The 138860-nt window shown below is 48.4% G+C and overlaps 8 protein-coding genes across 23 annotated transcripts in view; 2 read left to right on the top strand and 6 right to left on the bottom strand.

The window, feature by feature from the left end:
- Positions 1-4691: 4691 nt before the first annotated feature.
- On the top strand, positions 4692-15865 carry LOC105494628 (myotubularin-related protein 9-like). Of its 9 annotated transcripts, none has more exons than XM_071096934.1 (7): positions 4694-5029; positions 5312-5420; positions 6468-6694; positions 7129-7260; positions 12044-13148; positions 14779-14833; positions 14940-15865. In XM_071096934.1, the coding sequence occupies exons 1-3, from the start codon at positions 4845-4847 to the stop codon at positions 6669-6671; spliced, it is 498 nt and encodes a 165-aa protein (XP_070953035.1). In that variant the 5' UTR covers positions 4694-4844; the 3' UTR covers positions 6672-6694; positions 7129-7260; positions 12044-13148; positions 14779-14833; positions 14940-15865. The 9 variants fall into 9 exon arrangements, with proteins under 9 accessions (XP_070953039.1, XP_011761530.2, XP_070953035.1 ...); XM_011763224.2 differs by having other exon boundaries at positions 12044-12189; XM_071096927.1 differs by having other exon boundaries at positions 14779-15865.
- Positions 15519-25511, bottom strand: LOC105494630 (eukaryotic translation initiation factor 3 subunit I). Its single transcript, XM_011763229.2, has 11 exons — positions 25378-25511; positions 25192-25284; positions 23392-23479; positions 23037-23102; positions 20778-20927; positions 20568-20695; positions 18430-18540; positions 18221-18310; positions 17829-17902; positions 16106-16198; positions 15519-16010 (listed from the first exon to the last, which is right to left on the bottom strand). The coding sequence occupies exons 1-11, from the start codon at positions 25378-25380 to the stop codon at positions 15929-15931; spliced, it is 978 nt and encodes a 325-aa protein (XP_011761531.1). The 5' UTR covers positions 25381-25511; the 3' UTR covers positions 15519-15928.
- LOC105494631 (transmembrane protein 234) lies at positions 25399-33066 on the top strand. 2 transcript variants are annotated; one of them, XM_011763232.3, is made up of 7 exons: positions 25399-25515; positions 25804-25955; positions 26628-26694; positions 31916-32008; positions 32314-32372; positions 32738-32878; positions 32978-33066. In XM_011763232.3, the coding sequence occupies exons 1-6, from the start codon at positions 25500-25502 to the stop codon at positions 32849-32851; spliced, it is 501 nt and encodes a 166-aa protein (XP_011761534.1). In that variant the 5' UTR covers positions 25399-25499; the 3' UTR covers positions 32852-32878; positions 32978-33066. The 2 variants fall into 2 exon arrangements, with proteins under 2 accessions (XP_011761534.1, XP_011761533.1); XM_011763231.3 differs by having other exon boundaries at positions 32738-33066.
- Positions 33067-33199: 133 nt separating this feature from the next.
- LOC105494633 (doublecortin domain containing 2B) lies at positions 33200-39593 on the bottom strand. Its single transcript, XM_071096909.1, is given in 10 exon segments — positions 33200-33480; positions 33736-33792; positions 33795-33841; positions 34351-34486; positions 35354-35393; positions 35511-35657; positions 35953-36084; positions 36315-36391; positions 36811-36862; positions 39065-39593. Coding segments are annotated over 10 exon segments (1050 nt in total). The 5' UTR covers positions 39331-39593; the 3' UTR covers positions 33200-33384.
- A 139-nt stretch (positions 39594-39732) lies between these two features.
- On the bottom strand, positions 39733-42991 carry LOC105494634 (IQ motif containing C). 2 transcript variants are annotated; one of them, XM_011763235.3, is made up of 5 exons: positions 42775-42991; positions 42205-42348; positions 41740-41992; positions 41380-41498; positions 39733-41259 (listed from the first exon to the last, which is right to left on the bottom strand). In XM_011763235.3, the coding sequence occupies exons 1-5, from the start codon at positions 42859-42861 to the stop codon at positions 40339-40341; spliced, it is 1524 nt and encodes a 507-aa protein (XP_011761537.2). In that variant the 5' UTR covers positions 42862-42991; the 3' UTR covers positions 39733-40338. The 2 variants fall into 2 exon arrangements, with proteins under 2 accessions (XP_011761537.2, XP_011761539.2); XM_011763237.3 differs by lacking the exon at positions 42205-42348.
- Positions 42992-43095: 104 nt separating this feature from the next.
- On the bottom strand, positions 43096-48027 carry LOC105494626 (coiled-coil domain containing 28B). Its single transcript, XM_011763214.3, has 6 exons — positions 47733-48027; positions 46359-46545; positions 44434-44600; positions 44100-44293; positions 43859-43881; positions 43096-43289 (listed from the first exon to the last, which is right to left on the bottom strand). The coding sequence occupies exons 1-6, from the start codon at positions 47842-47844 to the stop codon at positions 43235-43237; spliced, it is 738 nt and encodes a 245-aa protein (XP_011761516.2). The 5' UTR covers positions 47845-48027; the 3' UTR covers positions 43096-43234.
- A 2154-nt stretch (positions 48028-50181) lies between these two features.
- Positions 50182-70487, bottom strand: LOC105494627 (taxilin alpha). Of its 2 annotated transcripts, none has more exons than XM_011763215.3 (11): positions 70379-70487; positions 69609-69809; positions 68543-68878; positions 65325-65416; positions 61186-61356; positions 58408-58602; positions 55929-56048; positions 55634-55708; positions 55062-55154; positions 54298-54393; positions 50182-53550 (listed from the first exon to the last, which is right to left on the bottom strand). In XM_011763215.3, the coding sequence occupies exons 2-11, from the start codon at positions 69775-69777 to the stop codon at positions 53257-53259; spliced, it is 1641 nt and encodes a 546-aa protein (XP_011761517.1). In that variant the 5' UTR covers positions 69778-69809; positions 70379-70487; the 3' UTR covers positions 50182-53256. The 2 variants fall into 2 exon arrangements, with proteins under 2 accessions (XP_011761517.1, XP_070952963.1); XM_071096862.1 differs by having other exon boundaries at positions 65241-65416.
- A 3709-nt stretch (positions 70488-74196) lies between these two features.
- LOC105495212 (karyopherin subunit alpha 6) overlaps positions 74197-138860 on the bottom strand; it is a 65998-nt gene continuing 1334 nt past the window's right edge. For 2 of the 5 annotated variants that reach the window (XM_071096872.1, XM_071096877.1), the window contains exons 2-14: positions 97029-97162; positions 94176-94268; positions 93672-93771; positions 92442-92536; positions 91228-91359; positions 90058-90146; positions 88716-88815; positions 88240-88403; positions 87722-87800; positions 84439-84564; positions 83369-83496; positions 80975-81153; positions 74197-80331 (exon numbers count right to left, since the gene is read on the bottom strand). In XM_071096872.1, coding sequence (XP_070952973.1) covers positions 80144-80331; positions 80975-81153; positions 83369-83496; positions 84439-84564; positions 87722-87800; positions 88240-88403; positions 88716-88815; positions 90058-90146; positions 91228-91359; positions 92442-92536; positions 93672-93771; positions 94176-94268; positions 97029-97162 — 1607 coding nt within the window. In that variant the 3' untranslated portion in view covers positions 74197-80143. Of the gene's footprint in view, positions 80332-80974; positions 81154-83368; positions 83497-84438; positions 84565-87721; positions 87801-88235; positions 88404-88715; positions 88816-90057; positions 90147-91227; positions 91360-92441; positions 92537-93671; positions 93772-94175; positions 94269-97028; positions 97163-103212; positions 103314-108949; positions 109139-138860 lie in introns of those variants that run through there. The other 3 variants (XM_071096871.1, XM_071096878.1, XM_071096883.1) reach the window with 3 other exon arrangements.

Genomic DNA, 138860 nt, shown 5'->3' on the forward strand with positions numbered 1-138860 from the left:
CTGAGTGACAGAATGAGACTCCATCTCAAATAAATAAATAAATAAATAAAATAATAATAATAATATCACACCTATAATCCCAGCACTTTGGGAGGCCGAGGCGGGCGGATCACAAGGTCAGGAAATCGAGACCATCCTGGCTAACACGGTGAAACCCCGTCTCTACTAAAAATACAAAAAATTAGCTGGGCGGGTGGCGGGCGCCTGTAGTCCCGGCTACTCAGGAGGCTGAGACAGGAGAATGGTGTGAACCCGGGAGGCGGAGCTTGCAGTGAGCCGAAATCGCGCCACTGCACTCCAGCCTGGGCGACAGAGCGAGACTCCGTCTCAAAATAATAATAATAATAATAATAATAATAATAATAATAATAATAGAGCCTGGCCACGGTGGCTCAGGCCTGTAATCTCAGCACTTTGGGAGGCTGAGGTGGGCGCATCACTTGAGGTCGGGAATTGGAGACAAGCCTGACCAACATGGAGAAAGTCTGTCTCTACTAAAAATACAAAATTGGCCGGGCGCGGTGGCTCAGGCCTGTAATCCCAGCATTTTGGGAGGCCAAGGTGGGCGGATCACGAGGTCAGATCAAGACCATCAGCCGGGCACGGTGGCTCAAGCCTGTAATCCCAGCACTTTGGGAGGCTGAGACGGGCGGATCACAAGGTCAGGAGATCGAGACCATCCTGGCTAACACGGTGAAACCCCGTCTCTACTAAAAAATACAAAAAACTAGCCGGGGCGAGGTGGCGGGCGCCTGTGGTCCCAGCTACTCCGGAGGCTGAGGCAGGAGAATGGCGTAAACCCGGGAGGCGGAGCTTGCAGTGAGCTGAGATCCGGCCACGGCACTCCAGCCTGGGCAACAGAGCCAGACTCAGTCTCAAAAAAAAAAAAAAAAAAAAAAAAAAAAAAAAAAAAAAAGACCATCAAGCAATGGGAGGATTGCTTGGGCCCAGAAGGGCAAAGCTGCTGCAGTGAGCCCTGATCACATCACTACACTCCAGCCTGGGTGACAGAGGCAGACCGGTCTCAAAAAAAAAAAAAAAAGCCTTCTCTGCCTATGAAGTACCATTGTTTTATTCCTTTATTCTTTTTTTCTTTTTCTTTTTCTTTTTTCTGAGACTCGCTCTGTTGCTCAGGCTGTAGTGCAGTGGCGCGATCTCGGCTCACTGCAAGCTCTGCCTCCCGGGTTCACGCAGTTCTCCTGCCACAGCCTCCCAAGTAGCTGGGACTACAGGCGCATGCCACCACGCCCAGCTAATTTTTTGTATTTTTAGTAGAGATGGGATTTCACTGTGTTAGCCAGGATGGTCTTGATTTCCTGACCTCATGATCCACCCGCCTTGGCCTCCTAAAGTGCTGGGATTACAGGCGTGAGCCATTGCGCCCAGCTCTATTTTTCTTTTTCTTTCCTTTTTTTTTCTTTTTTGAGAGAAGTCTCGCTCTTATCCCCCAGGTTTGAGTGCAATGGCTTGATCTCAGCTCACTGCAACCTCTGCCTCCCGGGTTCAAGGGATTCTCCTGCCTCTGCCTCCCAAGTAGCTGGGATTAAGTCGCCTGCCACCACTAATTTTTGTGTATTTTAGTAGAGACAGGGTTTCACCATGTTGGCCAGGCTGGTTTCGAACTCCTGACCTGAAGTGATCTGCCCGCCTCGGCCTCCCAAAGTGCTGAGATTATAGGCGTGAGCCACTGCCCTGGCCTATTCTTTTTTTCTTTTTTTTTTTTTTTTTGAGACAGAGTCTCAGTCTATCACCCAGACTGGAGTGCAGTGGTGCAATCTTGGCTCACTGCAACCTCCGCCTCCCGGGTTCAAGTGATTCTCCTGCCTCAGCCTCCTGAGTAGCTAGGATTACAGGTGTGTGCCACCACACCCTGCTAATTTTTGTATTCTTTAGTAGAGATAGGGTTTCACCATGTTGGTCATGCTGGTCTTGAACTCCTTACCTCGTGATCCGCCCTCCTCGGCCTCCCAAAGTGCTGGGATTACAGGTGTGAGCCACCATGCCCAGCCCTTTTTTTTTTTTTTTTTTTTTTTTGAGACGGCATCTTGCTCTGTAACGCAGGCTGGAGTGCAGTGGCACAATCTCACTGCAAGCTCACTGCAAGCTCCGCCTCCCGGGTTCACGCCATTCTCCTGCCTCAGCCTCCCAAGTAGCTGGGACTACAGTTGCTCACCACCACACCCGGCTAATTTTTTGTTTTGTATTTTTAGTAGAGACGGGGTTTCACCGTGTTAGCCAGGATGGTCTTGATCTCCTGACCTCATGATCCGCCCACCTCGGCTTCCCAAAGTGCTGGGATTACAGGCGTGAACCACCGCACCCGGCCTTCTTTATTCTTAATTAAAAAGAAAGAGAGAGAAAGAGAGGAAGAGAGGGAGGGAGGGAGGGAGGGAAAGAAGATGAATAAAAGAGGCTGGGCATGGTGGCTCATGCCTGTAATCCCAGCACTTTGGGAGTCCACGAGGCAGGAGCATTGCTTGAGGCTTGGAGTTGAAGACCAGCCTGGGCAAAACAGGGAGACCACCATCTCCACAAAAACATTTACAAAAGAAAAAAGAAAAAGAAGGTGGATGGATGAATAGATGGGTTCTGTGGGAAACTGGCACAGCTCTCTTCCTGCAATTTTACCAGCTTAATTGTGTCTCTTGCCAGACTGAAAACCCTGTGAACAGAACCTTCCCCAGTCATCCTTGGGCCCCAGCACCAAACACAAGACCCAGCTAGCTCACTGTACCGGCAATACACACTTGCTGAAAAGGTGGTGTGATAGCGGATGGGGTTCTTGAGGTCTGGACTTAGCCAGAAGTGGGTTGCACAGAGGGCGCCCTCAGGCAGGGACTTCCAGCTGCAAGGTGGGGGAGGGGCGCCAGCTACACAGCTGCAAGCATTTAAGGTGGACCAAAGGATTTCCCCAACCCAAGTTTCTTATGTATGGGAGGAAGTAGGCAGTTCCCAGTTTCAAACCCACTTTCCAGCCCTTCCACCAAGGTACGGGGGAAGAGATCCATCCTTCCTTCCTTCCTTCCTTCCTTCCTTCCTTCCTTCCTTCCTTCCTTCCTTCCTTCCTTCCTTCCTTCCCTCCTCCCTCCCTCCCTCCCTCCTTCCCTCCCTCCTTTCTTTTCTTTTTTTCTTTTTTTCTTTTTTTTTTGAGATGGAGTCTCGCTCTGTCGCCCGGGCTGGAGTGCAGTGGCTTGATCTCAGCTCACTGCAAGCTCCGCCTCCTGGGTTTACACCATTCTCCTGCCTCAGCCTGCGGAGTAGCTGGGACTACAGGCGCCCGCCACCTCGCCCGGCTAGTTTTTGTTTTTGTATTTTTTTAGTAGAGACGGGGTTTCACCGTGTTAGCCAGGATGGTCTCGCTCTCCTGACCTCGTGATCCGCCCGTCTTGGCCTCCCAAAGTGCTGGGATTACAGGCTTGAGCCACCGTGCCCGGCCTTCTCTTTTTTTTTGACAGAGTTTTGCTCTTGTTGCCCAGGCTGGAGTGCAATGGCGCTATCTCGGCTCACTGCAACCTCCCTCTCCTGGGTTCCAGCGATTCTCCTGCCTCAGCCTCCCAAGTAGCTGGGATACAGGCATGCGCCACCATGCCCAGTTATTTCTGTATTTTTAGTAAAGACGGGGTTTCATTATGTTGGCCACGATGGTCTCGATCTCCTGACCTCGTGATCTGCCGGCCTCGGCCTCCCAAAGTGCTGGGATTACAGGCGTGAGCCACTGCGCCCGGTTCTTTCTTCTTTCTTCTTCTTCTTCTTCTTCTTCTTCTTCTTCTTCTTCTTCTTCTTCTTCTTCTTCTTCTTCTTCTTCTTCTTCTTCTTCTTCTTCTTCTTCTTCTTCTTCTTCTTCTTCTTCTTCTTCTTCTTCTTCTTCTTCTTCTTCTTCTTCTTCTTCTTCTTCTTCTTCTTCTTCTTCTTCTTCTTCTTCTTCTTCTTCTTCTTCTTCTTCTTCTTCTTCTTCTTCTTCTTCTTCTTCTTCTTCTTCTTCTTCTTCCTCCTCCTCCTCCTCCTCCTCTTCTTCTTCTTCTTTTCCTCTCCTCCTCCTCCTTCTTCTTCTTCTCCTCCTCCTCCTCCTCCTCCTTCTCCTCCTCCTCCTTCTCCTTCTTCTTTTCTTCTTCTCTTCTTTTTTTTTTTTTTTGAGATGGAGTCTCGCTCTGTTTCCCAGGCTGGAGTGCAGTGGTGCGATATCTCCGCAAGCTCCGCCTCCCAGGTTCACGCCATTCACTGCAAGCTCCGCCTCCCAGGTTCACGCCATTCTCCTGCCTCAGCCTCCCGAGTAGCTGGGACTACAGGCCACCGCCACCACGCCCGGCTAATTTGTTTGTGTGTGTGTGTGTGTGTATTTTTAGTAGAGACGGGGTTTCACCATGTTAGCCAGGATGGTCTCGATCTCCTGACCTCTTGTGATCCGCTCGCCTTGGACTCCCAAAGTGCTGGGATTACAGGCGTGAGCCACCGCGCCCGGCCTGAGCCACTGCGCCAGGCCTTTCTTTCTTTTTAAAGTTAGCAGTAGTGTTAGCGCTTCAGGGCTTAAAAAAACAAAAATGCAAAAATATTGAGTGTCTCCTGCAACCCAGGCATAGGGTTAAGGACTTTAGGCAAGATTAATCTCCCCATTTCACAGATGATGAAATGGAGATTTGCTTATAACAGTCTCTGGCCGGGGACCTCGCTAAGAGATATTGGCAATATGAGGGGAAATTCCTGTGAAACTGTGATCCTTTCCTCTGAGTGACCTCCTTAACAGCTGTCCAGACGGCGTCGCTGGCTGCGCTGGCTGCTCCAGCCTGCCCCTCCTGACACTCTCACAGTCTGGCCTTCTGCTGGGCCCCGGGTCTCTCACTGGCAGAATGGAGTTTTCGGAGCTGATCCACACGGGCTGGGCCCAAGCAGAACTTCCACGGGGCCCGGAGGCGCTCCCGCTTCGCGGCTCGCTGTGCGTCACTCTCTACCACCTGCTGCTGTCGCCAGGGCCCGCGTCCTGTGTGGACCTGTGGCTGCTGCTGCTGCGTAGCGTCTACTTCTTCGAGAAGCAGTGAGACGTGGCGGGGAGGCGGGGTCCCCGGAGTTGGGGAGCGCGCGGCTTGGCGGGGTAGGGGTCACGGCCGGCGCAGTCGGAGCTGGCGCCCTCCTGCGTAACGCCCAATCCGGGAAACTCGTTGCCCCTCTCCTGGGAAAGGACAACGAGTCTCAGAGAGGGGCAACGAGTTTCCCGGATTGGGCGTTACGCAGGAGGGCACCATCACCCTGCGTTATGCAGGAGGACATCATCTCCTCCTTAGCGAGGGACACTAAGCCTGGGCCCGTCCCTCCCCAGGGTTGCGAGTGACTCGGGCACCATCACCCTGCGCTGTAAGGACCTGCGAGTGCTGCAGCTGGAAATAGAGGGCGCGGAAGCAACGCTGGACATCGCCCCCTCTATCGAGGTGTGGCGAGGGCGCGCCCAAGCCCTTTAAGCTATCCGTGTCTCGCGTAGAGGGGAAAAAAAAAGGTGCTACTGTTCAAAGAGGCCCCGCAGCCGCAGCTAAATGGCAGGGGGATGCAGGGTGGTCTGGGGTACTTGGAGAGGCCGAAGCTGAAGCTACAGGGCTGAGGGGCTGGAAAGGGCGCAGGTGAGACGATTCCGACTCTCCTCAGAGCCCCTGACTTCCTTCTCCGGGCGCTGTCCTCCCTGGAATCCGTCATCACTTCCTTCCCTTTATTCTACCGTCCCAAGGGCCTGAGATTGGGCGACTCCTGGCTCTTCCTTCCGCCCGAACGCTACTACAAGAGAGTAGCTCGCGAAGTGGGGCGGTCGTGGGGGCCCGGTGAGGTGGAAGCGCCGGGCCTGGAAGAGGCGCGGGGACAGGGCACTCCCTGGGTGCCCTAGACCTGGCCTCTCTACTCCCTGCTCCGCAGACAAACGCGTGGCGGCTGAGCGAGGTGAACGGGGACTTCAGCTTGTGCCCCAGATACCCCCGTGCCGTGATCGTGCCACACGTGGTGGACGATGATGCCCTGGCACGCAGCGCCCGATTTGGTCAGGGAGGTCGCTTCCCGGTGCTCAGCTACCCCCTGCTCCCAGCGGCACCGTGAGCGCGCCCTTCCCATGCTCCGCCCCTAGGAGGCCGTGTCCTTTCTGGGCCTTTTCTTTTTGGCCCGGCCAATTCGCGGCCTGGCCGCTGCCCCAGCTCCTGCTCCATTCTGGTCCCGCCCCTCTCCCGCCTTTTCGCAGGGGAGGGTATCACCATTCTCTGGCCCCGCCCCTGACGGTTCTGGGCCCCGCGAAGCTTAGTCCCTTCTTTGTCAAGCCAGGACCCGCCCACGGTCTATTCATAGGGTCCCAAACCACTTTGGCCACAACACCTCCAGACTGGTCCGAAGCCTCCTGAGTTCGCCCTGGTCTCTCTACTCCAGCCTGTCGGTGTGCAGACCTGGCCTAGGGGCCCTCTAAGCCTGGGGGGGTCACTTCCAGAGCTGAGTCCGGTCCGCAGGTTCTGCTACGCTCCAGCCAGCCCCTGACCGTTCCCCAGAAGCGGCGCTGCGAGAAGGACCAGGAGCTGCTGCGAACTGTGCTGGCGGGAGCTCGTCCGTGGGCGCCGGGCTTCATCATGGACACGCTCTCGGCTCAGGCAGCGAAACAGGCCCACGTGACTGGCGGAGGCACGGAGGCCAAGGCCGCTTACCCTGGCTGGTAACGGTTACACGGGTCCCTGGAGAGGTAAGGAGCCTCCCACCCTCTCCCAGGCCCTCTCCTGTAGGGCTCTGTGAATGTACGTGTGTGTCAGTGTGTGTTGGGGTGGTGGGGGTCCTCCAGGAACCCTGAAAGTCTTTCCTGGTGTCATCCCTCCACATGGGCAACCCGACTTGCACACCACCACTGAGACAGCGCCTTACTCTCTAGGCACCCCAGCTTTGCCTGGGAAGAAAAAGCACCTCTTTACATTAAACTGAAATTTGTCTTCCCAGAACAACCTCCCTGCACACACTCACCCCCTCCCTGGGGGCTGCACCTGCACAGATGGGATCTGTGCCCTCTGTCTCCAGGTGATGGCAGTGCCAAGAAGAGATCCTGAGGGAGTTTTGTGTTTTGAGGAGAGTAGACTGCTTCCCTATCCAAAATACAAAGCTGTGTTTATTTATTTATTTACCCAGCACTGAGCAACAGGGGCTGCCACGGTGGCCAGCTCAGACATGACAGAGCTCAGCAGAGAATGGACAATCAGGCTTCCCTGAGATGAGCAGCAGCGCAGAGGAGGTGCCCCTCTCTTACTACAATGACTTCAGGTAATCAGAGGTTTCCCTGAGAATAGGATGCTTTAGCTGAGTCCCGAAAATGGAGGAGTGAGCCAGAAGAAGAAAGAAAGACCCTGCATGGAGGGAACTGCAAGTGTCCAGGTGCGGAGACAGCCTGGTCATTTGTCCTATTTGGGGAACTGCCAAGTACAGTAGTTCCCCTTTATCCTCGGGAAGTGTGTTCCAAGATCCCCAGTGAAAGCCTGAAGCCTCAGATAGTACCAAACCCTACAGACACTATGTTTTTCCATACCTATGAAAAAGTTTATTTTATTATTTTTATTTGTTTTATTTTATTGAGACAGAGTCTCGCTCTGTTGCCCAGGCTGGAGTGCGGTGGTGCTGTCTTGGCTCACTGCAACCTCCACCTCCCAGGTTTGAGTGATTCTCCTGCCTCAGCCTCCCAAATAGCCAGGATTACAGGCACCTGCCACCATGCCCAGCTAATTTTTTAAATCTTATTTTATTTTATCATAATAATTATTTTTTAAGATGGAGTCTCACTCTGTTTCCCAGGCTGGAGTGCAGTAGTGTGATCTTGGCTCTCTGCAACCTCCATTTCCTGGGTTCAAATGACTCTCCCACCTCAGCCTCCTAAGTAGCTGGAACTATAGGCATGTGCCACCACGCCTGGCTAATTTTCTTTTTTGTATTTATTTTATTTTATTATTATTATTATTTTTGAGACGGAGTCTTGCTGTCACCCAGGCTGGAGTGTAGTGGCGCAATCTCGGCTCACTGCAAGCTCTGCCCCCTGGGTTCACGCCATTCTCCTGCCTCAGCCTCCCGTGTAGCTGGGACTACAGGTGCCCGCCACCACACCCGGCTATTTTTTTTTTTTTTTTTGTATTTTTAGTAGAGACGGGGTTTCACCATGTTAGCCAGGATGGTCTCGATCTCCTGACCTCATGATCCGCCCGCCTCGGCCTCCCAAAGTGCTGGGATTACAGGTGTGAGCCACCACACTCGGCCATTATTATTATTTTTTAAGACAGAGTCTCCCTCTGTTGCCCAGGCTGGAGTGCGATGGTGCAATCTCAGCTCCCTGCAACCTATGCCTTCCAGATTCAAGCAATTCTCATACCTCAGCCTCCCAAGTAGCTGGGACTACAGGAGCCTGCCACCATGCCTGGCTAATTTTTTTGTATTTTATTATTATTATTATTTTATATTATTATTATTATTATTTGTATTTTAGCAGCGATGGGGTTTCATCATGTCGCTCAGGGTGGTCTTGAATTCCTGAGCTCGGGTAATCCACCTGCTTCAGCCTTCCAAAGTACTAGGATTACAGGCGTGAGCCACTGCATCCAGCCAAGTTTAATTTATATAGTAAGCACACAATAATAATAAAATAGAACAATTACAATATGCTGTAATAAAAGTTGTATAGGTCGGGTGCTGAGGTAAAAGATAGGTATTTTGGAGATTTAGAAGATTGTGGCTGGGCACGGTGACTTATGCCTGTAATCCCAGCACTTTGGCAGGCCGAGGAGGATGGATTGCTTGAGCCCAGGAGTTTAAGACCAGCCTGGGCAACATAGGGAGACACTGTCTCTATACAAAATACAAAAATTGGCCGGGTGTGGTGGCTCATGCCTGTAATCTCAGCATTTTGGGAGGCTGAGGCGGGCAGATCACTGGAGATTAGGGGTTCGAGACCAGCCTGACCAACATGGAAAAACCCATCTCTACTAAAAATACAAAATTAGCTGGGCGTGGTGGCACATGCCTGTAATCCCAGCTACTCGGGAGGCTGAGGCAGGAGAATCACTTGAACCTGAAAGACAGGTTGCAGTGAGCTGAGATAGCGCCATTGCACTCCAGCCTAGGCAGCAAGAATGAAACTCCATCTCAAAAAAAAAAAAAAAAAAAAAAGTTAGCTATGTGTGGTGGTGCACACCTGTAGTCCCAGCTACTCAAGAGGCTGAGGTGGATGGCTTGAGCCTCGGAGGTGGAGGTTGCAGTGAGCCGTAATCATGTGACTGCACTCCAGCCTGGGTGAGAGCAAGATCCTGTCTCGGCCGGGCACGGTGGCTCATGCCTGTAATCCCAGCACTTTGGGAGGCCGAGGCAGGCGGATCACGAGGTCAGGAGATCGAGACCATCCTGGCGAGCACAGTGAAACCCTGTCTCTACTGAAAATACAAAAAAATTAGCCGGGCATGGTGGCGGGCGCCTGTAGTCCCAGCTTCTAGGGGGGCTGAGGCAGGAGAATGGCGTTAACCCGGGAGGCGGCAGAGCTTGCAGTGAGTGGAAATCGCACAACTGCACTCCAGCCTGGGCGACAGAGAGAGACTCCGTCTCAAAAAAAAAAAAAAAAAGATCCTGTCTGAAAATTAGCCAGGCATGGTAGAGTGCACCTGTAGCCCCAGCTACTCAACAGGCTGAGGTGGGAGATCACTTGAGCCCTGAGAGGTAGAGGCTGCAGTGAACTGTGATCACACTACTGCACTTGAGGCTGGCTGACAGAATGAGACCTTGTCTAAAAAAACAAAAACAAAACAAAACAAAAAGGCCAGGCGCAGTGGCTCACGCCTGTAATCCTGGCACTTTAGGAGGCCAAGGCGGGCGGATCACCTGAAGTCAGGAGTTCAAGACCAGCCTGGCTAACATGATAAATCCCCGCTTCTACTAAAAATATAAAAAATTAGCTAGGCATGGTGGCGCGGGCCTATAATCCCAGCTATTCGGGAGGCTGAGGCAGGAGAATTGCTTGAAACCAGGAGGTGGAGGTTGCAGTGAGCCAAGATCCCGCCATTGCACTCCCGTCTGGGCAACAAGAGCGAAACTCCAAAAAAAAAAGGTTGTATGAGGCCAGGCGTGGTGGGTAATCCCAGCACTTTGGGAGGCCGAGGCGGGCAGATCACAAGGTCAGGAGATCGAGATCATCCTGGCTAACATGGTGAAACCCTGCCTCTACTAAAAGTACAAAAAAAATTGGCCGGGCGCGGTGGCTCAAGCCTGTAATCCCAGCACTTTGGGAGGCCGAGTCGGGCGGATCACGAGGTCAGGAGATCGAGAACATCCTGGCTAACACGGTGAAACCCCGTCTCTACTAAAAATACAAAAAACTAGCCGGGCGAGGTGGCGGGCGCCTGTAGTCCCAGCTACTCGGGAGGCTGAGGCAGGAGAATGGCGTAAACCCCGGAGGCGGAGCTTGCAGTGAGCTGAGATCCGGCCACTGCACTCCAGCCTGGGCGACAGAGCGAGACTCCGTCTCAAAAAAAAAAAAAAAAAAAAAAAAAAAAAAAAAAAAAAAATTAGCCGGGTGTGGTGATGGACGCCTGTAGTCCCAGCTACTCGGGAGGCTGAGGCAGGAGAATTGCTTGAATCCAGGAGGCGGAGGTTGCAGTGAGCTGAGATTGCACCACTGCACTCTAGTCTCGGTGACAGAGTGAGATTCCATCTCAAAAAAAAAAAAAAAAAAAAAAAGTTTATCTGAATGTGATCTCTTTCTCAAAATACCTTATTTGTATTATACTCACCCTTCTTGTGATGATGTGAGATGCTTAAATGCCATGTGATGAGATGTGGTGAATGACATAGGCCTTGTAATGCAGCCTTAGGCTCCTATTGACCTTGAACACAAGCCCACTGCAGTAATGCCACAGTCGCTCTGATAACCAAGACAGCTACTAAGTAACTAATGGGCAGGGAGTGTGTGCAGCATGGATATGCTGGACAAAGGGATGACTCCCATCCAGCGGGACACAGCAAGGTGACTCGAGATTTCATCACAACATTCAGAAGAGCTTACAATTTAAAACTTATGAATTGTTTATTTCTGGAATTTTCCATTTAATATTTTCAGGCCACAGTTGACCATGGGTAACTGAAACCTCAGAAAGTGAAACCATGGATGGGGTCGACTAATGTCCTTCGGTATGGTGGGAGTGTCGAGTATGAAATGGGAGTACAGATGAGGCTACAGATGAGCCTAGACTTTATCCTCAAGGTGGTGGGCAGCCACTGAAGGCTTTTAAACAGAGCTGAGAAGTCTCTGTTAGATTTTCTGGCAGGAGGTCACTGGTGACCTTGAACAGAGCAGTTTCTGGGAGGTAGGAGCAGATTCAGAATTCTGACAGAATTGTGTTTTTCTTGTCAGACTGGGGCTCCCCAGCGAGTGCTGTGTTGCTCCCATCAGACTGTGGTACATCAAGGGCGTTGTGATACTTCCAGCAAATTGGTGGTTTCCCAGGACATTCTGTGTTTCCCCAGAGGGCTATGTGACCCCTTCCCGGGAGCTTTCTCAAAGGGTCTTGAGTCTCTCCCATCAGACTGAGGAATCCTCAAGGCTAAGAAACCATTTTAGGCCAGACACGGTGGCTCATGCCTGTAATCCCAGCACTTTGGGAGGCTGAGGTGGGCGGATCACAAGGTCAGGAGTTCGAGACCATTCTGGCCAACATGGTGAAACCTAAAAATGCAAAAACTAGCTGGGCATGGTGGCATGCACCTGTAGTCCCAGCTACTTGGGAGGGTAAGGCAGAAGAATCGCTTAAACCTGGGAGGCAGAGGTTGCAGTGAGCTGAGATCGCGCCACTGCACTCCAGCCTGGAGACAGAGTGAGACTCTGTCTCAAAAAAAAAAGAAACAATTTCATGGACAGAATGAGACCCTGTCTCAAAGATTAGGAGCTCCTCTGTGGGTTGTATGTGCTGTGAGACTGGAATCCCTAAGGGGCTCTATGTCCCTTTTATCAGATAGGCTCTTTACAGGATTCTGTGTCTCCCTCATTGGTCTTGAGCACTTGCCAAGCTCTCCCCTGCAGGAGAGCTTCGTGCGCCTGGTGGAGGCCTGTGGGGACTCGGAGCAAAGCATGGACAACTGGCTGAGTCTGCTGGATGGCTGCTGCTGGCTGTAACATGTAGAGGAGGCACTGAGCACCGCCTGCCTGGCAGCCCAGGGCATGGAGAGGTAAGGCCCCCTTGACACAGAATAGGGCAGGATGGGCAGGGCTCTCAACCCCTGAATGCATAACTGTGATTCAGTAAGCAAATATAGCCTAGAACTGGGTCCATTCTATTCCTGGCCTGGTACATGGGGCTGAAGGCACAGATAGCACCCTGCTTGTGACTTCACTGGCCCAACTCATCCTGGACCCCTTGAGCAAAACCATGACTGGATTCCAGGAACTGGTGGAGTGGGAGTGGATCCAGGAAAGTAAGCGACCACCCAACCCCAGCCTTACCCTCCATCCAGAAACCTTGCTTCCTCGTGCCCATTGCTCTGCCCCACTCCCCAGGCCGGCCACCCCTTCCAGCTGTGCTGTGCCCACTCAGCCTTCTCCCATGCCCACCCCAAGCATGAGGCACCCACCTTTCTCTTCTTCCTGGACTGCGTGTGGCAGCCAGGCCGCCAGTTCCGACTGTCATTGGAGTTTGGGGAAGGGCTACTGTTGGCGCTATTTGGGCACGCCTATGCCTCCCCTTTTGGCACCTTTCTCTGTAACAGCGAAAAGGAGAGGTAAGCTGAGGGAGTGTTGAGGTGGGTTAGGGGCAGGCAGAGGAAGGGGTTGTGTACATGTGCCATCAGCACCTTCCTTCCTTTTTTTTTTTTTTTTGAGACGAAGTCTCGCTCTGTCGCCTGGTCTGGAGTGCAGTGGCGCGATCTGGACTCACTGCAACCTTAGCCTTCCTGGTTCTCCAGCCTCAGACCCCTGGGTGGCTGGGATTACAGGCATGCGCCATCACGTCTGGCTAATTTTTATACTTTTAGTTGAGGCGGAATTTCACTACATTGGCCAGTCTGATCTCAAACTCCTGACCTCAGGTGATCCACACACCTCAGCCTCCCAAAGTGGTGGGATTACAGGCGTGAGCCACCGTGCCCGGCCAGCAGCTTACTTCCTTAGGAGCCATCTTTCTCAAATTCAAGTGAGTTTGTCTTTTAGGAAAACTGAGTGTTCTCCTTGCCCCTGTCTCCAAATCTCATACTTCCTCCTAACTTCTGCAAATCCAGAGATAAATAGGTCTAAGGCCAATCATTTAGACATACCTACTCTGTCCATAGCCAATTGCAAATGAACCCCTGCCTTGAAAACAAGGATTACAGGGGAAATTTGCTGCAAAAATAGTTTCTGGGGTTCTCTACCACTTTGCCAGGTTGATTCTTTCCAAGCAATAGAATGGAAGTTGAAAGCAGAGTCTAATAATTTGGGCTCAAATTCCAGTTTCATCACTCACCTGCTGGGTGTTCATAGCAAATCTGTTTGAGTCTCAATCTCATCAGTAGCATGAAGGGGATAAAAGTAGCCGTAATCTGGCCGGGTGCAATGGCTCACGCCTGTAATCCCAGCACTTTGGGAGGCTGAGGCAGGCGGGTCACCTGAGGTCAGGAATTCGAGACCAGCCTGACCAACATGGTGAAATCCCTGTCTCTACTAAAAATACAAAAAATTAGGCTGGGCACAGTGGCTCACACCTGTGATCCCCGCACTTTGGGAGGCTGAGGCGGGTGGATCACGAGGTCAAGAGATCAAGACCACCCTGGCTAACATGGTGAAACCCTGTCTCTACTAAAAATACAAAAAATTAGCCAGGCATGTTGGCACCTGCCTGAAGTCCCAGCTACTCAGGAGGCTGAGGTAGGAGAAACACTTGAACCTTGGAGTCAGAGTTTGCAGTGAGCCAAGATTGCGCCACTGCACTCCAGCCTGGGTGACAGAGCAAGACTCCGTCTCAAAAAAAAAAAAAAAAAAATTACCCGAGCGTGGTGGCACATGCCTGTAATCCCAGCTACTCAGGAAGCTGAGGCAGAATTGCTTGCACCTGGGAAGCAGAGGTTGCAGTGAGCCGAGATCATGCCACTGCGTTCCAGCCTAGGCAACAGAGTGGGACTCCATTAAATAAATAAACAAATAAATAAAAGAAGTGGTATTTTTATTATTTGGTTGGTCTCTTGTTGCATACGCTCCCAATCAGCCCCAGATGCCAGCTGTCTTATGAGACTGAGATGCGGGGAGGGAGGGTTCACTCCTTTCCAGGGTGAAGATCAGATTTAATTATATTTTGTTGCTCAGTCTTCCTCCATACCCCATCCTGCTTCACTAACCCCACTAGTCTTGGATCATCTCTATTTACTTCCCTCTCCCCCATCCTTCATCTTTAGTCTTTCTCCTAAAATTGTCTGAGTTTGGTCCTCCCTTGCCAGAAGGCCCTCCCCCGGTCTTCATCCACACTGGTCTCTCCCATCTGGATTCTCCAGCAGCTGCCTCACTCTTCTCTGCATCTTCATTGTTATCAGTTTTCTTTCAAAAGCTCCTGGGTCCAGGCCTATCAATATTCACAGTGGGCCTTTCCCGCCTTCTTTCTTTGGCTCCTGCCGTTCTCCCCAAGTGTTGGCTGTTGCTTTGCACAGCGGGTATGCTAGGTCTGTTGAGACTCAGCTCAAACATCACATTCTTAATTAGCCTTCTCTGACACTGAGGCAAAACTAAATTGGTTTCTCCCTTTAAATAGAACTCCTTAAGAAGTAGGACTTTGTCTTGTTCCTCTTTTATTCTAGTGCCCAGTACAAGATCTGACTGGCAATGTTTGCAAGAAAAAGGAGAAAAGGAGAGGTTATCACTGCTCCAAAGTGGCTGTCACCCTACTAACCAGGGCTGCCCACCCAGACTCCCAGAGGGCATACCTGGGGCTGGAAACTTACTCCCTGCCTTTTTGCAGATGCCCGTGTGAAGTGAGGGCTCGGATGCACTCCCTGTGGTCTTGGCTCAGCCAGCCAAAAGAGCAACAAAGACTCCGGAACCCACTCTACATCCTCAATCCCTTGGCCATCTGTGGAGCCCCAGAGCCTGCGGCTGGGCAAGGTGAGCCCCACACCTTCTCCACGGGGGATTATCCCTCCGCTCAGTGTCCTGACCTGTGTTCCTCTTCCTCGGGCCTGTTTCTTCGCTGGACCCACTCACCTGAGCCTGCAGAAGCCGCATGGGGGAAGAGCGTGGCAAACAGTGACAGGAAGGGAGAAGACAGAAGCCTCTCAGCCAACTACTTCAGCCCCCACCCTAAGCACTGGCTCCTTGGACAGCAACCGAGACATTCCTGAAACCTCTGCAGGCCCCTTAGGACCTTTACACCTTGGAAGAGGATGCCTGCAACCCAGGCTGGCCAAAAGTACGGACGGTCTTAAGTTTGAGGTGTCCAAAGTATAGGGAGGTCTAAATAATAAAAGTCTCCATGATCGGCATCCCCTTGCTGGGGTGTCAGTGAAAAGGAAAGATGATAAAACAGACCCCACAAAATATCTGACCAGAAGCCATTTATTACCAAACCAATTTATTTCTTAGAGTTCAAAACCTTCTGTGAGAATCTTCTCTGGCCCGGATAGAGATCCAGCTTATTATTATTTTTTTTTTTTTGAGACGGAGTTTCGCTCTTGTTGCCCAGGCTGGAGTGCAATGACACGATCTCAGCTCACTGCAACCTCCGCCTCCTGGGTTCAAGTGATTCTCCTGCCTCAGCCTCCTGAGTAGCTGGGACTATAGGTGCGTGCCACCACGCCCTGCTAATTTTTATATTTTTAGTAGAGACGGGGTTTCTTCATGTTGGTCAGGCTGGTCCCAAACTCCTGACCTCAGGTGATCCGCCCACCTTGACCTCCCAAAGTGGTGAGATTACAGGCATGAACCACCGCGCCCGGCCGGAGATCCAGCTTCTCAAGCCTCAAACTCGAATTCGAAGTACTGTGGGTCGAAGTAATGGATACGGACGTAACCATCTTCACCGCCGCTGCTGTAGCTGGAAAAAGATAGCCAGGCACCAGTCAGGTGCCTACTCTAGGAGAGGCAGAGACCCAACCCGGGCTTAGCTCAGCTGCTTCACTGGGACCCTACCTCTTGCCATCAGGATGGAAAGCAACACTGTTGATAGGTCCAAAGTGACCCTTGACTCTTCCAAACTCTTCTTCAAAGGCCAAATGGAAGAACCTGGAGGAAAAGGGACACAATTAATTCACTTTCCATTTCCTTCCAAAACATTTTGAAGGTGGCGCTCCCCAAATGCAAATTGTTATATTTATTTATTTATTTATTTTGAGACGGAGTCTCGCTCTGTCGCCCAGGCTGAAGTGCAGTGGTGCGATCTCAGCTCACCGCAAGCTCTGCCTCCCAGGTTCACGCCATTCTGCTACCTCAGCCTCCTAAGTAGCTGGGATACAGGTGCCTGCCACCATGCCCGGCTAACTTTTTTGTATTTTTAGTAGAGATGGGGTTTCACTGTGTTAGCCAGAATGGTCTTGATCTCCTGTTCTCCTGATCTGCCCGTCTCAGTCTCCCAAAGTGCTGGGATTACAGGCGTGAGCCACCGCACCCGGCCCCATTTATTTATTTTGAGATGGAGTCTTACTCTGTCACCGAGGGTGGAATACAGTGGCGCAATCTCGGTTCACTGGAACCTCCACCTCCTGGGTTCAAGCAATTCTCCTGCCTCAGCCTCCCGAGTGGCTGGGATGATAGACGCCTGGCTAATTTTTGTATTTTAGTAGAGATGGGGTTTCACCGTGTTGGCCAGGCTGGTCACGAACTCGGCTTCTGCTTTATTTTTTGTGATATAATTTGCATTTGAGGCCAGGCGTGGCGGCTCATGCCTGTAATCCCAGCACATTGGGAGGCCGAGGAAGGCAGATCGCTTGAGGCCAGGAGTTTGAGACCAGCCTTGCCAACATCTCTACTAAAAATACAAAAAGCAGCCAGGCACGGTGGTGTGCACCTGTAATCTGAGCTACTCAGAGGCTTAGCGGGAGGATTGCTTGAGCCCAGGAGGTTGCAGTGAGCAGAAATGGTGCCACTGCACTCCAGCCTAGGCAACAGAGTGAGACCCTGTCTCAAAAAATAATAATAAAGCAGAAAAATTGAGATAATAAGTGAATGTGAACAAAATAAGATGAAGTTGGGGGCTGTGGTTCACGCCTGTAATCCCAGTACTTTGGGAGGCTGAGGGCAGAGGATCACTTGCGCCCAGGAGTTCGAGGCCAGCCTGGGCAACATAGTGAGACCCTGTATCTTTATTTTTTAACTTTTTTATTGTAAGAGGAAGACTGGACCCAGAAGTCTGCCTAAATTCATAGCTAATACTTATAGAGTGCCTACTACGTGCTGGGCAGTGCTTAAAGAGCTTAATAAATATTAACTGAATAATTTAATCTGCATAATTTTATGGTAAGTATATTGTCACTGTCTCATTATACAATAGAGGAAATATGGGCATAGAGAAATATAATGAAGGCTGGGCACAGTGGCTCATGCCTGTAATCCCAACACTTTGGGAGGCCAAGGTGGGCAGATTACTTAAGGCCAGGAGTTCATTCAAGACCAGCCTGGCCAACATGGTGAAACCCTGTCTCTTCTAAAAATACAAAAATTAGCCAGGTGTGTTGGTGGGTGCCTGTAATCCCAGCTACCCGGGAGGCAGAGGCAGGAGAATCGCCTGAACCTAGGAGGCAGAGATCACACCATTGCACTCCAGTCTGGGTGACAGAGCAAGACTCCGTCTCGGGGAAAAAAAAAAAAAGGTGCACCCCATGAGATTTCAATTTGGAAGAGCTCTCTTCCTCTTTACCTGGCCTCAAACTTGCCAATCCTGGTGGAGGTTGTGGTTACATCCATGGCTTCCTGACCACCGCCCAGGACCACCTGAATGGAAGAAGAAACTCTAGATGGGCCCGATGGACACCAAGTCTATTTTCTGTTTTTCTCCTGCCATATACATTTTTCACATCTCACACAGCTCAATGGGAGGATACCAAAGGTAGGGGATGATCAGACACTTCTGCCACCTCCTGCCCGCTTCCCTGGGGCTATTCATCCTTCCAGCTTTGTCACTCCTCTGGGAATCTCCTCTCTGCCTGACATCATTTCCCCCACAATGTTGTAGCCCAACTTCTGGACAAGCATCTAGAACTTGGAAGCTTCCTGAGGCTTTAGCAGGAAGGCTGGATGGGGTTCTCTTACATGGTCATAGTTGGGGGAGAGAGCAGCTGAGTTGACGGGACGTTCTGTCCGGAAAGTCTTCTGATGTTCAAGAGTTGTGGAGTCAAAAAGCTGGAGAGAGAAGGCAAGGGGGATATCTGTAGAAAGAGCCTTCCTGGGGGAAGTCGGACAGGGTGAGCTGTGCAGCAGGAGGGAGGCAGCAGCCCTGCCAGACCCCTGCCCAGGCTCACCTTGGCTGTGTTGTCCTTGGATGCGGTCACAAACATGGTCATGTCCCTGGATAACTGGATGTCATTGATCTGCCGGGAGTGCTCCTTAACATTCACCAACACCTCTCCAGACTGGGGAAGGAGGAAGAATGAGACTGACTGGGCCCAATCCCTACTAATCTCAGTTCCCCAGAAACCTAAGCACCCAAATGAGAAAGCTGAGATAGCATGGACTTTGTGTTTTCCTCACCCCCTCTATCTAATCAGTCACCCCTAAATATCCCTTGACTCTGTCCAGTAATGTACATCCTATGCCTGATGGCTAGTTCAGGTCCATTCTCCAAACATAACCTGCAAGCGCTGTTGGAAGGAAAATCTGGCCATAGATAACCCTTTCAAGATTCCCTACTGCCTGGAGGAAAATCAAAACTCTTTATCTCCTCACACTTAAGGACGTTTAAAATCTATTCCCTGTCCTCTGTCCCCAAGACTGCATCCCAATGGTTCCTGAAGACTCCATATTTTCTTAACTCTGTGCCTTTGCTTTTGCTGTTCCTTTTGCCTGTGGGATGTTCTTTCCTTCCTGCTTGAAGCTCCATTTATTCTCCAGGGTTTAATGTACACACCACCTCCCTGGGACAGTGCACCTTCCACACCTGGTTGAGACTTCTACGGTGGCACAGTTCACAATCTGACTCAGGTGCTAGCTGTTTGCAAGTCCCTTCCAAGGGGGAAGGGACTGTGTCTGATTTACTTCTTTGTTCTAGGAACTCAGCACAGGGCATTATACTCTGTTGGCAGGGAACTGCTCATTTGTGATCCTTAATTTTTTTTTTTTTTTGAGACAGGGTCTTGTTCTATCACCCAGGCTGGAGTACAGTGGCACAGTCATGGCTCACTGCAGCCTCAATCTCCCAGACTCAAGCAATCTTTCAGCCTCAACATCTTGAGTACCTGGGACCAGAGGCACGCTCCACCACACCCAGCTAATTTTTAATTTTTTTTTTTTTAGAGATAGGGTTTTCCTGTATTGCCCAAGCTGATCTCAATCCCTGGGGCTCAAGCAATCCTCCTGCTCCAGTCTCCCAAAGTGTTGGGATTCCAGGTGTGAGTCACCGCACCCGGCCTGTGATCCTTATTAACATGTCCTGAGTACTTTGTGACAAGTTTTTCAAACATGTGATATCATTTGATCCTTGAAACACTTTACAGATAAACAGGGTCAGAGAAGTTATGTAACTTGCCCAAGATCACACAGCTAAAAAGTAGTGAAATCTACATTTCAATCTCACCTCTGCTCTTTTTAAAATTTTTTATTAAATTTTTCTTAATTTATTAGAAAATCCCAGCACTTTGAGAGGTTGAGGCGGGTCAACCTCCCAAAGTGCTGGGTCTCACTGTCACCCAGGCTGGAGTGTAGTGGTATGATCACAGCTCACTATAGCCCCAACCCCTGGGCTCAAGAGATCCTCCTGTCTTGGCCCCCAAAGGCACTGGAATTACAGATGTGAGCCACAGCATACAGCTCCGCCCTTGCTCTGAACTACTGTGCTATCACCAGTGCCTGAGGCAGGTGGATCATCTGAGGTCAGGAGGTCAGGGGTTCGAGACCAGCCTGGCCACCATGGTGAAACCCCATCTCTACTAAAAATACAAAAATTACCCAGGCGTGGTGGTGGGTGCCTATATTCCCAGCTACTTGAGAGGCTGAGGCAAGAGAATGGCTTGAATCCAGGAGGCAGAGGTTGCAGTGAGCCAAGATCGTACCACTGTACTCCAGCCTGGACAACAGGGTGAGACTCTGTCTCAAAGAAAAAAAAAATACAGGTGTGGTGGCTCATGCCTGTAATCCCAGCACTTTGGGAGGCGAAGATGGGCGGACTGCCTGAGGTCAGGAGTTCGTGACCAGTCTGGCCAACATGGTGAAACCCCATCTCTACTAAAAATACAAAAAAAATTAGCCAGGCGTGGTGGCGTGTGCCTGTAATCCCAGCTACTCGGGAGGCTGAGGCAGGAGAATTGCTTGAACCCGGGAGGTGGAGGTTGCAGTGAGCCGAGATGGCACCACTGCACTCCAGCCTGGGCGACAGAGAGAAACTCCACCTTAAAAAAAAAAAAAGAATCATTCTGGTAGGCTCAGGCCCCATGTGGCCTCTTACCTTGGCACTATACTGGTTGAGCTCTCCACTCTCATGGCCAGCGATGATGCACTCCCCCAGGGGTCCCCAAACGGCACTGGTGATTTTAGAGTCGTTGCAAGGGATCTTCATGTAGGGCTCATTGTTGTCTGTGTGGAGCAGTAGATGTTAGGCCCTGGGCTCTAGAGCTGCACCCTTTACCTCAACCCCAGCCCTAATCCCAGCCCTCACCAATCTGGCTCGGATCCCGCAGGTCAAAGAAGCTCACAAAGCACTGGTAGCCCATCTGCTTGTCTGTGGAGAACATGATGATGTTGCCCCCAAAGTCAAAACCACAGGTCCGGACAGCCGAATTGGTCTTGAGAAGGGCCAGCTGCTTCCCTGGAAGCAGGCAAGAGTCTGGGCTACACCATCCATTGCAATTGCAGGGAGGACATTCTAGAGAATGCTACCATCGCATCTCACTGTTTCTCTTGCTCCAGTAACCCAAACTTAGAAAGTATTTTTTCTTTTTTTTTTCTTTTTTAAGACAGAGTCTCGCTCTGTTTCCCAGGTTGGAGTGCACTGGCATGATCTCCGCTCACTGCAAGCTCCACCTCCCAGTTCAAGCCATTCTCCTGCCTCAGCCTCCCAAGTAGCTGGGACTATAGGCGCCCACCACCATGCCCCGCTCATTTTTTGTATTTTTAGTAGAGACGGGGTTTTACCATGTTAGCCAGGATAGTCTCGATCTCCTGACCTCATGATCCGCCCACCCTGACGTCCCAAAGTGCTAGAATTACAGGTGTGAGCCACTGCGCCAGGCCCTTTTTTTTTTTTTTTGAGATAGAGTTTTGCTCTCGTCCCACAGGCTGGAGTACAATGGTGTGATCTCGGCTCACTGCAACCTTTCAAGCGATTCTCCTGCCGGAGCCTCCCGAGTAGTTGGGATTACAAGCACCCGCCACCATGCCTGGCTCATTTTTGTATTTTTAGTAGACGGGGTTTCGCCTTGTTGGCCAGGCTGGTCTTGAACTCCTGACCTCAGGTGATCCACCCCCTCGACCTCCTAAAGTGCTGGGATTAACAGGCGTGAGCCACCACACCTGGCCAAGTATTTTAACTTCTTATCCAGACTCTTTCCTCAGACATCCTGCTAATGTGGTACTGCTCATACGTAGACTGCAATATATCTATCTCCCCACTCAGACTGCAATCCTCCACAGCAAAGACCTGATCTGATTTCCCTGCATGTCCCCAGTGCCCAGCATAGACCTGGCACTAAACAGAACAACTTAGGCTGGGCACAGTGGCTTATGCCTGTAATCCCAGCACTTTGGGAGGCTGAGGTGGATCACTTGAGGTGAGGAGTTTGAGACCAGCCTGGCCAACATGGTGAAACCCCATCTCTACTAAAAATACAAAAATTAGCCACCGGCCAGGCGCAGTGGCTCACGCCTGTAATCCCATCACTTTGGGAGGCTGAGGTGGGTGGATCACCTGAGGTCTGGAGTTTGAGACCAGCCTGGCCAACACAGTAAACCCTGTCTCTACTAAAAATACAAAGATTAGTCAGGTGTGATGGCGCATGTCTATAATCCCAGCTATTCGGGAGGCTGAGACAGGAGAATCACTTGAACTCAGGAGGCAGAGGTTGCAGTGAGCCAAGATTGTGCCACTGCACTCCAGCCTGGGTGACAGAGCGAGAGAATCCGTCTCAAAAAAAAAAATTAGCCAAGCATGGTAGTGTGCGTCTATAATCCCAGCTACTCGGGCTGGCTGAGACAGGAGAATCCCTTGAACCCGGGAGGCAGAGGTTGCAGTGAGCCAAGATCATGCCATTGCTCTCCAGCCTGGGCGACAGCGAGACTCTGTCTCAAAAACAAGAAAAAGAAAAAAAAAAAAAAAGAAAACTTAATAGGCTCCCCTGTCTTCAGTCTTAGCTCTTCCAGTGCCTCCCCCCTGCTCCCTGACCTTGCTAAACTGAACAGACTCCCACTCTTGCCTGCTCAGGGACCTCCACAGCACCCCATATTCTATGGAACAAAGCCAAGCTCCTGAGTTTGGCATTCAAGACCTGTTCTGGCCTTAGCCTGACTCTCCAGCTTCATCTTTTCCATGACTGTGTATTTCACCCCCCTACCCCCACCCCACCAAGAAGCAGGAATTGCAGCCAGATCAGATGACTTGGACACAACAGTCTCCACGCTTTCACTCCTGCACGTGCCAAAGTGATGACGTCTTTCCTCATCCTTTAAGCCCCAGCTCATATGACATTTACCTTGGGAAACCTTCCCAGGCTGCTCCCATCCCCACTCTAGGGAGCCAGTTGCTGGGCTCTGGCCTCCCATAGTAATCTACGCTTCCTCTACCATGGTGTGTATCTTACTGTAAGACTTCTTTTCTCATCTGTCTTTCTTGTTTCTTATTCCCTAGACTGGAAACTATCTATGGATTTCATCTCTATTTTCCTAGGACCTGTTGCTAAAAAAGTGAATGAACCTAGCTTACCTGTTTCACAGTCCCAGAGACGACAGCTGTTGTCAGCTGAGCCAGTGAGGACATGCTTGGTGTCCCCTGAAGAGTTGTTAAGAAACATGACGAAGTTCACCTGAGCCCTTGTCCTCTGGGGGAGGCCAAGTGAGTCATCTCCCTGTTCAGCCCCAAAGAGCCTTTCTTCCCCTCTTACCTCCTTATCCAGAACTGGAACTTGTCCTAAATGTTTCCCCAGCCAGTGAAGAGACCAGGGAATAGGAGGTATTGTTCTCTAGGCCCTCAACAACACCCCCAACTCCCAACTTCCAACCTAGCCTCTCCATTGCTGACAGACCCTAGCAGCATGGACTCAGAGCCAAAACAAGGATACAGTCAGCGTCCACACACCACACAGCTCCGGTATGGCCCATGTAGGTGCCCAGCCTCTCACCATTCACAGAGTACCATACATTGACGATCTGGAAAAGTCAAACCACAGGATAGTAAGAGCGATGCTTCCTACTTTACCCCAGGAACCCTCAGCAGCCTGTAGCCAGGCTGATTCTGCCCTCTTCTCTTCATTTCTTGGGAAACAGCAGGGAGCTGATAAAAAGACCAACTCCTGGATTCTCCTCCCTTTCTGAAGGTAAGCAACAGAGGAGTCAGGCGGCTTGTAAAAGCATCCTCATTTGTTAGCTTCAGCTCTCCTGGGACTCCCAGTGGCTCCACAGAATAAAAGGCCAAGTTGAGCTCCAGTCCAGAAAAACAGTATCTCTGATGTCTTATCCAAGTGGGAGCAGTTGATAGTAGGGAAGTCTGGGTTCCAGTGCCTGCTCTGCCACTGTCTCACTGTATGATCTCAAATACAGTGCTTCTCTCCTTTGAAGTTCAGTTTTCTCATCTTGAAAATGGCCAGGCTGGGTGTGGTAGCTCACGCCTGTAATCCTAGCACTTTGGGAGGCTGAGGCAGGCGGATCACCTGAGGTCAGGAGTTCAAGACCAGCCTGGCCAACATGGTGAAACCCTGTCTCTACTAAAAATACAAAAAGTTAGCCGGGCGTGGTGGCACGAGCCTGTAGTCCCAGCTACTCAGGAGGCTGAGGCAGGAGAATCGCTTGAACCTGGGAGGCGGAGGCTGCAGTGAGCCGCGATTGCACCACTGCACTCCAGCCTGTGTGACAGAGCGAGACTCCGTACCCCAAAAAATAAAATAAAATTTTAAAAAGGCAGTATCATGAGGGACTGTTTTGCATTGAGTAGCAGGATGGGATTGACTTAAAATGAGACTAGAGACAGCCTCATTAAGTCCCCTGTGTCTGAATAACACAGCCTGCACTATCCTGGTAGAAAAATTAGATTATCCCTAAAGGCCGCATCCCATTCTCTGGGCAAGCTGACCCTCATCCTTATCCCCTTTCCACAGTGGTCTCTTGCTTTTCTTTTCTTTTTTTTTTTGAGACAGAGTCTCGCTCTGTTGTCCAGGCTGGAGAGCAGTGGCGCCATCTCGGCTCACTGCAGCCTCCGCCTCCCGGGTTCACGCCATTCTCCTGCCTCAGCCTCCCGTGTAGCTGGGACTACTGGCACCCGCCACCACGCTCGACTAATTTTTTGTACTTTTAGTAGAGACGGGGTTTCACCGTGTTAGCCAGGATGGTCTCGATCTCCTGACCTCGTGATCTGCACGCCTCACCTTCCCAAAGTGCTGGGATTACAGGCTTGAGTCACCCCGCCCGGCAACTGTCTCTTGCTTTTCTTGGAGTACAGTGGCACGATCTCAGCTCACCGGGCTCCAGCGATCCTCTCGTTTCAGACTCCGAAGCAGCTGAGGCCACAGGCGCGAGCCACCACATCAGGCTAATTTTTTGTGTGTAGAGATGGGTCTTACTATGTTGCTCAAGCTGGTCTCCAACTCCTGGGCTCAAGCGATCCTCCCACCTCGGCCTCTCAAAGTGCTGGGATTACAGGCGTGAGCCACCGCAGTCGGCCAATCGAGTTCTTCCCTACCTTTCCCAGTAGAATACTTTCGCCAACCTACCCCCGGGATGGCCTCTCCCTACTTCTCAGAATGGGCCGTTCTTTGGTTCCCCGCTAACGGCAAAACTGGCATGTCCACCCATCGTCCTGGCAGAAGGATCTCTCCCCTCCCGGACCCCCTCCGCATGGTCCCGCCCGCCCTCCAGCCGACGCTCACAGGGTCCTTGGCCACAGTAAAGAGGAGGTCTCCTTCGCGGTTATACTTAATCTGCGTAATGGACCGCTCATGGCCCTGCAGTAGGATCGGCTTCTGTGGGGACAAGATGGTAACGTCAGTGCTCGGAATTGGGCCCCGGCCTCAGCCCAGGACGCCCACTGCAATACCCATAACTCTGAAACTCACCATCCCGGCGGTGACGCGAGAAAGGCCGCAACGTGAGTAGGACCGGAAAACGCTTTGGGTCCTCTTCCGGATTATGGGTCTCCGCCCCCTCGTTCCCGGAAGTAGAAGACAGCGGCGTTGCCATGGCGGCGTCTCTGGGTAGGTAGCCGACCCCGCCCCTCCATGGATTTCCCGACCCTCGCCTCGAATTCATTTCCTGCTCCACCTGCACCCCCTAATCCCGACCCCTGCTACAACCCCAGAGGCTGGACTCCTGGATTCATCTCCCCAGCCTCGCTGGGCCTGCCTTAGCCGCCAGTCGCAGCCGAGGCGAAGACAGCGAAGGAGGGAAGTCGGGGCGGCTAGCTGGGGCTAGGAGGCCAGGAGAGGGCGGGGTGGGCGGCCGTTTGGGGTGGGGGTCAGGGTGACGCACTCGTCTGTATTCAGGGCAGGTGCTGGCTCTGGTGCTGGTGGCCGCTCTGTGGGGTGGCACGCAGCCGCTGCTGAAGCGGGCCTCCGCCGGCCTGCAGCGGGTTCATGAGCCGACCTGGGCCCGGCAGTTGCTACAGGAGATGAAGACCCTCTTCTTGAATACTGAGGTGCGTCTGTGAAAGGCCCCTCTCTCGGGGGAGTTGCCACCAATAATTTGGTCTTTGGAGTCAAACAGGTCTGGGTCAGCCCCACCCCCACTCACCAGAAATTCTCCGAAGAGTCAGTTGTCCTCCTTAAGCCTCAGTTTCATCATCTGTAAATGGCGATTATAATAATAACCATCTGATAGGGCAGTTGTGGGAATTAGGTGAGATACGTAGAGCATTTAGCTTTGGGCCTAGAACATAGTAAGTGCTCAATCTATGGCTGCCATTATTCACATTTTATTATTGTGATTCCTTCAGTTAAATAAGGCAACATTTGTGAGCCTTTCCAGAGGGAGGACTTAGGGCTCAAATTGGCCCTGCAGGGGAGGAGTTCAGAGAAGGAAGGCTGGAGCTGGAGGACTTGGGGAAGGATTCCTGGAGGAGCTGACATTGGCATCAAGGCCTTGCAGGATGGGAATTAGCAGAGTTGAGGGAGAGGGTAGTTTGAGCAAAGGCACAGAGTTCAGTCTGTTTCCCTCTTTGCCCTGGAAGGGTTCTCCTTAGAGGGATTAGTGTTCTCTGGGTCTTTATAACCCTCCCTCCCTCCAAGGAAAGGCATTCGCTAGGAGCTCAAAGAAGGCAGTGCTGCTCAGTCAGGCCATCACACTGACTGCAGGTTTCTCCTCTTTCCAGTACCTGATGCCCTTTCTCCTCAACCAGTGTGGCTCCCTTCTCTATTACCTCACCTTGGCATCGACAGGTGGGTCCTGGCTTGGAACTGTTATGCTTAGTGTTTGAGGCCACCTGGAAGAGTGATTTGAGGGGGTGGAGCTTGAAACACCTCATTCCCATCAGTGAGAGAGGGCTGACTAGCTCTAGTTCCCTCTTAGTACCCTCTTCTCTGAACAAGAGGGACACAGTGGGCTGGTTATGAGTATGTTGCTAGGCACTGGTGTTGGTTTGAAGGCTGGCAGTCTTGTGTGACCAGCGGAGGAAGAAGGAAGGTTCATTTTGCTGTGCCAAGTGCTGGCTTTCACTTTCTTGCTTCCACTGTGTGCTACCTGCCTGACCATGAGCAAGTCCCTCATTTGAGACTTGGTTTTATACAGCTGGCTTCATAGCATTGTGAGGATTAAATTTAATGAATGAGAAACATGTAGGAGAGTGCCTGGCACACAATTAGAGCCCCATATACATGAATTTCCTTTCTCTTGACATTTGTTGACTGCCCTCTACTACGTCAGATACTGCACTAGTCTTACACATTATTTAATTCCAATCATGATTCTGTAAAGCAGACATGATTATCTTAGAAAATGAAGTTGCAAAACTTTGGGCAATTTCACCTCTCTTAAGTCCCACAGTATGTCAGTGCAGAAGGATTTGAAGCCATATATTAAAGTTTATGCTCGACTGGGCATGGTGTCTCACGCCTGTAATCCCAGCCCTTTGGGAGGCCAAGGAGGGCAGATCACTTGAGGTCAGGAGTTTGAGACCAGCCTGGCCAACATGCTGAAACCCCATCTCTACTAAAAATAACAAAAGTAGCCAGGTGTGGTGGTGCGTGCCTGTAGTCCCAGCTACTTGGGAGGCTGAGGCACAAGAATGACTTGGACCCAGGAGGCGGAGGTTGCAGTAAGCGGAGATCACGCCACTGCACTCCAGTCCCTGGGCAACAGAGCGAGACTCTGTCTCAAAAATAAATAAATAAATAAATAATATGCACTTATTTATTTATTTATTTATTTATTTTTTTTTTTAGTAGAGACGGGGTTTCACCGTGTTAGCCAGGATGGTCTCGATCTCTTGACCTCGTGATCCACCCGTCTCGGCCTCCCAAAGTGCTGGGATTACAGGCTTGAGCCACCGCGCCCGGCCAATGCACTTATTTATGAGTTTGAAAGCCTCTGGCCTCATGCATTCACTGCTGTGGAAGAATGCTGAACCCTTGACCAGCTGACTACAGCTAGCTATTCACCAAGTTTTAATCACAGTATTAGATTCTTTTTATCTCATTACCCTCTCTGCCTGTATCCTTTAATATCCATCCTTTCTAATAACCAGAACAGTAATCACTATTTATGAAGCGTCCGCTTCAGCCAGGGATGATCCATGCATTATCACAGCTCATCTTAACAACAGTCCAACAAAAGAAATGGTATACTGTGATCCCTGTTTTACATATGGGGAAACAGGTTGAGTGTTTGAATATCCTAACCAAGATTACAAGGGAAACTCAGATCTGCCTCACTCCAATGCCCTCACTTTCCCACTGCACCATGCTACATCCTTCTCCCATCTACTGTTGCAAACCAGACCTCAGCAGCCATGACACTCCTTGTAAGGTATATAAACTTAAGAAGGCAGTTCTGGGCAGGGCACAGTGGCTGAGGCCTGTAATTCCAGCAATTTTGGAGGCTGAAGTGGGCAGATAACCTGAGCCTAGGAGACCAGCCTAGGAACAACAGCAACAAAAAAAAAAATACAAAAATTAGCTGGGCTTAGTGGTGCATGCCTGTAGTCCTAGCTGCTCAGGAGGCTGAGGTGGGAGGATCGCTTGAGCTCAGGAGGTTGAGGCTGCAGTGATCAGTGACCTCACCACTGCACTCCAGCCTGAGCAACAGAGAGAGACCCTGTCTCAAAACAACAACAAAAAGAAAAAAACAACAAAGAAAGCAGCTCTTTGTAAGTGGGGTTGTTATATCAATTTCTTAGATGGGTAATGCCTCCATGCTGGGGCCTCTCAGGGGATGAGGAGCAGGACAGTTTGCTCCTCTCCCTCACACAGGCGAGCCCTGGGAGTGCTGGGAAAGAATGTGCTGAGGAGCCAGTGTGAGCATCTGGTCTGCAGTTGAGTCTTGTTACTATGGATAACTCAGCTGATTTATCCATTGGTCTTTTTTTGTGTGTATGTAGCTTTTTTTTATTTTTTATTTTTTATTTTGAGAGGGTATTTTGCTCTTGTTGCCCAAGCTGGAGTGCAATGGTACAGTCTCGGCTCACTGCAACCTCCGCCTCCTGGGTTCAAGTGATTCTCCTGCCTTAGCCTCCCCACCAGCTGAGATTACAGGCACGTGCTACCACGCCCGGCTAATTTTGTTTTTTTGTTTTTTTTTGTTTTTGAGATGGAGCCTTGCTCTGTCACCTAGGCTGGAGTGCAGTGGTGCAATCTCTGGTCACTGCAACCTCTGCCTCCCAGGTTCAAGCAATTCTCCTGCCTCAGCCTCCCAAGTAGCTGGAACTACAGGCATGTGCCATCATGCTTGGCTAATTTTTGTATTTTTAGTAGAGATGGGGTTTCACCATGTTGGCCAGGCTGGTCTTGAACCCCTGACCTCAAATGATCCATCCGCCTTGGCCTCCCAAAGTGCTGGGATTGCAGGCGTGAGCCACCACAACCGGCCTAATTTTGTATTTTTAGTAGAGACGGGGTTTCTCCATGTTGGTCAGGCTGGTCTCTTAACTCCTGACCTCAGGTGATCCGCCCACCTCGGCCTTCCAAAATGCTGGGATTACAGGTGTGAGCCACTGCGCCTGGCTGTGGCTCTTTTTTTTTTTTTTTTGAGATGGATCTCGCTCTGTTGCCCAGGCTGGAGTGCAGTGGCCCGATCTCCGGTCACTGCAACTTCTATCTCCCGGATTCAAGCAATTCTCCTGCCTCAGCCTCCTGAGTGGCTGGGATTATGTGCCACCACGGCTGGCTAATATTTGTATATTTAGTAGAGATGGGGTTTCACCATGTTGGCCAGGGTGGTCTCGAACTCCGGACCTCAAGTGATCCACCCACTTCAGCCTTCCAAAGTGCTGGGATTACAGGCGTGAGCCACCACTCCTGGCCTGTGGCTCTCTTTTTAATGTGATAACAACACTTAACAGGAGATCTACCCTCAACAAATTTTTTTTTTTTTTTTTTTTTTTTTTTTTTTTTAAGATGGAGTCTCGGCCGGGCGTGGTGGCTCAAGCCTGTAATCCCAGCACTTTGGGAGGCCGAGACGGGCAGATCACGAGGTCAGGAGATCGAGACTATCCTGGCTAACACAGTGAAACCCCGTCTCTACTAAAAAATACAAAAAACTAGCTGGGCGAGGTGGCGGGCGCCTGTAGTCCCAGCCACTCGGGAGACTGAGGCAGGAGAATGGCGTAAACCCGGGAGGCGGAGCTTGCAGTGAGCTGAGATCTGGCCATTGCACTCCAGCCTGGGCAACAGAGCAAGACTCTGTCTCAAAAAAAAAAAAAAAAAAAAAAAAGATGGAGTCTCCCTCTTGTCGCCCAGACAGGAATCAGGAATGCAGTGGCGTGATCTCGGCTCACTACAACGTCCACCTCCCGGGTTCAAGAGATTCTTGTTACTCAGCCTCCCAAGTAGCTGGGATTACAGGCGCCTGCCACCACACCCGGCTGATATTTGTATTTTTAGTAGAGACGGGGTTTCCCCAGGTTGGCCAGGCTGGTCTCGAACACCCTACCTCTGGTGATCCACTTGCCTCGGCCTCCCAGTGCTGGGAATACAGGCGTGAGCCACTGTGCCGGGCCAACAAATTTTTTTTTTTTTTTTTTTTTTTTTGAGATGGAGTCTCGCTCTGCTGCCCAGGCTGGAATGCAGTGGCCGGATCTCAGCTCACTGCAAGCTCCGCCTCCTGGGTTCACGCCATTCTCCTGCCTCAGCCTCCCGAGTAGCTGGGACTACAGGCGCCTGCCACCTCGCCCGGCTAGTTTTTTGTATTTTTTTTTAGTAGAGACGGGTTTCACCGTGTCAGCCAGGATGGTCTCGATCTCCTGACCTCGTGATCCGCCCGTCTCGGCCTCCCAAAGTGCTGGGATTACAGGCTTGAGCCACCGCGCCCGGCTTGGCCAACAAATTTTAAGTTAACTCCACTAGTCTTTTTCTTTTCTTTTCTTTTCTTTTCTTTTTTGAGACGGAGTTTCACTCTTGTTCCGCAGGCTGGAGTGCAATGGCGTGATCTTGGCTCACTGCAACTTCCGCCTCCCGGGTGCAAGCACTTCTCCTGTCTCAGCCTCCTGAGTAGCTGGGATTACCGGTGCCTGCCACTACGCCTGGCTAATTTTTGGTATTTTTAGTAGAGACGGGGTTTCACCATGTTGGCCAGGCTGATCTCAAACTCCTGACCTCAGGTGATCCACCTGCCTCGGCCTCCCAAAGTGCTGGGATTAGAGGCATGAGCCACCGCGCCCGGCCAACTCCATTACTCTTTTTCAAGTTTGCTTATTGGCAATCAGCCCCTTGGAACTTCAGAATTAAGGAACAGATCCTGGGCTATGATGCCCTCTACCCACACCATTGGTCCAGCCGAATGTCCTGAACAGGCCCTGGCTTCTTCCTTCTGACGCTTTTTATTTTTAACTCCATAAGGCCTGAGCTTGGGCTGAAACAGAAACAAAATGTGCTTCACCTGATGTTCTGCTTTGTCTGTATCCACAGCTCAATAACAGCGCAGGTTTTGGAGTCAGGCAAGCCTTAGTTCAAATCCTCAACTTGCCTTAGTTTATGTGACTTCTTTGAGCCTTTGTTTCCTTTATGCAAAATGGTGATAATCCCCTTCTTGCAGTGTTGTGAAAATTGAGATATGTACACAAAGCACCCAGGCCATGGTATTACAATAGTGGCTGTGCTTGGTGTTACTTGACTCTCTACTGCATCCTTTGGGATTTGGGTGCCTGCCTGTCTGTGCAGATGTCCTTGAGATCTCACAAGTTCTCTCTGAGTGCAAAGACCTCATTCTCATTATCAAACCAGGCTGGTCCCAGACCTCAGAGTTCAGGTCTTCATGCTGGAATCCTGGGAAGCACTGAACGTGGAGTCAGGAGATGTGGGTTTGAGTCCTGAGATTTGCTGTGACTTCAGCTGGAAGATGGGGTTATGATACCTTTTTTAAAGGTATGAAACGATGATAATGGAAGTGTTTTGTGCCTAGAAAGGCATTTGTTGCATCTCAGGCATTCTTTCCATTCTGACCACCCAGATCTGACCCTAGCTGTGCCCATCTGTAACTCTCTGGCCATCATCTTCACACTGATTGTTGGCAAGGCCCTTGGAGAAGATATTGGTGGAAAACGTAAGTCAGGCTACTGCGAGTGCAGGACTCAGCTCTTTGGACATCGACATACCTGTGTTAGTTCCTTCCCAGAACCCATCTCCCCAGAGTGGGTGAGGGCACGGCCTTTTCCCATCCTGCCCTTTCCTCTGCAGCTGTTCTGCTTCCTTGTGGCCTTCAGAGTTCCCTTGCCCTGGACAGTTTGGGGACAGAGGCTGGGGCGGGATTCAGGACCAGACCCCATCTGAGCCCTTCCTCCAGCCCTGTACCAGCTCCTACTGGCCTGGCTAAGCTCAGACCCCCTTGATTTCTGCCTATTATCCCAGGAGCAGTTGCTGGCATGGTGCTCACTGTGATAGGAATTTCACTCTGCATCACAAGCTCAGTGAGTAAGACCCAGGGGCAGCCGTCTACCCTTTGAGTGGGCTGAACCCACCTCCAGCTCTGCTGCCTCCAGGAAGCACCTGGGCCATGAAGTGCTGGCAGTGAGTGGATGGACCTAGCACTTCCCCTCTCTGGCTTCAGCTTCCTCCTCTCTTACGGGGATAACAGCTACCTCATGGATCACAATAAGAGAACAAGAGTGAAAGGGTTTTGTAACCTTCAAGTGCTGTTCAGCTGCTGGGATTTAGCACAGGAGACTCTACGCTCACCTTCAGCAACCTTTCTGCCCCAGCAGCTCTCTTCCTGCTGACATCTCAGGCCCCCAGCCCAGCCACCATTACTGTGGCCTGATCTGGACTATCACAGTGGCAGGTTCCATGGACTGCAGAACGCCAGCTGCATGGAAAGGGCCAGCTGCAGACTTTGAGCCAGAAATGCAAACGGGAGGCCTCCAGGGCTCAGTCAGAGCGCCTTGGCTGAATGAGGAGTGGAACCGAGGGGAAGAAGGTACATCGGAGTGGCAGATGCAGATGAGCTGTCTATTAGCCTTGCCTGCCTCACCCATGAGGTGGGCAGAAATTCTCACTGCCAGCCCCTCTTAAACAGGTAGACAGCTGTGAGCCCCAGCCCCACCTGACTCCAGCGCCCAGCACACCTGGCGAGTAGTAGCTGTCAATAAATCTGGTAAACAGACAGAGGTTAGTAAGTATTCTTTTATTGTGACAAACCCACTCCCCCGTTTGTAGCCTGTCCCCCAGGCTCAGTCAGCTACTCCTTTCTGTGGCTAGAGAATCCCATAAGGAAATAGCCCCCAAGCCAGGGCTGCTCTGCTCAGAGGAAGGGAAGGCTGGGCTGTGGGTTTAGGAACAGGAGAACTGGGAGGGCTGAGGAGGCCGCAGTGTACCCTGTGAGCCCAGGGGAGGTGCTGGCTCCTGAGGAACAAGCTGCTGGAGGCTGAGGACAAAAGGTGGCCAGAGTGGTGGTCCCCAGTTCCCCTCTGGAGCTGCTGGCTCTCAAGATGGCAGAGCTGGGGCTGAGGCTGAGATAGCAGCTCCAGCCCCAGGCTGGTTTTCCAGGGACAGGGCCTCTTCCGCTATCTGTGCTGCCCTCTGGAGGAGGTGGAAGGCCACACAGAATGGAGCCGTGAGTATGGCCAGCCTCTAGCTCTCAGCCATGAGGTCCCCGACCCCAAGGAAGAAAGAAACTGGAAATTAGGAACTGCTTCCTCATGTAACAAGGTAGGAAGTTGGGAGATCATTTACCTTCAGTCACAAGGGAGAACTCTTCCTCTGGCCCAGGGCTGCCAGTTTCCAGCTCAGAGCTCCTCCCATCCCAACATACTGTTCCCTGATCCAACAGCTTACCTGATCCAAGGGCTCCTCTGTCTGGGTGTCTTCATCATCTGCTACTTCCTGGGCGCCCCCGCTTTCTCCTTCCTTGGGTGGGGAGCTCCATATACTCCTGTAACTCCTAAGAGGGAGGCAGCACTGGGTGATGCCCAGGCTGAAGAGCCCTCAGCATTCCTGCCCTGGACCTTCATGCCAGCCCCTTTCCCTCCCCTGAACCTGGTTCTGCATTCCCCACCACCTCCCAGGATGGCAGGGAAGTGAGAGGTGGGCCTTTGGTCCCGCCCCCATCCCCTCTAGATCCCACCCCTGAAGTCTCATCGCTTTAAGCACTGTCCTTTCCAGGCGCTTCTTTTCGTGTGATGAGGCCCTGTGAAGAAGGAACAGGATATACAGATGGGGGGAGCTGGAGACAGTTATGATGAGGTTAGGACCAGCCTTTTTTTTTTTTTTTTTTTAACAGGCAGTCTCCTGAGTCAGAGTAGGCTCAGACTCCTTTATCTTTTTTTTTTTCAGTGCCAGCTTTGTGTGTGGGCATTCTGCTCCCATGGACATCCCTAACAACAGCAGGGACCAATCCATGTCACTGTCAAAAGGCAGCTGAGAAGGGCCTGAGCCCCAGGGACCCCTCACCTGATGGGAATGAGAGTATGGGGAGCTTGCTTCTTGGCTGAATGGTCTGCTGGGGTCTGGCATAGAAAGTGGATGGCTTAATTCCGTCTGGTTCCTTTGGAGAGGACTGGGTTACCTGGGCCCTGTGGCCTTGGGCCTAGAGAAGGGACACTGGGCTTGGACCCTGGTTGCTGGCCATTCTTACCTTTCCTACTCCCCAGCCTGACCAACATGGGGAAACCCTGCCTCTACTAAAAATTTGAAAAATTAGCCGGGTGTGTCTGGACGCGGTGGCTCATGCCTCTCATCCCAGCACTTTGGGAGGCTGAGGCAGGTGGATCATGAAGTCAGGAGATCTAGACCATCCTGGCTAACATGGTGAAACCCTGTCTCTACTAAAAATACAAAAAAAAATTAGCTGGGCATGGTGGCGGGTACCTGTAGTTCCAGCTACTCGGGAGGCTGAGGCAGGAAAGTGGTGTGAACCTGGGAGGTGGAGATGGCAGTGAGCCAAGATTGAATGCCACTGCACTCCAGCATGGGCAACAAAGCGAGACTCCGTCTCAAAAAAAAAAAAAAGAAAAAAAAAAAAGATTAGCTGGGTATGGTGGCACATGCCTATAATCCCAGCTACTCGGGAGGCTGAAGCAGGAGAATAGCTTGAACCCGGGAGGTGGAGGTTGCAGTGAGCCGAGATAGTGCTATTGCACTCCAGCCTGAGCAACAAGAGCAAAACTGTCTCAAAAAAAAAAAAAAAAAAAAAAAAAAAAAAAAAAAAGATTATTAAGAAGATGCAGGCCAGGCACAGTAAAATCTCAGCACTTTGGGAGGCCAAGGTGGGAGGATTGCTTCCGCCCAGGAGTTCAAGACCAGCCTATGCAATATCGTGAGACTCATCTCTATATTTAAAATAAAAGAAAAAAAGAGAGGATGCAGTGAAATAAGATCAGAGCCTGTGCCAGAAGAGTTGTCAGCCAGTCACTCCCCTCCCTTCCCACCCCTCATTGTCCCCTGCGTCACCTACCTCCTGCATGTGGGGCCTACACTTCGAGCCTGGAGGATGCCTACAATGACAAAAGGAAAGGCTTGTAGTGGGCAGAGGGCATAGAGTCAGAGCACACAGACCCAGAGGGTGGCTTCCTCTGCCTGGCCTGTTACCCCTCCACCTCCCACATACATACCAGCAGCCCCTGGGCAGGGAGGGGCGGGGCACCAGCAGCTCCAGATAGGGAAGGTCCTTGAACTCATCCTCTCCGACAGCCACATAGTAATGGCCAGTTACTAGCTCCTCCCGTGCTGACAGTGGGAGCCCCTCCAGGGTGCAGAGTCTGGGAGAGAGAGGTAAGCAGGATAAGGGCTGGTAGACTGAAAGCTTCTTCACATTCAGCAGACTGAGGGGGTGGGTGCAGCTATTCCAAGGTGCCCACTGGCCTCTGGGCACCAGTGACCCAGGCTCTACCCTGCCTCTGAGGGCTGGGCAGGGGGCCCTCTCCCAGTGGCATAGGGGGAAGTCCCATATTGGGGAATGTGCTTTCCTTTTGCCTCTTCATCCTCAGCCACAGCTGAAGCCAGTGGGGAGGCTCTCTTTGGGGACTTTTGGGCCCTCCCAGTCCCCATACTCACTTGCACACAGCCCCACTCTGCAACTTGACCTTCTCAGTCAGGAGCTTCAACACAGTTTCCCAGTCCTGGCTGGCAGCCTGGGACAGCTTCAGACTAAATGGGGGACTTACCAGGTCCCCATTCCTGAACACACTGAGACAAAAAGCCTGGTAAGGGGGAGTATCCCCAGGAGTCCCTACATGTGAGGCAAAGGGTGGCACAGGGCCAGCAATAACCATAACACTGGTCTCTTTTCACCCATCAAGCATGCTGGACTCCTATATTCCCAACAGTAGCCAGAGGCTGCTGGAACAAACAACACCATTTTCTTGGTCTCACGAAAACAAAAATTGACGCCCTTGCTCCCCGACACTGGCACTCACTGAATATAGCAGGGAGCACCTGCAGGCAGCCACCGTCCAACAGCCCCATCACACAAGTGGCGAGTCACGGGAGGACCCTGAAACCCAAATCAGGCCTCCAAATCAGGAGAGTCGGGGCCTTTGGTTAGGGGTGGGTCCATCCAAGGTGTGGAGTGAGGGGGCCGGAACCAGATGGGGGCAAGGAGGAATAAGACAGGTCACACCTTTCACCAAAAGGTGCTTCGATGTTTCCTAAGTCACATTCTAACCACCCCCTCCCCTAATCTGTTTCACAGCTTCCTCTTTCCTTTGGGGACCCCAGTGTGGAGATAAAGGCTGGGACAGAAGAAATAGTGTCTTGAAGTCCCACACCCCAGGAAGGATAGTAGCTGGCTCCAAAGTACCCCCCATGGAACTGGCAGATCCTGCTGCTTCCCTGACTTCCCAGACCAAATTGGGGGCAGTTCTAGGAGGAGTGGGAAGACAGGGGCTGGGGCACAGGTTTCCCCGGACTCACTTGTAGTCTGCAGCTCTTCCCACCTGGATCCTTCCCTCCATGAGGTGAATAGCTGAAAGGGCAGATAGGTCACAGGTCATCTCGTGGAGCCTGAGGCCTCAGTAGCCTGGCAGATGTCAGTGTTGGGTTGGGGCACAGCTCCCCAGATACCCCTCCCCATGGAATAGTGGCAGTCATCTCAGTCCAGTAACAGATATTGGCACTTGAACCTGCCCTGGGACTCTTTGAGTGTTCAAGTGTTGGCTGGGTAAGTGCTGGGTAAGTCTGGAAATCCAGACTGGGGTCTCAATACTAACCGTGAGATTAAAGGTCAAGAGGGCTGGGCATGGTGGCTCACATCTATAATCCCAGCTCTTTGGGAGGCTGAGACAGGAGGATCACATGAGCCCAGGAGTTTGAGACCAGCCTGGACAACCTAATTGCTAACAAAAACAAAACCAAAAATTAGCCAGGCATGGTGGCATGCACGTGTGGCCCCAGCTACTTGGGAGGCTGAGGCAGGAGGATTGGAGTTCGAGGCTGCAGTGAGCCATGATCACGCCACTGCACTGCACTCCAGCCTGGGTGACAGAGCAAGACCCTATATCAAAAAACAAAAAACAAAAACAAAAAAAGTCAAGAGAAACTAGAAACTGGTGTATTATGCATCCTGCTATATCCTAAGAATGTTCTCATTCATTCATGAGATAGGTTGTTTTATCTCCATTTTGTATGAGACTTCAAGAAATTAAGTGACTTGCCTAAAGTCACACAAGGAATGAAGCCTAGATTCTAAGTCTACCTAGCTTCCCTCCACCGGCCTTTTATTTTTTCTTTTGACACAGAGTCTTACTCTGTCCCTCAGGCTGGAGTACAGTGGTGCGATCTCAGCTCACTGCAACCTCTGCCTCCTGGGTTCAAGTGATTCTCCTTCTTCAGCCTCCTGAGTAGCTGTGATTACAGGTATGTGCTACCAGGCCTGGCTAATTTTTTTTTTTTTTTTTTTTTTGAGACGGAGTCTCGCTCTGTCACCCAGGCTGGAGTGCAGTGGCCGGATCTCAGCTCACTGCAAGCTCCGCCTCCCGGGTTTACGCCATTCTCCGGCCTCAGCCTCCCGAGTAGCTGGGACTACAGGCGCCCGCCACCTCGCCCGGCTAGTTTTTTGTATTTCTTAATAGAGACGGGGTTTCACCGTGTTAGCTAGGATGGTCTCGATCTCCTGACCTCGTGATCCGCCCGTCTCGGCCTCCCAAAGTGCTGGGATTACAGGCTTGAGCCACCGCGCCCGGCCCTGGCTAATTTTTTTTTTTTGAAATGGAGTTTCACTCTTGTTGCCCAGGCTGGAGTGCAGTGGCGCAATCTTGACTCTGCAACCTCTGCCTCCCGGGTTCAAGCGATTCTCCTGCCTCAGCCTCCCGAGCAGCTGGATTACTGTACCACCACGCCTGGCTAATTTTGTATTTTTAGTAGAGATGGGGTTTCTCCATGTTGGTCAGGCTGGTCTTGAGCTCTTGACCTCAGGTGATCTGCCTGCCTTGGCCTCCCAAAGTGCTGGGATTACAGGCGTGAGCCACAGCGCCTGGCCAATTTTTATATTTTTAGTAGAGACAGAGTTTCACCATGTTGGCCAGGATGGTCTCGAACTCCTGACCTCAGGTGCTACACCCACCTCGGCCTCCCAAAGTGTTAGGATTACAGGCGTGAGCCACCACGCCCAGCCACTTCCCCCAACTTGATCCTTACACTATAGTAAGCGACCTCAGCTGAGAGCTAAGCATAGGACCTGGAAGCCAGACGTGAGTCAGAGACTCAGGTACTCAAATTCTTCTCCCACCCTAGAAGACAGTATTCTCCTGCAATGGGGGATGACCCTAGCCTAACAGGAGAGTCTGGGATGCCTAAGCACAGTGGGGAGGAATGGATGGGCGGATTTAGAGTGTTCAGTGATAAGGAGTCCAAGCGAGAAGAGCTTTTGGAAAAAGGGGCTCACCCTGTGGGGCAGTGGTCTTCCCACAGGCTGATCTTGGCTGTGATGGGCATAAACATTAGTAACACACAGAATTCTATTTGAATTTCAGTTCAGCTATTTGTTGTGTATTCTTAGGCAGGTTTTCTGTGTGTTTTCCCTTTCTAATGGAGGCAAAACCACCCCCCACCCCGACATAGACTTCAGTAAGTACCAGTAACATGCTGGTACATACATGGTAGGTACTGAATACACGCTCTTGCCATTACCTCCCTTGCTAGGCTCTTTGAACAGCCCCAGCCCACTCACTGGAGCTTGTAGAATCGTTCAAATCCAGCGGCCACATACTGCCCTCTGTTCTTCAAGTCTGCCAGGCTGGTGACAGGGTGGCCATGACAAGGTGTGTAGAGGGCACGCACAGCCAGCGGGGCCTGCACAGCTGATGTCACCTCGCGGAGGAAAGCCTCCATGGTGGGGAAGCGACGTTGACTCACCACCAGCTGGGAGCCTGGGAAGAAGGGGTCTCCATTCCGGTACACCACTACCCTCTTGGCTGCTGGACTGCCACCTGCCATAGTGTATCCTCAGTCAGAGACACAGAGCTGTTGCCAGGCAACCAAGGGCTGGGAACATTGCCAATCAGAGGTGGAGTCCTGCCCTCTCACCCATGAAGGCAGAGGGAGACTGTGGCAGGAGCATTTATCTGCATTCAGGGTTTGATCCAATCTGCCCTGGGGAGATCATACTTAAACATAGGTGTTACCTTACTCTCCAGAGCCTCCTTGCCACTCTAAAGCACAAGGCTGAGTTCAATGGGGGATCAGCTTTGGGAGCTGTTCCCTAAGGAGGATGGCTAGATCTGTTCCTGGGCCATGGCTCCCAGCTGGCTCCAGGGTCAATGCCCCATGCCAGTAGGAAGTGAGCAGCAGGGCCCCGAGTCTGTCCTGGCCAGAAGCAGAAGATGAAAGCAGCCAGGCTCAGAATCTAAGAAAAACCTTTATTCCCAACAGGTCTCCCATTCCACTTCCCCTAGGTAACTCCTTAGCCACAAATTTGTTTTGTTTTTTTTGAGACCATGTCTCGCTCTGTCGCCCAGGCTGGAGTGCAGTGGCATCATCTTGGCTCACTGCAACCTCTGCCTTCTGGGTTCAAGCGATTCTCCTGCCTCAGCCTCCCGAGTAGCTGGGACTACAAGCATGGGCCACCACACTCGGCTAATTTTTGTATTTTTAGTTGAGATGGGGTTTCATTTCACCATGTTGGTCAGGCTGGTCTCAAACTCCTGACCTCAGGTGATCCACTCGCCTTGGCCTCCCAAAGTGCTGGGATTACAGGCATGAGTCACTGTGCCCGGCCCCTTATCAACAAATTTGGATTGAGCCACAGGCATTGAAAGCGTGTCCTTCCTGCTTCCCTATACTCATGCCAGCTCTCTACTCCAGCTTCTCTTGGTCCTACTAGCCACCAATGGCCAGGGGCAGAAGCAGGAGGCAGAGCTGGTCAGGGAGGTAGGGTAAGGTCTTGTCTCACTGCCCTTTCATAGCATTCCCCTTTGGAACTTGATCCTCTCCAGGCTTCAGGGTCTAGCCAGGTGGTCCTGTTTTCCATGGCCTGTCCCTCCACTGTTCCTCTCCTGTACAGCCTGCCCCTGTAGAAGACAGGATCTCAGGTGACTTTGATCTCCATGGTATAGTCCTCTGGTTTTTTTGTCCTTCGTGACTAGGCTCATAGGAGGTTCCATCTCTGGAGCTTCTGTCAGTGGGGATCTGGCCTTTGGGTGGTTTAGTCCTCCAGAGATCGAGGACACTATGCTCTGGCCCTGCCAAGGTCTCATCCCAGATGATGTGGTCCCCTGAGAGGCCCAACTCTTGTGTCCTGGCTGTTCGGCAGTCAGGCTCTTTGTGGTCTAGTTTTCTGGGAGACGTCTCCTTAATATTTGCGTCCTCATAGAGTGCAGACAGCTGTGTCCTGGACTTCCTGGGACAATGGTCCCTAGGTTTTAAGCCTCTGGGAATCTGGTCCTCCAGGATTTTCATCTGTAGCAGGCAGGTCCCTCCAAAGGTCTGTCTTCCATCATCTGGCCCTTTGGTGAGCCTGTCCCCCAAGGCCTGGCTGTTTGATGGGGGTCCAGACCGGCTGTAGCATGGTTCTCTGCACTTAGCCCCAGCAATGTTTTTTTGTGTAGTGGCCAAACATCCTGGGGATCTGTGGGCTGATTTGACCCTCTGACAGAAGTCATTCTCCTGTTCTCGCTCTCCAGTGGTCCTGTCTCTGTAGGACTGGTCCTCCAGTGGTGGCTCTCCAGCGGTCCTGTCTCTGTAGGACTGGTCCTCCAGTGGTGGCTCTCCAGCGGTCCTGTCTCTGTAGGACTGGTCCTCCAGTGGTGCGCTCGGTTGTGACTGGTTCCTCTCACAGGTCTGTTCCCCATGTTCTGGGCACACACTGGGCTCCTCTCTGATCAAGCCTGCCTCTGGGAATCTCAGTGTTTGTTTGAGAATTAGGTACTGTTGGAGGAGAGAACATACATTGTACCAAGTAGGCCTGCTTGGGCATGGCAGGAGGTCTCTCCCAAAACCCCCACCCTTGACCCTAAATGTTCTGAAAGATTTCCAGGATAGTGTTACCTCCTTACGGCTATTGATGGCCTGTTGCAGCCACAGCAATTCCATGGCCAAGTGGCTGCAGTGGTACTGAAGTTCTTGAAGCTGAGGTTGGCTGTGGGGCAGTCTTGGATCTGTGGCTTCTGTGAAGGAAGGAAGAAAGGAAGGAGAAAACCTTGAGGGAGCAGACCCTGGGAAATGGCCTAGCCTTAGACTTTGGAAACTCCTTTCCCACCACTGCCCAACCATGTGATGGCCCTATTCCGGCAGAGGGAAGACGGGAAAGGGATGCAGCTTATCTAGCGCGAGCCTTTCACTCTTCAGATGGGGAGGCTGAGGCACTGTGAGGGTCAGGGGCTTGCCCTGATCTTGGCAGAGAGGTACCTGGATTCTCCACCCTTGTCATGTCTCTGGTCTCCTCTTGGCTGGGTTTCCTGTTCTGCTCCATCTGAAGCCAGGAGCTGTGATCTCTGCAGACGCTTCCTTGATTTGCTGAGCTCTCTCCTGACTTCTTCAGCACCATCTCCTCCCAGGTGGCCTCTCCCTCAGACTCTTTACATGGGAAGTGCTTCCACAGCCCTTGCTCTGGATTTGCTACCCTGTCTCCTGCTTTCCAGGTCTGATGGGATTTTGCCTTCTGAGAAACAAGAGAGATGTGACAGCCCTAGGGTTAAACCCTTTCAAGTATCTGGGCACCACGATCTAGCAGACAAGTTGCTGAGGGTTAAGGAGTGGGGTGTGAAGAGGTGGGTCTACTGCCTCTTCCAGTGAGAAAAGCTTGTCACCGGGACAAGGTGGGTTCCACCCTGCCCAAGTCCCTCCTTCCCTTCTCTCCTAGGTGTGTTCTACCTCTGGGAGGAATCGCGGCCTGGGAATGCGGCCCTCGGTCCACTGAAGCGTGCCCAGGTCGCCCTCGACCTCCCGTACAATCGCCTCATACTCAGCTCGCAGGCTCTGGAACCGGCGTCGGACCAAGAAGCCCCGGACGCAGGCCTGGTATGGAGAATGAGAGGAAAGAAGTCTCTTATCACGGTAAGAGAGGGGGCATCTCGGAGGACTGTCCTGGAGAGGTCGTCCCGGCGAATGCAAGAGGCGACCCGATGGCGGGGAAAGGATAGGTGGACTGTGCGCTGGGACTCCGGGGGGCTCGAGGGAGAATGCCGGACTGGATGCCCCTCCTCGCCTTAAGGCTCTTCCCGTTTCCCTGATCCCGCACTAGCGTGTGGTGGGAGTGGGGGCGCGCAGGGCAGGGAGTCCGTGGGTCCCAGCTTTCCTCAGCGCGGTTGGGGAGGGTATCTCCAGAGGTTGGCGCGCGGTTAGGGGACTGAACGTGGCAGCGTCTCGCTGGGAGGTCCAGGTACGAGACCCCATGATTTCCCTAAGGGAAAAATCCTGTGCACCCCGCGCCCGCCCTCGCACCTGCAATGCAGACACCTTCCGAACCAGCAGCTTTTCCTCCATGGGACCCAACGGCCCGGCGGCCTGCGCGCCTGCGAAGTGCGTCATTAGTCGGCGTCGTTCCTGAGCATGCGCGGGCGTGGGCCCCGCCCCCGCCGTCCCCACGGCAACCTCCTCCAGTGCAGGGTAGAGGCGTCCTCGCGACAGGCGCACCTGCGTCGCCCCAGCCCCCGACTCCCCCTCCCACAGCCGCAATGTGTACTTGAAGGTACGCGGCGCTGGGCTGTCTCCGCGGAGGCCGGGAGGAAAGGCGCAAGGAGGGGAAGCAGGACACGGAGCCGCTTGCTTGCTTTCTGGTTTAATTCCATCCAACGCCCCCCTCCCCCATAGCACCTGGGGGGCCGCGGAACACCCGCCCGAGTCCGTAAAATGTCACAGTTTGAAGAGAATGAGAGGGGCAGTGTGGGCCTGCGTGGGACACCTACGCAGCAGACTGCTCCTCAGGCTCGGCGTTCTCGGCCAGGTGCAGCTTCTGGCTGTGCCTGTCAAGGATCGTGGCGCTTTGGACCAGTCCTTCCTCCCACCCTGGTCTCCCATCCTGCAAAGGCTTAGTTCCTTCACCTGTGCAAAGGTCCGGGGACGAGGGTCTCGGCCGTCTGTGGACTGAGGTTGCAGTCCCCGCCTGCCCTCTCTCACCCCCTCTCTTCATCCAGATCGTGCAGGTCAGACACACAGGTGTGCGCGCATGCACTCGCGCTCTGTTCTGACTGAGGACCAGGTGAGGTGGTAGTGTAAATTAGTAAAAATAATTGTTAAATGCTGAAAGGATAGGAGGACATCACAAGCTTTGCCATGACTGATATCAGCTAAAGTACTCACAAAGATTTTGATCAGTAGTAAAACATCCCCTGCAACCACTTTTCTTCTAATTTTGGGGAAATTCTAAATTCCTGTACCTGGGTTCGGGCAGCCTGTGGCTAAATCTGACAGGACTGCAAGAGGTTGGGAAGTTGGTTATGTGTGAATACTCCTGGAGGGCTGGGGAGGAGGAAGCTGACCTCTCAGGAACACACACACACACAGACGGGTTCCTTGGAAAGGATACATCGAATTACTTAGGTCTTCCAGCTATCAACAAAGAGAAAAAGGGAGGCTTCTGTTAGGAGGGGAACCAGGCCAAATCCCCAATGCTCTGGGGGCTATCTTCTGGGGAGGTTGAGGGGCCCAGAGCTCTTGGATCCATGCACTCCCACCTTTTCACCCAGGGCCCAGGAATGGCTTTGGGAGTATGTACCTCCTCCACCCCTGGTGCCCCCAGGAACCAAAGCACCCAGACATGAACCTACATTGCTAAGCAGCTGGTCCAGGTTACGGTCAGCCGTCGTCTTCTTCTGCTCCTCTGGCAGCCCCTCAGTGACCCCATCCTCTTCCTCTTCATCGTCCTCCTCCTCCCCACACACATCCAGGCTGAAGTGCAGCCGGGCCAGCTTCTCCTGCATCTCCCGAACGTGCTCCAGCTGCTCAAAGGAGCATTCCTTCCCTGGAATGAAGCCCCTGGCTGAACCCTGGGAAAGATTCCTGGAACCCTGGAACCCTGAAATCCTGGTCCCAGCCATGCCCCATGGACTGGGCCCTCCAGCCCTATCCACAGACCCGCTGACACCAGCCCCCAGGACTCACCGAAGGCCTGCAGCCGGCCCGAGTGGAAATCATTGAGCAGGTTCAGGAGTCCCCCCTCCATCTCATAGACATCGGTCACCTCAGTCAGAAAGGAGTGCTGCAGGGGCGTGCCTGCAGAGCCGCTTCCACCTCCAGCCAGGACTGGGCGGCACTTCTCCTTGCCTACTCTGGATGGGGTGGACATGACCATGATCACAGGGTGGGGGACAGTCAGGCACCTCCAGGCCTTTTGTGCCATCTACCTATGCACTAATTTACCTGCCCATCTGCACTAACTCATCTGCCCGTCTACTCACTAGCATAAATGGATAAGTTTATGGTTCTCCCTTGGGCACTGGGAAGGGGTGAGGAGGCGTGAAGAGGTCAAAAAGAAGTCTTTTCTGCTAATAACACAGCCAGAGCAGTGCCTGAAAGGGGGTCCCTGGGTTCCTGTCTGAGTGCCTCACTCATTTGTTCTATGACCCTGAGGCAGTCACTTATCCTCCCTAGTCTTCAGTATATGTAGAGACAGCTACTCCCTTATTGTCACCAGGGCTATCTTACCTCCTCCCAAAATATCTTTCTGTCCCTCTTCTTTTTTTTTGTTTTTTTGAGACAGAGTCTCTGTTGCCCAGACTGGAGTGCAGTGGCACGATCTCGGCTCACTGCAACCTTGCCTCCTGGGTTCAAGCGATTCTCTTGCCTCAGCCTCCCGAGTAGCTGGGATTATAGGCGCCTGCCACTACACCCTGCTAATTTTTTTTATTTTTAGTAGAGATGGGGTTTCACCATGTTGGCCAGGCTGGTCTCGAACTCCTGACCTCAGGTCATCCACCTGCCTCGGCCTCCCAGAGTGCTAGGATTACAGGTGTGAGCCACCACCCCCAGCCCTCTTCTTTTTTTTTTTAATTAAATTTTGTTTGTTTGTTTGAGACAGTCTCACTGTCACACAGGCTGGAGTGCAATGGCACAATCGTGGTTCACTGCAACCTCTGCCTTCCGGGTTCAAGCGATTCTCATGCCTCAGCCTCCTGAGTAGATGGGATTATAGGTGCCCACCACCACGCCCTGCTAATTTTTGTATTTTTAATAGAGACGAAGTTTCACCATGTTGACCAAGCTGGTCTCAAACTCCTGACCTCAGGTGATCTGCCTGCCTCAGCCTCCCCAAGTGCTGGGATTACAGGCGTGAGCCACCATGCCCAGCCAACCCTCTTCTATTTAAAAACTGTTTTAAACAAAAACAAAAATACATAGAAAACAAGCCAAACCAATAAACCGAAAAAACTGTCTTAAAATTTCCACTGCTCTCAGGATAAAATTGAATGCCCCTGCCATTCTGGCCCTCATGCCTTCCCAGTTGCCTTTCCTGCTACTCTCCCCACAGCCTTGAGCTTCATGCCTCTTAGGCAACACAGGGAAACACAGTGGTCTTATTTGGAACAACTGGAGAAACAATACATTGTATTTAGTGGGGAACAAACACGGACACATTATAAGGCAGCATGCAAACTCCCAATCATAAAAGAAAATTCAACAGATAATTCAGATTGTGCCCCCAGGTATTCCCTCACCATTTCCTGTCCCCTGATACTCCAGGGCCCCCAAACCACCTGTGGTTCCTGAAACCTTTCAGGTAATGGCTTTCTTCCATATTTATACCAGGTAAGCCTCTCAGTGTGGAACATTCACTTTCTGGCAGAATTGCTCACTCCCTCCTCTGAGGCGCATCCTCACGCTATGTGATCCCAGGGACCCACCTGGCCCTTTGGCACACAGCTGAGGGTAGGGACTGGGTCTGAGTGAGCTCTTAGTGCTCAGGGGCCTGCTCCAGAAAGCCATCAAGCATTGCTTAGGAACTAAAGGCAGAGGCCCCCCTTGCCTTCCTCTCTACAGTGCAACCCAGAGTTGGGGTCCCTTCTTCTTTGCTTCCCTTCTGTACCCACCTCTTGAACTTGGCCCGCTGCTTGGGGGATGGCAGATGAGGAAGTCCTAGGGCCAAGGAGCCGCTGTGGCTGGTAGGCACAGGGACCCTGCGTAGTGTGCCTGGGGCCTGGGCTGGCTGGGCCAGGCAGGGCTTGGGACTCCGTTTCTTCTTTTTGTCATCCATTGGGCGCTGGCTGGGCCTCAGGCCTAGGAGGGAAGCAACCCCACAAAGATAGCCAGGGGCAGAGTTAGCCCTTTACCCAGAAATCCCTGAGAACTGCACCAGGGAAGGGACCTGGCACCTTCCAGCTTGTCCCCTCATCTGTACGGTAGGGGCAGAGCCAGATGCCAGTGGCTGCTGCTGGGATCGTGTACACTTGAAGGACCTTCTAAGGCCCACCCTAATTCCCCCTAAGCCTGAATATCTAGGCCCCTCCTGAAAGGGTGGGACCAGACACAATTATCTTGGCGCTACTGGGGCTTCCTGTCCCCGCGGCTGGGGGGCGGGGCTGGCAGAGGAAATGTAGTGGGAGACAGGACAGAGGTGAGCTGCAGATTAGGGGTGTCTTAACTAAGCCCCATTCTATTTATTAGTGGCCTAAGCAGATGCTGACAAACCCTGTCAGCATGGGAGGGGGACAAGGTGCGGGCGGGGGCGTCTGGGAAGGCCCCAGAGTCTGGGGTAGTTGTAGGAGAAGCCGCGGCACACAGCGCAGGGTTCATTGTGGGTTTCCCCCACATAGACACCGGCATCCCTCCTTTTCCACCCACCCCCAACCGAAAACATTAGGGACTCCCAGAAGTTCCCCCGGGTGTGCTTCCAGCTGCTTCATTTTTCCCGGTCGGAAAGTCCCTGCTGGGCTTCAGCTGCAGCCAGGGTGGGCTGGGTGGTCGGCCCCTGGCTGCCTGGGCCTCCGACAAAGGCTGTGCCTGTGGCTGGGCTGCTCCGCGGTCCCCGGTCCAGCCCCGCTCCCCAAGCCTCTGGTCGGCTGGGGTCCCCTCCTCTGGGGGTCTCACTCCAGGCTGCTGCTACCAAGCCTAACTCCGAATTCTGGGACTGGGGGTGGCGGTGGGGATGGGTGGCGCTTAAGCATTTACACTGGCACATAGCTGGCTGGCACCGACGGGGTCTGCGGGTGTGGGGACGGGAGACAGGAGCGCATCCTTTGCCTCTCCCTGCAGCAGCTTGACCCAATTAGGGACTTGATAGAAGAACTGGAGCCAGAGCCCGTGCTCCCCAGGAGCGGCTGGGGCGACCGGGGATCTATTTCCCACGCCCAGGCTCCAAAGCCATGTGCCAAACTCATCGCTCAGCTCCGGAGCCGCGCTCGAAGACGGAGCGTCAGACCCGCGTCATTCCGCCCCCGCCCTCACTCTCTCAGGGGGCTACTGACCTGGAGGTTTGGGGTCTCGAGGATGCTTCGGTGCAAGGTCCCTCCGCCCTCCGCCCTCTCCTCCCGGGAACACCACCGGGTGAAAGCTAAGCTGGAGGGAGTTCATTTGCATTTAAAGAGAAAGTGACCTTCTCCTTAGCTCGGAGGGGTGAGAAGGGAGGAGCATCCCCGCGTCTGCTAAGCCGTTCCTCTCACTCGACCTCACCTCCCCGCCTGAACCCTGGGGACCCTGTTAGTTGTGTGATGGATATTTTAAAAAGATTTTCCCTTTCCCGGCAGTTTCAGAAAGAAGCTACAGTTCCTTACAAAATGGTGGTGGCTTTGTCAGAAAGTGGGTGGGGCGGGGGAGAGGAGAGACAGAGAGAGAGAGAGAGAGAGAGAGAGAGAGAGAGAGAGAGAAAGAGAGAGAATGTAAGCATAGAAAAAGCACAAGCAGCAACAGCAGCAGCATCAGGAAGACACTTGGAGCAAAGACAGCCATCAATGGAGTGAGTCCAGTGCCCTGTTGAGCACTTTACGTACATTTCATCCCTGTAACCACCCTTAAGGAAGATATCAGTGTCATTCCCCATTCTACTGAAAGTAAGCAACAGTCTTTTGAAGGCAAACCCCCTCTCCCTACAATGCCAGACAGTTTTCTCTGGTAGGTGGTGGGGGCTGTATTTTGCTGCAGATGAAGTGACAAGAGTCCTCCCCACCCTCCGGGCCCCGGAGACAGGTGAGGGGAGCACCAGGTCATAGGGAAGACCACACGATTCCCTGGCACTTGACTCCAGTCCTCAGGGAAACCTGAGCGCTTGATGGAGGCTGACCCAGTGTGGCTTCTGCTGCCTGCAGCCGGATCAATGGGGGCAGCTATTTAAAGCCCTGGCAGAGGCTCCTGGCGCAGGTCCCCAGAGCAGCATCTGATGCAACAGGAGAGAGGCTCATGTTTGGCTAGGCGGCTCAGCAGGCTCAAGTGAGCTGGCCCAGGGCAGTGCACACAGCCACCCAGCCTGCCTTCCCCATCCCTGGGCAGGAGTGGCTTCCCGGGGTTGGGTCTCTGGCTGATGTGGGGAGCCACAGGCACTGCTCCTGAGGGCACCTGCTCAGGGCTTCTTCCTGGGTACTCCCAACACTCAGACCACTCCACAAGGGGAGAGAGTAATTCTGAACTTTTTCAATAACCAGGGGGCCAGACCGGGGACAACGGAAATCCCTCTCCTTCCCCACTGGAGCTGCTAGAGTAATGGTAATGGTAATGCCGCTGGCAGAGGGAGCACCCCTCTGGTTCCCATCCTCAGCTGCTTCACTGGGGGGTCAGAAACCTCCTTATCAGAGCTGCTTTGCTTGGAATCTCCAAGAGTTGGGGCAGCACCCGCCTAACCCTCCAGAGGATCTGCGACTGGAAATAACATGGCCAGCACAGAAAACATGTATCAGGACCCAGCTAGAAGGGTCAGAGGCTCTGCTGGGACTGTCACAGCCAGTGTGAACAGATCTATTTATGGACGCCTGGAGGGAAGGGCATGTGGGTTGTCTCTGCCATTTCCTGGGCATTCAGCACGTATCATCCTTTATGCCAGACCAACCCAGGACCCAGAGAGAACAGGGTGCTGGGTGAGGCCACCAGCAGAATATCTCCCATATAGGAGTCCCAGGCTTGAGGTGGGTAAATGAGGGGTGTAAAAACTGAACAAAGAATGTGCTCTCCTTAAGGAATGCATACAATTAAGAGGCCCCTGTGCATTCCTTTGGGCAGGCCAGGGCTATAGGAGCCTACCCATAGCACAGACCCAAACAGCAGTGATGAGTGTCCACCCCTCTTAACCTGGGCCTCCACTGGCCTATGCCTGGCTCCATGCCTTTTGCTTTACTCCTGGAGCCTATCAATTTCCTACTGAAACACCTTCAGTTGCCACCCCCATCCCCCAACCTCTGGATCTAGCCCACATTCCTTAACCTGGTACCCAGACTCTGGGCCCAGCCTCACCCTTTCTCCCCGTCCCATGCACCTGCTTCCCAGCTATACCATTTCATCACTAAATGACATTCATCTCCCTGCCCTTTGGTTCAGGCCATTCCAGGTATCACCCCTTCCCCTTGCTGAAGGGGGCAGGGGCCTCCTCTCTGCTCTCAACACCATTGACCTGTCTATACCTAAAAGTACCTTTTCCCTTCACTAGCCTGTGAGCCCCCAGATCAGGGAAAACTTTCATTTGTGTGTGTGATCCTCTCTGATGCAAGAGTCCTGCCAACTTTACCCAAAGGCTCCACTCAGGCAGCTCAAGTGAATGTGCCAGTCCTGAGGCTGTGGCGACTGCTTGAAGGCACTGTGGAACATGCAAGATACCAGGGCACCACCATGGCCACTCTGCCGCAGAACCGGACAAGTCAGTGATGATGGAAGGGGCTGAATGGATCGGATCCAGAGGCATCAAAGGAACACACAGGTCAGGAGAGAAAAAAGTAAGGCAACAGACTCTTTATTTAATGTGGTTTAAAATACATCAAAATGAAGTCCCTGGCTGTTGTGAATACCAAAAGGAGACAAAAAAGCTGCCAGTGCAGCTTCAAACAAGTCTGAGTGGCCGGGCTGGGCCATAAGGTAAGCAGTTACAGGGACAGAAGGCAGCCCCCTTCCCCCAAGAAGGGTAAGAGGAGCAGGTGCCTGGCTGTCCCTGGGGTGACCACCTCTGTGCTCTGCAAGATGGAAGGGCTGGGGCAGCAGCTGGAGAATCAGCTCAGCAGGCCTTGGCCCTCCCCCGTGGACACCAGGCAGCTCCACTGGCCTCCGGGTCAGCCCTCAGGGCCGCCATGATGGGGTGGAGGAGGGTTAAATAACCATCTTTACAGAAATAACATTCTCCTACAGAAAGTGCCTGACCTCAGCCCATGGTCCAAAAACCTCATGGAAAACAAACAACAAATTAAAAAAAAAAGTGCTGCTGACACCTCTCAGAATCTGGTGGACATGAAGCTCTCAGCTGGACAAGGCCCTGAAAACAACTTACTGTTAGCAGAGCCATTGGCTCTGAGCTTCACCTGCTGTGGTCCCCTGGAGGAAAAGCTAGCAATCTAAGAAACCAACACAGCTCTTGGTCCTAAAACTGAGGTCACAAGTGTGGGACCCACCCGGCTGAGGAAGGCACTGGCCTTCACTCATGGATAGGCACCTCCCCTGCATCTGGCCCAGCACCTGGGCTACTTTGGAAAGCAGAAGCAGAGCAGCTGTAGTGATTGGTTATGATTTGGTCAATGGAAAGGAAGAAAAAGGTAGGGACCCACATCTGCAGACTGGCCTGAAGGTGTAGACATGGATGGAGCTGTGAGCAAAGGCTGCACCTTGCCTGGGGCCCACATTCCTGACCTGGGAAACCCAGCTGGGGCCACTGTTCATTGTGGCCTCCCACACCACCACACTGGGATCCAGCAGCTCCAGTCCCTCCACGGGCTTTAAGAGGTAGCTGAAGTGAGTCAGGCAATTATGTGGGCCACTGTAGGCCTTTCCCCTCTCTTCAAGGGGGAAGGTACATACCTCTGCCTCTTCCCTGCACCTCTCTTGCCTAGCAAACACTCTGTGGGGTTGGCTGCTCTTGTACCAGCTTAGCCTGGCACAGGGGCTGGGGTAGGGAAAAGGCCCTACTGGAGCAGGAAGAGGCAAGGACTACTCCAGATACAGGGATTCAAAGGGGAAGAAAAAGATCATGGGAAACACTTCACAGGACAGCAGTATCTCAGCCAGTGACGGCAAAGATCTCAACACTCACACAGCTGCTTGAGGGCACCTAGATGTGAAGGATATACCAGAGAATAGCAGGCAACTCTGATGCAGATCAGTGGTACCTGCCCTGGGGCAAGAGAAAGAGAAATGGTGTGCCATTCATTTACCATCTCTGGTATCAGTCACACATGATTCAGTACTTAACATTCTTTGTGAACCAACTTATCTGAGAGATTTAAGGTAAGGGCTAAAAGAGTGGGCTAAGTATGGAAGATGAAGGGACCTGCAGGACAATGAACTAGCTTCAAAGAAAAACAGCAAGAAGCAAAGCCCTAACCATCCTATCCATCTTGGTCTGAGTCATTCTACTGTCCCAGAAAACTGCTTTGCACAAACACTGGCTAATACCCTGGCGAGTTTGCAACAGCAGAACATTCAGCATATAGAATGGCTGTACACAGTACATAGCAGTTATGTACTGGGGTAGGGGGAGAACAGGACACAGAAACAACTGTCTGCAGCCATTTTATGGATTTCTAGGGCCCAGTCAATAGTTCAACTTCATTTCTTACCTGTTAGACAACAGCTATGGGCTCCCACACAGGAAGAAGTGGAATCCCCAAGGACAGGCAGGGAGGTGCCAGGAAATGGAATCAGGACAAATCTTGAGGATTGCACATGTGGGGGTGGGGGCAGGAAGCAGAAAAATCCATGAAGCCAAGGAGGCAGCTGGACCTGGGGCCCAGCAACTGCTGCATGGAGATAGTGCTGATGGGAACTGGTGGTGGCCTCTCAGGACTAAAACCCACAGGTAAGCTTGTGGCAAAGCCATCAGAAGCCCTTTCCTTTCTTTTACAACAAACAACCTGATCTCACCAAACAGGAAACCTCAGCACCAAGATGGCAAAGGAGCCAAGCAGGGTGGTGAAGGAGGTGGGACACTGGAGGCCAGGTACCCAGGCACCACTGCTACAGCACCCCTCTTCCTTGGAAGATCCTCAATACAAACACTGTCATGTGCAAAAAAAGAAAAAAAAAGAAAAAGAAAAAGAAAAAGAAAAAAAGACCTTCAGAAATAATCCTTTGGGTGATCTCGTCAATCATTTGTGCAGGCTAGAGAGGCACCTGTGAATGATAAGGCTACTGAGAAGCATCATTGGCCTGGTCCTGGCACTACCAAAGGGCAGGGGAAGTGATGCCCAAGGGGCTCCTGACCAGCACATCGTCCCACACAGAAACATTCTCCAGGTCCCTTATCCTAGGCAGGAAATCACCAGCTCTGAGCGCCCTGCCAGGTCTCTGCCTAGGGACACCTTTTCCAGGTCCAGAGAATCAAAGGAGCCTCCAGAGCAGCTCGGAGGGCCTGAGCTGCCCAAGCAAGCCCTACTCACAAGAGAAATGCAGTCAAGACCTGGGTGTATCACTTGTCTTGAGCTCTGAAGGGCAAGGAGGGGTCTGAGCCTCAAGTCAGGCAGAGAAATGCTCAAGTCACTTGTCCTGCCAACTCACTGTGATGGCAGCTACAGATGACAGCCCCTCTCAAGACTCTTCAGCTGACAGAGGAGCCACTGACTTCATCTGTACACACCCCTATCCCCAATGCAAGCCCACTGTACACTTATAGGTATAAATGCATTAGGCCTTGCAATATGCCATATGTACGTAAAACTGACCCACAAAATCCAAAATTGCAAGTGTCAGATGCCAGCCAGGTCAGAACATCCTGGCTTCAGCAATGGGCTGCTCAGCATGGGAGCTTTTTATGGGCCAGGCCTGGCTGGGCTGCCGCTCCCTTCCCAGCATGCCCCAGCACCAGGCTCTCTAGGCTCTGGCAGAGGTGGGCTCTTGAGGCCCAGTCTGGCCTGATGCTTCTGTGCTCGGTGCTCCTGGGTAGCAAGGCGCTTCTGTGACCCTGGGGGAGCTGGGTGCTTGAGCCCCAGGCCCCTCTGGCCTCCTTTCAGGGCCACTGTCAGTGAGGGAGCCCTGGCCACCAGCACTCAGGTCCTGTACCCTCTTGTTCAGGTCATTGCGCTCTGTCTGCAGCGCCCGGCACAGCTTCTCCAGCCGTTGGATTTTTACCTGCAGGCCCTCCAGTTCTTTATCCCGGACTGTTTTCTAGGGAGAGAAATGAGACCTTCAGTGCCATGCCCCATCAACCTCCCACTTACCATCACTACTTGGTGACAAACACTTTTAACAAGGCTGGGAGCAGACTGAGTCCGAAGCTGGCCCCCTCTAGGAAACAGTCCTGGTTGAAGCCATGACTGGACTGTCAGGTGGGGCAGTGTGGTGCAGAAAAGGGGCACGGCTTGGAGATAACATATTCCTCCATTTATCTACCACATGACCTTGGCAAAGGACTTGGCTTTTGAGCCTGTCTCATCTGTAAAACAGGACTACTAATACCATCCTCGGATCTCAAGAGAAGGTTCAATGAACCACGTACCTAAAAACATTCAGCAGCAAAAAAAAAAAAGACAAACCCAAAAACATTCAGCAAGGTCTGGCTTGTCGTTGCTGCTCCATCAGTGTTAGTTCCTTTCTTCTACATTAGAAGCCATGAAATCACAAATTACCTGGGCTGCTTTACATGTAAACCAGGCACATCACTGGCACCCCTGTTTTTTCTGCTCTTTTATTCCTTTCTTCCATTTGCTTCCTTCACTCCCACTGGAGACCTACCACTGGGCTCACCATCTCCCATGGGGAGAGAACAGCATTAACTTTGGACTTGGACAATGTGTGCAAATCTCACCTCTACCTCATGCTAGCTGTGTCACTGATGGGTAGAACACACAGGAAAGGGCCTGATATGCGCTAAGTGCACACCCCCACCCTGGCTGCAGATCACAGACAGCCCACCTCCTCAGCCATCTCAAGGAGGGCCTTGTTGCTGCTCTCCCACCGGGACCGGTACATCGTGGTTTCTTTCTCCAGCTTCTTGATCTTCTTAGTCATCTAGGTTATGTGACAGACAGAAGGAAATGGTCAGAGCCGGCCTCTCTGTGCACCTGTGTCTCCAAGGTGGGGACTGACTGATTACAAGGTGCAGTCAATGCCCTCTGTGCCACCTTACCACCAGAAGTCACAAGTGTCCACCACTAACAACAAGAAATGGTAAGGGGCCAGAATCCCAGCACTTTGGGAGGCCAGGGTGGGCGGATCACTTGAGGCCAAGAGTTCAAGACCACCCTGGCCAACATGGTGAAACCCTGTCTCTACTAAAAATACCAAAAAAAAAAAAAAAAAAAAAAAAAGGCCAGGCATGGTGGCACGTGCCTGTAATTCCAGCTACTCAGGAGGCTGAGGCAGGAGAATCACTTTAACACGGGGGACAAAGGCTGCAATGAGCTGAGATCGTGCCACTGCACTCCAGCCAGTGAAACAGGGCGAGACTCCATCTCAAAACAAACAAACAAAAAAAAGAAATGGCTGCCCCATTCCCCGGGACAACCTGGAGGGTATACACACCACTGATACTGCCTCGAGAGGGGAAAGGCTGTGAACTCTCCTAACAGCCCCACCCTTGAGACACCCCAGATGGGAGCTTCCTGAAGGCAGGCCCAACCATTTTGAATGAAGCAGCTTATGCTCCAGGAGCCATGCGTGGCCTGGACCACAGTTACCTTTTCCATCTCCTGCTTGAATGTGGTGAACACCTCGCTGCTTTTGGAAAGTGTGTTCTGGAACTCCTCAAACTTCTCTGTGTATAAGGCAAGCTGGGGGAGAAAGCAGCCCACAGATAAGATTGGGTTTCTCTGGGAGGCACTCTGGTCAACACACTCAGACCTGTCCTTGACTCTCTGACCCAGTAATTCTATTGAGATACTATTTTTCCTTAAAACAAAGCAAAGCTATATATTTGGAAGGATATAATCCAAAATGCTAAGCCTGGAAAGTAGGAGACTTAGGGTGACTTTTATTTTGCCTTTATGTTGATTTTCAAACTCTTCTGTTCCCACCTCCTCAAAAGCAATACAACATTTCTGAGCTACAAATGAAATCCTCTGAGCCCACCTAACTACCTGGTCACCACCATATAGGTACTGTGCAGGTCCGGAGAGAACAAAGGCTCAACCAAGGTCTCATAGCAGCCAGGACACAGCCAGTCCTAGAATGAGGGTCCCATTTCACTACCCCCAGGATGGGGCCCAGTGAGGGGACCTTGAAGGCACAGGGTCAGGTTATATGCTCTCACCTGTTGCTTCAGGTGGGTCTCTTGTTGCTTCATCAGCTCACACATCCTCTGGGACTCTACTGCCTCTTTCAGGAGCTATTTCCAAGACAGAACCCCAGATCCCCCAGGGGCTATGTTTGGTTTTTAGCCACAAGCACCAAACCCACCAAGGTTTCCTGCTCTCAGACTGATACTCAAGGAATCTGTGCCTGGTCTGGCCAGACAACTTCTCCCATATAACCCGGCTATGAACTGAGCCACAGCCCAACCTGCCTCCTCCCACACCCCCATCCCAACCCTGGGGCCTAAGCCTCACAAAATCCTTCTCCCGTTGGTGCCGCTCTTCTGCCTCCTTTAGCATCTCCTGGGCCTGCTGGAGCTTGGCATCCACCAGCTGCTGTTGTAGGTCCTTGTGTTTGAAGACTTTGTCGATATGCTGCAGCAAAGATGGTGGGAGCCGTCAGCTTGTCAGGAGCTCCTTTTCTCAGGGTGGCCCCACAGCCAAAGACCAGGGCACTTTGCCTAGCCCCCCATCTCAATCTGATATGCTGGACTCCCATGTGTACCACACAACATGGGCCCCAAGTCTCTGGAAGGTCATCTTTCCAAGCTCACCTCGTTTCTCTCCCAGTGAGTCAGACTTTGGTAAGTACATGGTTTATGGATGGAATCTGCTCCCAAGAAGCCAAGCAATAAACACACTCAAATCTCTGACCCCAGGATTGATCACCTATGGGGTTGGAAGCCCTCACTTCTGTGTCCCTGATTCTCTTGTAAATGGGAAGAATGGGCAAAAACAATGCTTCTAAGAACATGACAGCCTAGCTCAGTAGGCAAAGACTTGCCATATCTAGGCAAAGACTAGACATGTGCATCCCCAAGGAATGGCTGTCCTGCCTACTGGAGGAGCACTGGGGACTTATGTCAGGTGAGAGAGAAGGGATGGAGAGAAGGTGAAGGATTCAGGTGCTACTTCAAAGGTAAAATCAACTGGACTTGCTGAAATAAGGGAAAATAACTCCATTTTTTTGGATGGGGAAGGGAAGGAGCCTTGCAGGTAAGTCCAGTTTGGGTATGATGAGAGTGCTTGTGTCTATCTGGGGAGGGCTGTAAATGCAAAGCAGCAGGGCCTGGTAGTCCTGCAACTCCTTCTCCACAGGTAATACTAAATCCTTTTCTGCCTTGGTGGGGAGAGAAAACGGGGGTATTCAGATTCTTGAAGTTCGTGTCTCACTATAGTGGCCCAGGAAGCCTCTACGTCTCAGTGCTGAGGGATAAGAACCAAACCAACTCCCCTCAAACCAAACAAGCTGCTTTGTTCCCAGAGGATGAAGTCCGGCAAGGAAAGGGGTGGGTCAGGGGAGTGCCCTCTAGGTCCTGCACACACGATCATCACACTGGCCTATGAACCTAAGAGGGCAAATCTTGCCCATCTCACCACTGCCACACCCCAGGGGCTAGGAAAGGGCCTATTCCAGAGCAGGTCCTCTGCCAGCCCTGTAAGGGGGCTCCAGGTCTCCCTTCTCATGATGAGAACGCGCCCACAACAGCCAGGTGACTGGATGGAAGACCCAAAGATTCAAGTGCCTGGCGTGGCAGCCAACAGTGACAAAGGGAATGACATGCTTTTTTTTTTTGAGACAGAGTCTTGGTGTGTCACCCAGGCTAGAGTGCAGTAGCACAATCTCAGGTCATTGCAACCTCTGCCTCCTGGGTTCAAGCAATTCTCCTACCTCAGCCTCCCGAGTAGTTGGGACTACAGGCGTGCACCACCATATCTGGCTAATTTTTTTGTAGTTTTAGTAGAGACAGGGTTTCACCACGTTGCCCAGGCTGGTGTTGAACTCCTGACCTGAGGTGATCCACCCGCTCTGGCCTCCCAAAGTGTTGGGATTACAGGCATGAGCCACCACGCAGGCCTGATAATCCTGCCTTTTTTTTTTTTTTTTTTTTTGAGACGGAGTCTCGCTCTGCCACCCAGGCTGGAGTGCAGTGGCCCGATCTCAGCTCACTGCAAGCTCCGCCTCCCGGGTTTATGCCATTCTCCTGCCTCAGCCTCCTGTGTAGCTGGGACTACAGGCGCCCGCCACCTCGCCCGGCTAGTTTTTTTGTATTTTTTAGTAGAGACAGGGTTTCACCGTGTTAGCCAGGATGGTCTCGATCTCCTGACCTCGTGATCCGCCCGTCTCGGCCTCCCAAAGTGCTGGGATTACAGGCTTGAGCCACCGCGCCCGGCCAATCCTGCCTTTTAAGTGGCAGGAGCAGCAAGGAATCAGTGGACAGAGTCTCTGGAGTCCATCACTGATCACAGGCACAGCCCCTCCCCTGCAATTCCAAATTCTACAAAGCTCTGAAAATGGAAATTGTCATAAGCTGGCAGCCAAACTTGACCTGCATCATTGTAAGCCCATAATCTAGATGAGTATTTGGAAGTTCTACTGCATAAACATTAACATGTCTGGCTTCCCCAAGGCCCTGCTGAGGGTGCTATATAACACACAGTCCACATATGTGCCTCCATTCTAAAATGTGGATAGTTCTAATTCCAAAAGATACCTGGCCTAGTCGTTTGGGATAAGGCACTGTGGACGTGGGGCTGTGTGGCTGTCAGTCTCTTCTCCCCACCTGTTCTTTATCTATGAGGAATAACATTACTCTCCTCCCAAAGAGAAGGAGGAGGAGGAGGAAGAAAGGGAGAATGGGACGAAGCCTGAAAAGGTACTGTTCCAGTGCCTAGCACACACTCAAAAACCTCACAATTTCTGGGCCATGATTGCTGTTTGTGATACCCTTACCTCCTCTCGCAGCTCATACTGCTCAATCAGCTTCTTGAGCCTCTCAGCCAGCTCCATGTTCTCTTGGCGCAGCTTGGAGTTGCGCTCATTGTGCTGTTCCATCTGTAGCTGAATGTCATTCAGTGTCACCTGGAAGTGTGAGGTCACCTCCTTGCGCTTCTCCTCCTCCTCCCGGGCCCGCTGCACACCTTCTTCCTGGGCAGAGAAGTCAGCCCTAGAACCATCATCCACTGCTACCTCACAAGGGTCCCCCAGCTAGTCCACAGATGGTCTCTGCCAACAGCCCTCCCTGCTCCCAAAGTGAGGAGTAGCCAGGCTCCAGGATGTTGTACAATGCGGGTTCCAATGGACCCCCCTGTATATCAGGTGACATCAAGTGAGATTCTCCCCCTACAAAAATGCAGGTACATGGCAGGCGCGGTGGCTCACGCCTGTAATCCCAGCACTTTGGGAGGCTGAGGTGGGTGGATCACGAGGTCAGGAGTTCGAGACCAGCCTTGCCAATATTGGTGAAACTCGTCTCTACTAAAAATACAAAAATTAGCTGGGCGTGATGGCGTGCACCTGTGGTCCCAGCTGCTTGTGAGGCTGAGGTAAAGGAGTCGTTTGAACCTGGGAGGCGGAGGATGTGGTGAGCCAAGACTGCGCCACTGCACTCCCACCTGGGCGATGGGCCACAGAGCAACACTTTGTCCCCCCACCCCCCCAAAAAAAAAAGAAAAAATGCAGGCACACATGCACACATGTAAGTGCCGTTCTGAAGCAAGTCGGATCTCCTAAGGCCTATTCTTCCAGATTTCAGATTAATGTGCATTTGTCCCCTCTGTACCCCCAGAGACCAAGCTGTTAAAATTTAGTAACACCCAGGGTTTGCGAAGTTGTGTAGAATTAGGCACTCAACACTTTTGATGTGGCAGGCACACTGCCCCCTTACTGGAAGGCAATCCAGCAAAATCTATTAAAATGAAAAATCTGCATATACTGTGACCTAGCCATTTCACTTCCATGACTTATCCTACAGATAAGTTCTATATAACTGACCAGTGATAAATATAACAAGAATTTTCACTATAGTTCTATATGTAATAATGAAAAATTGTAAACAACCTCAAATGCTTTAACTAGAGCACTGATATATCCATATGATGAGAAAATAGCCCTACACATACTGATAGGGAAAAACGTTATGTAAAGTGAAAAAAGGCATACGTTACGAAATGGTACATGTATAATAATTTCATTCCAGAAACTACAGGTAAGATTTTACATATAAAAAGGAAAGTTAGAAGGCTGTATTTAAAGTTGCTGTAACCACAGACTGACCTCACCATAGAAGCAGCAGAACATGGGAAGGACCCAGGTTCCTGACTGACCAACCTCTGGGACAAGAGCTGCTTGTCAGAGCCAGGCCTCCTCCACTTACCAGGGGACTGCCATTTCATTAAGAAATACTGACGCCAGTGCATTATGGATTCTCTTAGTACTTTATCCTTCACCTTAACTAATACATGTCAAATGGTCATAAGCAGCATTCTCTAACGTAAGGTATTATTGAGAAAGTGTATTTCTTTTTTTTTTTTTTTTGAGACGGAGTCTTGCTTTTTTTGAGATGGAGTCAGGCTGGAGAGCAGTGGCACGATCTCGGCTCACTGCAAGCTCCGCCTCCCAGGTTCATGCCATTCTCCTGCCTCAGCCTCCCGAGTAGCTGGGACTACAGGCGCCCACCACCACGCCCGGCTAATTTTTTTTTTTTATTTTCGGTAGAGACGGGGTTTCACTGTGTTAGCCAGGATGGTCTCCATCTCCTGACCTCGTGATCCACCCGCCTCGGCCTCCCAAAGTGCTGGGATTATAGGTGTGAGCCACCACGCCCGGCCGAGAAAGTGTATTTCTATGCCACAAGTCTGCACTTTTTTTTTTTTTTTTTTTTTTTTGACACCAAGTCTCACTCTGTTGCCCAGGCTGTAATGCAGTGGTGCAATCTTGGCTCACTGCAACCTCAGCCTCTCGGGTGCAAGCAATTCTCGTGCCTCAGCCATCTAAGTAGCTGGGATTATAGGCATGTGCCAGCACACTTGGCTATTTATTTTTAGTAGAATGGGGTTTCTTTTTCCAGGTTGGTCCCAAACTCCTGGCCTCAAGTGATCCATCCACCTCAGCCTCCCAAAGTGTTGCGATTTTTTTTTTTTTTTTTTTTTTTTTTGAGACGGAGTCTGGCTCTGTCGCCCGGGCTGGAGTGCAGTGGCCGGATCTCAGCTCACTGCAAGCTCCGCCCCCCGGGTTTACGCCATTCTCCTGCCTCAGCCTCCCGAGTAGCTGGGACTACAGGCGCCCGCTGCCTCGCCCGGCTAGTTTTTTTGTATTTTTTTTTTTAGTAGAGACGGGGTTTCACCGTGTTCGCCAGGATGGTCTCGGTCTCCTGACCTCGTGATCCGCCCGTCTCGGCCTCCCAAAGTGCTGGGATTACAGGCTTGAGCCACCGCGCCCGGCCAAAGTGTTGCGATTATAGGCGTAAGCCACCACGCCCAGCCTTGCTTTTTTACACTGATTCCATGTGGAAATTGTAATGTTTTGGATGTTGGGTTAAATATATTACTAAAATTAATTTCACCTGTTTCTTTTTACTTTTTAGAGTGGCCAGAAGATTTTTAATCACTTATGTGGGCCACTGCACCCAGGCCTAGCCTCCATTACTTTTTAAGAGGAAAGCCCATGAAAGAAACATTAAGTGGAAGTCAAGGAAATCAGAGTCACCTGTTCCAGGGGGCCCAGGCCTACCTTGAGGGAGCGGTTGTGCCGCTGCAGCTCACGGCATAGGCTCTCAAGCTTGCTACGGGCCAGGACGGCCTTACTGTGCTCACCACGCAGATGGTCCTTCTCTTGCACCAGCTGGCTCTGCTTCTTCTGCAGGAGCTTCATCTGCTTCTGTGAGTTCCGGTGCTCCTCCAGCTGGGGACAGGGATAGGGAGGGCAGGTGAGCATCCTGTGAGGCCTTCCTGGTGGGGATCACTATTCGGGTCTAGGCTCTCCTGAGTTGCCCTGAACCGCACCGTTTCAGACCAGGAGTGCTCTCATGGGCTGATGCTGTGCTGTTGCTTACACACTCCTCCCATGAACTCACACTAACCCCGAAGCCTCCACCATAGGGACAGAGAAATGGACACTCACTAGGGCAAGCAGGGGCCACGCAGCCAGCAGATGCCAATTCCTATTCCAGCTCTGACGCTGGGCCACTAGAGCCACTTCAAGCTGTTGCATTTCCCCAACTTGCTGGACACTCATGCCCAAGGATGAGACCACCTGCTACCCTACCTTGTGCCTATTAACAGACCCCCATTGCTCCCTTACATTCCTTCAAAACGTTAGCACTGGGTTCATCAGCACTCTCCCCAGCACAATTACTTTTCTCATTTGTGGCCACTTCAGTATCAACAGATAATCCTTCTGACTCCCTGGTCTCCCAGTCCTTCAGTTCTTCCACAAACTCACTCCTTTCTCCAGCTCAGTTCCCCTCCCATGACCCTATCCAGGCCTATACAACAGAAATATAATGCAAACCACATAAATAATTAAAAATATTCTACTGGCCACACTGAAAAAGTAAAAAACAGGTGAAATTAATTTTAGCAATATATTTATTGTAACCCAATATCCAAAACATTACAATTTCAACACGGAATCAATGTAAAAAAGGGAGGCCGGGAGCGGTGGCTCACACCTGTAATCCCAGCACTTTGGGAGGCCGAGGCAGGCAGATCACTTGAGGTCAGGAGTTCAAGACCAGCCTGGCCAACACGGTGAAACCCCGTTTCTACTAAAAAAAATACAAAAAAGCAGCCAGTTTGGTGGCACATGCCTGTAATCCCAGCTACTTGGGAGGCTGTGAGGCAGGAGAATTGTTTGAACCTAGGAGCAGGACATCACACCACTGTATTCCAGCCTGGGTGACTGAGACACTATCTAACAAAAAAAGAAGTGAGATGTTTTATATTCTTTGTTTTTGCTTAAGTCTTCAAAATCTGATGTCTATCTTACATTTACAGCACGTTCAAATTCAGACTGGCCACATGTCAATTAGCTAGAGACAAATTTATCTTGGACAGCGCAGATCTAGACTTTGTCACTACCAGACAGCACACCCACTATCTCAATTTCCGGCACCCCAGGCCAGGACTACCATCACCTATCTTTTTAGCTCATTCCAATCAATATCTGTGATCCTCAGAGAATCTCTTACCCTATAAGGACCTCCAATCCATTGACTCAACCATCCTTCCACTCTCCTTTAAAATAACCACTTACCTTATTACCTGGCTTAGATTTCTTACACCCTCAACTCTCTTGGCCCTTCCCCAGTAATACTGCAACCCTAGTAAAGCACCTTCCTGCTTTACACCAGTACTGAAACAACCCTACTTGAAGAGTCTCACTTTATTTTATTTTATTTTTTTTTTTGAGATGGAGTCTCGCTCTGTTGCCCAGGCTGGAGTGCAGTGGCGCAATCTCGGCTCACTGCAAGCTCCGCCTCCCGGGTTCACGCCATTCTCCTGCCTCAGCCTCCCGAGTAGCTGGGACTACAGGCGCCCACCCCTGCGCCCGGCTAATTTTTTCTATTTTTAGTAGAGACGGGGTTTCACCATGGTCTCGATCTCCTGACCTTGTGATCCGCCCACCTCGGCCTCCCAAAGTGCTGGGATTACAGGCGTGAGCCACCACGCCCGGCCGAAGAGTCTCACTTTAAATTCACGGCCACCAATTTCAGGAAAAGCAGCAATCTCAACACAATGCACATGCTATTCACACTCCTCTCCTTCCAGACAACTATTCATCGTCCTCATCAAATCTCAAAACACAGAAGAAACCAGAGAATCAGGGGCAGAAGCTCCACATCTGCCAGTACACCTGCCCCATCCTCTCCTCCAGTCACACAGACCTAGCCATATGGTTACCACAGCCAAGCCCCCTTCTTAGGCACTGGGCCTCAGGTCCCCTCCTCTACTCACACCACCACTCCAACAACTCATTTCCTCTCTTGCATCAGCAATTTTCCCCTGGCTGGATCACTCTAAAAGGGTGCTTATCTTCCTTACACCTTTTATTTAATCCTTACAAGAATGTCATTAGGCAGGTATGACATTCCCCATTTTACAGATGAGTAAAGTTCCCTACAGGAAAATATTAATAAATGTGTGTGGAATGAATTAATTTTAACATAAATACTTAAGAGGCTGGGCGCAGTAGCTCACGCCTGTATCCCAGCACTTTGGGAGGCCGAGACGGGCAGATCACGAGGTCAAGAGATTGAGACCATCCTGGCCAACATGGTCAACCCTGTCTCTACTGAAATATACAAAATTTAGCCAGGCGTGGTGGCGTGCGCCTGTAATTCCAGCTACTCGGGAGGCTGCAGCAGGAGAACCGCTTGAACCTGGGAGGTGGAGGTTGCAGTGAGTCAAGACCATGCCACTGCACTCTAGCCTGGTGACAGAGCAAGACTCCATCTCTAAATAAATAAATAAATAGGCTGGGTGCGGTGGCTCACGCCTGTAATCCCAGCACTTTGGGAGGCCGAGGCAGGCAGATCACGAGGTCAGGAGATTGAGACCATCCTGGCTAACACGGTGAAAGCCTGTCTCTACTAAAAAAAAAAAAAAAAAAAATAGCTGGGCATGGTGGCGGGTGCTTGCAGTCCCAGTTACTCCGGAGGCTGAGGCAGGAGAATGGCGTGAACCCGGGAGGTGGAGCTTGCAGTGAGCCGAGATCGTGCCACTGCACTCCAGCCTGGGCAACAGAGTGAGACTCCGTCTCAAAATAAATACATACATACATACATACATACTTAGGCTGTGACCATCAGTAGATAACTCTGTTAGTTCAAATTCTGACAGGGGACCTGATGATGGAAGAATCTGGCTGCCCCACCCTCAACCCACTGAACAATGTTACAACAGAGTGGGAAGAGCATGCTTTGCATTTATTGCAATGGAACATGAAGTGCAGAGTACTACTTATGAAGAATTCTTGTCAAAAACTTGAAGCTGAATTGGATCAAGCTTTAGAGCTAATTTCTACTTCACTTACAGGCACTAGGAGGTAAAGAAGTAAAATGCTACCACAGAGGACAAAGCTAGAAGGGGGCATCCTACAGGACAGCCAGTCTGGTTTCTGTAAAAAGTCAATGTCATGGGGAATATGAGGAGGCAGTGACAAGAAGACTGCTCTGAAGTAAAAGGGAAAAGTATCAAGTGACTAGCATTAGTTTTATTTACTGTGATAATGGCTCTATGCATCTGTATTTGAGGAAGATGCATCAAGATCACAAGGTGTCTTGGACTCAGGCCAGGAACAAGGGCTCTACCACCTTGGAATCATTCTTCGAGAAATTTCTTTTTTTGTTTTTTTGTTTTTTGAGACGGAGTCTCGCTCTGTCGCCCAGGCTGGAGTGCAGTGGCCGGATCTCAGCTCACTGCAAGCTCCGCCTCCTGGGTTCACGCCATTCTCCTGCCTCAGCCTCCCGAGTAGCTGGGACTACAGGCGCCCGCCACCTCGCCCGGCTAGTTTTTTTTTTTTTTGTATTTTTTTTTTTTAGTAGAGACGGGGTTTCACCGTGTTAGCCAGGATGGTCTCGATCTCCTGACCTTGTGATCCGCCCGTCTCGGCCTCCCAAAGTGCTGGGATTACAGGCTTGAGCCACCGCGCCCGGCGAGAAATTTCTTTCAAGGAATATGCAGTTTCTCAAACTCTTGCTGCACAGCCCTGAAGAGGCTCGCTGAGAGTGATTCCCCATTTAACAGATATTTCAGAGAAAGCTGAACAGAAATTAAGCCACCTACCTGCCTCTGCACCCCCAACCCTATACCAGGTGGCATGCTGATTTTCCCAAGGCAGGGAAGGTGCCCGCGGAGGGGGGAACTGACCAGTTCAGCATACTTCTTGCACAGAGCGGCCAGCTTCTCCTCTGGGGTACTCAGAGTATTCAATGTCTGCATCAGCAACGTGATCTCCTTCCCTGCAAAGCACAGGAGCAAAGACATGTACTCCCTTCTCCAGGGGTCCCCTCCAGGCCTGGGCTCACACTCATCATGAGTGCTGAAGATAGCCCTCCCCATCACACTTTATATTTTGCTTGTTAATTAGCTCCTTCCTTACTATAGGGACCAACTCAATCTTGCCCTCACTGTAGCCCCAGGATTGTCCATAGTACCATCACAGAGAATATGTTCAACAAATGCTTATCAAATGAACGACTGTACCCTACTGAAATCTCCTTAGTGGACACCACTGGCAAGGTAAAAAAACTGCCTGCTCTACCAACAGACGAAAAATTTCCCACTTATGAATTCAGGGCTACTGTTTCATACAGTTTCAATGCAAGGAAGGCTCACCCTCTTGATAGAGGTAGGATCCAAAAAGGAATAGATGTCTTAGCCTCCTTGAGAAATACTAAACTCTTGTCAACAGAGTAGCCAAACAGTGAACTTTAAAATGAAGATACTTTCGGCCAGGTGCGGTGGCTCACGCCTGTAATCCCAGCATTTTGGGAGGCCGAGGTGGATCATGAGGTCAAGAGATCGAGACCATGCTAACATGATGAAACCCCGTCTCTACTAAAAATACACACAAAAAAATTAGCAAGGCGTGGTAGGGGGTGCCTGTAGTCCCAGTTACTCAGGAAACTGAGGTAGGAGAATCACTTGAACCTGGGAGGCAGAGGTTGCAGGGAGGCGGAGATCGTGTCACCGCACTCCAGCTTGGTGACAGAGCGAGACCCCCGTCTAAAAAAATAAATGAACTAAAAAAAAAAAAAAAAATGAAGATACTTTCCATATATGTGACCCTAAGATTTTTTCTTTTTTTTTTTTTGAGACGGAGTCTCACCCTGTCACCCAGGCTGGAGTGCAATGGCATGATCTCAGCTCACTGCAACCTCTGCCTCCTGAGTTCAAGTGATTCTCCTGCCTCAGCCTCCTGAGTAGCTGGGATTACAGGCACATGCCACCATGCCCAGCTAGTTTTTTTTATCTTTAGTAGAAATGGGGTTTCACCATGTTGGCCAGGCTGGTCTCGAACTCCTGACCTCATGATCTGCCCGCCTTGGCCTCCCAAAGTGCTGGGGTTACAGGTGTGAGCCACTGTGCCTAGCCGTCCCTAAGATTTTTTTTTTTTTTTGAGAGAGCCTCGCTCTGTCACCCAGGCTGGTATGCAGTGGTGCGATCTTGTGTCACTACAAACTCCACCTCCCGGGTTCACGCCATTCTCCTGCCTCAGCCTCCCGAGTAGCTGGGACTACAGGTGCCCGCCACCACGCTCGGCTACTTTTTTGTATTTTTAGTAGAGACGGGGTTTCACCGTGTAAGCCAGGATGGTCTCGAACTCCTGACCTCATGATCCACCCGCCTCAGCCTCCCAAAGTGCTGGGATTACAGGCATGAGCCACCGTGCCCGGCCATAAGATTTTTTAAAGTTCTTCTTTAAAGTAGGATGATACAAAAGGGGAGAGGGAAATAGGAATAAAACATGGACATAATGACACCCGAGTTAGATTCTAGATTCTTTTTTTTTTTTTTGAGACGGAGTTTCACTCTTGTTGCCCAGGCTGGAGTGTAGTGGCACGATCTTGGCTCACTGTAACCTCTGCCTCCGGAGTTCAAGCCATTCTCCTGCCTCAGCCTCCCGAGTAGCTGGGACTACAGGCGCCCGCCACCTCGCCTGGCTAGTTTTTTGTATTTTTTTTTAGTAGAGACGGGGTTTCACCGTGTTAGCCAGGATGGTCTCGATCTCCCGACCTCGTGATCCGCCCGTCTCGGCCTCCCAAAGTGCTGGGATTACAGGCTTGAGCCACCGCGCCCGGCCAATTTTTGTATTTTTAGTAGAGACAGGGTTTCATCATGTTGGCCAGGCTGTTCTCGATCTCCTGACCCTCAGGTGATCCATCCGCCTCGGCCTCCCCAAGTGCTGCAATTACAGGCATGAGCCACGGCGCCCGGCCTAGACTCTCAAACATACATACCCTGCTGTAAAATAACTGTCACTGCCCGTTCCCCATTGCCTGTGCCTGAGTCAGGGAGCCTTCCCTCTGCCTTCACAGAAGGGCCCAAGAGATCAGCATGGAGAGACTGTAATTCGCAGGCAGGCATGCCAAATCCAACCCACGGATGGGTTTTGTTTGGCTCTTACCATTTTAGCTGCTAACTATGAAAAAATCTGGAGTTCTCACATAACTCTACATTGCTGGCTTTTCTTAAAAAAAATAAAAATAAAAATAATTAAAAAAATAAAAGAAGGCTGGGCACGGTGGCTCACGCCTGTAATCTCAACACTTTGGGAGGCTGAGGCAGGCGGATTACGAGATCAGGAGATCGAGACCATCCTGGCTAACACAGTGAAACCCCGTCTCTACTAAAAATACAAAAAAAAATTAGCCGGGCGTGGTGGTGGGCACCTGTAGTTCCAGCTACTTGGGAGGCTGAGCCAGGAGATTGGTGTGAACCTAGGAGCAGATCTTGCAGTGAGCCGAGATCGTGCCACTGCACTTCAGCCTGGGTGACAGAGCAAGACTCTGTCTCAAAAAATAAATAAATAAATAAATAAAAATAAAAGAAGCCTGCACCCAGCCTGCAGTTTTGCCTGCTCTCAGTTGGCTAGTTGAGAGCAACTAATCAGGAAGCAGTAAAGTCTTTGGATAAAGCAGCCTCCATCTTCATGTGGCCCCATGGCCAGCCCAGCTTATGCAGACATTTGGGTTTTCAACTCCAGCCTAGTCTAATTTTCTTACTGTAAAGAGAAGTATAAACTAAGACCCAGAGAGGAGAAGGGACACACCCGAGATCACACAGCAGGTAGTACTGGCTGGCACAGGAGCCCACCCTGGCCTCCCATCTCCATTTTCTCAAAGAGAGAACAGGTCCCATTCCAACCCCCAGTTGCTCCAAAAGCCAGAAGGCCTTGTGCTGGGAACCCCTGCATCTCTCTATGCCGTGGCCCCCACATCCCTGGCTTTGATTACACTAGAGTGACTTGCTGTTCTGAGAAGTACCGTTTTCCTTTGAATCCTGGCGGAACAGACTGGTCCAGAGAACGTCAAGTCCAAACTCCCTCCCCTCACCAGCCTCACAAAGAGTCACCCTCTGCTCACCCAAACCCTTGGCTTTTTTCTTCTCCTGTGGCCTTCGGTGGTCTCGGTCTCCGACCTCATCACTCTGCCGGATCTCTTCTGTGCCTGGATCCCCCTTGGAGGGTTCCTTCTCTCCATTGACTACTGGAGTTGGTTCAGGCTCCCCATTCCTTGCCACATAGGTCCGGGACTTCTCTGCATCTTCGGGTTCAGCTGGCTCACCCTGTGCCCCATCCTCGCCAGGCCCCCCCTGGTTACTGTCCACACAGTATGTGCTCAGTATGTCTTCCAATTGGCGACTCAGCTCCTCAGAGACATCACGAAGGGCCCCAGACTGAGCCGTTTTGGCTTGAGCCCCTACAGCAGGAGAGGATGAGGGGTAGAGTGAGAAACAAGACAATTATACCACTGGTTGGGAATTTTCAGGTCCAGCCAAACTCATCAGTTTGAGTTAAATGTTGCCTAACTTTTCTTTTTTTATGGAAACTGAGAAGCAAGAATGGAGTATTATTCAGCAAATCTAGTTTCTGTCAGAATTTAGATTCGAAACATCTTTTGAATCAAGAAATTATAGTAATATAATATAGTTAAGCTTAACTTCTGTTTACTTGTAAAATGACACAACTATTTCCCACTACCACCCGAACATGTTTGTTATGATCATAAAAGTATGTAAAGCATCAGCACACAGGGATGGCATGGTGCAACTTCTAGTCCATCTCCTTCCCCCTCACAAAACCATTTTTTACCATTCAGATCATTCTAGAAATGCCTCAAACAGGAAGGGCAGTTAGCTGCTAGTGGCTGAGGTGTTTCAAACCGGACCTGGATTTCCTGACTGGGTGCCCCGTTTGGCTGCCACCTGACTTAATCCCGTTAGAGGTTCTCTCCAGAACTCTGTTCCTGTGCTTACAGGGAGCGGCTCCGCCAACTCGCCAGAATTCGGGGGTGACCGCGGCCCCAGCACTGTCCTCTCATTCTATATTCCCTCCTCCCGGACAACCTGGCTTCGGCCTCTAAGTCCAGAAGCGAGGCCGGCCCCACAGCTCCACCCCCTGCCCGCTGGCAACGCAGAGCTGGCACACACCCTCCGGCTTCCGAGGAGCCTGGCTGCTGCCGGGACCTTCTGCTTCTGCTGCAGGAGCCGCCTGGCTGGGCCGCTCCTGGGCTCCCTCGGGTCCTGCTTCCGGTTGTCCCGGGCTGCTTTTTGGGTTGGATTGTTTGGCAGCCCCGTTCTTTTTGTCTTGGTTCTTCATTGTGATGAGAGATGCTGGGTCAGGAGAAGATCCTTTAGAAACAAACACAGTTGCTATTTTCCAGACTTCGAAATTCTTCGCAGCCTGGATCAGAAAATCCCCACAGCAGGCGCACGAAGCTTCTTAAACGGACCGGCCGGCCCTGGCAGAGGGCGCCAACGGCTCTCGGGTCTTGGAGGGTCAGGGGAGCCCGGCGTGCCGGGACAGGCTTTCGGGGCGCAGCTCCCGCAGCGGGTGAGGGAAGGGGCCTCTTTTCTCCCTGGAGCCACTTCTCTACACAACCGGCCCCCTCGCGGCAGGCCGGGCCCGGGATTGGCTCAGGGCCGGAGACTGACGTGGCGGGACTCCCGGCGCCGGCGCCGCCCCCGCCCCTCAGGCCCCACGTGCGCCCCCCGCGCGCGCAGCCACCCACGCCCTGCGCGCCCTGCAGCCTCGAGGCACGCCCGCGCATGCGCACCCCCCCCCCAGGCAGGCCACCCCCCCCCCCCCCGTCCCGGCCGCCGGCCCACGCGCGGAGTTGGCGTGATTTCCCCACAGGCCGAGAACATCCCGGCCCGTACACCCTCAAATAGTCTCGCCCAACGGCTGCCACGGCACGTACCTCACCGCCGACGTCCGACGGCTTCCCCAGCTCTGGCCTCGCACCGGAAACCCCGAGTAACCGCTGCCGGCGAGCCGCCTGCTCCCGCCTCAGCCAATCAATAGCCGGCGCCGGCGCGGAGCTTGCTGGGAAGGACTAAGCGAGGGCGGCCTCGGAGGCGGGCGCGCCGGGAGGGCGGGGTAGGGAAAAGTCTACGCGTTCCTCCGTACGCAGGGGCTATTCGCAGTCCCAAAGTGCATAAGGGGCTGTAGTCCTCGGAGTCCAAAAGGAGCCCGTCATTCTGCACGAGTGCCCACGTCAACCTTGTTTCTATCTCGCAGAAGCTATGTTTCAACTCCCGAAGGCTTTGCGCCTGGCTATTGTTTCCTGCAGGCCTCCATCAAACCTTCCTCCCTGGCCGTGAACAAATGTGACTCCATCCAGGAACTCCGAGGACTCGGGAAGAGGGATAAGAGTCCTGAACTGAGACTCAGGAGACCCACACTCCAGTCCCAATTTCATCACGGATTTGCTGTGTGGCTGGACGTTCTTTTCTCTCTCTGGGCCTCGATGTCCTTCTTCCGAAGGAGGCTTTTAATAACAATAACAGTTCCTTGAACGCTTACTGTGTGCTTTCCCAGTATCTAATAGCTTGGTTCTCATAACCACTCATAGAAATAACTACTATCTGTTATCCCCATTTTACGGAAAAGGACAGTAAGAGAAAGGTTAGGTAACTTGTCCAAGGTCACATGGATAGTGAGTGGTTAAAACAGGGATTCAAAACGTAAGTCTGACACCAGCACCCAGGTAACTATTCGGCTACCCTGTCTTTTACCCAGAAGAAACACTACCACAGCAGGTTTCCCTGAGGCAGTCAAGGTAACTTGTGAAAGTAGGTCATATTTTCCCCTCTCCATTACCGTTTTGGCAGTCAGTTCCTCAGGAAGGTGCTGAGTCAGGCTTCAGGCATATTCATGAGCCTTTTCTCTACCCCATACTCTACGAAGTCTCACTGGGGTTAAAGTAGAAAAAAACCCCACAATTCTCTACACGTGAGATCACAATTCTGTATCCTCATTGTTTCTGGATAATGAAGTCAAACCCAACAATCCTTGTGCCTAGAATTTGAAGCCTAAGAGGTTTGGCTTTTGCCAAACCCAAAATTTTTTGAGGCCCAGTTCAAAGGTCACTTCAGAGCCTTCCCAGTGCTCTGCAATCCGTACTTGCTCCCTAGGTCTGCAGAGTTCTGTTACAGCATTAGCAGTGAGGTGCTGAAATTACTATTTGCTTATAAGTCAGTTAATTTTGCAAAAACTGTTGGCTAAATATTCTAGTCCCAGAGCCTCGCATCAGGCTGTGGGTAGAGAAGATTGTAAACTGTTGTACTAATTGAGCGTTGGTTTAGGGCTGTTAGGATGTTAAGTATTTCCCCCAAAGGCTCAGTGAAAGACTTCAGAGCAGTGCATTTTGGATTTCAGATTTTCAGATTAGGGAAGCTCAACCGGTGAAGTTTGAGAAAATCCCAAATTCGAAACACTTCTGGTCCCAAGCATGTTGGATAAGAGATACTCAACTTGTAGTATAATGATGGAACTGAGGCTCAGAAAGATTTGGAATCTACGTGTCCTGAAACAAGGCCCTGATTATTTCTAGAAAAGCATTCTGGAAATCTCTTGAGGAGGCACCATATAAATCAGGCCTTGATACATTTTCATATAGAGGGTGTTCTAGGTGAGATAAAGAATATAAAAATGTATGCCTGGGGTGAAGGGTAGAGGATGTAGTGGAAGGGCCAACAATAGCCTAGAGGGGCCGGCTAGGTAATGAGAACAGGCAAGAATATTCGACAGAAACATGGGTTAACAAGTTACTTTCTCCTTTGCTATAAACAATGTATAGCAACAATATTAGCACCTGCCAGATTAAGAGAGGTGGTGATTGCAGTAAAATACAGCAGCTCTTGCACATTGTTACCAAGCAGAAACTCAGGCCGGGTAGGGCCAGATAGTATTTTTCTTTTTTGTAGATAGGTTTTACTCGGCTGCTGGGGCTGGAGTGCAGTGATCATTCTAGCTCACTGCAGACTCGACCACCTGGACTCAAGTGATCCTCTTGCCCCAGCCTCCCAAGTAGCTAGGACTACAGGTATGTGCCACCACAGCCAGCTTTTTTTTTTTTTTTTTGAGACGGAGTCTCGCTCTGTCGCCCAGGCTGGAGTGCAGTGGCCAGATCTCAGCTCACTGCAAGCTCCGCCTCCCGGGTTCACGCCATTCTCCTGCCTCAGCCTCCCGAGTAGCTGGGACTACAGGCGCCCGCCACCGCGCCCGGCTAGTTTTCTGTATTTTTTAGTAGAGACGGGGTTTCACCGTGTTAGCCAGGATAGTCTCGATCTCCTGACCTCGTGATCCGCCCGTCTCGGCCTCCCAAAGTGCTGGGATTACAGGCTTGAGCCACCGCGCCCGGCCCACAGCCAGCTTTTAAATTTTTTTGTAGAGACAGGTCTCACTATGCTGCCCAGGCTGGTCTTGAGCTCCTGGCCTCAAGTGATCCTCCTGCCTTGGCCTCCCAAAGGGTTGGGATTACAGGCATGAGCCAAAAGAGCTTGGCCTCTTTTTAAAAATGGATACTTCATGAGAGTCTTTTTCCAGACAGACATTTCTTGATTTTTTAAAAAAATGTTGGCCGGGCACGGTGGCTCAAGCCTGTAATCCCAGCACTTTGGGAGGCTGAGATGGGCGGATCACGAGGTCGGGAGATCGAGACCATCCTGGCTAACACGGTGAAACCCCGTCTCTACTAAAAATACAAAAAATTAGCCGGGCATGGTGGCGGGCACCTGTAGTCCCAGCTACTCGGGAGGCTGAGGCAGGAGAATGGCATGAACCCGGGCGGCGGAGCTTGCAGTGAGCCGAGATCGCGCCACTGCACTCCAGCCTGGGCGACAGAGCGAGACTCTGTCTCAAAAAAAAAGAAAAAAAAAGTTGGCAACTAATTCAAACTTAAACACTCTGCCAAGCAAAACCTTCCTGTGGGTTCAATAAGCTTTCTGGCTGCTTGTCTGTCATCTATGTTTTAGGAATTGATCTAAACTGAAGGGAGGAGTCTGTGAATTACTTGATCTTAAGAGGTTCAGGCCAGGCACGATGGCTCATGCCTGTAATCCCAGCACTTTGGCGGAGGCAGGCGGATCACCTGAGATCAGGAGTTCAAGACCAGCCTGGCCAACGTGGTGAAACCGTCTCTACTAAAAATACAAAAATTAGCTGGGCGTGGTGGTGGGCGCCTGTAATCCCAGCTACTTGGGAGGCTGAGGCAGGAGAATCACTTGAACCCGGGAGGCAGAGGTTGCAGTGAACCGAGGTCACGCCATTGCACTCCAGCCTGGATGCCAAGAATAAAAACCTCCGTTTCAAAAAAAAAAGGGTTCAAAGGGCTGTAGAGTAGTGCTGATGACAGTAAGTCAAAATCATTTAGAGAAACTCTAGAAAATGCAAACTGAACTACAGTGACAGCCACAGATCAGTGGTTGCTGGAGGTGGGGCAGAAAGGAGGGATTCTCAAGCAGGAAGCTTATGGCTTATGAAGATCATAGATATATTCACTATCTTGTGGTTGTTTTATGGGTGCATATGTGTTTCAATTTATCAAAGTGTACATACTTTAAATATGTACAATTTATTGTGTCAATTATATTTCAATAAAGCCGATGAAAAAAACTTTACAGCAGGTACAGGTTGGTACAACTCTTATTTCCACTGTTAAGCTACAAGTTTAAACACCTCCTTATTCTCTTCCCCCAAATCCAGTCTAGGGTCACTCCAAACCAAAGAAGACAATTTAGAACTTTGCAACAGGTTTTTATTTTTGCTTTATATCTATTACAGTGTTTGAAACCTAAAGAAATACATTTTCTCTTCAAATTTGGATGTGTATATAAATAACATTTGTCTGGACTCAGCACACTCAATGCCATGGTTTCTTGGCCTACGTATGCTCTGAAATCAAGCTGTGTCTGTCTACCCAGGGGCCCTGAGAACATGGAAAATAGAGTTTATAGTTATTAGAAAAATAAAAGCAAATGAATTTGCAAAGAAAAACCAGTGAGAAGGATTAGATTCATCTTCCAAGGGTCCATAGCTGGTAACTCAAGCCATTCTTGGGGGATATCCAGTCTCTTGAGTGGCTGGGACTCCATTACCCACTTCCCTTCTTTAATAGGTCAAAGGCAATTCCCACAAAAGCTGGCTAAAAAAGCCGACACCCAGCTTCAGAGTCTGAGGGTTCATGAAGATGTGGACTTTTTTTTTTTTTTGAGACAGAGTCTCACCCTGTCACCCAGGCTGACGCAATCTTGGCTCACTGCAACCTCTGCCTCCTGGGTTCAAGATTCTCCTGCCTCAGCCTCCCGCGTAGCTGGGATCACAGGTGCCCACCATCACACCCGGCTTTTTTTTTTTTTTTTTTTTTAAGTGGGGACGGGGTTTCACTATGTTGGCCAGGCTGGTTTTGAACTCCTGACCTCAAGTGATCCTCCTGCCTTGGCCTCCCAAAGTGCTAGGATTACAGGCATGAGCCACCGTGCCCAGTTGAAGATGTGGATTTTTTTTTTTTTTTTTGAGACGGAGTCTCGCACTGTCACCCGAGCTGAAGTGCAGTTGCATAATCTTGGCTCACTGCAACCTCCCCCTTCTGGGTTCAAGTGATTCTCCTGCCTCAGCCTCCCAAGTAGCTGGTATTACAGGCGTCTGCCACCATGTCCAGCTAATTTTTTGTATTTTTAGTAGAGACGAGGTTTCACTATGTTGCCAGGCTGGTCTCAAACTCCTGACCTTGTGATCCGCCCACCTCGGCCTCCCAAAGTGCTGGGATTACAGGTGTGTGCCATCACGCCCGGCCAGATGTGGACTCTTTAAGGACATGCTCTGAGTCAGAGGTAGGGTCTCTGAGAGCTTACTTCCTTCAATGCCCCCCAGGACATGGCATATATAATAGTTACAAGAGAACAGGGCTGGGGTTCAGCAGCAGGGTTTAGGTATGAGCTTATGTGGACATCAGAAGTCAGGCTGGCCCAGGAGCAGCTAGGCAGGCCACTGAAGATATGCTACATAAACCTTTTCCCATGGTGTTCTGGGCCTAACATGTAATGGTGCCTCTTCTAACTCTCACAGCCAGCTTAGGTTCTGCACGTAGCCCAGACCTGAAGCAAAGTGCCCTTGCAGAGAAAAAAATAACAGCTTGAATTCACAGATTTGGTTGGTCTTGACCTCAAATTCTTCCTTTGCCACAGTCTAAATCAGGGTATGAGGCTAGAGGACAGATAATGAGAGACTGAATCATTTATGAAGGCCTTGGCCAAAGAGCAGCTAGTGCCCACTACATGGACCCCAGTAGGGCCAAATTCTCAACTTGTTGGCTTACCAAAAGAATGAAAAAGCTCAAACAGAAAACATACTGGACAAGGTTGGTCTAGAACATGCAATCTTAAATGGCTATGGAAGAAATTTATTCTAAGCAATATCTCAGTCTCACACTCACTAAAGGGTAGTTCTATCAGGGAGATGTTTACCATGGTTTAGTGCACCGAGCTCTCCACTGCTCCCCAGGCTGCCAGGGAGGCAGAGAGGTACATACATTCCTAATGCCCCAGCCAGCCTGTTCTCCCTACTGGGTCCCTGGATTACCTGCAAGGACCTGGGGAAATTGGCTCCCTGTCTTCAGCTGAGAGTCTGGAATCTGAACCCTAGATGAATCCCCTGAAGAATGCTCAAGATGATGGATACCAAGCTGAGTGAGTCTAGGGGAGAAGAGAGGCCTGAACAAAAGAGCTGGGGCCTTCAAAGAGGTGTATGGGAAGTGAGGTTAGTAGTGTCAGGCTTTCCTATCCTTTCCTTCTAGTTTGCTTGAAACAAGTACAACTTTAGGGTATGGGGGGAAGGCGGGTAGACATGAAAAAATGGAAATACAGTTCATTCTGCTAGACAGTTTTCATTTTAAACTGGTTTGGCTTGAGAAAAATAGAAAGTCTGTGCCTGAGAACCTTCTTTTCCTCTCCCTTATTTAAGTACAATAGCAGCTATAATCTGTGCAGCTCGGCTCCAAAAAACATGGCTCCTGGAAGATGGCTTTCATGGCAGAGAGTTGATGGGGTAGATTAATGGGCTCTAGGTAAGGAGGAACACCAAGGGTGTCTGAAAACTGAGGTCAACACCTGCTCCCTGGGGGTGCCATTCGTGTTCCCTGACCCATGTAACAAGACTGGCCAGCAGTGGGTGGAATCCATGTGGTTCTATCAGAAGGTTGCAGCCAACACCAAGGCCAGGCAGTCACTGGGGTCAGCTGGCATCTGAAGGCAGGCTTCTAAGACCAGAGACCCTGTTAGTACTAAAGATGATGATTTGGGAGTGGGATGCCTGGAGCGGCTGGCACTGTTCAAAAAAGTATTTGAACATATTAGTCAAGAAAAGGGCTCCTTGTCCCTCCTAATCCATATCTAGATACCCCTAACCAGAGATCTTAAAAAGGATAGACCAGCCATATGCCAACATGCCAGGATTCCAAAAGCATGCCTCAACTAATTAGGGTATTCCCTACAGCAGACTGGGGTAGGGGGGCTCCATCCTGGCAATAACCAGAGAGCCTTAGCTCGCTTAGGCCAGGGTCTGGAATCTAGATGGAGACTGCCCACAAACAGTGGCTCTCAAGCCTGGGCTAAATAAATAATATTTTGCTTCATTACATGGCCAAAGGAAAGGGGGAGATAGAAAAGATGGTATTACTGACTCTGTGGGCTGGAAGAACTTCACCTGTTGGTTGAAAGCGTTGATTAAAGGAAGATAACAGCAAAACCTGGTCTGGAGAAGACATAAATGAAAACTCCTAGAGGCCACTTTTCTCTGATGAGAAATCTAGCCTCACACTCTGCCCCCAGTAGACTTTAGCCTTTGGAGCTCTTAGGGAAAACTGGCTTTAAGCAGCAACCAGATAACCAAAAAAATTTTCCATCTGGTACAGGACCCGGAGCTGAAGCCAAAGCAGATTTTGGAGGAACAGCTGGGCAAGCAGGATGTGTATGTCTTACACTAAGAATCTGGTCCCAATATCAGGGACTTAACTGTTACTTGAGATGTACAAAGTAGATCCTACTAAATTGCCCTTTGGATGAGAACAATGGGAAGAGGTTGGGTGGGGGAGGGCTTTTTTTTTTTCAACTGTAAGAGAATGGTTTTTTTTTTTTTTTGAGACGGAGTCTCGCTGTGTCTCCCAGGCTGGAGTGCAGTGGCTGGATCTTGGCTCACTGCAAGCTCCGCCTCCCGGGTTCACGCCATTCTCCCGCCTCAGCCTCCCAAGTAGCTGAGACTACAGGCGCCCGCCACCACGCCCAGCTAGTTTTTTGTATTTTTAGTAGAGACGGGGTTTCACCATGTTAGCCAGGATAGTCTCGATCTCCTGACCTCGTGATCCACCCGCCTCGTCCTCCCAAAGTGCTGGGATTACAGGCTTGAGCCACCGCGCCCGGCCGAGAATGGTTTTGTAATGGAGGTAGCAGGCCAAGTGAAAAAACGATTCTGCCCCCTGCCTTCCTGGGAGATTGGGAGTTGGCAGCCATCATTCCGAAGCTGATGAGTGGCATCTGACTCACCAAGGTGGTACAACATGGGTGTGATTTTTCAGGGACAATTGCCAGCCCTAAACCATCCTCCTCAGAAAATGGCTTTGAAGTGGGACTGCAGCACTAGGAGAGGGAAAATTCAAGACCAATGGCCAGCAATAAGTACCTGAACTTTAGGTCTATAAGCAGAAGGGCGTGGATTTCACCTGAGCCAGGAGATGTGTAGCAATAGAAGCAAGAATGGCATTGTTTCAAAGGAAGGAAAAGCAGAGCTTGGAGCTGGATGCCTCTTGACTAACCATAGTGGGGAGGTTGGGGTGGGGCGGACTGTGCCTTCAGCTCCACAGCTGGTCTACACCAACTTCCTCTACTCCCATCCAAACAGGTGGGCTTTACTATCACATGTAATCCAGCCAGAGGCACAGGCAAGCCACTGAGGCAATGTACTACTGTAATTCAAACAGAAAGAAAAGGCATCTGGATTATAATCGTCACAAGGAAGGGAAAACCTAAACCAGGAACAAGGATCCCAAACAGGGAAGATAAGCAATAGCTCTTAAGAAAAAAAAAAAAAAAGCAGGCTACTAAGTTTCAGTGATAATAGATAATAGGAGAGGCAGCCATGGGTGATTGGTTATGTGGACAATGGCCACTGAGATTGAATTTGACAAGGCAAACTGCTTCTGAGTTTCCTGGTACAAGCAGGATGTTCAGCAGTAAGGACAGAGTAGCAGACTTCACTAGGCCCTGAGGCCATCCTTGCTCCCTTCAGGTCCTGGGACAATCAGGCCACGCTGACCTGCTTTATGAAGGTTCCAGAGTTGAAGGTTGGTCCCAGGTGGTGGTCCAGAATCCAAGCCGAGAGGAAAAGGACCAAGCTCAGGCCTCCTGAGCGAGGAAGCATCCACATCTCTTTTTGGTCTTCCTCACAGTATCCTACTTACAGAAATGACAGACAGTTCTTCCTCTTGAGACCAATTAAGATTGACCTACCTAATATATAGAATATAAAAAAATACAGAACTTTTTGACATTCTCTCCTTTAGAAGTAAAATATACATGATCCAACTATGGAAGAGGAAGAAGAAGAAAACGCCAAAGGCAGGGATCCCTGACTATCCCAATACATGACACTCTCACTCCAACCTCCTCTGCAGCTTACAGGTCACCAGAGCAGGGACTTTCTCCTCAGGAGAGAGGAAGGACCACAGCCCCCTATCTCAAGCTTAGGAGAAAATACAGCCACCTCAGAGGTTCTCTAAACCCCGAGTGGGAATTTTCAAGTAAACAAATGAAGTTGGGTCGCACCATTTGGAAGGTGAGTAGGAAATATGGGATCAGTAGCTATACGTGGGAAGCCCCATGTGAAGGCCTGTGCTCCTCCCCTGCACTCCCACTGGTGTACTTGAGACACTCCAGGAGAGTGAGGAGGATCTCCCAAACTAAAGAGGTCTGGGCAAAGAGTCAGAGGGAAGGAGGGACCTTTGTTTCATGGTAGCCTCCCCATCAGCCTAGTCTAGTCCCAGGCAATGCAGGCAGCTGGGTTTATTAAAACCAGGAACTCGTGGCTCTTGGGAAGAGCAATCTTAATACAAGAAAAATGTGCAAAAGAAAAAATTAAATAACTCAATCCAAGCGTACAAGATTAATATTCTGTCAGAGCAAGAACACTTTGTTTTGGGTTTCTCCCTTCCCCTCCCACCTCCCACCTCTGGAATATACCGTCTGCTCAAGTACCCAAGATAAGAGTTACACAGATCAGGGCAGAGGACTGGGAAGAATGAAAAAAGATAAAGGGAAGGAAGTCACCACTGAAGAAAAAAAGAAAAAAGATAAAAATAAAAAAAGGTGCAAATTGATTACCTTAGTCCTCCTTTGTCTACCCCTGGGCTCCTGGGTTAAAGACATGTGTGCAGCCAAAATATAGTGTAAGGAAGAAAAACCCAACACGTCCCCTTCTTGTCACAAAACCCAAAGGTGAGCCTCAGATGGTTCTGTCTGTCCAGAGGGTGCTCCCTCCAGGGAAGGGGGTGGAGCAGGTCAAGAGCACAGTCTCCAGGGCAGCAGAGGTGTGTGGTGGCTGATGGTGGGGACACTGGTTTCCCGCCCACCAGGGGCTGCTCTTCCGCTGGCTGGTGGTGCTTCCCATCCCCTCCCCTCCCCGGAGGCAGATATTATAGCTGGAAGCCCTCCATGGGGGCCTCAGGCTGCTGGAAGATGAACTGCTGTTGCGTTTCATCCACTTGGGGAGCCAGGCTGCTATCATCGTCTTCTACACCAAAGTAGTGCTCAATGAGGTCGAAGGCCTTCTGGTAGATTTCTTGGTTCTCATGGCTCTGGAGAAACTCAATTTTATCCAAGCCTACAATAGTAAGGAAGGAAGGATAGGGAAGTGTGAGTGCTTTTCTATGGGCAGGTGAAACATTTACCTATTTTTCCTTCCATGAGGTATGTTAGTGCTTACAAACACAAGTTCATATGATCAGATCACTCTTGGACCTGAAAGAGGAGAGTTAAGATTTCTTCTCAAAACTACAGAATCCCAAAGGAAAGAGACCAAAATGTCAGTTACAGAGATTCTAGTCCTGATTCTGCTTTAAACTAGGTACATGACCTGGGCAAATCATCAGCCTCTCAGGGATGAGTGATGAGTCAATCCAGCACTCTTATAGGTGCAACCTATCAGAAAGAGAAGTTATCTATCGCTCCTTAGAAGGAGAAGAAACTGGTGGGAGACAACTCTGAACTCAAAAGATGAGCCAAGTCCAAATCCTAACTGTACCCCAGCTACTCAGTTCATCCCCGTTATACTCATGGTAACATCTGAAACCCTGTGATGGTTAAACTTGGCTAGGGCAGGAGCTCTTAACTGTTCTGGAGACACAGACGTCAGTCTCATGGAAGCTATGGATGCTCCCCAACCCACACTCTGCCACCACCAACATATGTATATCACGTTGGAGGCCTAGTCTCAATCTGACCTAGATTGAGGAGAGGGCACATACCATAGGCTTCCTCTATGAGGCCACAATAGGGATTGACCCCTGAGCCACTGCGCTTGCCCTCTTGCTCTCCAAGTCGCAGGATGTTCTCCAGTCCATTGAGGGCCACTTGCACAATCTTCGAATCCATTACAGTCAGCAAGTCACATAGGGGTTTGATGCAGCCCAGTGAGACCAGGTACCTAGGGGCCAGAGACCAGGCAAGTTCTAAACTAGTACAGGACAAATGAAGTGCTGGGCAGGTACTCTGCACTCTCACCAACTCACTCTTACTGTTTTTTTATTTTTAAGAATTGTGCAACACCTCATTCCACACCAGAGAATGAGAGTCTTCCCCAACTAAGTCTTTTTTTTTTTTTGAGACGGTCTTGCTCTGTCACCCAGGCTGGGGTGCAGTGGTGCGATCCCAGCGCACTACAGCATCAAACTCGTGGGCTCAAGTGATCCTCCTGCCTCAGCCTCCCAAACAGCTGTGACTACAGGTGTGTGCCATCATTCTCAGCTAATTTTATTTTTTATTTTTTGTAGAGACAAAGTCTCATTATGTTGCCCAGGCTGGTCTCAAATTGCTGGTCTCAAGTGATCCTCCCACCTTAGCCTCCCAAAGTGCTGGGATTATAGGTGTGAGCCACTGCTCTTACTGAGCCGTGATAACTGCTTATCCTTTCTTTATCTCTCTACCTTCCTGTTGATATTGGTCTAGTTCATTTCACATGTGGATGCTACCAAACATTCCTCCTCCTTGCCTCTAATGTCTCCTTAGCTGCAACATTACCCCTCTGAACATATCACTTCCCTGCTTAAAATTTTTCACAGGCTCCCTATTTCCCTGAATTCCAAATTCTGTGGCACAACAATACCATAATACCACAAGCCAAGCCCAGCCTGGATGCCCTGCAATCTGGCTCCCAGTTCTTTTCTAGCTCTGCCTCCCATTATTCCCTTCCAAGGACAATACATTCTAGTCACACTTGTAAAGGTCTCCAGGTTTCTGATTCTTGTACCTTTATTTATGCTTTTCCCTAAGAGGCCTTTTATAATCCCATATTTATCCTTCAAAGCTTAACTCAACAGCTATCTCTTTTCTCCTAAGGCTTTACATATACTGACTATGCTCCCCTTAACAGGCAACAGGTGAAGGGCAAGACACCTATCTATTCCCACCACTTCCCACTAATGTTCAGATAATGGAAACTAAAATAAAAGAGTACACAGGCCTGGTGCTTCATGCTTGTAATCTCAGCACTTTGGGAAGCCGAAGTGGGAGCATCACCTGAGGTGAGGAGTTCAAAACCAGTCTGCTAACATGGTGAAACCCCGTTTCTACTAAAAATACAAATAATTGGCTGGGTGTGGTGGCACACGCCTGTAATCCCAGCTACTCAGGAGGCTAAAGCAGAAGAATCGCTTGAACCCGGGAGGCAGAGGTTGCGGTCTCAAAAAGAGTACACATACACAAAATAGCTTTCTATTAGCTTCTTTCAAGTCTCATACCCCAAATTAATTTCCCAAAGAAGTTGCTTTTTTGTTTGAAAGAGGACCTTGCTCTGTGGCAAACGCTGGAGTATAGTGGCATCATCACAGCTTATTACAGCTGTGACCTCCTGGGCTCAGGTGATCCTCCTGCTTCAGCCTACTGAGTAGCTGCGGCCATAGGCACACACCACTACAACCTGCTAATTTTTACATTTTTGTATACATGAGGTGTCCCTATGTTGCCCAGGCTAGTCTTGAACTCCTGGGTTTAAAGGATCCTCCTGCTTCAGCTTCCCAAGGTGCTAGGATAACAGACATGAGACATCACACCAGCTTGCTTGTTGGTTTTTTTTTTTTGGACACACTCTGGCTCTGTCACTCAGGCTGGAGTGCAGTGGTACAATCACAGTTCACTGCAGCCTTGACCTTCCAGGCTCAAACCATCCTCCCATCTCAGCTGGGACTACAGGCACATGCCACCATGCCCAGCTAATTTTTGTATCTTTTGTAGAGATAGAGTCTTCTTATGTTGGCCAGGCTGAAGAAACTGTTTTGAGTGAGCCACAGCACGGTTCCCCTTCATTTGTAGAAATAATTGAGAACTACATAGATTTCAGTTCTCTGTTGGATAGGAAAAGGTAGAGAAAAGATGGATACCCATGTCATGTTTCTCTTCTCCAGAAGGGAAAACTGGTAAATTGCTACAGTGTCACTAGAATCTCCAATAGATTCCCACATGGCTTACATGGAATCTATTCCAGATTCTAGTGACACTGTAGCAGTTTACCAGTAAAATTCTATTACATCGAGACTAGGGGGCAGACCTGTCTGAGCAAGAGCAGTTTATAGGTCACCTATAAACCAGGAGCAAACAGGGAGAGCATCCATATCATTCAAGACAATTGGAAAGGAATGTAATACCTGATCTGCTCAGGGGTTCCTCCTGATGTGGCATTGGTGATGGCCCAGGCTGCCTCTTTCCTTGTACGAAACTCTGCTTTCTGAAGGATTTCGATCAACACAGGGAAGATATTTGCATCTATAACAGCCTGAGAGAGGATTGAGGGGAGGCAGATGGAAAGAAAAAGTCATTTCAGGATGATAAATAAATCTAGTCCCCAAATCAGCTAAGACTTAGTCATCTTCCCCATTCTGGGAGTTTTCTTTTGTTCTTCCTATATAGGTGACAGGCTACTACAGAAGAACCCAGTTTTGGTTACACAGCTTCTTTGACCAATAGTACACGTTGATTCCAATTTCTTTCTTTTTTTTTTTTTTCTGAGACAGAGTCTCGCTCTGTCGCCCAGGCTGGAGTCCAGTGGCGCGATCTCGGTTCACTGCAAGCTCCGCCTCCCAGGTTCATGCCATTGTCCTGCCTCAGCCTCCCGACTAGCTGGGACTACAGGCACCCGCCACCACGCCTGGCTAATTTTTTTTTTTTTTTTGTATTTTCAGAGACAGGGTTTCACCATGTTAGCCAGGATGGTCTCGATCTCCTGACCTCATGATCCGCCCACCTCGGCCTCCCAAAGTGCTGGGATTACAAGCATGAGCCACTGTACCTGGCCCCTCTTTTTTTTTTTTTTTTTTTTTTTTGGAGACAGAGTCTCGCTCTGTTGCCCAGGCTAGAGTACAGTGGCGAGATCTCAGCTCACTGCAATTTTTGCCTCCCGGGTTCAAGCGATTCTTCTGCCTCAGCCTCCCGAATAGCTGAGATTACAGGTGCCCGCCACCACACCCATCTAATTTTTGTATTTTTAGTAGAGATGTGATTTCACCATGTTGGCCATGCTGGTCTCAAACTCCTGACCTCACGATCCGTCTGCCTCAGCCTCCCAAAGTGCTGGGACTACAGGCATGAGCCAACGTGCCTGGCCAATTGACTCCAATTTTTAAAGGGAAACAAATTCTTTCTTCTGAAAGCAAATATTCCAGCAACCTCCCATGTTCCTATGACTTCCCATGCCCCTTGACTTCCCTGCCTATTTTACCTGTATTTGAGCCCTGTTGCCAGCAGTAATATTTGAAATAGTCCAGCAAGCTTCCTTTCGGATTGACTCCTTGGGACTGCTCAACAAGTGGAGAAGGCAAGGTAGGGCTGAACAGTTAAGAATGACCTAGAACACCAAAAGCATAGGAAACAAAAGAAAAATTAGATAAACTGTTTTTAATTTTTTTAAATGTTTTTCTTTCCTTTTTTTTTTTTTTGAGACACAGTCTTGCTCTGACGCCCAGGCTGGAGTGCAGTGGCACAATCTCGGCTCACTGCAACCTCCGCCTCCCAGGTTCAAGCGATTCTCCAGCCTTAGCCTCCCGAGATGCTGGGATTACAGACACCCACCACCATGCCCGACTAATTTTTTTTTTTTTTTTTTTTTTTGAGACGGAGTCTCGCTGTGTCTCCCAGGCTGGAGTGCAGTGGCGCGATCTCGGCTCACTGCAAGCTCCGCCCCCTGGGTTCACGCCATTCTCCCGACTCAGCCTCCCAAGTAGCTGGGACTACAGGCGCCCGCTACCACGCCCGGCTAATTTTTTTGTATTTTTAGTAGAGACGGGGTTTCACCGTGTTAGCCAGGATAGTCTCGATCTCCTGACCTCGTGATCCACCCGCCTCGGCCTCCCAAAGTGCTGGGATTACAGGCTTGAGCCACTGCGCCCGGCCATGCCCGACTAATTTTTGTATTTTTAGTAGAGATGGGGTTTCATCAAGTTGGCCAGGCTGGTCTCGAGCTCCTGACTTTAGGTGATCTGCCTGCCTCAGCCTCCCAAAGTGTTGGGATTACAGGCGTGAGTCACAGTGCCTGGCCTAATTTTTTTTCTTGAAACAGGGTCTCGCTCTGTTGCCTAGGCTGGAGTGCAGTGGCATGATCACAGCTTACTGCAGCCTTGACCTCCCAGTCTCAAGCAATCCTCCTACTTCAGCCTCTTGAGTAGTTGGGGACTCCTGAGTAGCAGGGTGCCACTGCACCCTGCTAATTAAAAAAATAAAATAAATTTTTTTTTGTAGAGACAGGGTCTTCCCATGTTGTAGGGCTGGTCTCAAACTTCTGGGCTCAAGTGATCCTCCCGCCTCAGCCTCCCAAAGTGCTGGAATTACAGGCGTGAGCCACCGCACCTGGCCCAGGTAAACTGGACTTAATCAAAATGAAAAACTTTTGTGCATCAAGACATTGGAGTAAGCTGGGCACAGTGGTATGCTCCTGCAGTCCCAGCTACTCAGAAGGCTGAGGCAGTAGGATCACCTCAGCACAAGAGTTCAAGGCCAGCCGGGGCAACACAGTGATACCCTCTAAAAAAAAATTTTAAAAAGAAAAGAAAGTGGGTCTGGGCGAGGTGGCTTCATGCCTGTAATCCCACCACTTTGAGAAGCCAAGGTGGGAGGATTGCTTAAGTCCAGTAGTTCAAGACCAGCCTGGGCAACATGGTAAAACCCTGTCTCTCAAAAAAAACCAATTCAAAAAATTAGCTAGGCGTGATGGTGCATGCCTGTAGTACCAGCTACTTGGGAGGCTGAGGTGGAAGGATTGCTTTGAGCTCAGGAGGCAGAGGTTGTAGTGAGCCGAGACGGCAACATTGAACTCTAGCCTGGGTGACAAAGAGAGACTCTGTCTCAATTTTTAAAAATTAAATAAATTAAAAAGTTTTTTTTTAAAGACACCAGAGTTACAAGATAAAACCACAGAACAAGAGAAAATATTTGCGAAACATGTATCTGATAAGAGATTAATATCCAGAACATATGAAGAACTCCCAAAATTGAACAACCAGAAAACTCAACAACCCAATTAAAACATCAGCAAAGGACTTGAATAGACATGTGTCCAAAAAAAAAGAAACAACAAAAAACAAAAAACAAAAAAACACAGATGGCCAATAAGCATATGAAAAGATGCTCAACATTACTAATCATTAGAAAAATGCAAATAAAAACCACAATGAAATATCACTTCACACCCTTTAGGGTGGGTATTGTAAAAAAAAAAAAAAAAAAAAAAAAAAGGAAAGAAAAACGGAAAATAACCGTTGACAAGGCTGTGGGGAAGTTGGAACATGATGCATTGTTGGTGAGAATGTAAGATGGCATAGCAGCTGTGCAAAACAGTACGGTGGTCCCTCAAAAAAATTAAGCATAAAATTAGAACATGATCCAGCAATTCCATTATGGGTATATACCCAAAAGGACTGAAAACAGGGACTTGAACAAATATTTGTACACCAATGTTCATAGCAGCATTATTCACAATAGCCAAAAGGTGGAAACAACCCAAATGTCTACAGATGGATGAATGGATAAATAAAATATGGTATATACACACAGTGGAATATCATTCAGCCTTACAAAGGAGTTCTGATACATGCTATGACATGGATGAATCTTAAAGATACTAGGCTAAGTGAAATAAACCAGACGAGAAAGAATAAACACTGTATGATTCCACTTACATGAGGTACTTAGAGCACTCAAACTCACAGAGGCAGAAAATAGAATGGTGTTTACTAGGCACTGAGGGGAAGGGAGAATGGGGAGTTATTGTTTAATGTGTACAGAGTTTCAGTTTGAGATGATAAAAAAATTCTGTAGCTGGCTAGTGGTGATGACAGAGAAAAAATGTGAATGTACTTTATGCTAATGAAATGGTTAAAATGGTAAAATTTATGTTTTATTTTAAAGTACATGCATATACATATACAAAGTAACCCAGAAAATGAGTGTGTGGGTTTGAGTGTTTGAGTGAGACTACTCACCTGTAAAAAACCTGTCCAGAACCCCACAGAATTATGCCAGCTACTCAAAACCCAAAGAATACCCAAATCTCTAGCCTTTGAGCAGGCAAACCTTGTTTACTATGCCCTCACCAGAGGGGCTATTTACAAAAGATTAATCCAAGGTCCATGATATCCATGAGACCCTAAAGATCTAGTAAGTAGGGGTGGAGTTCCATAGCTTTCAGTATCTCAAAGGGACCATGACTCAAACTTAACTATCTCACAATGTCCCAGGTGGTAAGCCCAATTATTCCATTTAGTTTTCCTTTACCCATTAGATGATGATTTGTTCCCAATTTATGGAAGAAAAGAAGGAACCAAGTTTCCCGTGACTGCTTAGAGAGTGACAGAGCTGGAACTTTTCACTCAAGCCTACACTTTCTTTCTTAGACCATAGTGCCTCCCATCAGGACCACAGCCCTTTGCAGGAAAGGCTTTTGTCCACAGGCAGCTCTCCACAAGCTCTTCCATAGCTGGTCTAAGATCCTACACCCTCCTCTTTCTTACCTGGGTCTGGATGTCATCCCCAGTGACGATGTTACCCACGGCTCTCAGGGCAGGAGAAGCCACTTTGTAATCATTGTGCCTACAGAGGAGGGAGATCTGATCAGCAGAAGGCCAGCACACCATTTTCGGCCCTGCTGACTCTTATCTCTTTAGTCTGAGCCCAGAGAAGCTTAAGAGACCTATCCTCTTTTTTCTTTTATTTTTTTTTGAGACGGAGTCTTGCCCTGTCGCCCAGGCTGGAATGCAATGGAGTGATCTCAGCTCACTGCAACCTCCGCCTCCCAGGTTCAAACGATTCTCCTGCCTCAGCCTCCCGAATAGCTGGGATTACAGGTGCCTGCCAGCACACCCAGCTAATTTTTGTATTTTTAGTAGACACAGGGTTTCACCATGTTGGTCAGGCTGGTCTCGAACTCCTGAACTCGTGATCCGCCCGCCTTGGCCTCCCAAAGTGCTGGGATTATAAGCGTGAGCCACCGTGCCTAGCCAGAACCTGTACCCCTTGTAAGACCACTCACATCAGCAGCTCTACCAATCTCCGGCAGACTCCGGAGTCTATGACTGCCTGGATCTTCTCATTGGGTCCATCAGACAGATAAGAAAGGGCCCAGCAAGCATCTGCCAGCAAGTCTGAGTCGCTGCTGAAGAGTAGGCGAGACAGTACAGGCAAACAAGGAGAGACCTGTGGGAAGCGGAATGAGAAAGAGTCATAGGGGGACAAGACTATATCAGCTCTATCATGAACCCTAACACTGCAACCACCCCCGCTCTCAACACACACAAAGTAATTCCAGACCCTAGGGATCGCTACTACATTAAACATTTAGATCTACCTTTTCACTTTACTATCCAGGCACACAAGATCATCTACTTCACTAACAATTGCTTCTTTCAGTTTCCCATGATTTGAGACTCCAGGGAGTATCCCAAAGACTTAAAAACTCCATATGAAGGAACCTGATGTCACTCGGGGTCTAGTAAGTAGCTCTCTCACCTTTGCAAACTCTGGGGGTGGGTTCTTCCCTCGGCAGAGATTTGACAGGGCCCAGACCGCATTCCGTGTCATTGTCAGTCGTGTGGACTTGGTAAGGAGTCTGAAGGAAACAGCAAAGCCAGATCCTGAGCACTAAGGCCTTGGCATAGGGCTGTTGCCAATGAACCCAGAGACAAATCCAATCAGACTTCTCAGACTCTAGCAGCCTGTTTCTTCCTACTCATAGACCTAAGTTAATAGAGCTGGTATTAGTCAGAAGGCCAACCTCTATACAGAGTATTCATTTCAGGACCAGCTGTAGCTAGTTAATACCATAGATAATAGGGACAAAACAGAGGGCTAGATCTCGAGTAAGCCTATAAAGCTTCTAAGGTAGGATATATCGTGCCCATAACCCTGGCCACAAGTCCAGGACAAGGAATGGTATTCCCTGAAAATAAAAGCTAAAAGTCTAAGAAATAAAAGCTATAGGTATACTGTGAGAGTTTTAGCCACACAGTATGGAATAATTTTCTGTGAAGGGTCCAAGAAAGTGATAGTGGTAGGCTATGGGACTGTGGTCTCTGAAGAACAGTTCATTCATCTGTTTTGGTTTAGACATAGTTTAAGGGCAATGGAGGGAAGGATGGGAGAGGGATACAATGACGCTTTATGGGGTCTTTGATCTACAATTTACAACAGAGCCGTCCAATGTATGTATGCATGACCTCATAGCAAATCAATGCATTTTGTAGAGAAGGTTGGATTTTTCCAGATGGGCTAGTCCTGCCTCTCTCCCCTGGCTCAACAATGAGGAGGATATGAGGGTATGACTAAGATGAGGTTATGCAGTGCCATGAAGTGAGAAACAACATCTTTCTTGGCAGACGGGTGGCACAATCTTTTTTTTTTTTTTTTTCCACTCTGTTGCCCAGGCTGAAGTACAATGGTATGATCACAGTTCACTGTAGCCTTGATCTCCCTGGGCTCAGGTGATCCTCCTTGCCTCAGCCTCCCAAGTAGCTGGGTCTACACGTGCGTGCCACCACACCTGGCTAAGTTTTTGTATTTTTTGTAGAGCTGGGGTTTCACCACATTGCCCAGGCTGGTTTTGAACTCTGGGCTCAAGGGATGCACCTGCTCTGGTCTACCAAAGTGCTGGGATTATAGGCATAAGCCACCATGCCCGGCCGCAACCTTCTCAATCTCCAAAGATACCTATCTTTTACTTTGGCAATCAGAATGCATTTTTATAGTTTTCGTACTTACCTATCATCTTAAGGAATCAAGTATGCTGCCCCCAAATGACCTGCCACATGGCCACCCTATAGACACCCAGGTACAGATTATTATAATTACTCACGTTAACAAAGGATTAAGGATGGAACAGTTCAAGACGTAATCTCGGCAAACAGAGCTATCTCCAGCTATGTTTCCCAGTGCCCAGACTGCCTGAAAAGGGGATAATGAAACTGTCACCCACAAAGCCTGGTACTTCTGTGAGTACTTTATAGTCACAACTGCAAAGTGAGTACCCACCAGGATGAGGATGATGTCAAGGCCCCAAATACACTATATAAGCTCAGGTAACCTCCCTATTGAAATCCTTATTGAGCACTGTTCTACAAGGACCTATCCCCTGGGAGTTCCTGGTTCAGCCGGGAGAGACAGGCTGCCATCTGTACTGTAGGCAGAGAAGCCAAAACAACATCACCCAGAAAAGGAGAAAGTAATCAGAAAGTTGCATTTTTCTGAGATGGAGTCTCGCTGCGTTACCCAGGCTGGAGTGCAGTGGTGCGATCATGGCTCACTCTAACCTCCACCTACTGGGTTCAAGTGATTCTCCTGCCTCAGCCTCCTGAATAGCTGGGATTATAGGCGTGCGCTACCACAACCAGCTAATTTTTTGTATTTTTAGTAGAGCTGGGGTTTCACCATGTTGGTCAGGCTGGTCTTGAACTCCTGACCTCGTGATCTGCCCACCCTGGCCTCTCAAAGTGCTGGGATTACAGGCATGAGCCACCGTGCCTGGCAAAAGTTGCACTCTTGTAGTTGCCTTGGACCAACTCTATATGTAGTAATGGAGGAGAGTGCCCACTACCACTCTCCAATTCTATCCAACTAGCAAGAATTCAGTGGGAGAAATGGAAGTTGTACCTTTATCTCCATGATCTCTGGGTACTGAGATATGGGTACTGTGGTGTCTTTTTTCCAATGGCACTTCCAACAACAAATGTATAGAGTTTTTTCCACATCAACCACCCATTCTCTGATACCAACCGTGTGTCCAACAATTTAATTCAATTCTGACACTAACACCTAGAGTTAATGTAGACCTCACAGGTTAGTTCCACAAGACTGCCCCCACTTGAGATACCAGTTGCAAGTCCCAGGGACCATCTGTACTTGATACTCCTATCGCTCAGGAAATTCCAAGAGTTTTAACACTGTGCCAAGAACCAGGACAAAGACCAAATACATTTTTTATTATACCACAGGTACTATAAAGAATCATACCAAATCTAAGCATTACCTGTTCCTGAACATCCTCAAAGTCTGAATTAAGCAGCTCTATAAAAATGGGGACAGCCCCTGCTTCAATGACAATTTTGGTCTGCTGAGAGGTTCCAGAGGCAATATTCGTTAGAGCCCAGGCAGCTTCAAACTGAAAGTGAGATTAAGCAATGATTGAAAGGTCATTTCAGACTGAGCAGCCATGCCTATCAGCTGGCCCAGAACAGTAAGCCTCCTACCCATGAATTTAAAAAAACAAAAACAACCTCACAAAACACAAGCAAGCCTCTTGCCTACGAATTTAAAACACACACACACACACACACACACACACACACACACACACACACACACAAAATACAAGCCTTTCCCCTCCCGTCTTTAGAGAGTGGGAAGATGCAGTGATGTGATATACATGGGAATAAGACATTGGGCTTCTAGGGTCCCAGGTTTAGTCCTGCACTACCACAGAACCCATGCATCCTTTGCCAGGTAACTTTTTTATTTCCTGAGCTTCACTTTCTTCATTTCTGAAATGAGGATTAGAATGAAATGTGTCTCTCAAAGTCCCTTTCAGCTGAGTTCTGGCAAGTTCCAATGGATTGACCCATCACCCATCTCTGAAACAAGAGACCCAGAGAGGCTAAACGACTTGCCTCGGTGACACAGGTAGTGGACTATACCCTCTGATTTATAAATGAATGATCAGTCTATCATAGTCTTGTGTCTTTCCTTTGAAATTGTTTTAAGAAAGATATTTTGGCTGTGAGGGAACTGATGGTTTCTCCTGAATGTTTCTTAACATTACTTGTATACTTCCCGAGAGATATGTCAATAGAAACATCTCACTACAATTTCTTGGAAGTAGGGCTTTCACCTAATAACCCCTTCCCAGTAGTGGGGGAATGGGAGTGGGGTGGGGATAAGTAATGGGTACAATAAAACCCAGAAAGAATTAATAAGACCTACTATTTGATAACACAATAGGGTGACTATAGTCAATAATAACTACACAATTTAAAATAACTTAAAATGCATAATTGGATTGTTTGTAACTTAAAGGATAAATGCTTGAGGAAATGGATACCCCATTCTCCATGATTTGCTTATTTCAAATTACAGGCCTGTGTCAAAACATCTCATGTACCCCATAAATATATACACCTACCCTGTATCCCCCCAAAATTAAAAAACAAAACAAGACAAAACAAACCCCTTCCCTTCAGGCCTCACCTGTAATGTACAATTCTCATTCCTCTTCAGAAACTCCACGAACCGATCGACCACTCTTGGAGTGTTGATAACTTCATCTATTGGAGGACTAGGCTCTGGATAAGGGAGAAGGGAAAATAAAAATGCAGGAGAAGCTTTTGCTGATCTCTTCATGGGGGTCAGCTTGCAATCCTTCTTAGATACTTCTGACCACCCCCCTTACAAACATTCCCAAACTCCCTTCTGGTAAGGTGGTTTTAACAATATCTGCGGCCAGGCGCGGTGGCTCAAGCCTGTAATCCCAGCACTTTGGGAGGCCGAGACGGGTGGATCACGAGGTCAGGAGATCGAGACCATCCTGGCTAACACGGTGAAACCCCGTCTCTACTAAAAAATACAAAAAACTAGCCGGGCGATGTGGCGGACGCCTGTAGTCCCAGCTACTCGGGAGGCTGAGGCAGGAGAATGGCGTGAACCCGGGAGGCGGAGCTTGCAGTGAGCTGAGATCCGGCCACTGCACTCCAGCCTGGGCGACAGAGCGAGACTCCGTCTCAAAAAAAAAAACAAAACAAAAAAAAACACAATATCTGCTCGTCTTTGAACTGTATAATACAGTTGGAATGTTAAAGAGTAAAGCCAATCCTAATTTAAGTATGCTTATCTTTGGCTTACTAAATGTAAGCAAAAAAGGTGTGGGAGAGAAGAGTGCCTAAGGGATGAACAACCGTGGTCTACACATTTCCCTTTCGAGAAAGACCAGTATTCTCTTCTTGGGAAGACTATTTGATAACTGAAACAAGAGGTATTTTTCCTATCATACATTAAATTTTTATTAAGTACCTATGGTGTGCCACACAGTTCTAGGTACAAAGGACACAGGAGAGAAAAAAAACAAAACTCTCTGCCCTCAGCTTACATCCTAGTGGGAAGAGTCATTTTATTATGTTAGAAGATAAATATGATGGGAGGAGAAGAGAAGAATATGTAGGGCAAGGTAGAAAGATAAAAATGTTGAAGTTAGGATTTAATCATAGGAGTAAGGGAGTTGCTACACAGATATCTGGGAATAGAAGACATCAGGCAGAGGAAATATCCAGTGTGAAGGTAGGAAAGTGTCTATCTCGTACAAGGAACACCAAGGTCAGTAGGGCTAGAGCAGAATGAGTGAGGGCATGTGTAGTTGATGACATTAGTGAAGAGAAAAGAGGCTAAATCATACAGGGCCTCTCTGAGAAGGGCCAGGCTTTGTACCTTTGGAGAGCAGTTTCCGGAATTTCTGTGTGGTTGCTAACTGCAGGTCAGAATCATCAGAAAAGAGCATCTCCACCATCTCTCTTGTGATCACACTCTCCTAGAACATAAAACAAGTTTAGAACTTTGTAAACCAACATTACAGTCAGATGTGAGCACATAATTCTGCTTGGCATCCTGTTTTCTAAAAAATTGAGGGCAAGAAGATGGCACAATAGACAGCCTCAGGAGAAGGGGTCTGTTTAATCGATAGGTGCTTCAAGTTGGGACATTTGAAAAGTGATTCCTAATTCTGAGGCAACTGATGGCTTCCCTTAAATGTTTCCTCAGATATTTCTAACACAGTTGAATCTCTGTTGACTTCTGAAGCTGACAAAAGGGTCCACAGAGGAAAGAACTTGTCATGGTTACTGACAAAGCTAGTAGATGATGTGAATGGCCCAATTTCTGTTCTTAGAAGCAGTTACTTTCCAGGTCAGCCTGAGGCACATGCAGGGGCCTTACCCCAGTGGTAGAGCTCACATAAGAGTCCATGAGAAGACTATCGAACATGGCAGCTTCTTCATTAATCAGCTCCACATTTCTCCGTTTAAAAAGCTGAAAGTAAAGAGACAGTGGTTAAGAGTACTCTCCGAACCAAAAAAAAAAGAACAATCCAATGTTAAATTATGGCATTAACTGACAAGGATATACTACAGTAGCTGAGAAATGAGGCCAAGTTTTATACATTAGTCTCCCCTTATCCACAGTTTTGCTTTCTATTATTTTAATTATCCAGTCAACTGTGGTCTGAAAATATTAAACAGAAAATTCCAGAAATGAATAATTCATAAGTTATAAACTGCATGCCATTCTGAGTAGTGATGAAATCTCATGCTATCCTGTTCTGTCTGGCCCAGGATGTGAACATCCTTTGTCCAGTGTATCCACTCCACGCTGTATATGTTGCTGCCAGTTAGTCACTTAGTAACCAACTTGGTTAGCAGGTGGCAGTTGTTCGTGTTCAAGTAACCCTTATTTTACTTAATAATGGCCCCAAAGTGCAAGAGTAGTGATGCTGGCAATTCAAATGTGCCAGACAGAAGCTGTAAAGTGCTTTAAGTAAAAAGATAAAAATATGGGAAAAAACATAGTATATGTGAGGTTCAGTAATATCTGCAGTTTCAGGCATCCACTGTGGGTCCTGGAATGTATTCCACAAAGAGAAGACGAGACTACCGAATACTGACATGAAAAAGATATTCAAGGACTTGGAGGCAGAGGCAGCAGTGGGCCAAGATCACGCCACTGTATACCAACCTGGGCAACAGGGCAAGATCCTGCCTTAAAAAAAAAAATGCGCCGGGCGCGGTGGCTCACGCCTGTAATCCCAGCACTTTGGGAGGCCGAGGCGGGCGGATCACAAGGTCAGGAGATCGAGACCACGGTGAAACCCCGTCTCTACTAAAAAAAAAAAATTACAAAAAATTAGCCGGGCGCGGTTGTGGGCGCCTGTAGTCCCAGCTACTCGGGAGGCTGAGGCAGGAGAATGGCGTGAACCCGGGAGGTGGAGCTTGCAGTGAGCCGAGATCCGGCCACTGCACTCCAGCCTGGGCGACAGAGCGAGACTCCGTCTCAAAAAAAAAAAAAGTAAAAAAAAAAAAAAAGATTAAAAAAAAAAAAAAAAAAAAAAATGCTTCCTGCCGGGCGCGGTGGCTCAAGCCTGTAATCCCAGCACTTTGGGAGGCCGAGACGGGCAGATCACGAGGTCAGGAGATCGAGACCATCCTGGCTAACACGCTGAAACCCCGTCTCTACTAAAAAATACAAAAAACTAGCCGGGCGAGGTGGCGGGCGTCTGTAGTCCCAGCTACTTGGGAGGCTAAGGCAGGAGAATGGCGTGAACCCGGGAGGCGGAGCTTGCAGTGAGCTGAGATCCGGCCACTGCACTCCAGCCTGGGTGACAGAGCGAGACCCCGTCTCAAAAAAAGAATTTAAAAAACAAAAAAAAAAAAAACAAAAAAAACCAAAAAAATACAAAAAAAGAAAAAAGGAATGATAGTACAGCAAAAAGGTGGGCAAAATCAGGTTAAGTTGGCCAGGAATGGTGGCGCATGCCTGTAATCCGAGCACTTTGGAAGGCCAGGGCAGGTGGATCACTTGAGTTCAGGAGTTCAAGACCAGCCTGGGCAACATGGCAAAACCCTGACTGTACAAAAAAAAAAAAAAAAAAAAAATCCACAAAAATTAGCTGGGCGTGGTGGTACATGCCTGTAGTCCCAGCTACTCAGGAGGCTGAGAAGGAAGGATCACTTGAGCTCAGGAGCCTGTAGTGAGCTGAGATCGCGTCACTTACTACACTCCAGCCTGGGTGATAGAGTGAGACCTTATCTCAAAAAAAAAAAAAAAATAATAATAATAACAACAATTGGGTGACTGAACCTGTTGGGAGGGTGGGGTGGGAGTGCAGATGATGAGGTAACAATATAGTCTTGGGCTGGGCACAGTGGCTCACGCCTGTAATCCCAGCACTATGGGAGGCTGAGGTGGGCAGATCTGGGCAGATCACAAGGTCGGGAGTTTGAGACCAGGCTGGCCAACATGGTGAAACCCAGTCTCTACTAAAAATATAAAAAGTTAACTGGAGGTGCTGGCAGGCACCTGTAGTCCCAGCCACTCGGGAGGCTAAGGCAGGAGAATTGCTTGAACCCAGGAGGCAGAGGTTGCAGTGAGCGGAGATCGTGCCACTGCACTCCAGCCTGGGCGACAGAGCGAGACTCCATCTCAAAAAAAAAAAGAAAAAAAAAGGTAACAAGGAGCTAGAACTAGAATGTTATAGTAAAGACATAAATGATGTCTAAGTTGGTCTAACTTGTGAAAAGGGGATAAGGTCAGTTTTCTCTTTCTCAAAGCTCCCAACATTTATTGACAACAAAGGAATCTGGATGAGTAGCTCACTCAGTAAGTAAGCTACTTTTCTTTTTTTTTTTTTTTTTTTTTGAGATGGAGTTGCCCAGGCTGGAGTGCAATGGCACAATCTTGGCTCCTGCAACCTCCGCCTCCCAGGTTCAAGCAATTCTCCTGCTTCAGTCTCCCAAATAGCTGAGATTGCAGGTGCATGCCACCATGTCCGGCTAATTTCTGTATTTTTAGAAGAGAAAATGAAGTTTCACCATATTGGCCAGGCTGGTCTCGAACTCCTGACCTCAGGTGATCCGCCTGCCTTGGCCTCCCAAAGTGCTAGGATTACAGGCATGAGCCACCACGCCTGCCTAGTAAGTTGCTTTTCTACAGGGAAAGTCAGGGTGCACAGTGGAGGCCAACCACAGGGACTTGTTTCCCAGAATAGTATGTTTGAGAATACTCCCGTTAACTCACTTGTTGCTCACGCTTCTGCTTCCGGAGCTGAATGCCCTCTTCCTCTCTTCTTCGTCTCATTTCTTCAGGGTTTAGAGCATTGTTCTTATAGCTCTTCATTCGATAATTGTCTTTCCCTGGGCTCGCCATGGTCTCTAGAAGAAAAGATACACATTGCCAAAGACTCTTGAGAGGACAGCATTTCCTTTTCACTAGACTTCTGTCCCTACCCACCCTTCACCCTCCCCTACTCTGGGAGGAATACAGCTATCTAAGAGCTCTCAATAAGCACCTGACATCTCTACCTGCCCCCTAGTCCCTGTCTCATTTTATTACAATTAAGCTTGCTAAACAGGTGGTATTACAGCAATTGGTATAAGCTTAGTAGTTAAAAGTGTGGGCCCTAGAGTCAGATTGTCTGGATTCAACTCCTGACCCTTCTACTTGTTAGCTGTGCAACCTTGGACAAGCTCCTTTAACTTTCATTGCTTCAGAATTTAATCTTTAAAACAGAAACACACCAGGCACAGTGGCTCCCACCTGTAATCCCAAGGATCTGCAGACCACACTTTGAGAACTGCTGTTCTTTTTTTTTTTTTTTTTTTGAGACAGGGTCTCGCTCTGTCACCCAGGCTGGAGTGCAGTGGCACAATATTGGCTCACTGCAACCTCTGCCTCCCGCGCTCAAGTGATTCTCCTGCCTCAGCCTTCCGAGTAGCTGGGATTACAGGCGTACGCCACCACAACTGATTTTTGTATTTTCAGTAAAGACAGGGTCTCACCATGTTGGCCAGGATGGTCTCAAATTCCTGACCTCAGGTGATCCATCTGCCTTGGCCTCCCAAAGTGCTGGGACTATAGGTGTGAGCAACCACACCCAGCCAAGAACTGCTGTTCTAAGGAATGAATGGCTCAATTGTAGGTAAATAAATGTTAACTTGACCAGCTAGTGCCAAGGTTGTCTTCCAATGTACTGCCACTGACATATATCTTGCCCAATACTTGGAATCATCACTTTTGACAATCTACTGAGTGTCATAAAGTATTTCACAGAGCTGATTATTTGCATATCCCAGATTACTAGTGAGGTTAGATTTCATGTTGTTATTAGCCATACATTTCCCCTTCCGTGAAAAATGTTTGTTTCTATATTTTAAAATATTTTTCTTTCTTTTTTTGAGACAGTTTCACTTTTGTTGCCTAGGCTGGGGTGCAATAGCACGATCTTGGCTCACTGAAACCTATGTCTCCCAGGTTCAAATGATTCTCCTGCCTCACCCTCCCGAGTAGCTGGGACTACAGGAGCCTGCCACGACATCGGCTAATTTTTGTATTTTCAGTAGAGACAGGGTTTCACCATGTTGGCCAGGCTGATCTTGAACTCCTGACCTCAGGTGATCTGCCTGCCTCGGCCTCCCAAAGTGCTGGGATTACAGGTGTGAGCCACCGTGCCCAGACTGTTCATGTTCTTTTAAATCAGTTGTCTGTGGCTGTGTACTTTCTTCATCCTTAATATTGTCTAATTTGTGCCCTTTTTTTTTTTTTTTTTTTAATTGAGACGGAGTCTCACCCTGTCTCCCAGGCTGGAGTGCCGTGGCGCGATCTTGGCTCACTGCAAGCTCTGCCTCCCAGGTTCACTCCATTCTCCTGCCTCAGTCCCCTGAGTAGCTGGGACTACAAGCACCTACCACCGTGCCCGGCTAATTTTTTGTACTTTTAGTAGAGATGGGGTTTCACCGTGGTCTCGATCTCCTGACCTTGTGATCTGCCCGCCTTGGCCTCCCAAAGTGTTGGATTACAGGCATGAGCCACCGCACCCGGCCGACTTGACTATTTTGATTTTAGTCTTTTGAAAGATTTAAGTTTTGGCTTTGTTGAGTCCTCTCTACTGTATGATTTCTATCTCCTTTCTACATTTTTTCTAATTTAAGTTGTATACCTAAGTATTTAATGTTTACACTATACTTTTTTTTGAGACGGAGTCTCACTCTGTCACCCAGGCTGGAGTGCAATGGCACGATCTTGGCTCACTGCAACCTCTGCCTCCTGGATTCACGTGATTCTCCTGCCTCAGCCTCCCAAGTGGCTGGGATTACAGGCGTGCACCACCACGTCCGGCTAATCTTTTTTTTTTTTTTTTTAAGAGATGGATTCTCACTCTGTCTCCCAGGCTGGAGAGCAGTGGCCAATCTCGGCTCACTGCAAGCTCCGCCTCCCGGGTTCACACCATTCTCCTGCCTCAGCCTCCCTAGTAACTGGGACTACAGGTGCCCACCACCATGCACAGTTAATTTTTTGTAGTTAAGTTGAGACGGGGTTTCACCATGTTGGTCAGGCAGGTCTCAAACTCCTAACCTTATGATTTGCCCACCTTGGCCTCCCAAAGTGCTGGGATGACAGGCGTGAGCCACTGTGGCTGGCACCACACTATACTTCTATATTACCTTTCTAAAGCTTATAAATTTCATTCAAATTAATATTTGTATTGTAATTCAGTTCTAAATATCTAATTACTTTTGATTTACTCAATTTACATAAGTGTCCCATGTGTGCTTGAAAATGATCTGTATTCTTAAATTATGATGCATGGCTTTCTGAATATCATGTCCATTAAATTAAGTTGTCATCATGTTGTTGTTTATTTATTCATTTATTTTTTGAGATAGGGCCTCACTCTATTGCCTAGGCTGGAGTGCAGTGCACGATCATGGCTCACCACAGCCTCAACTTCCAGGGTTAAAACAATTCTCTTGCCTTAGCCTGAGTAGCTGCAACTACAGGCTCATACTACCGCTATTTTTTAAGTTTTTTTTGTAGAGATGGGGTCTCACTATGTTATCTAGGCTGGTCTTTAACTCCTGTCTTCAAGCGATCCCCCTGCCTCAGCCTCCCAAAGTGCTGGGATTATAGGCATGAGCCACCACGCCCATCATGTTGTCCAACTCTTCTATTAATGTTTCACTTCACTAATGTTTTCCTTATCTATAGTGAATGTAGCCATTTTACCCTGTAGTTTAATTTTGCTTTATGTATTTTAATACTATTTTTCATTAGAAGCATACAAATTTAGAACTATTGTATCTTGACTGTGAACAGAAGTGTTATAAAGTGAGCCAAATTATTCCTTAACAATGCCCTTTGTTGCCCTTTTAATTTTGTTGGATATTAATACGGTTATCACTTCCACTTCCAGCCATGATGGAATAAGAGGGATAGGATTTCCCCTGTTGCTATAAACTGTTTCAGACATTGGGCAATAGCAATGCAGAATTGTGATTCTCCAAGAGAGGGAAACAAATTAAGTGAGCCCTACTTGTCTCCTTGGCTTTCTGCCCAGAGGCACATTCTATAGCAGAAGAGGAGTCCCAAACAGCACCACGGAAATCTCACTAGTGGAGGAGAGACTAGAGACTTCAGTGAGACTGAGGTGGCTGAAAACAGTGAGACAGCATTCCAGCGAGGAGAGAAATAGGCAGAAAAAAAAAATTGGGAAATCTGTTTGGGGTTCCCTTAATCTTTGCTGAAGACTAAGGATGCATACATGCTGGGTGAAGCTCCATGAGTCATGCAAAAGGCAACTGAGAAGCTGTACGTAAGCTCAACCGTTCCCAGAGCTCACACAGGGCTGAGAGACTTTAGACAAATCTGAATAGAGATTTCTCCCTGGTCACTCAGGGCATAGTAGAGACCCTAGAAGGGCTATGGCTTAGTAGTGGGATGAAACTATTCCCTGAAAAAGCTACTACTGAAGCTTAAAAACAAGCCTTACACTGCTAAAACAGAACAGCTATAAAACATCCTACATCCATTAAAAAAAAGACAACAAAATCCAGACATTAAAAACATAAAATTCACAATGCTTGGAATCCAGTTAAAAATTACGGGCCAGAGTCAGGCATGGTGGCCCATGCCTATAAATTCCAGCACTTTGGAAGGCTGAGGTGGGAGGAGAGCTTGAAGAAACTAGGAGTTCAAGGCTGCAGTGAGCTAGGACTTCACCACTGTACTCCAGCCTGGGCAACAGAGTGAGACCCTGTCTCTAAAAAAACAAAAACAGCTGGGGTGTGGTGGCTCACGGCTGTAATCCCAGCACATTGGGAGGCTGAGGTCGGTGGATCACGAGGTCAAGAGATTGAGACCATCCTGGCCAACATGGTGAAACCTCATCTCTACTAAAAATATAAAAATTAGCTGAGCGTGGTGGCATGCACCTGTAGTCCCAGCTACTCGGGAGGCTGAGGCAGGAGAATCACTTGAACCAGGGAGGTGGAAGCTGCAGTGAGCAGAGATCGTGCCACTGCACTCCAGCCTGGTGACAGAGGGAGACTGTCTCCAAACAAACAAACAAACAACAAAAAGTACTATACCATGCCAAGAAGCAGAAAAATTGTCACCCATAGGAGAAAAATCAGTCAAAAGTGAGATCCAGAAATGACACTTCAGTAGATAGTAGGATGGCATCAAGTGCTCTAATATATTAGTAACTGGATTCATAGCAAAAAAAAAATTGAGAGAGGGACAGAAAAGCATTTACAAGCAAAGACTTAAAACTGGCAGGGTATGGTGGCTCACGCCTGTAATCCCAACACTTTGGGAGGCCAAGGCAGATGATCAGTTGAGGCCAGGAATTCCAGACCAGCCTAGCCAACATGGTGAAAGCCTGTCTCTACTAAAAATATAAAAATTAGCCAGGCGTGGTAGCTGGTGCCTGTAATCCCAGCTACTGAGGAGGCTGAGGAAGGAGAATCACTTGAACCTGGGAGGCAGAGGTTATAGTGAGCCAAGATCATGCCACTGCACTACAGCCTGGGCAATAGAGTGAGATCCCGTCTAAAAAAAAAAAAAAAAAACTAAAAATTTTCCAGATCTAATCCCATTAACCCTAAAAGTTATACTAATCCTTAAGCAAGATTAAAAATCTTAAAAGCAGCCAGATAAAGACCTATTACGTATAGAAGACCAAAGATAAGAATGGCCTAGCTTCTTGTCAGAAACCTAACTCAGAAAACAACAAAACATTTTTAATGTTCCGGAAAAAACAAAACAAAACCTGGTAAACTAGAATTTTATATCCAACAAAGATACTTTTTGAAATGAAAGCAATTCAGCAGGTCATGAGCTAAATTAAAAATATTATTAACAAAGACTTTTTCAGATAAACAAAAGCTGAGAGACTTCTTCTCTAGCTGACCTGCACTGAAGAAATGCTAAAATTCTTCAAAGTAGAAGGAAAAGGATACCAGATGGAAACTCAGATCTCCACAAAATGAAAAACACTAGATATGGCAGATAAACATAAAATAACTTTTTTGCCATTTAAAACTTGTCTTTAAAAAATAACAAGGCGCATGGACACACAAAAAAACAGGGAAGCATGGCCCATTCACGGAATAAAGTAGAAACCATTTCTAGCTGCGTGTGGTAGTTCAAGCCTATAATCTCAACACTTTGGGAGGCCAAGATGATAGGACTGCCTGAGGCCAGGAGTTAGAGACCATCCTGGGTCACACAGGGAGACCCTGTTTCTATTTTAAATAATTTTATAAAAATAGGAAACCATCCCTGAGGAAGCCCAGAGACTGGACTTACTAGACAGATTCTAAAACAACTGTCCTAAATATGCTCAAAGAGTTAAAGAAAAACATGGACAATGAACTGAAGGAAATCTGAAACACAATATATGAATGAGAATATCAACAAAAAGAAACGATAAAAAGGAACCAAACAAATGTTCTAGAGCTCAAAAGTACAGTTACTGAAATAAAAAATTCACTAGAGGGGTTCAACAGCAGATATGAGCAGGTAGAAAAAAAAAGCAAACTTGGAGACAGATCAATTAAAATTATCCAATCTGAGGAGCAGAAAGAATAAAGAATGAAGAAAAATGAAAAGAATCAAGTGGACCCATGGAACACCATTAAAAGGACCAATATGGCCAGCATGGTGGCTCGTGACTGCAATCCCAGCAATTCTGGAGGCTGAGGCAGGAAGACAGCTTGAGCCCACAGTGTGAGATCAGCCTAGGCAACATAGCAAGATCTCGTCTCTATTGAAAAAAAAAGTAGGGGGGCTAAGCGCAGTGGCTCACTCCTGTAATCCCAGTACTTTGGGAGGCTGAGGCAGGTGGATCACGAGGTCAGACGTTTGAGACCAGCCTGATCAATATGGTAAAACCCCGTCTCTACTAAAAATACAAAAAGAATACCCAGGCGTGGTGGCGCGCATCTATAATCCCAGCTACTCAGGAGGTGAGGAGAATCGCTTGAACCCGGGAGGTGGAGGTTGCAGTGAGCTGAGATCGCACTCTAGCCTGGGCGACAGAGCAAGACTCCTTCTAAAAAAACAAAAAAAGAGACCAATATACATATTATGGGAGTCCTAAAAGCAGAAGATAAAGAGGTAGAATATTTGAAAAAATATGGTCAAAAACTTACCAAATTAAATAAAACACATGAATCTACAAATGAAGGAGCTCAATGAACTCTAAAGAAGATACCCACATTTGGGATACCAAGGCAGGTGGATCAACTGAGGTCAGGAGTTCGAGATCAGCCTGACCAACAGGGAGAAACCCTGTGTCCATACTAAAAAAAAAAAAAAAGAAAAAAGAAAATTAGCCAGGCATGGTGGCACCTACTAAAAAAGCAAATATTATCCAGGCATGGTGGAACACGCCTGTAACCGCAGCAAGTCGGGGGGCTAAGACAGGAGAATCACTTGAACCCGGGAGGCAAGACTGCACTGACCCCAGATCATGCCACTGCACTCCAGCCTGGGTGACAGAGTGAGATTCTGTCTCAAAAAAGAAAAAGAAGATGTCCACATTGAGACACATAATCAAACTGTTGAAAGCCAAAGACAGAATCCTGAAAGCAGCAAGAAAGAAGCGACTTATCACATACAAAGGATGCCCAATAAGATCAACAGATGATTTCTCATTAGAAATTATGAAAGTCAGGCTGGGAACAGTGGCTCAGGCCTGTAATCCTAGCACTCGGGGAGGTCAAGGCAGATGAATGGCTTGCGTTCGAGATCAAGAGTTCAAGAACAGCCTGGGCAACATGGCAAAACCCCGTCTCTACAAAAAGTACAAAAATTAGCTGGGCATGGTGGTGTATGTCTGTAATCCCAGCTACTCGAGAGGACGAGGTGGAAGGATCACCAGAGCCCAGGAGGTTGAAGCTGCAGTAAGCAGTGGCTGCACCACTAGACTCCAGCCTGGGTGACAGAGCAAGACCCTGTCTCAAAAAAAAAAAAAAAAAAAAAAAAAAGAAAAAGAAAAAAAAAAAAAAAGACAAGAAAAAGAAATTACGAAAGTCAGAAGGCAGTAGAATAAGAAAGTGCCAAAAAGAGGCTGGGTTCAGTAGTTCATACCTGTAATCCCAGCACTTTGGGAGGACAAGGCCAGACGATTACTTGAGCCCAGGAGTTCAAGACCAGCCTGGGCAACAGAGCAAGACCCTGTCTCTACAAATAATTTTTTAAAATTTAGTTGGGCATGGTGGCATGCACCTATGGGAGACCTCTAAGTCAGGAGGATTGCCTGAGCACAGGAGGTTGATGCTGCAGTTACTCGTGATTGCGCTGTCACTCCAGCCTGTGACACAGTGAAACCCTGTCTCAAAAACAAAACAAAACAAAACAAAAAGCAAAGTGCTGAAAGAAAAACCGTCAAGCAAGAATTCTATATCTGACAAAACTGTCCTTCAAAAATGAGTGAGAATTATGACATTTCATCATAAACAAAAGCTGAGGGGCTTTGTTACCACTAGACCTGCTCTGCAAGAAATGCTGGTTGGGCCTGTAATCTCAGCACTTTGGGAGGCTGAGGCAGGAGGATCACTTGAGCCGAGTATGAGACCAGCCTGGGCAACGTGGCGAAACCCCATCTCTACAAAAAAATATAAAAATAAGCCGAGCGTGGTGGTATACACCTGTAGTCCCAGCTACTTGGGAGGCTGAGGTGGATTGCTAGAGCCTGGGAGGTTCAGGCTGCAGTGAGCCGTGATTGTACCACTGCACTCCAGCCTGGGCAACAAAGCAAGACTCTGTCTCAAAAAAAAAAAAAGAAAGAAAGAAAGAAAGAAATGCTAATGGGAGCCCTTCAGGTTGAAATGAAAGGACACAGTAACTTGAAGCCAGATGAAGAAATAAAGATCTCTGATAAAGGTAACTATATGGGCAGATATAAGAGCCAGTATTACTATACATTGGTTTGTAACTTTTCATTTCCTACATGATTAAAAAGACAAATGCATAAAATAATTACAAATCTACATTATTGGCCACACAATGTTTAAAGATACAATTTGTGATGATAACAGCATAAAGGAGGAACAATGCTGTACATGAGCAGTTCTGTATGCTACTGAATTCAGCTGGTATTGATTCCAACTAGAGTGTTACAAAGTTAGAATATTAAGTGTAATCCCCATGGTTTTCACAAGGAAATATCTAAAAAACTACATGCACACAAAATAAAAATTAAAAATATACACAAAAGGAAATGAGAAGGGAATAAAGAGAGCTGGAATAGCTATATGAATATCTGACAAAACAAACTTTAAGTCATAAACTGTTACCAAAAAGAAAGGACATCATATGGTCAATTCATCAAACTATTATAAAACATATGCAATAAACAAAAGTCCCCAAACATGAAGCAAGTTCTGACAGAAGTGCAGAAAAATATTTGGAGACTTTTTTGTCCCCATCAACCGTGGTCTACAGATATTTGGAGACTTTTAATAAGCCATGTTCAATAATGAACAGAACACCTAGACAGAAGATCGATGAGTAACAGAGGACTTGAACAAAATTATACAGTAGACCTAAGAGAGATATACAAAGCATTCCACCCAATAACAGCAGAATACACATTCTTCTCAAGTACAGATTCTCCAGTATAGGCCATATGTTAGCCCACTAAAAGCGTCAATAAATTTTGGAAGACTGAAGTCATATAAAATAAATATCTCTGACTACATGGAATGAAGCCAGAAATTAGTGACAGAAGGAAAACTGGAAAATTCACAAATATATGGAAATTAAGGAAGACATTCTTTAAAATGTTGGAAGACTCATACGTCCTGATTTCATAACTTACTACAAAGGTACAGTAATTAAAACGGTGTGGTACTGGCATAAGGATAAGCATATGGATATATGGAATAGAATTGAGAGTCCAGAAATAAACACTTACATCTATGGCTACCCAACTGATTTTCAACAAGGATATTATGTCCATTCAGTGGAGGAAGAAATATTTCATTGTATAGAGAATGAAATGTTTTATACATTCTATACAATGAAATATTAGCCAGATGAAGCGGGGTGGCTCATATCTATAATCCCAACACTTTGGGAGGCCGAGGCGGGCAGATAACTTGAGGCCAGACTGGCCAACATGGTGAAACCCTGTCTCTACTAAAAATACAAAAATTAGCCAGGCATGGTGGCAGGTGACTGTAATTCCAGCTACTCAGGAAGCTGAGGCAGGAGAATCACTTGAACTAGGAGGCAGAGGTTGCAGTGAGCCGACATCGTGCTGCTTCACTCCAGCTTGGGAAACAGAGCAAGACTCTAGCTCCAAAAAAAAAAAAAGAAAGAAAGAAAAAAAGAAATACAAATCAAACCCACAATGATTCAACCTGTGAAAGCTGACTGAAAAAAAGTATATAAAAAAGTTTTGGCCGGGCGCGGTGGCTCACGTCTGTAATTCCAGCACTTCAGGAGGCTGAGGTGGGCGGATCATGAGGTCAGGAGATTGAGACCATCCTGGCTAACACGGTGAAACCCTGCCTCTACTAAAAATACAACAACAACAAAATTAGCCGGGCGTGGTGGCGGGTGCCTGTAGTCTCAGCAACACGGGAGGCTGAGGCAGGAGAATGCCATGAACCTGGGAGGCGGAGCTTGCAGTGAGCCAAGATTGTGCCACTGCACTCCAGCCTGGGCAACAGTGTGAGACTCCGTCACAAGAAAAAAAAAAAAAGTTTTAATTTGGGTGTGGTGGCTTACGCCTGTAATCCCAGCACTTTGGGAGGCCGAGGTGGGGAGATCATCTAAGGGTGGGGGACCCTCCAGCCTGGCCAACATGGAGAAATCCCATCTCTACTAAAAATACAAAATTAGCTGGGCATGGTGGCACAACCCTGTAATCACAGCTACTCGGGAGGCTGACGCAGGAGAACTGCTTGTACCTGGAAGGTGGAGGTTACAGTGAGCCGAGATTGCACCACTGCGTTCCACCCTGGGCAACAGAGCCAGACTCCGTCTCAAAAAAATAAAAAAAGATTTTTAAAACCCACAATGAGATACTACTCCACACCTACTAGGATGGAATAATAATAATAAAAGCAACCGTTGGCTAGCATCTAGAACCTCGTGGATTGCTGGTAAGAGTCGAAAATGGTATAGCCACTGTGGAAAACAGAATAGTAGTTCCAAAAAAATTAAACAGAATTACTATATAATCCAGCAATTCTACTTTTATACTATTCCTCCCTTATTCACAGTTTTGCTTTGCAGAGTGTCAGTTACCCATGGACAACAGTGGTCTGAAAATATTAAACGGAAATTTCCAGATAAAAACAATTCATAAGTTTTAAATTTCATACTATTCCAAGTAGCATGATGAAATCTCACGCCAACCCGCTCTATTCCACCTGGTACATGAATCATCCCTTTGTCCAGTGTATTCACACTGTATACACTGCCAGTTAGTAGCCGATATTGCAGTGTTTGTGTTCAAGTGATCCTTATTTTACCTAATAATGGCCCCAAAGTGCAAAAGTGATGATGCTGGCATAATAAGTGTTCTATTTTATTGTTGTTCTCAATCTCTTATTGTGCCTAATTTATAAATTAAACTTCATCATAGGTATGTATGTATAGGAAATAACATAGTATATAGGATTTGGTACCATCTGCCGTTACAGGTATCCACTGGGGGTCTTGGAACATATCCCCTGTGGATAAGGCAAGGACTACTGCATATGGATACCATGGAATATCATTCAGCCATAAAAAGGAATGAAGGTCTAACACACGCTACAACATGATTGAACTTTGAAATTAATATGCTAAGTGAAATAAGCAAGACACAAAAGGAAAATTATTCCACTTACATGAGGTACCTAGAGTCAAACTCAAAGACAGAAAGAAGATTAGAGGTTACCAGGTGCTGAGAGGAGAGGAAAATAGGGAGTTACTGCTTAGTGGGTACAGAATTTCTGTTAGGGATAGTAAAATGTTTGGAAATAGATAATGGTGATGATGGTCACATAACACTGTAACTGTAATTAATGCCACTGAATTGTACACTTAAATTGAAAATTTTGTTACATATATTTTACCACTAATAATTTTTTTTTTTTTTTGAGACGGAGTCTCGCTCTGTCGCCCAGGCTGGAGTGCAGTGGTGCGATCTCGGCTCACTGCAACCTCCGCCTTCCGGGTTCATGCCAGTCTCCTGCCTCAGCCTCCTGAGTAGCTGGGACTACAGGCACTCACCACCATGCCCGGCTAATATTTGTATTTTTAGTAGAGATGGGGTTTCTCCCTGTTGCCCAAGCTGGAATAATTTGTTTTTAAATTGGCATTGTAGCCTGGACTCAAGTCTGTACTGCCAGCACTTTGGGAGGCGAAAGTGGGCAGATTGCTTGAGCCCAGGAGTTCAAAAACAGCCTGAGCAATATGGTGAAACCACAATCTCTACAAAAAAATACCAAAATTAGCTGGACATGGTGGCGTGCACCTGTGGTCCTAGCTACTTGGGAGGCTGAGGCAGGAGGATTGCTTGAGCCCAGGAGGTTGAGGCTGCAAGTGAGCTGTGTCTGCACCTCTGTACTCCCTTTGAGGCCCCTGATTATCCCTGTGAGACTAACAGAGTAGAGAACAGATTTCTGAAGGCAGCACTATGAACTGCTGTCCCCTATTACCTGACACATGGCTTTTCATGACTGAGCCTGGGCTGTCCTGGACACTAGCCTCTCCAAGCACAGCTGACAGTGAACCTGGGAGGAGAGCCATGCTGAGCTTCTTTAGTCACCATGGTGACAAGAAACTATCACAAATATTTGCTTATGACTTCACTGGGGAAGCAGACAAGGGAGGTTAGATTGGAAAGAGGAACATCTGCAAAAGCACATCTGGAATCTCAGGGATCCAGCAGGCCAATGGCTTTTTCCATTATGTACTCCCTTACTTGCTGTGGATGAATTTTTTAAAATTCATAATACAAATAAACCTTTTCTAGCATCTGACTGTCCTAGACCGTCTTTGGGTTTTCTTAGTCAAGGGACTCTCTCAAAGTGAATAGGTCTCTGAAGTCATACGTTTCATTTCTAGAGAATAAAAGTCTAATGTTACCATGCACTTTCTAAGCTTTTAAAACCAAAGAGCTAGCAATGATAATACAAATTAGGTAGGGGCCCTAAAATGGCTGAATCATGTCTGTTCCTAATTCATATTAGGAAGTCCTAAACCCAATACCTCAAAATGTGTCTATATTTGAAGATAGAGTCCTTAAAGAGGTAATTAAGGTAAATAAGGTTATTGGGGTATGCCCTAATCCAATAACTGGTATCCTTAAAACCAGAGAACAGCATGTGAACATGAAGACAGCTATATAGAAGCCAACAAAGGGCTGAAAATAAACCAACCCTTTTGACAACTTTTTTTTTTTTTTTTGAGACAGGGTTTTGCTCTGTCACCCAGGCTGGAATGCAGGGGCACAGTCTCAGATCCCTGCAACCTCCGTCTCTGGGGTTCAAGCGATCCTCCTGCCTCAGCCTCCTGAGTAGCTGGGATTACAGGCGTGGGTCAGCATGCCTGGCTAATTTTTTGCATTTTTAGTAGAGACAGGGTCTCAACCATGTTGACCAGACTGGTCTCAAACTCCGTGATCCTCCTGCCTTGGCCTCCCAAAGTGCTGGGATTATAGGCATGAGCCACCACACCTGACCTCTTCAGACAACTTGATCTCAGACTTCTAGCCTCCAGAACTGTGAGAAAACATTTCTGTTGTTTAAACCACCAAATCTATGGTTCTTTGTTATAGTGACCTTCGCAAACTAATATAGGACCAAATTAATCTAAAGGCGGCACCGGCTTTAGAACCCAGGAGGTTTCAGTGAGCCAAGATCACTCCCTTGCACTCCAGCCTGGGCAACAAGAGCGAAACTCCATCTCAAAAAAAAAAAAAAAAAAAAAAGAGAAGCTAGAAATGTGGATTTAATATACAGCCAACTGTTTAATGTTTGTTCAATTTTTGAAAAATATATTAGTCCCTATAAGACACATCTGTTGCAAGCCAAGTGCAGCCTACAGACTACCAGTTTGGAGCCTCTGGTTAAATTCTGTTAATACAAATTAAACAGCATGTTAGAATTTTTTAAGTGATCTTATCTCTTTGTTCAGACTTTTAAGTGTCCTGTTGGCAAAGAAGTCCTATTCTTCTTATTTCCCTTGGTAACAGGTTTATTGAGATGTAACTCATATACCATATAACCCATACATTTTTAGTATATTTAGTATGATTTTTAGTATATTTAGAGCTGGGCAACCATCAGCAGAATTTTATAACATCTTCATCATCCTAAAAAAAAAAACCCCATAACTCTATGGCCAGGCATGGCAGGTAACACCTGTAATTCCAGCACTTTGGGGAGGCTGAGGCGGTCAGATCACTTGAGCCCAGGAGTTCAAGACCAGTCTGGACAACATAATTAGACCCTGCCTCTAAAAAAAAAAAAATGGCCAGGCACGGTGGCTCACACCTGTAATTCTAGCAATTTGGGAGGCTGAAGTGGGTGGATCACTTGAGGTCAGGAGTTTGAGACCAGCCTGGCCAACATGCCAAAACCCGATCTCTACTAAAAATAAATTGGCTGGGTGTGGTAGCTCACACATGTAATCCCAACACTTTGGGAGGCTGAGGGGGGGCAGATCACCTGAGGTCAGGAGTTCGAGACCAGCCTGACCAACATGGAGAAACCCCATCTCTACTACAAATACAAAATTAGCGAGGTGTGGTGGCGCATGCCTGTAATCCTGCTACTTCAGAGGCTGAAGCAGGAGAATCACTTGAACCCGTGAGGCAGAGGTTGCAGTGAGCTGAGATTGCGCCATTGCACTCCAGCCTGGGTAACAAGAGCAAAATTCTGTCTATAAATAAAATAAATAAATAAATAAGCCAGGAGTGGTCACGCGTGCCTGTAGTCCCAGTTACTCAGAAGCCTGAGGCAGGAGAATCGCTTGAACCTGGAAAGCGGAGGTTGCGGTGAGCTGAGACTGTGCCACTGCACTCCAGCCTGGGCAATAGAGCAAGACTCCATCTCAAAGGAAAAAAAAAAAGCAAAACAATAATAAATTAAATTAAATTAAAAAAAAAAGAAACCCCGTTAACTCTTTAACTGTCACCCCCAATGCTCACCCACCTAAGCTGTAAACAATCACTAAGGTACTTTCTGTTTCTTACAGATTTGCCTGCTCTGGACATTTCATTTAAATAGAACCATACAATATGTGGTCTTTTTTGACTGGCTTCTTTCACTTAGTGTAATTTTGAGGTTCGTCCATGTTTTAACATGTATCAGTACATTCTTTTTATAGCACTTTTTTTTTTTTTGAGACAGAGTCTTGCTCTGTTGCCCAGGCTTGAGTGCAGTGGCATGGTCTCAGCTCACTGCAGCCCTTGCCTCCCGGGTTCTAGCAATTCTCCTGCCTCAGCCTCCCAGGTAGCTAGGATTATAGGCACGCACCACCACATCTGGCTAATTTTTGTATTTTGAGTAGAGACGGGGTTTTGTTATGTTGCCCAGGCTGGTCTTGAACTCTTGGACTCAAGTGATCTTCCTGCCTCAGCCTCCTAAAGTGCTAAGATCATAGGCGTAAGTCGCTGCAGGTTTAGTGGTTAATGAGCCCCCTAAGTTTTTGTGCATTTAGAAACATCTTAATTTCTCCCTCATTTTAGAAGGACAGTTTTGTTAGATATAGTTTTTTTGTTGTTGTTGAGATGAAGCGTTGCACTGTCGCCAAGGCTGGAGTGCAATGGCGCAATCTCAGCTCCCTGCAACCTCTGCCTCCTGGGTTCAAGTGATTCTCCCGCCTTGGCCTCCCCAGTAGCTGGGACTACAGGGGCTCACCACCCATTTTTTTAATACAAAAAAATAATTTTTGTATTTTTAGTAGAAAAGAGGTTTCACCATGTTGGCCAGGCTGGTCTTGAACTCTGGGCCCCAGGTGATCTACCCACTTCGGCCTCCCAAAGTGCTGGGATTACAGGCATGAGCCACCATGCCCAGCCTCAAGCAATTCTCTTGTTTCAGCCTCCCCAGTAGCTGGGATTACAGGCACCTGCCACTGCACCTGGCTAATTTTTGTATTTTTAGTAGAGATGGGGTTTCACCATGTTGGCCAGGCTGGTCTCAAACTCCTGATCTCAAGTGATCTGCCTGCGTCGACCTCCAAAGTGCTGGGATTACAGGGGTGAGCCACCATGCCCATGCCGCCTGGCCAGATATAGAATTCTTGCTTGACGGTTTTTCTTTCAGCACTTTGCTTTTTTGTTTTGTTTTTGAGACAGGTTTTTGCTCTGTCATACAGGCTGGAATGTAGTAGCACAATCAACTCCCCGCAGCCTCGACCTCATGAGGCAATCTTCCTACCTCAGCCTCTCACATAGCTGGGACCACAGGCCCATGCCACCACATCCAAGTAAATTTTTTTTTTTTGTAGAGACTAGGTCTTGTGATGTTGCCCAGGCTGGTTATGAATTCCTTGGCTCAAGTGATCCTCTGGCCTTGGCCTCCCAAAGTGCTGGATTTCAGGTATGAACCACTGTGCCTGGCCTCGTTCAGCACTTTGTTATCCTACTGCCTTCTAACCTCCATGATTTTGAGACAAGGTCTTCCTCTGTCACCCAGGCTGGAGTGCAGTGGTACAATCATGGCTCACTGCTGCCTCAACCTCTCAGACTCAAGCAATCCTGTCACCTCAGCCTCCCAAGTAGCTGGGGCTACAGGTGTGTACCACCACACCTGGCTAATTTTCATATTTTTTGTAGAGATGAGGTTTCAACATGTTTTCTAGGCTAGTCTCAAATTCCTAGGCTCAAGTGATCCGCCTGCCTCAGCCTCCCAGAGTGCTGGGATTACAGGTGTGAAACTCCGCGCCCAGCCATGCAACCACTTTAAAAAATACTTTGGGGCCAGGCACCATGGCTCATGTCTATAATCCCAACACTTTTGGAGGCTGAGGCAGGTGGATCACTGGAGCCCAGGAGTTTGAGACCAGCCTGGGCAACAGAGTGGGACCCCATATTTTTAAAATAAAATGGCTGCACTGACTGGACATGGTGGCTCATGCCTGTATTCCCACTTTGGGAGGTTGAGGCGGGCAGATCACTTGAGCCCAGGAGTTTGAGACCAGTCTGGGCAAGACAGCAAAACCCCACCTTTATAAAAAATACAAAAAGCCAGGCATGGGGGCATGTGCCTGTAGTCCCAGCTACCTGGGAGATCTTAAGAGGCTTGACTGAGCCCTTGCAGTTGAGGCTGTAGTGAGCTGTGATCACGCTACAGCACTCTAGCCTGGGCGACAGAGCGAGATACTGTCTCAAACAAAACAAAATGAAACACTTTAATGCTTTAAAAGACACCACTGGGCCGGGCACAGTGGCTCATGCCTGTAATCCCCATTTTGGGAAGCCAAAGTGGGCGGATCACATGAGGTCAGGAGTTCAAGACCAGCCTGGACAACGTGGTGAAACACCATCTCTACTAAAAATACAAATATTAGCTAGGTGTGGTAGTGCATGCCTGTAATCCCAGCTACTTGGGAAGCTGAGGCAGGAGAATTGCTTGAACCTAGAAAGTGGAGATTGCAGTGAGCCGAGATCACGCCACTGCACTACAGCCTGGGCAACAGAGCAAGACCCCGTCTCAAAAAAGTTAAAAAAAAATCTATATATATGTAAAAAGTAAATAAAAGACACCATCAAGAAAGTGAAAATATATCCTCATTTGTATAGTATCCCTACCTGTCACACAGGAGACCAGGTTGGATTCCCTGACAGGGAGCCAGAAAATTAGAAGAAAAAGAGGTGGGGCACAGTGGTCAAGCAATCTGCCTGACTTGTCCTCCCAAAGTGTTGGAATTATAGGTGTGGGCCACTGCACCTGGCCAAAAGTTTTAAATTTTAACTAAGTCTATACATATATATACACACACAACTTCTTTGTTAAATCTTTTTTTACTTTAAAAAATAGAAGTAGAGACAGGGTCTCACTTTGTTGCCCAGGTTGGTCTTGGAACTTTTTTTTTTTTTTTTGAGACGGAGTCTCGCTCTGTCGCCCAGGCTGGAGTGCAGTGGCGGGATCTCAGCTCACTGCAAGCTCCGCCTCCCGGGTTCACACCATTCTCCTGCCTCAGCCTCCTGAGTAGCTGAGACTACAGGCGCCCGCCATCTCGCCCGGCTAGCTTTTTGTATTTTTTAGTAGAGACGGGGTTTCACCCTGTTAGCCAGGATGGTCTTGATCTCCTGACCTCGTGATCCGCCCGTCTCGGCCTCCCAAAGTGCTGGGATTACAGGCTTGAGCCACTGCGCCCAGCCAGGCGCGGTAGGTCTTGGAACTCTTGGGCTCAAGTGATCTTCCTGCCTTGGCCTCCCAAAGTGTTGGGATTACAGGTGTGTTGGGATTACAGGTGTGAACCACCGTGCCCAGCCTTTGGCGTCTTATCTAACAAATCATTGCCTACTCCAAGGCCATGAAGATGTACCCCTAAGTTTTTTTTTTTTTTCTTTTTTTTGAGACGACGTTTCGCTCTTGTCACCCAGCTGGAGTGCAATGGCGTAATCTTGGCTCACTGCAACCTCCACCTCCCGATTCTCCTGCCTCAGCCTCCTGAGTAGCTGGGATTACAGATGTCCACCACCAGGCCTGGCTAATTTTTGCATTTTTAGTAGAGATGGGATTTCACAATGCTGGCCAGGCTGGTCTCAAATTATTGACCTCAGGTGATCCACCCGCCTTGGTCTCCCAAAGCGCTGGGATTACAGATGTGAACCACCGTGCCTGGCCCCCTATTTTTTCTTACAAATCAATGATCCACACGAGCCCTTTCTTAATGAACTCCAAGATGCCTTTGACTTTTTTTTTTTGAGACAGTCTTGCTCTGTCGCCCAGGCAGGACTGCAGTGGTGCAATCTTGGGGTTCAAGTGATTCCCCCACCCCAGCCTCCTGAGGCTGGGACTACAGGCGTGCGACACCACATCTGACTAATTTTTGTATTTTTAGTAGAGACGGGGTTTCACCATGTTGGCCAGGGCAGTCTCGAACTCCTGACCTCAAGTGATCTGCCAGTCTCGGCCTCCCAAAATGCTGGGATTACAGGCATGAGCCCCCGTGTCTGGCCTGAGATACCTTCAATGTTAATGACTTTTGTGATTAAATCAACTTATCAAACCAATTGGCCTGCAGTATACAAGTTCCTTTCCTGTGTCAAGTTACTTATTTTCCACGACCTGCTGGGAGAAGACCTCTGCTAGGCACCAAGGCAGGCAAGGATCACAATGCTTTGCCAAGAAAGTCACATTTGTGTCCTCTCTACTAGCTGGGAAGCAGTCTTCTCAAGTTCAGTCTAGAACGCTTTCCAAAATCACTGGCCATGGTAAAAACAAAATCTTTATCTACTAAATCCAGACTAAAAACCAAGATATTATATTTGAAATATCTTTCAAATACCCCAAACTCAATCTCTACTATTTGTAGAGGGAGGCATTCCCAGGCAAAATTCATATTTGATTGATAATTGATTTAGTAAGGATTTGATTATTAGCTTAGACTCACACAGAACTCTCATTTTAGAGGTAGGTAAACTGAGGCATAACTTGCAGAAGAACCCAGCTAATAAGTGGGAGAGATTAAACCAGGTATTTCTGATGAGAGCCAATGTTTCCACCATTACATATACCTTACTTGACAGCATACCAACCACAGGACTCCTTTGTTGTTTCCTGGAAGGAGTGTGCTCCCAGGAGTGTCAATGCTGCTTTTCAATTCCACCACACATTTGATTCAATCTGTCACACGAGGTATGATCCAGTTCTTGCCCTGAACAAGGAATATAAGCCTGGGAAACATAGTGAGACCTCGTCTCTACTAAAAATAAAGCCGGGAGTGGTGGCTCACGTCTGTAATCCCAGCACTTCGGGAGGCCGAGGTGGGTGGCTCACGAGGTCAGGAGATCCTGGCTAACACAGGGAAACCCCGTCTCTACTAAAAATACAAAAAATTAGCCGGGCGCGGTGGCGGGCGCCTGTAGTCCCAGCTACTCAGGAGGCTGAGGTAGGAGAATGGCGTGAACCTGGGAGGCGGAGCCTGCAATAAGCCGAGATCGTGCTACTGCACTCCAGCCTGGGCGACAGCAAGACTCCATCTCAAACAACAACAACAACAACAACAAAAATTACAAATATCAAATGACACAAACACTAATATGCAGAGCAACAGAAATTATAGGAACTGGCAAGTAGTTAGGTAGTCATTTGAAGGCTGTCACCTCAAAGGAAAAACAAAAACAACCCCATTTGAATCAAACAGATTGCTTGAGCCCAGGAATTCAAGACCAGCCTGTGCAACATGGCAAAACCCCATCTCTACTAAAAAAATACAAAAATCAGCCAGGCAAGGTGGTACATGTCTCTCAGCTACTAGGGAGACTGAAGTGGGAAGATGGCTTGAGCCTGGAAGGTAGAGGTTGCAGTAAGCTGACATCTCACACTGCACTCCAGCCAGCCTGGGCAACACAGCTAGAGCCTGTTTCAGAAAAAAAAAAAAAAAAGAAAGAAAGAAAAAAGAAAAAGGAAGGAAGGAAAGGAGGGAGGGAGAGAGGGAGGGAAATATCTAGTATTGACAGAAGGTAGCTGTGCTGGATGGACCACCAACAGGCATATTGGAAATCGTGTGGTACTGGTGCAAAGGGCTACAAAGACAGATCTAATTCTTAGTCTTACTACTTAACAATTGTGCAACTTGGGTATCTTAATTTTCATACCCTTACCCAGACTATCTCAGAGTCACAGTGAAGACTGAATGAGAATATATACCCAAGTACTTTGCAAACAATAAAATGCTATGCTGGTAAAGTAGGGTTAGATTTGAAGATGACTTTTCAAAATTCCTGAATTTCTCTCAGAGCTTCATGAACAGGAAATGTTGCAAACGAGAACAGTTTGAAACAGATCTGGCAGCATGAGGCTCTCAGGGTGTTATTTGCAAGCCTGTCAGAATTGCGAGTCACCAAGACAATGGCAGAGGCTACTCTTCTACTGGACAATTGGGCCAGTCCACAATGGGACCATAATAAGGCTGCTCATATTCTAGTAGAATCTTCAATGGACTGGGCTGAACAGTAATCACTCCAGGAAACAAAGCTAAATTTACAAACTAGGTGGTTTAGCTAAAGGCCACCCGGGGAAAACTATCTCCTGCACACATGACTATGTATTCAAAGTTCAGGGTCTAAGTAAAAAAAAATATATATATGTGTGTGTGTATATATATATATATAATATGAAAAATAAATATATTCCTAGTTCTTCTAGTTTGCTAATCCTAATTCTCTCTTGGGATTTACCAGTCCTTTGGCCCTTGAGTGTATATATAAATATGTAAATACAAGGCTCAGATCTACGGAAGGGAAGTAAGAGGTAGAGGGGAGACACAGGAGAAGACTAGGATAACTATAGTCCAAACAGTTTCTCCAAAAGAAATTTTCAAACTATCTCTTTTGAAATAGAATCAGGTGGCTCTTACCTTCCTAGGAACACTTCACTGCCACTACCACTAGGTACTATAAGGGATTAAAACAAATTAAAGCAGGAAAATGAAAAAGCTCAATTTCCATTTAAGCCAGCACAAAAATATACACTGAATAGCTTCTAAGCACTTGCATTGTGTGTGTGTATGTGCGTGTCGGGGATAACCAAATGGTTATCTCCAAACTATCTCAAATAGGCACTAATGGTTTCTGCCTTCAGGAAACTTTACAACTTAGTTTAGTCTCATAGCTCTAAGAATACAAAAGATAATGAATGTAACTGTACAATGAGTTCAGAGAATGGGAGTGAGAACTCTCTTTACTGAGTGGGTAAGCTCTGAAGTGGTCTCTGAAGGCTAGATGGTTAATATTTCTGAAGGGTTTGGGGCACAAGACGAGTTTGGTTAAAGAGGCATAAAAACAGCCGGGCGCGGTGGCTCAAGCCTGTAATCCCAGCACTTTGGGAGGCCGAGACGGGCGGATCACGAGGTCAGGAGATCGAGACCATCCTGGCTAACACGGTGAAACCCCGTCTCTACTAAAAAATACAAAAAAAAACTAGCCGGGCGAGGTGGCGGGCGCCTGTAGTCCCGGCTACTCGGGAGGCTGAGGCAGGAGAATGGCGTAGACCCGGGAGGCGGAGCTTGCAGTGAGCTGAGATCCAGCCACAGCACTCCAGCCTGGGTGACAGAGCGAGACTCCGTCTCAAAAAAAAAAAAAAAAAAAAAAAAAAAAAAGAGGCATAAAAACAAAGGTCCACACAGCAAAATGCCTCTGAGATCGAATAGCAAAACTGCTGGCTACCTGGCCTCTATTCTGCAGTACCCTCCATCTCCAACTCCAGTCTTCAGACAAAGAGGGTTCTGCATTGTCTGTCAGCTGAATTACACAAATCCCTCTGACTAGCTCTTCATTTTAGCTCTTAGCAACAATACAAGAAAGAGTCTTTCCAACAGCCCCTCTGACAAAATGGAAACAGGGATTTCTCTAACCTGTATGTATTCATCAAAAACGAGGGAGTTAGATTTAGGAGGCAATCTTCTAAGGCCTCATGTGAGAAAGGCCCAGGGTGAAATGGAAGAGAAAAGCCAGGCTGAAAGGCCACACAAAGAATCCTCTCCACCCGCAGAAGACACGCCATGAACAAACATCCAGTGTTCACCCTTAAACTCTATCAACTCGATCCAACATGATGTAGTCAAAAGAGCACTGATTTGGAAGTCAGGTGAACTGAGTTCCAAACCCAACTGTGTAACTGTGGGCAAATCACCCACTATCTTAGAGTTTTGCTTCTGCCTCTCTAAAACGGGGATATTTATTATAGTGCAAGTCTTCAGAAAGTAATAAATAAAATAAAATGGGCACAATAAACTTTATAGGACCCTGTAGGATTAATGAGGTGATGTGAAAGTATCTAGGGCCTAAATGTTGAATCAATGGTATTCCTTTTTTCTTCTCACCTCCTGCAGTGAAAGGCCTAAATTCCTTATAAGGAAAATTTTCAGGAAGTTAGGGTCAAAGAAAAAAACCATTATTTTCTTGCTTTCTATTAAACGTTGGTTTTTCCTTTTCCTTCCAACACTCAGTTCTTTCTCTTAATCTTTATCCTTCCATTCTGTCTTCATTCTCTTAAAAGCTACACTTAAGGAACCAATGACCAGGGGTTTAAAAAAGGGCCTATTTCCCCCTTTACTTCACCTCAAAGTGGGCAATTCCAATCATGATTCACTAGAAAATTATAGCCTATTGGGTGATTTAAATATTGATGACTGTTCAGATGCAGTGGCTCACACCTGTAATCCTAGCACTTTGGGAGGCCGAGGCGGGTGGATCACTTGAGGTCAGGGGTTCAACAGCAGCCTGGCCAACACGGTGAGACCTCGTCTCTACTAAAAATACAAAAATTACCCAGGTGCAGTGGCGGGCCCCTTTAATCCCAGCTACTTGGGAGGCTGAGGCAGAAGAATCACTTGAACCCAGGAGGCAGAGGTTGCAGTGAGCCAAGATTGCACCACTGCACTCCAGCCTGGGCAACAGGGCAAAAACTCCATCTCAAAAAATAAATAAACAAATGCTGATGACTTCTGCAATCTATACCTAAGACCTAGAGGGAACATGGGTTCCTTCCAATCACGTCTGTAAGTACCTCAAATGGAGGGGAAAAAAAAAAGCATCTTCTTCTCCACAAACCTGTTCCTTATATATTTCTCTTAATTCATGGTCCACAATTCCATACCTGGAATTCTGAAATCAAAGGGGCTCTGAAGGCCAGGCACGATGGCTCATACCTATAATTCTAGCACTTTAGGAGGCCGAGGCAGGAGGCTTGCTTGAGGCCAGGAGTTTGCCAACAGCCTACAACTGGATATTTTTGCTACAGAAATATTCATAATATTTGACCATACAGGTTTCTATCCCAGACCTCACTGGATGTGTTATACAAGTTATATGTACCATAATGACTTTCTAAAATTCAAAAAATTAGGATTCTGAAACATCTGGCATAAATAATTTCTTAAAAGGCATACACTCTCAATGGGGGCAGCATCACATCCAAAAGGGCAAATAGGTTTGTCGGCAAGGAAGAAAAAAAGTTAGGTATTAGAATGGTACATAGCCCTTCAAAGCTCAACCTTACCCAACAAAATCTTACTATTACATGAGCAGGACTGACAGTGACTTCATCGAAGGCAGACAAAATATATGCAGGATCTATGCTACAAAATTATGGTGACCAGGCGGCCGTGACTGGGGAACTTTCTCTTGATTGATCGCTGGATCTCGATATGGCACGAGACGGCCTGTGCATGCCTGCTGGCTGCATTATGAATGTTATTTATGTTTTATCCTCAGTGGATTGTGTGACTTGGGCTTTGGTCATTATCAAGCAAAAGTCTAAAACTTCACGAAATAATTTTTAATTGTATTGTTTTACTTCTGTTGGATAAATTCTAGTTTTGAATGATTTTTAAAGTTTTGATTACATTGTTTTTATACAAACTACCAAATTGGATTGTAATTTGATACATTGTATGTAAGCAAGTAAACTGCATTAAAAGTTACATAGCAAATACAGCCATAAAAATTAAGTTAAGGCCGGCAGCGGTGGCTCAGGCCTGTAATTCTAGCACTTTGGGAGGCTGAGCTGGGCGGATTGCCTGAGCTCAGGAGTTTGAGACCAGCCTGGGCAACATGGTGAAACACCATCTCTACTAAAAATACAAAAAATTAGCCAGGCGTGGTGGCATGCGCCTGTAGTCCTGGCTACTCAGGAGGCTGAGGCAGGAGAATTGTTTGAATCTGGGAGGCAGATGTTGCAGTGAGCTGAGACTGCGCCGCTATACTGCAGCCTGGGCGACAGAGTGAGACTCTGTCTCAAAAATAAATAAATAAATAAGTTAAATGCAAACAGCTTTAAAAAAAAAAAAAAAAAAAAAAAAAGATGAGGCCAGCTGAACACGTTGGCTCACACCTGTAATCCTAGCACTTTGGGAGGCCAAGGCAGGAGAATTGCCTGAACTCAGGAGTTTGAGAACAGCCTGGGCAACATGGTGAAACCCTGTCTATATTAAAATACAAAAAATTAGCCAGGCTTGGTGGCAGGGGCCCGTAATCCCAGCTACTCAGGAGGCTGAGGCATGAGAATTGTTTGAACCCAGGAGGCAGAGGTTGCAGTGAGCCAAGATTGCGCCACTGCACTCCAGCCTGGGCAACAGAGCGAGACTCTGTCGCCAAAAAAAAAAAAAAAAAAAAAAAAAAAAGATGAGGCCTCACTATGTTGCCCAGGCTGGTCTTGAACTCCTGGCCTGAAGCAATCCTCCTGCCTTGGCCTCCGAAAGTGCTGGGATTACAGGCGTGAGCCATCCTGTCCAGCCCAAATAGGTTTTTTCTCTTTCTTTTTTTTTTTTTTTTTTTTGAGACGGAGTCTTGCTCTGTCGCCCAGGCTGGAGTGCAGTGGCCGGATCTCAGCTCACTGCAAGCTCCGCCTCCCGGGTTCACGCCATTCTCCTGCCTCAGCCTCCCGAGTAGCTGGGACTACAGGCGCCCACCACCTCGCCCGGCTATTTTTTTGTATTTTTTTAGTAGAGACGGGGTTTCACCGCGTTAGCCAGGATGGTCTCAATCTCCTGACCTCGTGATCCACCCGTCTCGGCCTCCCAAAGTGCTGGGATTACAGGCTTGAGCCACCGCGCCCGGCTGGTTTTTTTTTCTTTTTAAAGACAGGTCTCACTCTGTTGTCCAGGCTAGAGTGCAGTGGTGTGATCTTGGTTCACTACAGCCTCCACCTCCTAAACTTAATCTATCCTTCCACTTCACCCTTAGAAGTAGTTGGGACTGCAGGTGCATGCCACTACACACGGTTAATTACTGTATTTTCTGTAGACACGGGGTTTGATCATGTTGCTCAGTCTGGTTTCGAACTCCTAGGCTCAAGTGATCCTCCTCAGCCTCTCAAAGTGCTCAGGAGTTTGAGACTAACCCAAAAATTTTGTTTAGTCATTCTTTTTTTTTTTGAGACGGAGTCTTGCTCTGTCGCCAGGCTGGAGTGCAGTGGCACAACCTCAACCTCGGCTCACTGCAACCTCCGACTCCCAGGTTCAAACAATTCTCCTGCCTCAGCCTCCTGAGTAGTTGGGACTACTGGCGCACGCCACCACGCCCAGCTCATTTTTGTATTTTTAGCAGAGATGGGGTTTCACCATGTTGTCCTGGCTGGTCTCGAACTCCTGACCTCAAGCAATCCACCCACCTCAGTCTCCTATAGTACTGGGATTACAGGCATGAGCCACCATGCCCCGTCCTGTTTAGTCTTTCTTAATCATGCATTGAATAAAAACTGAATTGTACACTTACTCTTACGTATAAAGCACAAAGTATATAAAAAGATATAGTTTATCTTGGTATTAATATTTCATAGGACAGGTATATTAGGGGGAAAAAGGTCTAAAAAGGCTCCTTAGGAAGGTGATTTAAAAAAAAATTGGAGAAACAACACTGGGAAACACTGGATTAGTGTTCTGTACTAATACTTTCAAAGTTTTTCAACCCAGAAACATGAGAATTATCTTTGACAGTTCTGTTTCCCTTAATTCTCACCCCACATCCAACCACTAAGAATGGCTGGCTTTATTTCCTAATTATTTCTGGACTCTGTCTCTTTTTCTCCATTCCTACTGCCACTGAACGAATTTAGGTCTTCATAATCTCTTGCTTAGATGTTACAAGAGCCTCATCAAACTGCCTTTTTCCTCCTTACACCCAAACTTTTTTGAGTTTCGCTCTTGCTGCCCAGGCTGGAGTACAATGGCATGGTCTCGGCTCATGGCAACCTCCGCCTCCTGGGTTCAAGCGATTGTCCTACCTCAGCCTCCTGAGTAGCTGGGATTACAGGCATGCACTACCACGCCCGGCTAATTTTTTGTATTTTTAGTACAGACGGGTTTTCTCCGTGTTGGTTAGGCTGGTCTTGAACTTCCGGCCTCAGGTGATTTGTCTGCCTCGGCCTCCCAAAGTGCTGAGATTACGGGCATGAGCCACCGCGCCCAGCCCACCCACACTTCTTAAAACAGTTTACCTCTTCTCCTTTCTTTTTTCTTTAAAAATGAGACAGTGTCTCGCTAAGTTGCACATGCTGGTCTCAAACTGCTGACCTCAAGTGATCCTCCCACCTCAGCCTCCCAAAGTGCTAGGATTACAGGCATCAGCCACTGTGCCAGTCCTGTCCTCTCTCATTTCTTAGCTTACTCCAATTCACTTCCATGCCATCAAGACTGTCTTTGTAAAGGCCACTTACCAAGCACATGACGCTAAATTCAATAGATATTTTCAGTCCTTTTTTTTTTTGCTTGTTCTCTTGGCAGCACTCAATCCTGACAACTATTTCCTTATTTTTGAAATACTCTCTTTCTCTTGGCTTGTTTGTTTGTTTTTGGTTTGTTCTTTTTTTTTTTTTTTTTTTTGAGACAAAGTCTCGCTCTTGTCCCCCAGGCTATAGCGCAATGGTACGATCTCGACTCACTGCAACCTCTGCCTCCTGGGTTCAAGCGATTCTGTTGCCTCAGCCTCCTGAGTAGCTGGGATTACAGGCGCCTGCTACCACGCCTGGCTAATTTTTGTATTTTTAGTAGAGATGGGGGTTTCACCATGTTGGCCAGGCTGGTCCTGAACTCCTGACCTCAGGTGATCCCCCCACCTCGGCCTCCCAAAGTGCTGGGACTACAGGTGTGAGCCACCGTGCCCAGCCTCTCTTGGCTTTTTTTTTTTTTTTTTTTTTTTTTGAGACAGAGCGTTGCTGTGTTGCCCAGGCTGGAGGGCAGTGGTGTGATCTCAGCTCACAGCAACCTCTGCCTCCTGGGTTCAAGTGATTCTCCTGCCTCAGTTGCTGGGATTACAGGCATGCACCACCACGCCTGGCTAAGTTTCGTATTTTTAGTAGAGCTGGGTTTTCACCATGTTGGCCAGGCTGATCTCGAACTCCTGACCTCAGGTGATCCACCCATCTTGGCCTCCCTAAGTGCTGGGATTACAGGCATGAGACACCACACCTGGCCTCTTTCTCGTGGCTTTTAAGACACCAAGCACTCCTTGTTTTCTTCTTTTAGTTCTGACTGATGTTTCCTTCCTTTCTGCACATCACAGCTGATCTACCTCGGCCAGCTTTTTAGCCCAGCTTTCATCACATTTTTCCTGAGTGTTATGAATCACTCCATAGTTTTAGTTGCCATGTACAGAGATAAACAGGCGATCAAACCTCTATCTCGATTCCCAGGCCTCACACTCTTGAGCTCCAGACTTCTATATTCAATTGATCTTTGGACAACTTCCCTGGAGGTCAGAGAATCCTTAAAATGCACAAATTTAAATTCATCTCAACAGCATCACTATCCATTCTGCTCTCAAGGCAACAGGCACAGGAGTCATGCTTAATTTTTTTTCCTTGGCTTCAGCCACCAGATGAAATCAATAACCAAGTCCTGATGATTCAAATTCCTAACTCTCTTATTCCCTACTATTACCACCTCAGCTGCTGCCATCGTCTCCTGCCAGGACTACCACATTACTTAACAAGCTCCTAGTTACGGCCAGGAGCAGTAGCTTATGCCTGTAATCACTTTGGGAGGCCGAGGGAGGCAGATCACTTGAGGTCAGGAATTCCAGACCAGCCTGGACAACATGCTGAAACCCCATCTCTACTAAAAATACAAAAATTAGCTGGGCATGGTGGCACATGCCTGTAATCTCAGCTATTCAGGAGGCTGAGGCAGGAAAAAAGCTTGAATGCTTGAACCCAGGAGGTGGAGGTTGCGGTGAGCTGAGATCGCATCACTGCACTCCAGCCTGGGTGACAGAGCAAGACTCTGTCTCAAAAAAAAAAAAAAAAGGAACTCCGTCTGGGTGTGGTGGTAATCCCAACACTCCAACACTTTGGGAGGCCAAGGAGGGAGGATCACCTGATGTCAGGTGTTCTAGACCAGCCTGGCCAACATGGAGAAACCCCATCTTTATTAAAGATACAAAAAATTAACTGAGTGTGGTGGTGGGCGCCTGTAATTCCAGCTACTCAGGAGGCTCAGGCAGGATAATCTCTTGAACCCAGGCGGCGGACGTTGCAGTGAGCTGAGATCACGCCACTGCACTCCAGCCTGGGTGACACAGCAATACTCCATCTCAAAAAAATAAATAAAAAATAAATAAATTTTTAAAAAAATTAACTGGCTGGGTGCGGTAGCTCAAGCCCATAATCTCGGCACTTTGGGAGGCTGAGGCAGATGGACTGTCTGAGGTCAGAAATTCGAGACCAGCCTGGCCAACATGGTGAAATCCTGTCTCTACTAAAAAGACAAAAAAAGTTAGGCAGGCATGGTGGCCCAAGCCTGTAATCCCAGCTACTCTGGAGGCTGAGGCAGGAGAATCACTTGAACCCAGGAGGCGGGGGTTGCAGTGAGTCAAAAATCGCACCACTGCACTCCAGCCTGTGTGGCAGACCAAGACTCCGTCTAAAAAAAAAAAAAAAATTAACATTTAAAAAATACATACAATTTTGTAAAACACATAGACTACGTAACACTTCATAAAATACACAGTATATTGATCGAAGTAACATTTGCAAATAAGACAGACAATTCTCAGGCTATATTTGGCTTCAAATATCTTTTGTTAATGTTTTCAGATTTTGAAAGTTGGCTTGTAACCTTTACAAAGCAGTAAGTATTATTTATAAATCCAGGCCAAGCGTGGTAGCTCACGCCTGTAATCTCAGCACTTCAGGAGGCTGAGGCAGGTGGATCACGAGGTCAGGAGTTTGAGACCAGCCTGGTCAATATGGTGAAACCTATTAAAATTACAGTGGCGAGCACCTGTAATCCTAGCTACTCGGGAGGCTGAGGGAGGAGAATTGCTTGGACCCGGGAGGCGGAGGTTACAATGAGCTGAGATCACGCCACTGCACCCTAGCCTGGGCGACAGAGCAAGACTCTGTCTCAAAAAAAAAAAAAAAATCCAGATTTCCAGCTTCAAGAGGGAGAGGAATTGTGGAAAGGATGGGAAATCATGCAATACGACAACACTAGAACCATATTTCCCCATGGCAACAGTTGGCTGGAGCTCAGTAGCCAGGAAATACGGCTGTCACGTTCATCTACCAGTCTCCCTTTGGTTTATTTCATAAAATTATTCACTAGAATATAAAATCTGGGACTTCAACAGAAAGAGGTTTTGTCTGTTCTGTCAATCACTGTATTTCCAGGGCCTAGAAAAGTCCCTGGCACATAGTGGGCACTTAATCATTTGCTGAAATTAATTGCTGTCTGCCTGGTCCTAAAAGTATGAGTTTCTGACAAGTATTCACAATATGTTTCTGTCCTCCCCTCAAAGACAAAGACTAGTTAATTTAACTTTATATTTAATATAGGGCCTGGCTAGGTATGGTGGCTCATGCCTATAATTCCAGCACTTTGGGAGGCCGAGGCAGGCAGATAACCTGAGGTCAGGAGTTTGAGACCAGCCTGGTCATGGTGAAACCCCATCTCTACTAAAAATACAAAAACTAGCCAGGCATGGTGATGGATGCCTGTAATCCCAGCTACTCAGTAGGCTGAGGCAGGAGAATAGCTTGAACCCAGAAGGTGGAGGTTGCAGTGAGCTGAGATAGGCCATTGCACTCCAGCTAGGGTGACAAAGTGAGACTGTCTTAAAAAAAAAAAAAAAGAGGCCGGGCGCGGTGGCTCAAGCCTGTAATCCCAGCACTTTGGGAGGCCGAGACGGGCGGATCATGAGGTCAGGAGATCGAGACCATCCTGGCTGACACGGTGAAACCCCATCTCTACTAAAAAATACAAAAAACTAGCCGGGCGAGGTGGCGGGCGCCTGTAGTCCCAGCTACTCGGGAGGCTGAGGCAGGAGAATGGCGTGAACCCGGGATGTGGAGCTTGCAGTGAGCCGAGATCTGGCCACTGCACTCCAGCCTGGGCGGCAGAGCGAGACTCCGTCTCAAAAAAAAAAAAAAAAAAAAGAAAAAAAAAAATATATATATAGGCTTGACACTTAGGAAGTACTTTGTCTACTAAGTGACTAACAGCTATTAATTATCACTTATTGAGTACTTACTATGTGCTAAGCACCAAACTAAAATGCTTTACAGGCATTACCTCATTTAATTCCTGTAACAATCCTATTATCTCTATTTTATTTCATTTTTATTTTTTAAAGACAAGGTCTTGCTCTGTCACCTTGGCTATAGTACAATGGTGAGATCATATAGCTCACTGCAACCTCAAATTCCTAGGCTCAAACAATCCTTCTGCCTCAGCCTCCTACGTAGCTGGGACTACAGGCACATCCCACCACGCTCAACTATTTTTTCTGTAGAGATGGGGGTTTTGCCATGTTGCCCAGACTAGTCAGGAACTCCCTGCCTCAACCGATCCTCCTTCCTGAGCCTCCCAAAGTGCTAGGAATACAAGTGTGCGCTACTGCACCTAACCTATACCTACTTTAAAGATGAGAAAATGAGGCTATGTAGAGTAAGTAACTGGTTGAAAAACTAATAACATGGAATAAATAACTGTAATAGAAAAAAAGGATGTGAAAAGGGCACATCACTGCACTCGAGCCTGGGAGAAAAAGCGAGACCATCTAAAAAAAAAAGAACAAAGTGCTATAGAATTTAGGAGAGTTCATTTCCAAATTGGAAGGCATAAAGTATTTCAGAAAGGTTCATGAAGGAGGCAGCATTTAAATTAGATCTTGAAAAACAGGTGAGATGGCCAGGCACGGTGGCTCACGTTCATAATCCCAGCACTTTGGGAGGCCGAGGCGGGCGGATCACCTGAGGTTGGGAGTTCGAGACCAGCCTGACCAACATGGTGAAACCCCGTCTCTACTAAAAATACAAAAAATTAGCCAGGCGTGGTGGTGCATGCCTGTAATCCCTGTTACTCAGGAGGCTGAGGCAGGAGAATCATTTGAATCAGGAGGTGGAGATTGTGGTGAGCAGAGATCGCACCACTGCACTCCAGCATGGGCAACAACAGTGAAACTACATCTCAAATTAAAAAAAAAAAAGAAAAAGAAAAAGAAAATAAAAACAGGTGAGATTTTCATAGGAAAGGATGGGTGGCATGGGGAAGAGATTGCTTTAGTTACTTCAGGAATGCTTATGTACAAACAGCCCATATTTTGATTAGAATCATACTGCGTGTCTCTTCCATGTATTAGCTATGAATTTGCCCAAGTTACTGAAACCTCTCCATCCTTTGGTTCTCTCAACTAAAACACGAGAATCTGAGAATTAAATGAACATATAAAGTACAGGCATACCTCATTTTATTGCAATTCACAGTAAAATGGTGTGTAGTTTGTTTGTTTGCTTGTTAGTTTTTTGAGACAGGGTCTCACTATGTTGCCCAGGCTGGTCTCAAACTGCTGAGCTTAAGAGTTTCGCCTGCCTTAGCCTCCCAAAGTGTTGGGATTACAGGCGTGAGCCACCATACCCGGCCAATGTGTGTTTTTTTAAAAAAACAAATTGAAGGTTTGTGGCAATCCTATGTTAAGCAAGTCTATTGGTGCCATTTTTCCAGCAGCATGTGTTCACTTTGTGTCTGTGCCACAATTTTGGTAATTCTCGTAATATTTCAAACTTTTGCTTATTGTTTTATCTGTTATGGTGATCTGTGATCAGTGATATTTGATGCTAGTATTGCAACTGTTTTGGGGTGCCATGAGCCATGGTCATATAAGATGGAGAACTTAATTGATAAATATTGTGTATGTTCTGACTGCTCCACCAACCAGCCATTCCAGTCTCTCTCTCTCCCTATTCCCTGAGATACAACAATATTGAAATGAGGCTAATTAATAACCCTACAATGGCCTCTATCTGTTCAAGTGAAAGGGGCAGTTGCATGTCTCCACATTAAGTCAAAAGCTAGAAATGATTAACCTGAGTGAGGAAGGGATGTCGAAAAGCCAAGATATGCTGAAAGCTACGCCTCTTGCACCAGTTAGCAAAGCTGTGAATGCAAAGGAAAAGTTCTTTTTTTTTTTTTTTTGAGAAGGAGTTTCTAAGGCTAGAGTACAATGGTGTGATCTCAGCTCACTGCAGCCTCCACCTCCTGGGTTCAAGATATTCTCCTGCCTCAGCCTCCCAAGTAGCCCAAGTAGCTAGAATTACAGGCATGCACCACCACGTCCAGCTAATTTTGTATTTTTAGTAGAGACAGGATTTCTCCATGTTGGTCACGCTGGTCTTGAACTCCCGACCTCAGGTGATCTGCCTGCCTCAGCCTCCCAAAGTGTTGGGATTACAGGTGTGAGCCACTGTACCCGACCAGGAAAAGATCTTGAAGGAAATGAAAAGTACTAGTCCAGTGAACACACAAATGTTTTAAAAAAAAAAAGAAAAAAAAAACCAGCTGGGTGCTACTCAGGAGGCTGAGGGAGGAGAATGGCATGAACCCGGGAGGCAGAGCTTACAGTGAACCAAGATAGGGCCACTGCATTCCAGCCTGGGCAATAGAGCGAAACCCCGTCTCAAAAACAGCCTTATTGCCAATATGGAGAAAGTTTTAGTGGTTTCGACAAAAGATCAAATCAGCCACAATATTCCCTTAAACCAAAGCCTAATCCAGAGCTAGGCTCTAACGATACTGGTTCATAAGGTTTAAGGAGCTGGGCGCCATGGCTTATGCCTATAATCCCAGCACTTTGGGAGGCTGAGGCGGGTGGATCACCTGAGGTCAAGAGTTTGAGACCAACCTGCCAACATGGTGACCCCTCTCTCTACTAAAAATACAAAAATTAGCAAGATGTGGTGGCAGGCACCTGTAATTCTGGCTACTTGGGAGGCTGAGGCAGGAGAATCGCTTGAACCTGGGAGGCAGAAGTTGCAGTGAGCTGAGATTGTGGCACTGCACTCCAGCTTGGGCAACAGTGAGACTCCATCTCAAAAAAAAGGGTTTAAGGAAAGAAGCCATCAATGTGGAGGTCAAACTCAGTAACTCATGCTTATAATTCCAGTGGCTTCAGAGGCTGAGGAAGAAGGATCACTTAAGGATAGGACTTGCAGACCAGCCTGGGCAACATGGTGAGACACTGTCTCACAAAAATTAAAAATTGGCTGAGTGTGGTGGCACACACCTGTAGTTCCCAGCTACTTAGAAGGCTGACCTGGCCGGGCGCGGTGGCTCAAGCCTGTAATCCCAGCATTTTGGGAGGCCGAGACGGGCGGCTCATGAGGTCAGGAGATCGAGACCATCCTGGCTAATACGGTGAAACCCCGTCTCTACTAAAAAAATACAAAAAACTAGCCGGGCGAAGTGGCGGGTGCCTGTAGTCCCAGCTACTCGGGAGGCTGAGGCAGGAGAATTGCGTGAACCCGAGAGGAGGAGCTTGCAGTGAGCTGAGATCCGGCCACTGCACTCCAGCCTGGGTGACAGAGCAAGACTCCGTCTCAAAAAAAAAAAAAAAAAAAAAAAAAAAGAAGGCTGACCTGGGGGGGATCCCTTGAACCCAGGAATTAGAGGTTACAGTGTGCTATTTTGCCACTGCACCCCAGCCTGGGTGACAGAGAAAAACCCTATCTTAAAAAAAAAAAAAAAAAAAAAAGGCTGGGCGTGGTGGCTCACGCCTGTAATCCCAGCACTTTGGAAGGCCGAGATGGGCGGATCACAAGGTCAGGAGATTGAGACCATACTGGCTAACACGGTGAAACCCCATCTCTACTGAAAATACAAAAAAAAAAAAAAAAAAAAAAAATTAGACGGGCGTGGTGGCGGGCACCTGTGGTCCCAGTTACTCGGGAGGCTGAGGCAGGAGAATGGCGTGAACCCAGGCGGCGGAGTTTGTAGTGAGCCGAGGTTGCACCACCGCACTCCACCCTGGGCGACAGAGACAGACTCCGTCTCAAAAAAAAAAAAAAAAAGTAAGGCCAGGCGCAGTGGCTCATGCCTATAATGCCAGCAGTTTGGGAGGCCAAGGTGGGCAGATCACTTGAGGTCAGGAGTTCAAGACCAGCCTGGCCAATATAGTGAAACCCTGTCTCTACTAAAAATACAAAAATTTTCTGGGCATGGTAGTGCATGCCTATAATCCCAGCTACTCAGGAGACTGAGGCATGAGAATTGCTTCAACCCGGGAAACAGAGGTTTCAGTGAGGCGAGATGGTGCCACTGCACTCCAGTCTGGGTGACAGAGTGAGACACTGTCTCAAAAAGTGCAAGGTGAAGCAGCATGTGCTGACGTAGAAGCTACAGCAAGTTATCCAGAAGATCTAGCTAAGATCACTGATGAAGGTGGCTACACTAGCCAACAGGTTTTCAATGTAGAAGAAACTGCTTTCCACTGGAAGAAGATGTCATCTGGGACTTTCATAGCTAGAGAGAAGTCGATGCCTGGCTTCAAAGCTTCAAATGACAGGCTGACTCTCTTGTTATGGGCTAACGTAGCTGGGGCCTTTAAGTTGAAGCTAACGCTCAATTACCATTCTGAAAATCTCAGAAGCTTAAAATGTATGCTGAATTCACTGTGTTTATGCTTTATAAGTGGAACAATAAAGCCTGGATGACAGCACATCTGTTTACAGCCTGATTTACTGAAAAAAAAAAAAAAAAATATATATATATATATATATATATATTTTTTTTTTTTTTTTTGAGACAAGAGTTTTGCTCTTGTTGCCCAGGCTGGAGTGCAGCAGCACGATTTTAGCTCACTGCAACTTCCACCTCCCAGGTTCAAGTGATTCTCTTGCCTCAGCCTCCCGAGTAGCTGGGATTATAGGTGTCCGCCACCACACCAGGCTAATTTTTTGTATTTTTAGTAGAGACAGGGTTTCGCCATGTTGGGTGGGCTGGTCTTGAACTCCTGACCTCAGGTGATCTGCCCACCTTGGCCTCCCAAAGTGCTGGGATTACAGGCACAAGCCACCGCGCCCAGCCGATTTACTGAATATTTTAAGCCCATAGTTGAACCCTATTACTCAGAAACGGTTTCAAAATATTACTGTTCAATGACCATGCACCTGTTCATCCAAGAGCTCTGATGGAGATATACAATGGGATTAATGTTGTTTTCTTTTCTTTTTTTGAGACGAAGTCTCCGTTTGTGCCCAGGCTAAAGTACAGTGGCATGATCTCAGCTCACTGCAACCTCTGCCTCTCAAGTTTAGGTGATTCTCCTGCCTCAGCCTCCAGAGTTGCCGGGATTACAGACACACATCATCATGCCCAGCTAATTTTTTTGTATTTTTACTAGAGACAAGGTTTCACCATGTTGGCCAAGCTGGTCTCGGATTCCTGACCTCAAGTGTTCTGCCCACCTTGGCCTCCCAAAGTGCTGAGATTACAGGTGTGAGCCATCGTGCCAGGCCTAATGTTGTTTTCCCGCCTGTTAACACAACATCCATTCTGTAGCCATACAGAATCCATCCATTCTGTATGAATTAAGGAGTGATTTCCACTTTCAGGTCTTATAAAAACATTTACGATCCATGAGAGGTCAAAATATCATCATAAATAAGAGTTTGGAAGAAGTTGATACCAACTCTCATGGATGACTTTAAGAGGTTCAAGACTTCAATGGAGCAAGTCACTGCAGATGGGGTGGAAACAGCAAGATAACTAGAAGTGAAAATGTGATAATGAGATAACTGAAAATGTGACTGAATTGCTGCAATCTCACGATCAAACTTGAATGGATGAGCAGCTATTCTTAAAGGTGGGCAAACAAAAGTGGTTCCTTGAAACGGAATCTACTCCTTGTGAAAATGTCGTTAACCCTGTTGGGCAAGGCTAGGCAAGGTGGCTCACACCTGTAATCCCAACACTTTGGGAGGCCAAGGCGGGAAGATCACTTGAGCCCAGTTCAAGACCAGCCTAGGCAACACTCTTTAAAAACAATTTTAGGCCGGGCGCGGTGGCTCAAGCCTGTAATCCCAGCACTTTGGGAGGCCGAGACGGGCGGATCACGAGGTCAGGAGATCGAGACCAACCTGGCTAACATGGTGAAACCCCGTCTCTACTAAAAAAAAAAATACAAAAAATTAGCCGGGCGTGGTGGCGGCGCCTGTAGTCCCAGCTACTCGGGAGGCTGAGGCAGGAGAATGGCGTAGACCCGGGAGGCGGAGCTTGCAGTGAGCCGAGATCGCGCCCCTGCACTCCAGCCTGGGCGACAGAGCGAGACTCCGTCTCAAAAAATAAAATAAAATAAAAATAAAAATAAACAATTTTAAAAATTAGCCAGGCATGGTGGTGCATGCCTATAGTCCCAACTACTCAGGAGGCTGAGGTAGGAGGATTGCTTGAGCCTGGGAATTCAAGGCTGTAGCGTGCTGTTGATTGCACCACTGCATTCCAGCCTGCGTGACAGAGTGAGACCCTGTCTTAATAAATAAAAAAATAAACATATATACATACATATATTCATACATGAAATGATGACAAAGGATTTTGGGGGTTTTCTTGAGACAAGGTCTTGCTCTGTCGCCCAGGCTGGTGTGCAATGGCACAATCATGGCTCACTGAAACCTCAACCTCCCAGGTTCAAGTGATTCTCCCACTTCAGCTTCCTGAGTAGCTGGGACTACAGTCACGCACCACCACACCCAGCTAATTTTTTAAATGTTTTGTAGAGATGGGGTCTCACTATGTTGCCCAGGCTGGTCTGAAACTCTTGAGCTCAAGCAATCCTCCCACCTCATCCTCTCAAAGTGCTGGGATTATAGGCGTGAGCCACCAAGACCAGAAGACTTAGAACATTACATAAACTTAGTTAATAAAGTAGTGGCAGGGTTTGAAATTTTGAAAGGTCTACTGTGGAGAAAAATGTTATTAAACAACATCACGTTACAGAGAAATCTGTCGTGAAAGGAAGAATCAATTGATGCAGCAAATTTCATAGGTTGTCTTATTTTAAGAAATTGCCACAGCCACCCCAGACAATTACCACCCTGATCAGTCAGCAGCCATCAATATCAGGACCCTCCACCAGCAAAGATTACAACTCACCGAATAGCAATTTTTCACAGTAAGTATTTCTAAATTAAGATACGTACTTTTGGCCAGGCACTGTGGCTCATGCCTGTAATCCCAGCACTTTGGGAGGCTGAGGCGGGCAGATCACGAGGTCAGGAGTTTGAGACCAGCCTGGCCAACATGGTAAAACCCCATCTCTACTAAAAACACAAAAATTAGCTGGGTGTGGTGATGGGCGCCTGTAATCCCAGCTACTCAGGAGGATGAGGCAGGAGAATCGTTTGAACCCAGGAACTGGAGGTTGCAGTAAGCTGAGATCATGCCACTGCACTCTAGCCTGGGTGACAGGACGAGCCTCTGTCTCAATAAATAAATAAATAAGTAAATAAATAAATAAATAAATAAAACAGGTACTTTCACTATACATATTATTGTACACTTAAGAGACTACAGTATAGTATAAACATAACTTTTATATGCATTGGAAAATAGAAAAATTGGTGTGACTTGCTTTATTATATTTGCTTTATTGCAGGGGTCTGGAACCAAACTTGCCTTAGCTCTGAAGTATGCCTCTACTTAGAAGAGTACCTAGCACATAGCAAGTTCTATACAAGTGTTGGGTATTCTTATTACAGCTTTCCCATCTCTGTCTTTTAGGGAGTGCAGTGGCACCATCTCAGCTCACTGTAAGCTCCGCCTCCCAGGCTCACGCCATTCTCCCACCTCAACCTCCCGAGGAGCTGGGACTACAGGCACCCACCACCATGCCCGGGTAATTTTTTTGTATTTTTAGTAGAGACAGGGTTTCACCGTGTTAGCCAGGATGGTCTTGATCTCCTGACCTTGTGATCCGCCCGCCTCGGCCTCCCAAAGTGCTGGGATTACCATCTGTCTTTTTTTGTGGCTCTCACATTTTGGTGCAACCTGGGTTAAAATACAAACTGTCAGGCCGGGCGCGGTGGCTCAAGCCTGTAATCCCAGCACTTTGGGAGGCCGAGACGGGCGGATCACGAGGTCAGGAGATCGAGACCATCCTGGCTAACACGGTGAAACCCCGTCTCTACTAAAAAATACAAAAAACTAGCCGGGCGAGGTGGCGGGCGCCTGTAGTCCCAGCTACTCAGGAGGCTGAGACAGGAGAATGGCCCGAACCCGGGAGGCGGAGCTTGCAGTGAGCTGAGATCCGGCCACTGCACTCCAGCCTGGGCGACAGAGCGAGACTCCGTCTCAAAAAAAAAAAAAAATACAAACTGTCAAAAAAAAATTAAATAAAAGCTGGCAAGTCTCTTTTAAAAAAGGAAAGCTTCTCCAGAAGTTCCCCAGGCTTCCCTTTCCATCTAATTAGTGAGAACTGTATCATATGCCCATGCCTAAATCAATCACTGTCTAGGGAGCTAGAGTTACAATGATCGGTTTAGAGTTTATATCAATACCCACCCCCTGGGGTAAGGAAGGGTGGCCAAATTCCCAGTTAGCAAAGTAGTAGTAATGGTAATAAGACAAATAATGTCTGCAAGACTCATGAGGTTGTAGTCTCTGCTAGAGAGAGTCACAGTAAAGCCATCTCCAGAGCTACGAATATCACCCCTACAGGGCACCTAGTGGCAGGGAAATCACTACAAAAGTCTGTTAAGGGTAATGACATTTGGCACAGCAGAAATAGTGTAGGATACACGACTGAGCTAGTGGAGAGTACACGTAAGAGGCAGTGAAACACAGCAGGTTCCGTATTTGTGGGCATGTGAAGGCAGGCTGTTAAGAGTCTCTAGTGCCCAAAGGATCCAGATTACCAGCCTTGGACTAGTCACCTAATCTTCTCAAAGCCTCAGTTTATAATTGTAAATGGAGATAACCCAAGATACCTTAGATTAGATGTTAGGATTAAATGAATGCATTAGTTTGATCTACATGGGGTATAGATAAAACAAAAAGCTGACATTCATAAAGACAAGCTACGATGAGGGACAGATACCTGAGATGGAGCTGGAAAGGGGAAGTTACCTGACTCTAGGCTAAAAATCCCCTTCAAGACCTTGGTCAGGTTTTGTTGCTTCACTGAAGACTTTCATGTTGAACTGTACCAGAATAGGACTAACTTTATTTCTTAACTCCTTAAGTCTTCTTATAGATTAATGTGCTGCAAAATGGGTAAGAATCTTACTTCTGGCTTTGTGGCTTATTGGCTGTGTTATCTTCTCTGAGGCAGCTTCCCAATCTATAAAACTGAGTAGGCCGGACGCGGTGGCTCAAGCCTGTAATCCCAGCACTTTGGGAGGCCGAGAGGGGCGGATCACGAGGTCAGGAGATCGAGACCATCCTGGCTAACACGGTGAAACCCCGTCTCTACTAAAAAATACAAAAAACTAGCCGGGCGAGGTGGCGGCGCCTGTAGTCCCAACTACTCGAGAGGCTGAAGCAGGAGAATGGCGTAAACCCGGGAAGCGGAGCTTGCAGTGAGCTGAGATCCGGCCACTGCACTCCAGCCTGGGCGACAGAGCGAGACTCCGTCTCAAAAAAAAAAACAAACAAACAAAAAAAACCCCAAAAAACTGAGTAAATCTCTACTTATTTCACTGAGCTTATTAAACAATAGTTCCTTCCCTTTGAGGCAATAGTGTTTCTGAAACTGAAGACCAATACAAAGTTTATAACATAAAGTTTATAACATAAAACCCCCTAAATTTTTTTCACTGATAGATGAAGATCCAGCTACTAAGAAAGGCCTATCAGTCTTATTACTCAATAGAGAAACCTGGAAACCAGAGTGCTTAAGGGAAAGGAACATTATTGAAAGTGGAAAAGAATCTGTTCTCGGCCGGGTGCGGTGGCTCAAGCCTGTAATCCCAGCACTTTGGGAGGCCGAGACAGGCGGATCACAAGGTCAGGAGATCGAGACCATCCTGGCTAACACGGTGAAACCCCCATCTCTACTAAAAAAAATACAAAAAAACAAACTAGCTAGGCATGGTGGCGGGCGCCTGTAGTCCCAGCTACTCAGGAGGCTGAGGCAGGAGAATGGCGTAAACCTGGGAGGCGGAGCTTGCAGTGAGCTGAGGTCCGGCCACTGCACTCCAGCCAGGGCAATAGAGCGAGACTCCGCCTCAAAAAAAAAAGGAATCTGTTCTGATATTCATAGAGCCCTTACTAGGCTCCAAACACTGTTATCTGTTGTTTGTTTATTTGTTTTTGAGAGGGAGTCCAGCAACCTACACCGGACTCACTGCAACCTACGCCTCCCGGGTTCAAGGAATTCTCCCGTCTCAGCCTCCCAAATAACTAGGACTATAGGAGCACGACACCATGCCTGGCTAATTTTTGTATTTTTAGTAGAGACAGGGTTTCACCATATTGGTCAGGTTAGTCTCCTACTCCTGACTTCAGGTGATCCACCCGCCTCGGCCTGTGGGATTATAGGCGTGAGCCACCTCGCCCAGCCCAAATGCTGTTATCTTATTTAGTCCCCAAATACGTTGATAACACAGCCCCACCCCTTCTTTCTAGAGGTGAGAAAAGGAAGGCTCACAAAAAGAAGAAAAACAACATTATTGTGGACTGTGCTAGATGCTTTCCATGTATGTTGTTGTGTCTGACATTTAAGTGACTTCCAATACCAGATCTGATTCTAAAGTCATTGCCTTGAAGCTCAAGTGAATAATTTCCACTTCCTTAGAATCACCGATCTTAAAAAATTCAATTCCAGGCCAGGCGCGGTAGTTCATGCCTGTAATCCCAGCATTTTGGGAGGCCGACATGGGCGGATCACCTGAGGTCAAGAGTTCGAGACCAGCTTGGCCAACATGGTGAAACCCTGTCTCTACTAAAAACACAAAAATTAACTGGGCGTGCTGGCAGGCACTTGTAATCTCAGCTACTCGGGAGGCAGAGGTTGCAGTGAGCCGAGATTGGGCCACTGCACCCCAGCATGGGAGACAAGAGTGAAATTCCTTCTCAGAAAAAAAAAAAAAAGATTTCAAAGTGGCCGGGCGTGTGGCTCACGCTTGTAATCTCAGCGCTTTGGAAGGCCAAGGCGGGCGGATCACGAGGTCAGGAGATCAAAACCATCCTGGCTAACACGGTGAAACCCCGTCTCTACTAAAAATACAAAAAAATTAGCCAGGCGTGGTGGCAGGCACCTGTAGTCCCAGCTACTCGGGAGGCTGAGGCAGGAGAATGGCATGAACCCGGGAAGGTGGAGGTTGCAGAGAGCCGAGATCAAGCCAATGCCTGGGTGACAGAGCGAGACTCCGTCTCAAAAAAATAACAATAAATAAATAGATTTCAAAGTGGGCCCACATGCAAAAACAAAAAACAAACAAAAACAAAACAAAACAAAAACCCCAAAGACATTTACAACTTTGCCTAGGGTTAAAAGTTTTTTCCCCCTTTCTCCCAGTCCAACCACTAGAGGGCCAGGTCATTTAAAAAAAAAAAAAAAAAAGGCCGGGCGCGGGCGCAGTGGCTCACACCTGTAATCCCAGCACTTTGGGAGGCCGAGGCGGACCGATCACTTGAGGTCAGGGGTTCGAGACCAGCCTGGCCAACACGGCGAAACTC

This window comes from Macaca nemestrina, chromosome 1 (assembly GCF_043159975.1).
Source record: "Macaca nemestrina isolate mMacNem1 chromosome 1, mMacNem.hap1, whole genome shotgun sequence".
Lineage (NCBI taxonomy): Eukaryota > Metazoa > Chordata > Mammalia > Primates > Cercopithecidae > Macaca > Macaca nemestrina.

Excerpts from the sequence above, each read along its gene's own strand:
- LOC105494628 (XM_011763219.2), top strand. Across the intron at positions 12,190-14,778 it reads GCAGCCCAGGGCATGGAGAG|TGCCCAGTACAAGATCTGAC; the intron begins GTAAGGCCCCCT and ends CTTTTATTCTAG.
- LOC105494630 (XM_011763229.2), bottom strand. Across the intron at positions 23,103-23,391 it reads GTGGTGTGTGGACGCTGACT|GGGACACCAAGCATGTCCTC; the intron begins GTATCCTTGTTT and ends ACAACTCTTCAG. Across the intron at positions 17,903-18,220 it reads TCTCCCCCAACTATGACCAT|GTGGTCCTGGGCGGTGGTCA; the intron begins GTAAGAGAACCC and ends TCTTCCATTCAG.
- LOC105494631 (XM_011763231.3), top strand. Across the intron at positions 25,956-26,627 it reads CCCTCTTCTTGAATACTGAG|TACCTGATGCCCTTTCTCCT; the intron begins GTGCGTCTGTGA and ends TCCTCTTTCCAG. Across the intron at positions 26,695-31,915 it reads CCTCACCTTGGCATCGACAG|ATCTGACCCTAGCTGTGCCC; the intron begins GTGGGTCCTGGC and ends CTGACCACCCAG.
- LOC105494634 (XM_011763235.3), bottom strand. The coding sequence starts at position 42,861 with ATGACGCACTTCGCAGGCGCGCAGGCCGCCGGGCCGTTGGGTCCCATG. Across the intron at positions 42,349-42,774 it reads GGAAGGTGTCTGCATTGCAG|GCCTGCGTCCGGGGCTTCTT; the intron begins GTGCGAGGGCGG and ends TCTCCATACCAG. Across the intron at positions 41,499-41,739 it reads GACAAGGGTGGAGAATCCAG|AAGCCACAGATCCAAGACTG; the intron begins GTACCTCTCTGC and ends CTTCCTTCACAG.
- LOC105494626 (XM_011763214.3), bottom strand. The coding sequence starts at position 47,844 with ATGCAAATGAACTCCCTCCAGCTTAGCTTTCACCCGGTGGTGTTCCCG. Across the intron at positions 44,601-46,358 it reads CAGCGGGCCAAGTTCAAGAG|AGTAGGCAAGGAGAAGTGCC; the intron begins GTGGGTACAGAA and ends CACCCCATCCAG. Across the intron at positions 44,294-44,433 it reads GGGCCGGCTGCAGGCCTTCG|GGAAGGAATGCTCCTTTGAG; the intron begins GTGAGTCCTGGG and ends GCTTCATTCCAG.
- LOC105494627 (XM_071096862.1), bottom strand. The coding sequence starts at position 69,777 with ATGAAGAACCAAGACAAAAAGAACGGGGCTGCCAAACAATCCAACCCA. Across the intron at positions 55,709-55,928 it reads ACCAACGGGAGAAGGATTTT|CTCCTGAAAGAGGCAGTAGA; the intron begins GTGAGGCTTAGG and ends TCTTGGAAATAG. Across the intron at positions 53,551-54,297 it reads TCCTTGAGATGGCTGAGGAG|AAAACAGTCCGGGATAAAGA; the intron begins GTGGGCTGTCTG and ends TTCTCTCCCTAG.